This window comes from Ahaetulla prasina, chromosome 18 (assembly GCF_028640845.1).
Source record: "Ahaetulla prasina isolate Xishuangbanna chromosome 18, ASM2864084v1, whole genome shotgun sequence".
Classification (NCBI taxonomy): Eukaryota; Metazoa; Chordata; class Lepidosauria; order Squamata; family Colubridae; genus Ahaetulla; species Ahaetulla prasina.
Genome location: NC_080556.1, coordinates 1,189,988 through 1,331,999, shown reverse-complemented (window position 1 = coordinate 1,331,999; position 142,012 = coordinate 1,189,988). Strand labels below are relative to the sequence as shown.

Genomic DNA, 142,012 nt, shown 5'->3' with positions numbered 1-142,012 from the left:
TCCTTTGTGACCCAGTGAAGTGTGAAAATGTTAATGAAGGGAGCGATTTGAGGGGAGGGGTGTTTGCCAGAAATCCCCCCATTTAAAATGTAGTCCAGGTGGGAAGGCCCCTGCTTCTCTCCCTGGCTTTTAGGACGGGAATGGCTTCCAACACAGGTTCTCCTCTCCGTGGCACGGGGGTCCCAGCTGGTTAAATCCACGTTTTGGCAAAACTGAGATGCTGGAAGGGCCCCACATTGCTTTGGCTGCCCCTTAGAGGGGAGGGAAGCCGGGACACAAACCAAAAAAATGTCACAGTTGTGGGTGGGGGAAGAGACTGATAGGGCTGGGGGACACCCTCCCCCCCAAAAAGGGCATTTTGCAAATACTCAGCCTGCTTTTGCAGAATCACAAAGTCGGAAGGGGCCTCAGAGGTCTTCTAGTCCAACCCCCTGCTCAGGCAGGAGAAAAAGGGAGCCAGGTTCAACTTAAGAACTGTCTCAGCCACTTAAATTTTTTGGCTCCGCTGCGGCCGAACATCGAGGGCTGCCTGTGGAATTCTCTCTTTTATTCGTTTTATTGTTTTTTATATGATGTTTTTATGTTCTGTTAAGCCGCCTTGAGTCACCCCAGGCAAATAGGCGGCAATATAAGGTAAAGATAAAGATTCCCCTCGCGCATTGGTGCTAGTCGTTCCTGACTCTAGGGGGCGCTGCTCCTCTCTGTTTCAAAGCCGAAGAGCCAGCGTTGTCCGAAGACGTCTCCGTGGTCATGTGGCCGGCAGGACTCAACGCCAAAGGTGCACGGAACGCTGTTCCCTTCCCACCAAAGGTGGCCCCTATTTTTCTACTTGCATTTTTTTTACCTGCTTTCGAACTGCTAGGTTGGCAGAAGCTGGGACAAGTCACGGGAGCTCACCCCTGTTATGCGGCGCTAGGGATTCGAACCGCCGAACTGCCAACCTTTCGATCGGCAAGCTCCGCGCCTTAGCCACTGCGCCACCACGTCCCTACCTATAGGACGGCAATATAAATCTCCTAAATAAAATAAATAAATAGAGGGGTGCTAACATTTTACGTGCTCTTGATTCTGTTAAGGCAACCTAGGATTGGCATTGGCCTTTTTGGCAGCTGCAGCATACAGCTGGCTCGTGTGGAAGCGTTGGTCTGTTCGAACACTTTCTCTCCCGTCCTCTCGTACCGCAGCCGAGACATGAAGGTATCCTAAGATGGCACGGATCCCGCAATCAGACCGATAGTGCCAACCCTTTGGGTACCACTGGGGTGCCAAATCTCCGGGCAAGCTGCTAAAAAACCTTCATGCGAAAGGGCTGCTACTGCGTGTGCTTTGGCGTGCCCTCTCCGTGTGTGTGCCCTTGGAAAACGTTGGCACCGTGTCCGATTCATTCCCCCGGAACGAAGGGCAGCGAGGAGGCCCCGTACGAAGGGGGGGGGGAACAACAAACCCGGGCTCGCTGCCTGGATCAGCAGCTATGAAAATTAATGTGCCAAGACTCTCGCGCCAGCTTCGGTTTAATTTCTCCAGTTGGGAAAAGCGGCTTCCGAAATATTAGACATTCTTGCAAGGTTCAGCAAGGAGGAGATTCACCAAAGGAGGCTGATCCTTTGGGTCTTCCGGTTTTCCTAGGCAGGGAGAAGCAATTGCCCCCCCCCCCTTCTCTCTCTCTCTTTATATGTGTTCAGACATGAGTGTCAAGATCAAAACGCTCAGGAGAAAAAAAAGAGGTTATTTCTTTTATTTCTTCCTTCTGTTTCTGGCGGGGCTGGAAAAACCTCCATGGAAGGAAGGAATCCTGGAGGACTATTTCATCCCCCCACCCCCCCCCCCGTTATCTATCTGTGATAAACACACAGAGGGTTCTCTGGGATGGGAAAAACACGTGTTGTTTTCCCACGCTCCTTCACGTGCCACGCCAAGCCGTGGCTGGTTTTAACCCCGGTTAAACAATGGCTGAGTCGCAGTCTACATCCTAAGCTATGAATGGTCATTTATAAAGAACTGTCCCTTCTTCCTCCTCCTCCTCCTCCTCCTCTTCTTCCTCTTTCCGCAAACCTCGCTTCCTCCTAACACTGATGATGTTACCTAGTCAGGTAATGAAACGTTTGAAAGAAAACCACCAGGCTTGGAGACCACCGAGGTCCGTCATAAGTATGAACCAGTTGCCCAGCATCCAAATATTGATCACGTGACTGTGATCAGCAACACCAACTTTCCATGGATTTGCTGGTTATGGGAATTGGGTAGATCCAGTCTAATGAAAAGAAGAATTATGGATGAAACGACAGCAATATTTGAGGGGCTGCCCCAAAGAAGAGGGGGGGTCAACTTATTCTCCAAAGCACCAAAAGGCAAGGTGAGGAAACAATGGATGGAAACTAACCAAGGAGAGAAGCAACTTAGAACTAAGGGGAAAATTCCTGACAGTGAGAACAATGAACCAGTGGAACGACTTGCCACCAGAAATTGTGGGTGCCCTATCACTGGAGGCTTTTAACAAGAGACTGGACTACTATTTGTCAAGAACAGATCTCTTGGCCAAGCAGGGGGTTGGACTAGAAGACCTCCAAGGTCCCTTCCGAGTCTTGTTTTTCTATGTTATCCTAGAGGGAGGATAAAACCTCCATAAAAATCCAGGCAGGCTCTTGAATGTTATAGCTGTTCCCTCAGCCTTGTGATTCTTAATTTTCCTCTAATTTCGGGACCACGGTGCAGATATAAAAAAATCCCTTGGAAGTGTTTTAGGGAGCCGTATTAAAATAATTCAACCGGCGCTATAATTTTAGCACCAACCATCAAGATGAAATAATGCCCGTTTATACCACTTCCTAGTTTTGGATCTCAGAACTCTGGGTTCAGCCTGACCCATCTCCAGGCCGCAACAGCGGCAGCCGCTTCAGCCCCATGATCTATAACCTCCCCTTCTTCAATTCCTGGGTCATCTGATTCCAGGAAGGCTTTGTGTTCCTCCACATAGGCCGTAGCCTCCGCAATTGTACTGATTTTTTTCGTAATGCCCTCCCGGAAAATCATCAATCCCTCTGGCATCAGCCATCTGAAGCCCACTCCCTTCTGGTACAATTTGCTTGACAAAAAATAATATTTCTTTCTTTTTTCACGTACCTGTCTGGGAATCTGCCTCAGAATGGCTATCTCCCTGCCCCTGTAAATCAGTGCCCCACTCCTATGTTTTCTAAGAATTTCATCTCTCGTCTCTCTTCTCACAAATTTGACATGAACCTCTCTGGGAACTGCATGCGTGCGTGCATATTGCGAATTAACTCTATAAACTCGATCCACATCCCAATTCATGAAATCAACACCTCTCCCAAGAAATTCTCCCAACAATTTAGTCACAACATCTCTCAAGTCTTCTTGGTCCACTTCTTCCAAATTTTGAAACCTAAGGAAATAAGACATTTTATCCATCTGTAGTCCAAGCACAGCATTGCCTGTCGTCTCCTCTCTTTCTGCACTGCCCGCATTTCACCCTCAGACCTTCCACTTTCTGCTTGTTTTCTGCTGAGACTTGTTGAGTATCCTTTAAATCCTTTTGGATAGTCACAATTTCTTCTCTTATTTCCGTTTGGCCTCTTTGCAAATCATCCAGTTTCTTGTCCATATTGGATAACTTTTCCAGAATTCTCCATCTCTCCAGCAGTTGGTCTCTGACCTTTGCCATTTGAAAAAAAAGAATCAAAATCCTCAGGCAAGCACAGTATCCTTGTAATTTCCTCCGGATCCACCAGGGGGCACTCACAGGAGCAACGAGTCCAGAGTACAGTTAGTCAACCAGGAAGTCAAGGGAAGTGATGTCATCAAAATTCTCATAGTGAAGGCGGAAGCTGGACGCCACCACTGTTCCCCAGAAGGAGGGGCCTCAAACCTTCCCTCCTAAATTTCTCCATCACCTCTTCTCCAGAGCTCCACAAAACCGTAATCTTCTTATTTTAAGTTCTCCTCTCTCCAAAATAACTCGTGCTCCTTCCAACCGCAGGGAGAAAACCCCCGCACTCGGAGCACTCCACTCACGTTTACCGATATTCCTTCCTTCTCCTCCTCAATTCTTCTCCGTGCCCTGTTCACCACCAGGCTGCTGCAGTTATAAATCCAATGCCCCGGTGTCACCGGGCACAGCGGCCCAGGCGACGACCAAAATAATGGCCGCGGCCTGTGGCCTCCGAACCCCGCCAAGCCTAGGACGCGCCAGCATCGGTCCCCACAGTCCTGTATGTCGGCTGGGAGACCCCTGGCGAGCCGTCCGTACGGCAGGTGTCCTTTTCGGAACACCTGGCCCCTGAGGGCCTCGGCGGCGGCCGGATTCGGGCGCTGGAGGCAGGAGAAACCTTCCAGACGTCCGTTGCCACTGGATACCGGAAGTCGTCTCTCTCTCTTTGTATGTGTTCAGACATGAGTGTCAAGATCAAAACGCTCAGGGGAAAAAAAAAAGAGGTTATTTCTTTTATTTCTTCCTTCTGTTTCTGGCGGGGCTGGAAAAACCTCCATGGAAGGAAGGAATCCTGGAGGACTATTTCATTCCCCCCCCCCCCGTTATCTATCTGTGATAAACACACAGAGGGTTCTCTGGGATGGGAAAAACACGTGTTGTTTTCCCACGCTCCTTCACGTGCCACGCCAAGCCGTGGCTGGTTTTAACCCCGGTTAAACAATGGCTGAGTCGCAGTCTACATCCTAAGCTATGAATGGTCATTTATAAAGAACTGTCCCTTCTTCCTCCTCCTCCTCCTCCTCCTCTTCTTCCTCTTTCCGCAAACCTCGCTTCCTCCTAACACTGATGATGTTACCTAGTCAGGTAATGAAACGTTTGAAAGAAAACCACCAGGCTTGGAGACCACCGAGGTCCGTCATAAGTATGAACCAGTTGCCCAGCATCCAAATTTTGATCACGTGACTGTGATCAGCAACACCAACTTTCCCGCGGATTTGCTGGTTATGGGAATTGGGTAGATCCACTCTAATGAAAAGAAGAATTATGGATGAAACGACAGCAATATTTGAGGGGCTGCCCCAAAGAAGAGGGGGGGTCAACTTATTCTCCAAAGCACCAAAAGGCAAGGTGAGGAAACAATGGATGGAAACTAACCAAGGAGAGAAGCAACTTAGAACTAAGGGGAAAATTCCTGACAGTGAGAACAATGAACCAGTGGAACGACTTGCCACCAGAAATTGTGGGTGCCCTATCACTGGAGGCTTTTAACAAGAGACTGGACTACTATTTGTCAAGAACAGATCTCTTGGCCAAGCAGGGGGTTGGACTAGAAGACCTCCAAGGTCCCTTCCGAGTCTTGTTTTTCTATGTTATCCTAGAGGGAGGATAAAACCTCCATAAAAATCCAGGCAGGCTCTTGAATGTTATAGCTGTTCCCTCAGCCTTGTGATTCTTAATTTTCCTCTAATTTCGGGACCACGGTGCAGATATAAAAAAATCCCTTGGAAGTGTTTTAGGGAGCCGTATTAAAATAATTCAACCGGCGCTATAATTTTAGCACCAACCATCAAGATGAAATAATGCCCGTTTATACCACGTCCTGCCTTTCGGGTGACCTTGGTTGGGAGAGAAATGGAGCAGGGGTGGGCTTCAAAAATTTTTTAGCAAGGGGTTGTCTTCCCGGTTGCTGGGTGGGTGGGTGTGGCCATGGTGGGCGTGGCCTAGTCGGACTCCTGCACCGTGGCTGAGGAGGGGGGTGCTTTTTGCCCTCCCCGGGCTCCGGAGGCTTTCCCCGAGCCCCCGTGAGAGTGAAAACAGCCTTCCCAGGCTCCGGAGGCTGGAAACTTCTGGTAGGCCCATTTTTTGCCCTCCTTGAGCCTCCCCGCACACCCTTACCTGCATCCAAAATGGGCCAGTGAGGACTCCTGGGATGGGCGGAGCCAGCCAGGAGTGGGATTTGGGGGGGGAGGTTCTCCGAACGGCACAGAATCTTAGCTACAGGTTCTCTCGAACCCCCAGCAGCCCATCCCTGAAATGGAGGGCCTGGAAGAACGAATTACCCAAATCTAGAGACATTTGGCCCCAGAAGGACAGACCTAAGATCTCCTCAACCCCAACCAACATCCAGTGGGGCATTTCTCCCTGTTTGGCGCATAACCAGGGGTGAAATGCTCCCGGTTTGGACCGGATCACCTGAAGTGATGGCGACGGGTGGTTCAGAGAACCGGTAGCAAAAATCCCAGCCCCCCCCCCAATGCCCAGCTGAGCTGCGCAATCATCAGAGGTTTGGTGTTGTTGTTTTTTATTTTTAAAAGCATTTTTTGTTCGGCCAAAAAAAATGCTTTTAAAAGTAAAAAAAAAAAAGCTTCTGATGATCACATGGCTCAGCTGGGATCGTCAGAGGAGCATTTTAAAAGCATTTTTTCTGCAACCTCTTCTGTTAAAATGCTTTTAAAAGGCTCCTCTGATGATCCCAGCTGAGTTGCCTGATCGTCAAAGGCTTTTTTTTTTCTTTTAAAGGCAAAATAAAATAAAATAAATGCTTTTTTAAAAAAAAAGAAAAGCCTCTGACAATCAGGCAACTCGGCTGGGATCGCCAGAGCCTTTTAAAAGCATTTTTTTACAACCCCTTCGGCAGAAGAGGTTGCAAAAAAAATGCTTTTAAAAGTAAAAAAAAAAAAAGTTGGCCATGCCCACCCAGTCAAATTACCCACCCTCTCCACCAAGCCACGCCCACGGAACCAGTAGTCACAAATTTTGCATTTCACCACTGCACAAAACCCTCCCAGGGCATAAAACGGGCATGGTTGCCCTCCATGGTCTGGGCGAGGAGAACTGCCCTGGAAAGCCAGACAAATTTCCATGCCAGTCTAGTTTTCTGCCAAGCTGGGCGAAGAGAGGAGCTTCAGCTCAACGGTGGGGAAAGGGTCCTACGGATCAACTGCCCACCTAACTTCTCGACTGCCACGTAGAGACCCAGAAAGGTTATGGAGATGGGAGGCCATCTTTCTTGAATCTGCAATAATTCACTTGTTTTTTGTTTTTTTAAAGAAAGATTTATCCTTCTCTACGCTTCACCATCCTTTCCCCAATCTACCAGTAACAGATGTGTCTCATTGTGCATTTCTGGTGGCAGAAATGCATTCCAAACCCAGAGATTAAGGTGTGCTGGAAAGAGGAGCCCTTTTCCCAAATTGCCTTCGGTTCTGAGGAATTCTGGATTTTGTTTCCCGAGGAGGAGAAGGAAGAGGAGGAGGAGAATTTACTTCACAACCGCGTTACTGACTTAACAACGGCAGTGAGTTGCTTGAAAATTGTGCCAAGAAAGGGCGTAAAATGAGGAAAAACTCGAGAACTTCCTTACTTAGCGACGGGAATTTTTTTTTTATTTACATTTATATCCCGCCCTTCTCCGAAGACTCAGGGCGGCTTACAGTGTATAAGGCAATAGTCTCATTCTATTTGTATATTTACAAAGTCAACTTATTGCCCCCCCAACAATCTGGGTCCTCATTTTACCTACCTTATAAAGGATGGAAGGCTGAGTCAACCTTGGGCCGGGCTTGAACCTGCAGTAATTGCAGGCTGCTGTGTTCTAATAACAGGCTTCTAACAGCCTGAGCTATCACGGCCCTTGATTTTGGGGCTCAGTCGTTCGTTGTAAGTCGAGGACTATCTGTACACTAAATAATAATAATAATAATAATTTTAAAAAAATAAACTTGGTGGCGAAACAAGCAAGAACACTTCAGAACAAGTATACAAAAAGGAAATTCCTCCTTCTCCTCCCCATTCGTCCTCCTTCCTTCTTCTTCTCCTCCTCCCCCTCCTCCTCCTCTCCTCCTTCTCCTCCCCCCTTCCTTCTCCTTCTCCTCCTCCCCATTCCTCCTCTTCCTCCTCCTCCTCCCCCTCCTTCCTCCTCCTCTTCCTCCTATCCTCCTTCTCCTCCCCCTTCCTTTTCCTTCTCCTCCTCCCCATTCCTCTTCCTCTTCTTCCCCATCCCTCCTCCTCTCCTCCTTCCTCCTCCTCCTTCTTCTCCCCTTCCTTCCTTCCTCCTTCTCCTCCTTCTCCTTCTCCTCCTTCCTCCTCCCACTTCCTCCTCCTTCCTTCCTCCTCCTCCCTCCTTCTCCCCTTCCTCCTCCTCCCACTCCTTCCTTCTCCTCTTCCTCCTTCTTCCCCCTCTTTCTCCTCCTCCCCCCTTCCTCCTGCTCTTCCTCCTCCCCTCCTTCCTTCTCCTTCTCCCCCTCCCTCTCCTCCTTTTGTCAAGAAGGCCCCCCCGGCCATTCATTCTGAGGGCCTGAGAGCCGTCCTGGTGTCCATTAACTCTTGGCTGCTAAATGCAGAACTCTGGAGATCTATGGGGGCACTTTGGCTGCCCCTCTAAGTGCTTTGCATATCGTTAAGGGGGCTTTGGTAATTAATAGGCCAGCAAATGAAGGCCGGGGCAGCTTCTGCTTGGAGGGAAGAGACTTTCGACCTGGGTTTTATCTCCATGTTTTGCACTTCAGTCCTGGGGAGGAGGGGGGGCTGGGGGGGGGTGTCTCGTTCACTGTCCTTGGCAATCAATCAAGTCCCCAAAGAGAGGGGCTTCCATGCAAGAGTGCTGGGGTGGGGGGAGTTGGAGGCCAAGAAAAGGGTCAGGGAGGGCTGGGTGCAGAATCTCCATGGGCTTCTTGTAGAGAATGAGGGTTGCCTAAGGTCATCTTTATGGTTCCCCACAGGACCAGAAGGGCACCAGGAACCCCCAAAGCCAGATTCTTCATTCAGGTGGAAAAGTGGAGAGGCACTAATCATGGGGAAGGAAGGAAGGAAGGGAGGGAGGGAGGGAGGGAAGGGAAGGGAAGGGAAAAGGAAAGAAGGAAGGAGAGAGAAGGATACAGGAAGGAAGGAAGGAAGGGAGGGAGGGAGGAAGGAAGGAAGGAAAAAAGGAAGGGAAAAGGAAAGAAGGAAGGAGAGAAGGATACAGGAAGGAAGGGAGGGAGGGAGGGAGGAAGGAAGGAAGGAAAAAAGGAAGGGAAAAGGAAAGAAGGAAGGAGAGAAGGATACAGGAAGGAAGGAAGGAGGAGGAGGAGGAGGAGGAGGAGGAAGGAAGGAAGGAAAAGGAAGGAAAAGGAAAGAAGGAAGGAGAGAAGGATACAGAAAGGAAGGAAGGAAGGAAGGAAGGAAGGAAAAGAAGGAAGAAGAGAAGGATACAGAAAGGAAGGAAGGAAGGAAGGAGGAGGAGGAGGAGGAGGAGGAGGAGGAGGAACGAAGGAAGGAAGGAAATACAGAATAAAAAAGCTGGAAGGGACCTTGGAGGTCTTTTAGTCCAACCCCCTGCTCAAGGAGGAGGAGGAGGAGGAGAAGGAAGGAAGGAAGGAAGGAAGGAGGGAGGGAGGAAGATGAGAAAGGATGGATGGAGGAAGGAAGGAAGGAAGCAACTTAGAACTAAGGAGAAATTTCCTGACAGTTAGAACAATTAATCAATGGAACGACTTGCCTGCAGAAGTTGTGAATGCTCCAACACTGGAAATTTTTAAGAAAATGTTGGATAACCATCTGTCTGAAATGGTGTAGGGTTTCCTGCCTGGAAAGGGGGTTGGACTAGAAGCATCCCTTCCGTCCTCTCCCAGGGCAGGAACTATTTCTACGTTCTGCTGACAGGCTTTGGCAGGGGTGTGTGTGAGGAAAAGCCATTAAGCAAATAGCAGCAGCACCCTGTGTGTGTGTGTGTTTACATGCAGCCGTGCATGCCTGCAATGAGCTCATCCATGCAAGAAGGGAATTCAAGGTAAGCTGCACAGTCACCATGTAATAATAATGAAAGGAAATGAAATGAAATAATGAAATGAAATAAAATCTAAAATAATAAAATAAAATCTAAAATAATAAAATAAAATAAAGTGAAGTGAAAATAATACAATAATAAAATAAAGTGTTAAATAAAATAATAAAATAAAATATAAAATAATAACATAAAATAAAATGAAGTGAAAATAATATAATAAAATAAAATAAAATATTAAATAAAATAATAAAATAAAATGAAGTGAAAATAATACAATAATAAAATAAAATAAAGTATTAAATAAAATAATAAAATAAAATAGTGTTAAATAAAATAATAAAATAAAATATAAAATAATAACAAAAAATAAAATGAAGTGAAAATAATATAATATAATAAAATAAAATATTAAATAAAATAAAAAAATAAAATGAAGTGAAAATAATATAATAAAATAAAATAAAATATTAAATAAAATAATAAAATAAAATGAAGTGAAAATAATACAATGATAAAATAAAATAAAATATTAAATAAAATAAAAAATAAAATAAAATAAAATGAAGTGAAAATAATACAATGATAAAATAAAATAATAAAATGCTACTCACAATAGTTCATTTAGCGATCGTTCAACGTCACACTGGAAAAAGCGACTTACAAACATTTTTCCGCAGTGAATTTTTTTATAAATTTCTCTTCGTATTTTACATTTTGATAGGCTAATAAACACGTGAAAGGCAGAGTTACGACTGTGGTGGCGTCCCAGGCTCAAAATTTCACACGCTCAGCAACCGACTCGCATTTATGACGGTCGCAGCGTCCCGGGAGACACATGATCCCCTTTTGCGACGATGGGGGAAGCTGGATTCATTTAATCACCAAATGACTAACTTAACAACGGCGGCGATTCACTTAAGGACGGTGGCAAGAAAGGCCGTAAAAGGGGGCGAAACCCGCTTAACCGCTTAGCAAATGGAAATGCCTTTTGGGGCCACCGTCATTAAGTGAGTCGCTGCGGTGCTTAACTTGGCCACACGGTTGTTTCAGTGAATTCGACTTGGCCGGTCAAACGGTCGCAAAAAAGAGGAATCGCGTGAGGCTCACACAAACACACACCCTGTCCCGGGATGTCATAACTATGAGTCAGTCGCCAAAGGTCTGAATTTTGAGCCCGGGGGGAGGGAGGGAGAGGGGGAATGCTGCTTATGCCATCATTAAGTGTGAAAAAGGGATCCTTTTCCCCCCCCCAACTGCCGTCGTAACTTTGAACGGCCACTAAATGAGGCATTGCAGTCGTAGGCTGCTGGCTTTTCCTGATCGAGCGTCAAATTCATACCAAGCGATCTCCCTGCCTAGTTGCCAAGAGGGGGTTTCCGTGGATTGCATGCGGGGAAGAAACCCCCCCCCCAATTCAAAATCCCACCTGGAAAAGTCCCCACACTCGTTTTAAAATCTGACACGCAAAAAATAAAAAAGGCTGCGTGGGAAAACGCCAAGGTCAGGGGAGCAGCGTGATCCGAGACAATCCGCGCCTCTTAAAAACAGTGACAAATGTCTCCTTTAATTTTAATGAGCTTTCTTTGCATCCCAAATCTAATTACAGCATTATCAAGTATTGCTTTGAACTGCAGGTGGCTTCCCGTGCCTTGCCTGGCGGCTGCCACCAACACTTTTCCATGAATGCTAATAACGGCTTAATTTTTACTATATTTAAAAAGGGCGGGGAGAAGAGGAGGAGGAGGAGGAGGAGGGGAAGAAGGGAAAGGAGGAGGAGGAAGGGGAAGAAGAGAAGAGAAAGGAGGAGAAGGAGAAGTGGGGGAGGAGGAGAAGGGAGTGTAGTGGAGGAGGAGGAGGAGGGAAAGGAGGAGGAGGAGGAAGAGAAGGAGAAGAAGAAGGAGAAGAAGAAGGAGAAATGGGAGGAGGAGAAGTGGAGGGAGGAGGGAGTGTAGTGGAGGAGGAGAAGGGAAAGGAGGAAGAGGAAGAAGGAGGAAGAGGAAGGAGAGGGAAGATGGAGGAGGAGAAGAAGGAGGAAGAAGAGGAAAAGGAGGAGGAGGAAAAGGAGGAGGAGGAGGAGGAGGAAGAGGGAGAAGAGAAAGGAGGAGAAGGAGAAGTGGGGGAGGAGAAGGAGGGAGTGTAGTGGAGGAGGAAGAGGAGGAGGAGGAAAAGGAGGAGGAGGAGGAAGAGAAGGAGAAGAAGAAGGAGAAGAAGAAGGAGAAATGGGAGGAGGAGAAGTGGAGGGAGGAGGGAGTGTAGTGGAGGAGGAGAAGGGAAAGGAGGAAGAGGAAGGAGACGGGAAGATGGAGGAGGAGAAGAAGGAGGAAGAAGAGGAAAAGGAGGAGGAGGAAAAGGAGGAAGAGGAAGAGGAGGAGAAGAGAAAGGAGGAGAAGGAGAAGTGGGGAGGAGGAGAAGGAGGAGGAGGAAGAGAAGGAGAAGAAGGAGAAGAAGAAGGAGAAATGGGAGGAGGAGAAGTGGAGGAGGAGGAGGAGGAGGAGTGGAGGAGGAGAAGGGAAAGGAGGAAGAGGAAGAAGGAGGAAGAGGAAGGAGGGGAAGATGGAGGAAGAAGAGGAAAAGGAGGAGGAGGAAGGAGGAGGAGGAGGAGGAAGAGGGAGAAGAGAAAGGAGGAGAAGGAGAAGTGGGGAGGAGAAGGAGGAGGAGGAGGAGGAGGAAGAGAAGAAGAGGAAGAGAAATGGGAGGAGGAGAAGTGGGGGGAGGAGGAGAAGTGGAGGGAGGAGGAGGAGGGAGTGTAGTGGAGGAAGAGAAGGGAAAGGAGGAAAAGGAAGAAGGAGGAAGAGGAAGGAGAGGGGAAAGATGGAGGAGGAGGAGGAGGAGGAGGAGGAAGAAGAGGAAAAGGAGGAGGAGGTAGAGAAGGAGAAGAAGGGAAAGGGAAAGGAGGAGAAGAGGTGATGTTTCTCTCAGAGATGTTTCTTGCAAGAGGAAAAAGCCAAGGAGAGCCAGATTCCTCCCCACCCACAAAAAAAAATTAAAATTAAAATTAGCTATGTATTCCCTTTTCAGCTCACTCCAGGCCTTAATTCCCGCCTACGTCTTCGTGTTGCTTTCTGCCTTTTTTTTTTTTTTTTTTGATCTGCTTTTTAAATTTTATTTTTTTATTTTTGTTTTTGGGCATAATAGCCCAAAGGAAGACGGGTATGATAGTCCTCGCAAATCACTGGAAGATTTTCACGCATTATTTGATGGGGGCTTCAGCCAGAAGGCAGCGGCCGACGAATCACTGGGAGCAAAAAAAATAAAAGATGCTGTCCAAATATTAAAGGGATTTTTTGTGACTTGAATAAATGCCCATCCTGCAGTCCCCCACCCCTCTTTTCTGGAATGTATTAAGGAGGGGTTTTCAGGAGGTGTGTGTGTGTGTTTTTAGTGTTTGTAGACACATTGCACAAGAACTGGAAGTTTCCAGTTAATGCTCGTGTTGCTCCCATTGGCCTTCCTGGGTAATTCCAATTTTATGCCAGCGTTCATACATTCTTCAAAGCCGTAATGGGGTTTCAACTTAGCAAGCTAGGGGGAATCCGGCAACCGGAGTTTGTCAAGCATAATTTATTGCCGGACCAGATCCTTGTTTGTTTTATGGGATTCTTTTTAATGGTCACCCGATTCCAAAAAAGATCGAGGAACATAGAACGTAGAATAGTAAGAGCTGGAAGGGACCTTGGAGGTCTTCTAGACCAACCCCCTACTCAAGCAGGAGACCCTAGACCATTTCAATCGATCGATCAATGAGAAGAGAGGTGGAAGGGACCTTGGAGGTCTTCTAGTCCAACCCCCTGCTTAAGAGCCACGCGAAGGAAGGAAGGGAGGATTTGCCACCAGAAGTTGGATATTCTCCATGACTGGAGGTTTTTAAGAAGAGACTGGACAGCCATTTGTCCAGAATAGTATAGGGTCTCCTGCTTAAACAGGGGGCTAGACTAGAAGACCTCCAAGGTCCCTTCCAATCATATGATTCTAATTTCTATATCCTGGTCAAAAACAACCTCCTTCCTTGGGAAAATGAGTCCTGGGTGATATTTTCCCGGTTTTGAGACGACTTACAATAGCCATTCTTTCCCCTTTTCTGCGCCAACTTTTGAAAAGATCCTGCTGGGTCCCTTGGAAGCAGCTGGGAAAGGATTTATAATACGCAGAGACTTACTTTAATAATGTCGCGGAGCTGCGAGCGAGGTGAAAGCGAAAGGAGATAAGGAGATGCACCGAGATTACCTTCCAATCTTTCCGGTATTTATATATATATTTCTTAATTAAAAAGAAGCCTTTTCTGTTTTAATTAGTTATACCGAGTTTCAAGATGTGATTAGAGATTTCGAAGCTGCCTCGTTGGACTTCGAGAAGGAAGGAAAGCCTGTGGTGTGTTTTTTTTTTTAAATTCCTGCTTTCTAATGTCGGTTTGTCTCTCCCCACATCCGGTGTGGGTCACTGGGTGGCCTGTTGACCTGAATGGGGCTCATGTAGCAGAATATAGATTAAAAGACTTGGAAGGGACCTTGGAGGTCTTCTAGTCCAACCCCCTGCTTGAGTGGGTAAAATCTGGGTAAAACGGCTGTCCAGTCTCTTCTTGAAGACCTCCAGGGATGGAGCATTGACAACTTCTGGTGGCAAGCCATTCCACTGTCTAATTATTCTCGCCGTCAGGAAATTCCTCCTTAGTTCCAGGTTGCTTCTCTCCTTGGTTAGTTTCCATCCGTTGCTTCTTCTCCTGCCCATCAGGGGCTTTGGAGAATAGGTTGACCCCCCCATCTTCCTCAACTAGAGGAAGACTGCTCGTGTTTCATCCATAATTCTTCTTTTCATTGAACTAAAAAAATCCCAGTTCCTGTAACCATTCCTCAAGGTGAGACTGGGCAGCCATTGAACAAGGGGTTGAAGTCCTCTGAGAGCCCCCAGACCTCTTATCAAAGCAGAATGACAGTGTTGGAAGGGACCTTGGATGTCTTCTAGCCCAACCCCCTGCTCAAGCAGGAGACCCTAGACCATTTCAATCGATCGATCAATGAGAAGAGAGGTGGAAGGGACCTTGGGGGGCTTCTAGTCCAACCCCCTGCTTAAGAGCCACGCGAAGGAAGGAAGGGAGGATTTGCCACCAGAAGTTGGATATTCTCCATGACTGGAGGTTTTTAAGAAGAGACTGGACAGCCATTTGTCCAGAATAGTATAGGGTCTCCTGCTTAAACAGGGGGCTAGACTAGAAGACCTCCAAGGTCCCTTCCAATCATATGATTCTAATTTCTATATCCTGGTCAAAAACAACCTCCTTCCTTGGGAAAATGAGTCCTGGGTGATATTTTCCCGGTTTTGAGACGACTTACAATAGCCATTCTTTCCCCTTTTCTGCGCCAACTTTTGAAAAGATCCTGCTGGGTCCCTTGGAAGCAGCTGGGAAAGGATTTATAATACGCAGAGACTTACTTTAATAATGTCGCGGAGCTGCGAGCGAGGTGAAAGCGAAAGGAGATAAGGAGATGCACCGAGATTACCTTCCAATCTTTCCGGTATTTACATATATATTTCTTAATTAAAAAGAAGCCTTTTCTGTTTTAATTAGTTATACCAGAGTTTCAAGATGTGATTAGAGATTTCGAAGCTGCCTCGTTGGACTTCGAGAAGGAAGGAAAGCCTGTGGTGTGTTTTTTTAAAAAAATTCCTGCTTTCTAATGTCGGTTTGTCTCTCCCCACATCCGGTGTGGGTCACTGGGTGGCCTGTTGACCTGAATGGGGCTCATGTAGCAGAATATAGATTAAAAGACTTGGAAGGGACCTTGGAGGTCTTCTAGTCCAACCCCCTGCTTGAGTGGGTAAAATCTGGGTAAAACGGCTGTCCAGTCTCTTCTTGAAGACCTCCAGGGATGGAGCATTGACAACTTCTGGTGGCAAGCCGTTCCACTGTCTAATTGTTCTCGCCGTCAGGAAATTCCTCCTTAGTTCCAGGTTGCTTCTCTCCTTGGTTAGTTTCCATCCGTTGCTTCTTCTCCTGCCCATCAGGGGCTTTGGAGAATAGGTTGGACCCCCCCATCTTCTTTGGGGCAGCCCCTCAACTAGAGGAAGACTGCTCATGTTTCATCCATAATTCTTCTTTTCATTGAACTAAAAAAATCCCAGTTCCTGTAACCATTCCTCAAGGTGAGACTGGGCAGCCATTGAACAAGGGGTTGAAGTCCTCTGAGAGCCCCCAGACCTCTTATCAAAGCAGAATGACAGTGTTGGAAGGGACCTTGGATGTCTTCTAGCCCAACCCCCTGCTCAAGCAGGAGACCCTAGGGCCATCTCAATCAATCCATCAATTATTCAGAGTAGAGATGGGAGGGACCTCAGAGGTCTTGTAGTCCAACCCCCTGCTCAAGCAGGAGACCGTAGGCCATTCAGGACAAATGGCTGTCCAGTCTCTTCTTGAAGACCTCCAGTGATGAAGCACCAACAACTTCTGGAGACAAGAGGTTCTACTGAGTGTGATAGAATCACAGGGCTGGAAGGGACCTTGGAGGTCCTCTAGTCCAACCCCCTACTCAAGCAGGAGAGACCCTATACCATCTTGGACAAATGGCTGTTTGAATCCCTTCTTGAAAAACCTCCAGGGGATGGGGAACAGCTACAACCTTGAACGGAGTCAAGTCACTTAATTGATGAATTGTTCTCCTTGATAGGACATTTCTCCTTCATTCCAGCTCGCTTCTCTCCTTGACTTGTTTCCATCCGTTGCGTCTTCTCCTGCCTTCAGGGGCTTTGGGGAATAGGTGGACCCCCCCCCTCCTCCTCTTCTAACCAAGGATCTGTTTCAGACACTGCCCGGGATGACCCAATGAAGCCTGGGGAACATAGTTATCTTCTGCAGAAACATGGCCACCGCAGATACCATTGCCAGAGACAAATTCATTTCAAAGAATTTATAGCCTAATTGTACAGCTGTTGCCTTCGGAGCCCATTCGGAGGGATTGTTGCACGAACGCCTGTCATAATTTAGTCCTGTTTTCATCTCACAACTGTACTGTAATTACCGTGGTTAACAGCCAATGGTAAACAACAACAACAACAACCACAAAGAGGCAAGCCAAGATCGTCCAACAAACCATGAATCAGGGAGACCTCTTAAGCGAGGCTGACTCAGACAAGGAAGAGGGGAAATTCATAGACAGGGAAGGACACCTGAGCTTTGGGCTCTGCCAGGTTGAGCCTGCAAAGACTTTGAAGGGCAGAATATCAACTGAGTTTATAGAGAGAGTTTGTCTAAACGGAGGCGTAGGATCAGAAGCGGTGGTGGGATTCAAGTAATTGAACAACCGGTTCTCTGCCCTAATGACCAGCTGGGTAGGCGTGGCTCGGTGGTCATGTGACCGTGTGGGCGTGGCCAACTCAGCATCACTCACGTCGATGGGTGCTTCGCCTTAGCTGTTAACAATGTAACAAGGGTTAACCAGAGAGGCAGTTTCTGTAAGTAGGCTAGAAACACCACCAGAATGTTGCCTTCCTTACAGGATTAGCCCTGTAAAGTGGGGAAAAAAAACAAAATAAGATTTCTTCCAACAACTGGTTCTGCGAACTGCTTAGAAAGTTAACAACCGGTTCTCCCGAATAGGTGCAAACCGGCTGAATCCCACCACTGATCCGAAGAGTTATAAATCCTTAGTAAGGCCGCACCTGGGAATCCTGCATCCAGTTTTGGTCACCGCATGACCAAAAAAAAAAAGAGGTTTGAGACTTTGGAAAAAGTGCAGAGAAGAACAAATAATTTAGAATTTTATTGGCCAAGTGTGATTGGACACACAAGGAATTTGTCTTGGTGCAGATGCTCTCAGTGTACATAAAAGAAAAGATACATTCATCAAGGTACGACATTTACAACACAAATGATGGTGATAAGATGATGAAAGGCCTGGAGATTAAAACCTATGAAGAACAGTTGCTGGATTTGGGTTGGGCCAGTCTAGAGAAAAGAAGGACTAAGGGAGAACATGATAGCAGCCTTCCAATATTTGAGAAAGAAGAGGGGGTCAAGCTATTCTCCAAAGCACCTGAAGGCAAGCAATGGATGGAAACTAATCAAGGAGAGAAGCAACCTGGAATTAAGGAGAAATTTCCTAACAGCGAGGACAATTAACTAGTGTAACAAAACGCCCTCCAGAAGTTGTGGTTGCTTCATCACTGGAAGCTTTTAAGAAGACACTGGACAGCTATTTGTCTGGAATGGTCTAAGGTTTCCTGCTTGAGCAAGGGGTTGGATTAGAAGACCTCCAAGGTCCCTTCCATCTCTACCCTGATTGATTGATGGATGAAATGATAGATAACCTCTGTGGTCCCTTCTACAGCTGTCATTCTACATTCTATATGTGTTTCTCCAAACTCTGGAACCAAAGAGAATAAAACATGAGTTCTCGAAAAGATATTCTTCCAGCTTTGGGGGAAGATTGTGATCATACCCTACTTTCCGCCTTGCCTTCTCACGGCTAGGACTTCCCAGCAACTCCTAGGAGTTAATTGCTAGTCCTCTCATCCTCTCACTTTCCCTTCTCGCCCGTTTGTTTCAGGTCCTCTGAACTGATCTTGCTCGGGACGATACTTGAAATGGGATCTGATTAGCCCAGGGTGAGTTTGGAAGTAATATTTTCTGTGATCTGGGAAATTATCCACTTTTTTAATGAAGCCTCGTAGACATCTTGTGCGACTTAAAAGGGAAGCCCTCTTAGGCAGCTTACGAGGAGTAAACATATTTTTCTGCATCCAGAATAAACCATCTTTTGCTTTAAACCCCAGTTGTTTCCCCAGGGAGCTCAGCAAGAGAACCGTCAAGATATTAGAGCAAATAGAATTGTGTGTCACTTAGTGCCTAAAAGTGAATGAAGGCCATGATAATAATAATAATAACAACAACAACAGAGTTGGAAGGGACCTTGGAGGTCTTCTAGTCCAACCCCCTGCTTAGGCAGGAAACCCTACACCATTTCAGACAAATGGCTATCCAGCATTTGCTTAAAAATTTCCAGTGTTGGAGCATTCACAACTTCTGCAGGCTGTTGTTCCACTAATCGATTGTTCTAACTGTCAGGAAATTCCTCCTTAGTTCTAAATTGCTTCAATCCTTGATTAGTTTCCACCCATTGCTTCTTATCCTGTCCTCAGGTGCTTTGGAGAACAGCTTGACTCCCTCTTCTTTGTGGCAGCCCCTGAGATATTGGAAGACTGCTATCCTGTCTCCCCTAGTCCTTCCTTTTGTTAAACTAGACATACCAAGTTCCTGCAACCGTTCTTCGTATATTTTAGCCTTTGTTGCTCTTCTCTGCACTCTTTCTAGAGTCTCCACATCTTTTTTTTTTTTTAATGTTATGGGAGTTATTTTACGTTATGGGAATCAGGAGAAAGTCCCAGAATTGGGGAAGCCACTTTGCAGTGTGAGCAAAGCAGATCTTCGCGCGAGATTTTTGATTCATGTTTGTGCAAAGCCGGGCAAAGAGAAGGAACCAGGGGTGACACGATAGCGTCTTCGAGAACTTCAGGAGCTGTCAGACGGAAAAGAGGGTCCACCTGTGCTCCAAAGCAGGGGTCTCCAACCTTGGCAAATTTAAGACTTGTGGACTTCAACTCCCAGAGTCCCTGAGGAACTCTGGGACTTTTTAAGTCCACAAGTCTTAAAGTTGCCAAGGTTGGAGACCCCTGCTCCAAAGCACCTGAGGACAGGACAGGAAGCAACAGGTGGAAATGAATCAAGGAAACAGAAGGAACCTAGAACTATGGAGGAACTTCAATAGAAGAGAGAGAGAGAGAGATTGGAGGGAGGGAGGGAGGGAGGGAAAAGTTTGTCTCCATCTTTGGATGGATGGATGGATGGATGGATGGATGGATGGATGGAACAGCTTGCCACCAGAGGTTGTGGGTGGCTCCATCACTGAAGGCTTTTAAGAAGAGATTGGACAGCCACTTGTCTGAAATGGTAGAGGGTCTCCTGCTTGAGCAGGGGGTTGGACTAGAAGACCTCCAAGGTCCCTTCCGACTCTCTTATTCTGGTAGACGTGTGAATTAATTTCAGACTGACATCCGCCAAACCTTGTGAGAACCATCAAGCTACCAAACATTGCCACGACCCTCATTGCCTCTTCTCTAGGGCTTACAAATTCTTCACACACTTTTCTCCGTTGGTTTAGTTAGTGTGACCTTGACCGGGAGGGGAAGGGGGAGAACCATATTGTGCTTCCCAATGGCTGGAAACAACCCCCCTCCTCCCACCCCTGAGCAGGGTGCAGGAATCTTCCCCCCACCCCCCAAAAAAACCCAAGTGCGCAATCATAAAACCACTATAAAAAAACAGCACATCATAACGCCAGCATAAAATCAGCTGTGAGAATAAAGCTATCCAGCACATAAAAGGAAAATCAAAAACCAGCCCAAGAGATCAAAGGGCCTGGAAAGGGTTCTTCAAATGCCCTGAGAGAGGAAAGGAGCCATTGCCACTCAGCTGGGCCCGAAGAGGTTGCAACACAATGCCAGCTTCCTTCCTCTCTCTCTCCCTCCCTCCCTTTCCTCTTCTGCCTTTATACCTCTCCTTCCTTCCTTCCTGTCTCCTTTCCTCCCTTCTTCCTTCATTCCCTTGCCTTTCCTTCCTTCTCCCTCCTTTCCTTTTTTCCTTCCTTCCTTCCCTACCTTCCTCTGCTTCCTTCCTTCCTTTTCTCTTCCTTCCTTCTTTTCTTTCTTCCTTCCCTGTCATTTTTTCTTCCTTCTTCTCTTCCCTTTTCCTCCTTCCTTCTTTCTTCCTTTCCTGCTGTTTCCTTCCATCCTTCCTTCTTTCTTTTTTCTCCTTTCTTCCTCTCTATCTCTCTCCCTTCCTTTTTCCTCCTTACTCCTTCCTTCCTTCCTCCCTTCCTTTTCATTTTTTCCTTTCTTCCTATCTCCCTCCCTTTTCCTTCCTTCCTTCCTTCCTTCCTTCCTTCCTCTTCCTTCCTTCTTTTCATTTTTTCCTTTCTGCCTCTCTATCTCCCTCCCTTTTCCTTCCTTCCTTCTTTCCTTCCTTCTTTCCTTCCTCTTCTTTCCTTCTTTTCATGTTTTCCTTTCTTCCTCTCTATCTCCCTCCCTCCCTTTTCCTTCCTTCCTTCCTTCCCTTCCCTTTTCCACTCTCAAAAGATTCAGAGCAGACTACCACACATCCATCAAGCGAAATGCAGAAATACAATAAACAGATTAGCACAAAGTCAAAACACAGATTGGGCCTTTTCTTGTGGCTCCAGCCACTTCTGCGGATCACCAAACTGCCCACCTGGCAGACGGGTCGATGGGGCATACAAGTCCAGCCTTGCCTAGATTGAACCCATATATTTTCCTTACGCCCTGAAACTTGGGGTGGAGGGAAGGGGGTGCAGCAAACACTTTACAGGGTCTTGACAAGTTGGATGAATGAGCAGAAACCAGCAGGTGAATCTCAGCAGGGCCAAAGGCTGAGTCCAGAGGAGGAGGAGGAGGAGGGCAAGGGCAAGGGCAAGGAGGAGAAGGAGAAAGTGTGGTAGAGGAGGAGGAGTGAAAGGAGGAGAGGGAAAGGAAGAGGACGAGAACAAGGGCAAGGAGGAGAAAGTGTGGTGGAGAAGGAGGAGAAGGAGAAGGAAGAGAAGGAGGAGGACAAGGACAAGGAGGAGAAGGAGAAAGTGTGGTGGAGGAGAAGGAGGAGGAAGAGGGAGAGAAGGAGGGAAAGGAGGAGGAGGACAAGGGCAAGGAGGAGAAGGAGAAAGTGTGGTGGAGAAGAAGGAGGAGGAAGAGGAGAGAAGGAGGAAAGGAGGAGGAGGACAAGGGCAAGGAGGAGAAGGAGAAAGTGTGGTGGAGAAGAAGGAGGAGGAAGAGGGAGAGAAGAGGGAAAGGAGGAGGAGGACAAGGGCAAGGAGGAGAAGGAGAAAGTGTGGTGGAGAAGAAGGAGGAGAAGGAGGAGGAAGAGGGAGAGGAGGAGGAGGAAGAGGAAGAGAAGGAGGGAAAGAAGGAGGACGAGGAGGACAAGGACAAGGAGGAGAAGAAGAAAGTGGGGTGGAGAAGGAGAAGGACAAGGAGGAGAAAGAGGAGACCTCCAGGGATGGAGCAGCCACAATTTCCTGAGGCAAGCCGTTCCGCTGAATAATCATCTACGCAATTCTGCAACCGTTTCTTCCTACGTTACACCTCATCCTAGCCACAACCCCTCTTGTGCGCTCCAATCTGCCTTGCAAAATGTCTGGAAATTGCACCTAGCGGACCATCTCATTCTGCTTGGATTTCTCCCAAAGAAATCGGAACCTGAGCTCCTGTTTCTGAGTTCCTTGGAGCCCAATACAAGCCGAGACTCCCAGTCTTGTTTCCTGGGTTGGCTGCCTTCATCTACCTCTCTAACTTCCAAGAATGAAGTTTGATATTAAAGTCCCTTTTGCAGACTTTGATACGCAGGGCAGCCAATGGTGGCTCCTTTGTTGTTGTTGTTGTTGTTGTTGTCGACTCCAAAGTGCCAAAGACAAGGAAGCCTAAGGAGGGCACCCCAACCTTTGCAAGGAATGAAATTTGGGGACTGGAATGTAAGGACTGTAAGAAGAAGGAGAAACTTGGATGGAGGTGAGTGGAGACAGGACTTCACCTAGGCAAGACTGCCACCTCCTGAACTAACCCCATAACGACACCAGGCTCCCCTCCCCTCCCTCCCCCGCCCCATCGCTAAGTCTCTCTCCCAACACGTGAGAAGAGGCAGGATGTCTATTTGAAGGACAGAGAATAAGAGAATGGAAAGGGACCTTGGAGGTCTTCTACTCCAGGGGTTTCCAATCTTAGCAACTTTAAGACTTGTGGACTTCGACTCCCAGAGTTCCTCAGGTGAGGAACTCTGGGAGTTGAAGTCCACAAGTCTTAAAGTTGCCAAGGTTGGAGACCCCCGTTCTAATCCAACCCCCTGCTCAAGCAGGAGACCACAGGCCATTTCAATCAATCAATCAATCAATCAATGAGAAGAGAGCTGGAAGGGACCTTGGAGGTCTTCTAGTCCAGCCCCCTGCTCAAGCAGGAGACCCTAGGCCATTTCAATCAATCAATCAATGAGAAGAGAGATGGAAGGGACCTTGGAGGTCTTCTAGTCCAGCCCCCGGCTCAAGCAGGAGACCCTAGGCCATTTCAATCAATCAATCAATGAGAAGAGAGATGGAAGGGACCTTGGAGGTCCTCTAGTCCAGCCCCCTGCTCAAGCCAGGAGACCCTCGGCCATTTCAATCAATCAATCAATCAATGAGAAGAGAGATGGAAGGGACCTTGGAGGTCTTCTAGTCCAGCCCCCTGCTCAAGCAGGAGACCCTAGGCCATTTCAATCGATCAATCAATGAGAAGAGAGATGGAAGGGACCTTGGAGGCCTTCTAGTCCAGCCCCCTGCTCAAGCCAGGAGACCCTAGGCCATTTCAATCAATCAATCAATGAGAAGAGAGATGGAAGGGACCTTGGAGGTCTTCTAGTCCAGCCCCCTGCTCAAGCAGGAGACCACAGGCCATTTCAATCAATCAATCAATGAGAAGAGAGATGGAAGGGACCTTGGAGGTCTTCTAGTCCAGCCCCCTGCTCAAGCAGGAGACCACAGGCCATTTCCATCCATCCATCCATCCATCCGAGCTGGAAGGGACCTGGGAGGTTTTTCTTCTTTCTTCCTGCTCCCCTCTAGCACTGATGATGTCGCCCAGTTGGGTCATGAATCGTCTGCAGGGAAACCACCCAGCTCAGAGAGAGCACCACACTCCTCCTCCTTCCTCCTTCCTCCTCCTCCCTGTTCCACCTGCCAGCTTCGGTACCAACAAGCCAAGTTGGGGAGGGTGTGTGTGTGTGTGTGTGTGTGTCGGTGGGGCGAGAAGGCGGATGACGAAAGCCGCAGCCCTCAAACCCCTCTTATCATTCTGCAGACGGCCTGCGCGGTGCTGCTGCTGCGGGATTGAGCCGCTGCGATTTTTAGGTGCAGTGCTGTATTTTAATACTCAATTGAGGCAGCGATTAAAATTCAGCTTTACGCGTTCAAAAAAAAAAATCCCTACTGCGGATGTAAGGAACACAAGACGCCGTTGTACTTACACGGCAGACCCGAAGAAAGTCTTTCAAGGCTGGCTCTCCCCCCACCCACCCACCACCACCAGCCCCTTCCCTCCCTCTCCCCCCCCCCCGGCCTTCCTCTCCATGTCTTTACGAGGCCTCTGCTGTCTTCCCGCAATTGTTACCCCGCCAGTCCAAGACCTCCAGGCTGCAAACGATAAAAACTCTTTGCGTGGTGTAGGACACGTTCTGGATTTTTATTTTTTTTATTTATTTATTTTTTTAAAAAAAGAGCGTTCATAATTTATTCTGCCAGCAGGAAAGGAAGGGGAGGGGGGGGGCGCACGCGGGTAAAGAGATTAGGGAGGGCTCAGATTTGCAAGGGGGAGAAAATTGGGGCTGCGTGCGGCAGCAAAGGTCCCTCCAGTGTGTGTGCGCGCCCCTTAAAAGAGGAGGTCAGAATTTGGAAAACTTACTTCACACACACACACACCCAGGCAGTCATTGCAACATGCTTTGAATAAATCGCGTTTTCAATCGGAATGGAGCGGGAAGGGACCTCAGAGGTCATCTAATCTAACCCCGCCTGCTCGAGCAGGAGACCCTAGACTAGAGCATATTAATCGATCAGAATGGAGCGGGAAGGGACCTCGGAGGTCATCTAATCTAACCCCGCCTGCTCGAGCAGGAGACCCTAGACTAGAGCATATTAATCGATCAGAATGGAGCGGGAAGGGACCTCGGAGGTCATCTAATCTAACCCCGCCTGCTCGAGCAGGAGACCCTAGACTAGAGCATATTAATCGATCAGAATGGAGCGGGAAGGGACCTCGGAGGTCATCTAATCTAACCCCGCCTGCTCGAGCAGGAGACCCTAGACTAGAGCATATTAATCGATCAGAATGGAGCGGGAAGGGACCTCGGAGGTCATCTAATCTAACCCCGCCTGCTCGAGCAGGAGACCCTAGACTAGAGCATATTAATCGATCAGAATGGAGCGGGAAGGGATCTCGGAGGTCATCTAATCTAACCCCGCCTGCTCGAGCAGGAGACCCTAGACTAGAGCATATTAATCGATCAGAATGGAGCGGGAAGGGACCTCGGAGGTCATCTAGTCCAACCCCGCCTGCTCGAGCAGGGGACCCTAGACTAGAGCGTATCGATCGATCAGGATACAGCGGGAACTCATTTCTGAAGGACGTACATGAAAACGGGGCGGTTTTAAGAAGACATCGGACAGCCATTTGTCCGGATGGTGGCATAGGGCGACTCTTGTACGAGCAGCGGGCTGGACTAGAAGACCTCCGAGGCTCCTTCCAAGTTTGTTATCCTATAATGCCACGTCAATTAATCAGCGGAATGGCTTCCCTCTAGAAGTTGTGGGTAGGTCCATCACTGGAGGTCTTCAAGAAGAGACCGAACAGCCATTTCTTCAGGATGGCATAAGGATTCCTCCCTTGGGCAAGGGTTGGACTAGAAGACCTCCGAGGTCCCGTCCAGCCTTCTACGGTTCTATGCTTGGGGTTATTGAGAGCAAGAAGTTTGCAAGATCTGACCTCCACTGTAGAAGTAACGGGTTCATTAAAGAGAAGTCCAACCTAGAGCTAAGGAGAAACTTCCTAACAGTGAGAGCAATTAACCAGCGGAACTGTTTGCCACCAGAAGTTGTGCTTGCTCCATCACTGGAGGCTTTTAAGAAGAGATCGGAAAGCCATTTGTCCTGAGTCTTCTGATGGTGTCCTGCTTAAAGCAGCGGGTTGGACTAGAAGACCTCCAAGATCCCATCCAGCCTTTTGATTCTGTGTTCCATGTTCAAGATAAGATTGGACAATCATTTGACCTGGATGGTATAAAGTCTTCTGCCTTGGGCAGTGGGAGGTGGGGGGTTGGACTAGAAGACCTCCAAGGTCCCTTCTCCTCCTATGATTCTACGAGTAGGAGAGACGGAAGGAGCTGGACAAAGAAGGCCTTGACAACCAGCATGGCTGGCCAGGAAGTGAGCCGGAAAGCTTTGACCACAAATAAATAAATAAATAAATAAAAAGAAACCAATTCAACCTTCTAATCTTTTTCTACTTCTATTTTCTGACACTTTTTTCATTAAAAAAAAAATCTACATCCCCAAATAGTGGGATTGTGGAAAAGCAGCCCTTCAAAAAAACCCGCTTCTTTCATTGTGCAAAACCATTTTTAAACCATTTTTATAGGTCTTGCGTGTTTCACGATGAAACGGTTCTACGTCGAAGCCGGTTAAAGGAACGTAAAAGGAAACGGAACAGAAAAAAAACTAATATTTAGGCACCTCAAGTGTCTCAGATGATCCTCTTCTTGGGGGCAAAAAGTCTTCTACAAATATAGAAAGAGAGGTTAGCTTTTCAGATCATCTATTTATTAATTAAGCATAGTTCTCTGGGGGGAATAATCATAATTATAATAATTTTTATTTATGAGTGACCATCAAAAAACCCAATATCTATTTGCCTGGTCTTCATATTAAATCTCCAGACTGCAAAAAGAAGACAAGGGTGGAGGAAAGTTAATAAGCCCTCCAAAATAGAGTAGTCCTCGACTTACGGCCACAACTGAACCCCCTTCAGTTGCTAAGCAAGACAGGAAGTGAGCTTTGGCCCCATTTTACGACCTTTCTTGCCACCTGTCGTTAAGTGAACCCCCGCGCTTGTTTAGTTTGCGAGCCCGTTGTTAAGCGAGGTTTGTCCCATTTTACGGCCTTCCTTGCTAAGTGAACCATGGCAGCGAGTAAGTTACTCACACGTTTGTTAAGCTAGCAATCTAGCTTCACCAACGGACCTGCATATTTATTTATTTATTTATTTATTTATTTATTTATTTATTTAAATTTTTATACCGCCCTTCTCCCGAAGGACTCAGGGCGGTGTACAGCCAAAAATAAAAACAGCAAGTATACAAAGTTAAAATATCAATTTAAAATACCTATTCAATAGTGGCCGAATTAAAACCGTCAGATTGACCTAACCTAAAATGCCCCATATAAAATTACAAAGGATTAAAAACTTTAAAATTTGGAATTTAAAAAATCAGTCAGTCCAGTCCCGCTTGAATAAATAAGTGAGTTTTTAATTCCCGGCGAAAGATCCGAAGGTCAGATATTTGGCGCAAACCGGGGGGAAGGTCGTTCCAGAGCGTAGGTGCTCCAACAGAGAAGTCCAGTTTTGGTCACCACCTTACAAAAAATACGTTGAGACTTTGGAAAAGGTACAAAGAGCAGCAATTATGATGATCCAAGGCCTGGAGACTAAAACGTAGGAAGAACGGTTGCAAGATTCGGGCCTGGCTAGTCTAGAGAAAAGAAGAATTAGGGGTAACAGGATAGGAGTATTCCAGTATTTGAGGGCCTGCCCCAAAGAAAAGGGGGTCCAATTATTCTCCAAAGCACCAGAGGGCCAGAGAAGAAATGGTGGAAACTCCTCAAGAAAGGAAGCAACTTGGAATTAAGGAGGAAATTCTTAATTAAGGACAATTAACCAGTGGAACGGCTTGCCACTAGAAGTTGTGGCTGATCCATCACTGGAGGTCTTCAAGAAGAGACTGGACAGCCATTTGCCTGGAATGGGGTAGGATATACTGCTCGAGCAAGGGGTTGGACTAGAAGACCTCCAAGGCCCCTTCCAGCTCTGTTATTCTGTCATCCACGGAACGGCTCACCTTGTTCTCGCAGGAGAAGAAACGACGACGGATGGAAATGCTCACCCATGGAGAGAGAACCCAGTCTGGAAGGAAGGGCAAACTTCCCAACAGTGAGGACAATCAACCAGTGGAACCGCTTGCCACCGGAAGTTGCCGGTGGCTTTCCAGAAGAGACTGGACAGTCACCTGTGTCTGAAATGGCATCAGGTCGGAGCAGGAGACTGGACTAGACGACCTCCAAGGTCCCTTCCGCCTCCGTTAGTCTGTATTCTGCAGAAAAGGCACGGAGCTCCGAGGGATTTGAAGCCCACCCCTCTTAAACCTGCCAAGCTGTAGAAAGCCCCTTCTTAAAACAATCCTCTCTGGTCGCCTGCAAATCACCCTCCAGGCGCCACTCTCCCTCAGCCCCCCTCTCACCCCCTCAATGCAGATGCCAAGCAGACGCGAGACCCCTGACACTTAAGGCTGGCACCTGCAATGGGGACATGGCCGGCAAGGAGGAGGAGGAGGGCGGAGGGGGGAGGGGGGGAGAGAAAACACAACGCTCTTAATTATCATTCCAGGCCACATCCTTGTCTGTTCTCGTTTCAAGCTCCGCAGCTGTTGGCACCGGCGCTCTTTTTTATATATTTATTTATTTATTTTATTTTCCCTGCATCCTCCCCCAACACCAATGTGCTTATCTGGAGGAGAAGGCTGATCTTCGCAGGGCAAATTGACTTGTGGGGAGAAAAGGGGGGGAAACAGCTGAGCAAATGCAGATTGGGGAGGGCCATTTGCTCTTCTTAATTACCTGATCCGTGGTTGTTGTTTTTTTGACTTCTTTGGTAAATAAAATGTTCCGGGAGGCAAAGCACAGAAATCAGAGGCTTCTGGCCACATTGCGGTGCACAGAGAGGCTGCCGCTGGATCCCCTGGTTCCTTTTTCTTGGTCCCCTTCTCTCCCTCCCTCCCTCTGTGGGTTGGGGGGGGTTTGATGATAGTGGGTCTGAGGGGGAGGATGGAGACCTGAGAGAAGGTGCTGGGGTCTTCAATTCGTGAAGAAGGCCAGGAGATGACTCCAAGATCAATCCGTTAAGTTTAGAGCTGGAAGGGGACCATGGAGGTCTTCTAGCCCAGCCTTCAGGCTCAAAAAGGAGACCATATCAATCAATCAATCAATCAATAACAGAGTTGGAAGGGGACCTTGGAGGTCTTCCAGTCCAACCCCCTGCTCAAGCCGGAGACCATAGAGCATTTCAATCAATCAATCAGATTAAAGTTGGAAGGGACCCTGGAGGTCTTCTAGTCCAACTCTCTGCTCAGGTAGGAGAGCCTGCCTAGACCATTTCCTTCCTTCCTTCCATCCATCATCTATCTATCTATCTATCTATCTATCTATCTATCTATCTATCTATCTATCTATCCATCCATCCATCCATCTATCTATCTATCTATCTATCTATCTATCTATCTATCTATCTATCTATCTATCTATCTATCTATCTATCATCTATCTATCACAATAGAGGTGGAAAGGACCTTAGAGGTTTTCTAGTCCAACCCCCTGCTCAGGTAGGAGAGCCTGTCTAGACCATTTCCTTCCTTCCTTCCATCCATCCATCCATCCATCCATCCATCCATCCATCCATCCATCCATCCGTCTGTCTATCTATCTATCTATCTATCTATCTATCTATCTATCTATCTATCTATCACAATAGAGGTGGAAAGGACCGTAGAGGTCTTCTCAAGCAGGAGACCCCAGACCATTTCAGACAGGTGGCTGTCCGGTCTCTTCTTGAAAACCTCATTTTAAAAAAGTTGAGTTTTGTCCCGTTTTGTGACCTTTCTTGCCGCAGTTGTTAAACGAATCACTGCAGCTGATAACGTTAGCAACCTGGTCGCTAACGCGAACCGGGCTTCCCCCACTGACTTTGCTCGTCAGAAGGTCGCCAAAGGGGAATCACGTGACGTCAGGACACTGCAACCGTCATAAACGTGAGTCGGTTGCCGAGCGTATGGATTTTGATCACGTGACCCCCCCAGGGATGGCTGCGATGGTTGTTAAGTGTGAAAAAACGCTACGTGAGCAAGCCCCTTTCTTCCGTGACATTGTAAATGTTGAACGGTCACTAAGTGAACTGTTGTAAGTCAAGGACTGCCTGTACGAAACAGGCTGGGGAAGGGGTCTCCTTACCGCCCGTGTGCCCGGGGGTGGGGAAAAATCACGCCACTCCCAAAAAAAGAAAAAAAGGGAGAAAAAAGCCAGAATAAATGACAATAAACCATCCAAATCCATTTCCTTCTCTCCAGCCAGCGTCACTCCCGCATCCAGAATTGCAAAGAAAATGGATTTTTAATAGCTGTTATTTTAATAAAGAAATCAATAAATAAATTTTAAAAAACCAGAACACCTGTTCACTTTACTCCAGGTGAGACCAGTTCATTCTTCAAATTCCTGGGCTTTTTCTTGCATATATATATATAATTTTACGTGGGAGAAAACCCTTATAACCAAAGACCTACATACAAACACCCGCGAAAACCTCAGAAAACAAATATATATATATGTGTGTGTGTGTGTGTGTATGTGTGTGTGTGTGTAGGTAGGTATATGTATTTATATCCTCCTTTCCTGCCACTGCTTCCCCCCCCACCGCCTCCCAAAAAAGCTGCATTTTGCAGCTTGCATGGCTTTGGGCGTCGCATTTCATTAAGAGGGCCGCATCCCTATAATTAACAAAAACTGCAGCTTTTTTTTTTTTCCCCTTTCTTGTAAAACAGGCGTTGCAGCAGCCACCGAAAAGGACTTTCACCTTGGAAGATCTTCGGTTTGAGCTGCTGGCTAATAATAGCGTCAGGGTTTCCTCAAATAACTGTGCTCATAAATACTTCAAGGAAAGCAACGGCAGCAGAAAGCTGAGCTGGAGGTAAAAAAAAAATTTAAATTTCAAAGCCGGGGTACCGGCAGAGAGAGACAGAGAGGGAGACAGAGAGAGAGAAGAAGAGGCAGAGAGAGAGAGAGAAAGAGACAGAGAAACAGAGACAGAGAGAGAGAAAAAGAGGCACAGAGAGAGGGACAGAGAGAAAGGGAGAGAGAAAGAGAGACAGAAAAAAGAGAGACAGAGACAGAGAGAAAAAGAGAGAGAGAAAAGGAGACAGAGAGAGAGGGAAGGAGGGAGAGACAGAGAGAAAGAGAGAAACAGAGAAAGAGAGAGAGAAAAGGAGACAGAGAGAGAGGGAAGGAGGGAAAGACAGAGAGAAAGAGAGAGACAGAGAGAGAAAAAGAGAGAAAAAGAGACAGAGAGAGAAAAAGAGACAGAGAGAGAGGGAAGGAGGGAGAGACAGAGAGAAACAGAGAAAAAGAGACAGAGAGAGAAAAAGAGACAGAGAGAGAGGGAAGGAGGGAGAGACAGAGAGAAAGAGAGAGACAGAGACAGAGAGAGAGAAAAAGAGAGAGAGAGACAGAGAGAGAGAGACAGAGAGAGACAGAGAGAGAAAGAGAGACAAGGTTTGGCAGATGTCAGTCTGAAATTAATTCACACGTCTACCAGAATAAGAGAGTCGGAAGGGACCTTAGAGGTCTTCTAGTCCAACCCCCTGCTGGAGCCGGAGACCCTATGTCATTTCAGACAAATGGTTGCCCAGTCTCTTTGTGAAAGCCTCCAGTGAAGGAGCAGCCACAACTTCTGGTGGCAAAGTGTTCCATCCATCCCTCTCTCTCCCTCCCTCCCCCTCTCCCTCCCTATCTCCCTCCCTATCTACCCCGGACTAGAAGGGAGCCTTGGAGGTCTTCTAGTCTAACCCTCTGATCAAGAAGACTATTCCTATTCCATTCTGGTCAAATGGTTGTCCAACCTCTTCTTGAAAACCTCCAGGGATGGAGCACCTACAACCTTAAATTAGTCACACGGTCATTAAGTGAATCCGGCTTCCTCATTGACTTTGCTTGTCGGGAGGTCGCAAAAGGGGATCATGCGCCCCACCCCATCCCCCGGGGACAACTGCAACTGTCATAAATAAGAGTTGGTTGCCGAGCGTCTGAATTTCGATCAGGGTTGCGACGGTCGTAAGGGTGAAAAACGGTGGTACGTCCCTTTTTTCAGTTGTTTGGTTGCCGTTGTTCCTTCAAGTCATTAAACGTGCCGTCGTAACTCGAGAACTAAATTGCATTTCTTCAGTTTTGAGCCATTTTCTTTCTTTAACCCGATTGTGACTCCTTGAATGTGGCAGCCCATTTCAGACAGTCTTGAAAACGGGAGCTGGAATTTTAATATTTTTTTTTTGTCTTTCCTTGTGATGCGCTTCCTATATTTAGGCATGGGGGCTTCTTCACCCACCCGCCCACGCCCTCCCCCGGTCCCCCTCCCCCTTCTTTGCAAGTATTATTTTCAGCGAGGTTTTCTTTTTTTAAATTCCAACATACAAATTAAACCCAGGCTGCCTGTCTCACCATATGCTATTTCTGCAAAGCTACTAAAAAAAAAAAGAGAAAGAAAGAGAGAGAGAGAGAGAGAAGAAAAATGTATCAGGGAAATAACTTAATTATTTTAAGCTGAACTATCCAGGGAAACGTGAAGGGGGGGGGGGAAAGGAACTGCCACAACACAATTACATTTCATTTGCGAAACGTTACTTAACGGTCTCGTCTCCCAACCCTGTGTGTGTGTGTGTGTGTGTGTGTGTGTGTGTGTGTGTGTGTGTGTGTCCAGATATCTGATTTTGCCTGGCCTGGAAAATGGGGATCCGGAAAACCACGGAACAAAAGTCTTGGATGCAAACTAAGGCAACAAATTGACATGGTGGGGGGGAGCTCTTAATGGAGTCGCCTTCCTCATGGATCATTGAGGAAAAGGGGATGCTTTGATTGGGCAGGGATGAGATGGAGAATCGTAGGGTGAGGAAGGGACCTTGGAGGTCTTCTAGTCCAACCCCCTGCTCAAGAGGAGGCCTGATATTCCAGACAAAAGGTCTGATCTCCGCTTGAAGAGGCCCAGTGATGGAACACCAACAATTTCTAAAAACAAGCTTTTCCTTCCTTCCTTCCTTCCTTCCTTCCTTCCTTCCTTCCTTCCTTCCTTCCTTCCTTCCTTCCTTCCTTCCTTCCTTCTCTCCCATCCTGCCATCAGTTAGTCTGTCTGTCTGTCTACATAATCTATTTATCTATCCATCCAACCATCCCTCTGATCTTCTGTTTGTCATGTATCTTATCTATCTATCTCAGAATCCTAGGATTGGAAGGAACCTTGGAGGTCTTCTAGTCCAACCCTCTGCTCAGGTAGGAGGCCCTACATCACCCTGGACAAATGGCTGTCCAATCAATCTCTTCTGAAAACCTCCAGTAATGGAGCATCTACAACTTCTAAAGGCAGATCCTCCTTCCTTCTTTCTTTCCTTCTCCCTCCCTCCCTCCTTCCTTCCCTCCCTCCCTCCCTTCCTTCTCCCTCTCCCTCCCTTCCTTCTCCCTTCCTTCCTCCCTCCCTCCTTCCCTTCTTTCCTTGCTTCCCCCTCCCTCCTTCCCTTCATCCCTTCCTTCTCCCTCCCTCCTTCCTTCCCTCCCTCCTTCCTTCTCCCTCTCCCTCCCTTCTTCCTTCCTTCCCTTCCTTCCTTCTCCCTCCCCATTGACTTTGCTGTTCAGAAGGTCTCAAAGGTGGATCACACGATCCCAGGATACTGCAACCATCATAAACCCGAGTCAGCTGCCAGGTGTCCCAATTCCGACCACATGGAAGCCCTGGGGATGCTGAAGCGGTCATGTGCAAAACAGCCCCTAAGTCCCCCCCCCCCGCTTTTCCCCCCCCCAGTGCTGCTGTAAACTTCACCGGATGTCACTGAATGAACTATTGTTAAATCGAGGACTTCCTGAGCTTCTCTCGGGCAGGCAGGTCTGGAATTATGACGAAGTTGTGTCCTATCGCACACTGGAATTCCTTGGAACAGTGTCAAGAAAGGCGGGGGGGAGATGTGATATGTCATGAATGGGCGCCCTGTGTGTTATTCCAGAGGCAACTTAACGGCCGGCCCGTTTTGAAATAAAACCTTCAATGTGGTTTTCCTTGACATCAGCAAAGGGATATTGGGTGGGGGGGCGGGGGGGGGCCCTTATCTGGAGATGGAAGCAAGCACAGCTGGTTGAAGCTCCCTAGAAAAAGAGTTTAATCAATACCAGCACAAAACAGGCGGACCGATGAGGCCCTCTCGGCTGCGAAAGAGGGGAAAGGTTTTGACTTGCGCCTCTGACCTTGAACCAGATGCCTCCCCCGGTAATTTATTTATTTAGAGAATTTATAAGGCTGTGTCCCTGATTTTCGGGCCCCTAACCCATCGCGAAAAACGTAAAATAGAACAAAAGGAAAGAACAGGGGGGGGGAAATATCCTCTTGCAATATAATACAATGCAATCGAAGCTTCAAGGAGAAATTGACTGTAATATCTAACACAGAGAGAGAGAGAGACAAAGAGAAGAAAGAGAGAGGGGGAGGGAGGGAGGGAGGGAGGGAGGGAGAGAAAGAGAGAGAGAGAGAGAAAGAAAGAAAGAAAGAAAGAAAGAAAGAAAGAAAGAAAGAAAGAAAGAAAGAAAGAAAGAAAGGGAGGGAGGGAGGGAGAGAGAGAGAGAAAGGCAGAGAGAGAAAAAGAAAGAGAGGCAGAGAGAGGCAGAGAGAGAGGGAGGTAGTCAGACAAAGAAAGATAGAAAAAGAGACAGAGGGAGAGAAAAAAGAGAAAAAGAAAGAGAGAGAGACAGGCTCTGAGAAAGAGAAAAGACAGACAGACAGACAGAAAGAGAAAGAGAAAAAGAAAGAAAAAGTCAGAGAGAGAGAGAGGGAAAGAGAAAAAGAAAAAGAAAAAAAGAGAGATGGGCAGACAGAGGGAAAGAGAGAAAAAGGGGAGAAAAGAGAGAGAGAGAAAGAAAGAAAGAAAGAAAGAAAGAAAGAAAGAAAGAAAGAAAGAAAAAGAAGAGAGGGAAAAGGGGAAGAGAGAGATGTGGCTAAACCAATATCTTTGCCCCAGGGTCTGGAGGAAACCCAGGCCTTTTCAAAGACCTACCAAGAGCAACATCTGGAGGGCTGGAAGCCACATCTGTACCCAACAGGCATGGGATTTCCCACAATTCCTCTGGCCCTTACAGCTGTCAGTCAATGCAGGAGCTCAAAGCAAAGGCTTCTATTTCGGGTTCCGTTATCAACATGATAACGTTTGTGGCACACGTCCGTTGAGTCGCCGAGAGTCTATTTAGGGTGGCGGTGAGACATCACAGAATAACAGAGTGGGAAGGGACCTCGGAGGCCATCTAGTCCATCCCCATGCTCAAGCAGGAGACCCTCGACCATTTCAATCAGCCAGTCAGAATAGTGCTGGAAGGGACCTCGGAGGTCTTCTAGTCCAGCCCCGTGTTCGGGCAGGAGACCCTAGATCATATCAGGGGACAAATCCATTCCATTGGCAACTTTCAAAGCTGGAGGGGAGCCTTGGACCCCTTTCTTGGATTGGGTGGCCATTATCCCTGCCTATCGCCAGTTGTGAAGCCGGTGAAGTTGTTAGGTGTCCGCTTTTACGACCTTCCTGGCCACAGTTGTTAAGGGAATCACTGCGGTGGTTGTTAAGTCAGTCACACGGTCGTTAAGCGAATCCCGCTCCCCCATGGACTTTGCTCATCGGGAGGTCGCAAAAAGGGGGGCATGGCGGGACTCCCGGGGATGCTGCGACTGTCATAAATGCGAGTCGGTGGCCGGGCCTCTGAATTTGGATCACGTAACCACGGGGATGGGTGCCACGGTCGTTAAGTGTGAAAAACGGTCCAAGAGTCAGCTTTTTTTTTTGAGGCAGACGGCCACTAAATGAATAGCGGCTATATTTAGGAATGAAAATGAAAGGAAGTTTGACCTCCGGAGCGATGATACCAAAAAACTCTCCCCAAATTCTGCCATTATTAAAGTTGCTGTGGCTTCTATCCCCCCCCCCTCCCCCATTTCACCGACACCTTCACGGTTCGACTGGTCAGTGCCGGGCAGATTTTTTTTTAAAAAGCCACGTTCTGGAAATACGGCTTTTCGGGTGACATTTGCAGCCTAACCTTTCCAGCCGGCGACTTATTTTGACTTTCGACCAAATGAAGCCTTCGGCCAGCAAAGCAAAGAGAAAGGCAGCCCCCCAAAAAATGTCTTTGGGGTGGGGGACAAGGCAGGGAGACGGTCGTAACTCGAGGACGACCTGGTAAATGTCAGACTTGGAATACTCAGCTCCACAAACCAGTTCTGAGCAAGTTGAGTGACGAGTTCGAATTTCAACCGAGAAAGGTGGCCATGACTCCTCATCCCGAGATGCAAAAAGGACATTTGGGGGGGGAGGGGGGGAATGCTACAAGGTCAGAAGAGGGGAGGAGAGGAGAGGAGCAAAGGATAGATTTGGGTGGGTGGGGTCCTTTCCTCCTTATTAAACCCATTTCTCAAGATGACAGGCAGCTGGAAAGATAGCCAAGACATTTATTGGGAGGGGAGGGGAGGAGGAGGAGGAGGAGGAGGGAAAGGGAAGGGAGAGGAGAGGCGGAGGAGGAGGAGGAAGAAGGGGAAAGGAGGAGGAAGAGGTGAAGGGAGGAGAAGGAGAACGAAGAAGAGGAAGAAAAAGAGGAGGGGAAAAGGAAGGAGGAAAAGGAAGAAGAGGGGGGAAGAGGAGGATGGGAAAGGGAAGGGGAGAGAAGGAAGAGGAAGAAGTGGAGATGGAGGAGGAGGAGGAGGAAGGGGAGAAGGAAAGGGGAAGGAGGAGGGAGAGGAGAGGGAAAGGAGAAGGGAGGAGGGGAAGGAAGAAGAGGACTGAGGAGGAGGAAAGGGGAAGGAGGAGGAAGAAGAGGAAAAGGAAGAGGAGGGAAGAGGGTGAAAAGGAGGAGGAAGAGGTGAAGGGAGGAGAAGGAGAATGAAGAAGAGGACTGAGGAGGAAGAAGAAAAAGAGGAGGGAAAGGAAGGAGGAAAAGGAAGAAGGGGGGAAGAGGAGGATGGGAAAGGGAAGGGGAGAGGAGGAAGAGTAAGAATGGAGATGGAGGAGGAGGAGGAGGAAGAGAGGGAGGAAAGGGGAAGGAAGAGGAAGAAGAGGGAGGAAGGGCAGGTAGGAGGAAGAGGAGGGAGGAAGAGGGAAAGGAGAAGGGAGGAGGGGAAGGAAGAAGAGGGCTGAGGAGGAAGAGGAAGAAAGAGGAGGGGGAAAAGGAAGGAGGGAAAGGAAGAAGAGGGGGAAAGGAGGAGGGAGATATGCCCACCATTATCTCCAGCCAGCCGCAGCACTGGCCCTCAATCGATTCCTCCCCCCCCCGCAGCTCTTATTGGCCCAGCTATGTTATCCTTTCATCTGACGCCTTTTAATTAAATTGAAATTGACGGAGCCATTCCTGCCATTGACTGCCAGAGTGGGGCTATTTTTAAGAAGGCCGGACGCAGCGGAATTTGGGCCCACAGAAGATGAAGAGGGAAAAATAAACCGGGGGTGGTGGAAGAGGGGGTGAAGCCATCAACCTTTTCGGCCAATCTAGGTAATGGGGCGGGGGCAGTTCCCAAGATCCCCTAAATGGCACAGAGGGAGGGAGGGAGGGAGGGAGAGAGGAGAGGAAAATGGGGAAGGAGGAGGAAGCAGGAGGAGGAAGGAAGAAGGAGGAAGAAATGGGAAGGAGGAGGAGGAGGAGGAGAGGAAAATGGGGGAAGGGAGGGAGGAAACGGGAGGAGGAAGGAAAGAAGGAGGGAAGAAATGGGAAGGAAGGAAGGAAGGAAGGAAGGAAGGAAGGAAGGAAGGAAGGAAGGAAGGAAGGAAGAAAGAAAGAAAGAAAGAAAGAGGGATGGAGGAAGGAAGAAAGGGGAGAGGAAAAGGGGAGGGAGAAAACTGGGAAGGAAGGAAGGAAGGAAGGAAGGAAGGAAGGAAGGAAGGAAGGAAGGAAGGAAGGAAGGAAGGAAGGAAGGGCTCCCTCTTGCCTGGAATTAGAAAGCTATTTCTCAAACAAGAGGTGGGGTGGGAGGAAATCCCATACTGGTAACAGACCTACACGCACAAGTTTGGAAAACAAACCTTCTCAAATACTTTGCTTATTTGAAATGTGATTTTGTCCTTTACCAAAAATAAAAAATAAAAAAAAATCCAACAACCCACAAGCTTTAGAGCTTCTGCTTCAGCAGAGAAGGGGGTATGGAACTAAAAACACACACACACACACACACCAGAGTTGCTCTTAATTATAAGTACAAGGCACTTTGGTGTCCAGGAAATTAAAAACAAAAGAATTGCGGGTCGGGGGTGTGTGTGTGTGTGTGTCAGGGTTGAAGAACCTTTTCTAAAACTATTCCCCCACCATCCCAAAAAAAGGAGGGGGGGGAAAATAAAAACTTTTCATTTAATACAGTGACATTCCCAAGTTTATGATTCAATTACGAAAACACACAGGAAGAGAAGAGAAAGGCCAGTCAATTTGTTACAGCCTTGACAGGAACTCTGGTTTAAAAATAAAACTGCTGATTTCGGCTTTCTTCATCCATCCTTCGTTTTGCCTCCATCAAGAGAGATCTTGGGATCCGGCCAAGCCGAACGTCCCGCATGGGGCAGCTGCTTTGGAGGGTCAATCCCGGAGGATTTGGGAATTCTCAAAGGGGAACTCAATTCCCTCTTGGCCGGCTGTCGGATTGTGCAGGATTTCAAATACTGAGGAAGGGGCTGCGATTCTCTGCCCTGCATGGCCCACCGACGCATCTCTGACGCAAGGGGAGAAATGCAATCGTTTCGTTTTCAGGCTCAAGATAGAGTCACAGCGCTGGAAGGGGCCTTGGAGGTCTTCTAGTCCAACCCCCTGCTGAAGGCAGGAGATCGTATGCCATCCCAGTCCGATGGCCATTCAGTCTATTTTTCAAAACCACCAGTGGTAGAGCCCCTACAACTTCTGCATCAGAGGCTTGAAACCCTAAAAAGATCCTTTTAAAGTTCATAATTATCAAATTATTAAATATTAAAAGGTTTTGGTGAATAACAGCAGTGCAATTATTTATCCTCCCTTAGCCCTTCGCCAGATAAGAAGCTTCACGGCAGAGCAGTTCAAAAGTTCAATAGATCTATACTTTATCTGCAAGTTTTCAGATCATTTTTAAACCGAAGCCCAATAAATCTCGGGTCTGAATTATTGATTGTGCTTTAGATTGGGCGGTAATTTATCTGGGCCTTGACACGGTAGATTTCCAGAAACGCTGGCGTATCAATTGATTTGTGCAATGTATTATTATAATAATAATATTTTAGCATTTTGTACAGCAATTTTTGTCTTCAAGGACAACGAGCTAGCACGTCCCCTTGCTTACAAGAAGTAAGCAAATTTCAAACAAATTTATTTCTCCCTCACTTCTCTGCAATTTCTGCTTCTTGTTAATACAGGATAATTTGTTCTCGCCGTCAGGAAATTTCTCCTTCCTTCCTTCCTTCCTTCCATCCATCCATCCTTCTGCTCGTCTGTCCTGTATCCTATCTTATCCCATCCCATCCATCTATCATCTATCTATCTATCTGTCTCAGAACCACAGGTGTGGAAGGGGCCTTGGAGATCTTCTAGTCCAACCTCCTGCTCAAGTAGGACACCCTATACCATTCCTGATAAATGGTTATCCAATCTTTTCTTAAAAACCTCCAGTGTTGGAGCAACCCACAACTTCTGGTGGCAAGCAGTTCCACTGGTTGATTGTTCTCTCCGTTAGGAAGTTTCTCCTTAATTCCAGGTTGCTTCTCTCCTTGATGAGTTTCCATCCGTTGCTCCTTCAGGGGATCCGAAGAACAGATTAACCACCTGCGATCTCTCCTTTTGCGACTTTCCGACAGGCAAAGTCAATGGGGAAACCAGATTCACTTAACAACCGGCTTACTAACTTAACAACCGCAGGGTTTCGGTTAAGAACTGCGGCAAGGAGGGTCGTAAAATGAGGCAAAAGTCAGTTAACAAAAGTCTCATTCGATAGTGTTTATTCAGTTAACGACCAGCGAAACGCAAAGCAGAGGAGCTGCGTTCTTGTGAGGATTTAACAACACGGAAAAGGCATCAAGTCGTAACACAATGAGTGATCGCAAAATCAGCCTCCCGATTATCCATGACAAAAAGTGTGACTCAAAGTGTGAAACCAGCTTTTCAAACTTGTTTTTCCCAGTGTGAGTCGGGGGAGCAAGTTTACTCCTGTAACGGTTAAAGTCTTCATTAGGATGTTTATTTTATTTTTATTTTTCCTTAACTCCAGCAATAAAAAGGCATTGCCGTTTTAATTCCTCAATTGATTTTCGGAATATTATGTGACTTCCTTTCCTCATCGGATAATGAGGGACGTGAAGAAGAAGAAGAAAAAAAATATCAGCCTAACGAGCAATCTTTTCGAAATTGTTTTATTGGATTTTTGCTTATAAGAATACATTCAGTGCCCCGAGACATTGTGAATTCAGGAACGGTCCCACGGAGAGAAGAAAACGGTTGCCTTCCATTCTTTTAATTTTCTCCGAAGTGGGCAAGTAACCAAATTTCAGCAGGTTTTCTGGCGTTGGAAAGAAAACCCAACACACACGGGCAGAATAGGAAGAGTTAGTCCTGGATTTACAACCGTTTGTTTAGCGACCGTTCGGAAGTTACAATGCCACTGTCCATTAGGACCGTTCTCCACACTTATTGCTGCAGCCTCCCCCCCACCCCCATGGTCATGTGATCAAAAGTTAGTCCGAAAAAAAGTGATTTACGATCATTTTTCGCAATTGTTTTTTTTTTTAAATTTCTCTTTGGATTTTGATAAAAGTAATAAAAAAAAAATGGGAAACACACAATTACGACTGTGGCAGCATCGCGTCGTCAAAATTCATGCGCTCGGCAACCGATTCGTATTTACGACGGTGGCAGAGTTCCCGGGGGGGGGGGAGCACGTAATCCTGTGTTGCAACCTTCAGACGCGCAAAGTCAATGGGGGAAAGCCAGATTTTTTTTAATCCCATTGTAACTTCAAACTGTCACTAAATGAATGACTATAAGTAGGGGACATTTGAATTGCTCTGACCTGCTTGCGACAAGCAAAGTCAATGGGGGAAAGCCGGATTTACTTAACCGTCGTGTGACGAACGTTAATAACCGCAGCGAGTCACTTAACAACGGCGGCAAGGAAGGTCGTAAAACTCACTTAACAAACGTCTCGCTCAGCCACGGAAGTCTTGGGCTCAGTTGCAGTTGTTAAGTTGAGGACGGTGTGTGAAAACCGGTCATTAAGCGGCTTTCTTCAATGCTGTTGTTAGCTTCAAAAGATCCCAGTGTGTTTTTAAACAAAAAGTCTTCTTCACAACTCCGGCCTTCGACTGTGCGGCCCTGAAGGACCAGATCCAAATTGATTTATTGCTAAAAGCCCAGGAATCTTCTCTGGTCAGCACCCGGTTAGAGTTCAGGTCAATGAGAGCTAAAGGAGGCTGGGCTTAGTTCACTGGTGGCCGCGTAGAGATTCTAGACTGAGTCCTCTTTTGACCCCGCCCCCCTCTAGGTTCTTCTATTCCTTCTCCCACCTCGCAAACAACGGACAATCCTGAACAGGATCGCACCTCACGTGGCGTCTGCCGGGAGTTTCCGTACAAATTGGGTGTAGTATCCTCCCCTTGGTGTGATTGTGGGGTCCCATGTCAAACTGTAGACCGCACTGTTTTATTCTGATCCAGCTCCCCAGACAAGACAAACCCTCTGACGTGAACTCAAAAGCGCCAGCGGCCCTGGCAAAAAGTTTCTCTCTCGCCGCAGGCTAACAAGTCCGCCCGCCCACCTGCCCGTCCGGGAGATGAATAGTTGTCTGCCACATCCATTCATCTTTGCCGCCTGCCTTTTATCCCCAGATGGTGGGGCTTCGCTAGCAGCATTGGCTGGAGGACCTGCCCGTTGATTTCCACTGCTCTCCTCTCCTCTTGCCTTCTGCGCATCCATCCATGTGTCAGGCACTGGACCCAGCTGCTCCTCCTCTTACTCATCAGCCACCTCCATACCGGGGGTTGTTGACTCTCCATCTGAGGGATGACGGACAGCCCAGGCTCTGTCTCTCTCTCTCTCTCCCTCTCCCTTTCTCTCTCTCCATGGATGGAATGCCATGTGCTAAATAATTAAATAAAACTCCACCGCCAACTCCATGTTTTGCAGTATGAATTTACACGATCTGATCAGCATCGGTCATACCAATGGGGGTCCTATCGTCCAGAATAGGGGTCCCCCATCCCTCGGCTGCAGCCTGGCAATGGGCCATGACAGGTTTGGAAAAGGGCTGCGAAAGTGGCATCTGCCCCTCGCACAAATAAAGCATCGCACGCACATGAGTGCGCGCCACTCGTGCAAATGGAGCTGTGTGTGCAAGCACATGGGCCTGCCTCTCCCACAGAACCATTTCCTCTCCCCCTCACAGCCGGTCTATAAAGCCGGAAAAGTTGGGGACCGCTGCACCACAATGCCAGCGTCTCACAAATGCTGGGGCCGAGAGCTACCGAAATGCTGGATTTGGGCCAAGCGTTTTCCCCCCACCTCCCAAAGGCATACAAAATGCCAAGCCTGTTCGTGGCACTCGCCTTCTCTTCGCAAAGGCGTCTTTGACAAAACGATGCACAACCTACAAGGGCCCCAAAGGGGAAATTAAGTTGGCGTGAAATTCCTTCCATCAGCTCAACCGGGACTGCCGTTTGGATCCTACGTTCGGAGAAATCGCTCCCATCTCCTACACAACCATCCTACGTCGTCATTATATAATATTAAAAGATGAAGGAACGCCAGTTTTCGCTTGGTTGGGTTTTAAAAGGAAGCTTCCTTTTAGCATTGAGAGCCATCAGGAAGTGCAAACTGACTTAAGCGTGTGGGCTAAAGAGCGGCCTAGGAGTGTGTGTTTGTGTGCGTGTACATACATGCATGGATGGATGGATGGGATACGTAGGGATGGATGGAGATAGATAGATAGATAGATAGATAGATAGATAGATAGATAGATAGATAGATAGATAGATAGGATATATAGATAGACATGAGAGAGAGAGAGAGAGAGAGAGAGAGTTTAGATAGATCAGACAGACATGGTGCGAGGGAGGGAGGGACAGACAGGAGAGAGGGAATGTGTGTTTAGATAGATGAGACAGATAGACAGAGACAGACAGACATGGATGGATGGATGGGTAAGATATGTAGGGATGGATGGCTAGATAGATAGACAGGCAGATAAGATATATAGATAAACATGAGAGAGTTTAGATAGATCAGACAGACATGGAGGGAGGGAGGGACAGACAGACAGGAGAGAGAGAGAGATTAAATAGATGAGACAGGCAGGCAGGCAGGCATGGATGGATGGATGGATAGATAGAAAGATAGATAGATAGATAGATAGATAGATAGATAGATAGATAGATAGATAGATAGATAGATAGATAGATAGATAGATAGAAAGATACCATAAGACAGTCAGTCCTATTTATTCAGGTGACATTACAGTTTCATGAATTCTGAAAGGCCCATATCTAGGAGCATCTGAATTTATGAGATAAACTGAGGGACTGCAGCGGGCAGAAGCTACTCTCAAAATCCACGTGTTGCACCAACTGCGAGTAGCCCAAGCCCTTTGACCGGCTGCCCAGAGGACCCATGGAGCACAGCTCCTGATGACCATTAGTTATCTCCTAAGGGCTGCCTTCAAAATGCTCTCTCGTTTAGGCTACCCCCTCTGTTTTAATACATACATTAGTGAAGAAAATTGGGTATTTTTGGTCTCCTTCCTATTGATACTCAAGGCAAACGGCTCGGGGTTTATTAGCTGAATGAATCTTGTTCTTATGACATTTTAAACCTTATAGCTATGGACTCACCGGGTCCTTTTTGGGGCAAACGAGAACGAGCGTGCCGTGACTTGGCACGCAATACAAACCCACAACTCCCAAGCTCTCTGCCCAATTTTGCCACCAGCTCCCAGGCGACAACAGCTCATTATGATATTTAAGAGCAATCGCCAACGGTCAGAGCTACCAAAACAGACAGCCTGCCCTTACTCTACCAGTTGCAGTGAAGATTTGAAGAGGGGAGGGGGAGTCGGAATCACAGAGTTGGAAGGGACCTTGGAGGTCTTCTAGTCCAACCCCCTGCCCAAGCAGGAACCCCTATATCATTTCAGACAAATGGTCATCGAATCTTGTCTGAAATGATAAAGGGGTTGGATTAGAAGACCTCCAAGGTCTCTTCCATTTCCATTTCTTTCTACTTCTATTTCTACCTCTCCTTCTCTTCTCTATTCTCTTCTATTTTCTCTATTCTCTATTCTCTATTCCAGTAGTGGTGAACCTTTTACTTACCGAGTGCCATCTGTGCTAAAGCGTGGCTCCTCCCCATGTGCTGTGTGGGCAACTGCCCCAGGTGCGCATGCGCACAGCTTTCACGCACCTGCCACACACGCAATCTCACCAACTGCACACGCACCTGGTTTTTTCACACGTGCACAAATGCTGTCGACGCATGCACACGCTGCACGCCAGTCGTCTCGTGTGCATGAGCAAACACGCGCACATGTGCAGGAGAGCTCCGAAGACCAGCTGGGTCCCCTGAATTGCGCGCACGCACACCAGAGGCCTGAACAGCAGCTGGGGCCCATGCACAGCTTCAGGTGGGTTTGGCGACGGCTCTGCATGCCACTTCCGTAGGTGCCATAGGTTCGCCATCAGGGCTATATTCTATTATATATTCTCTTCTCTTTTCTCTACTCTCTAGTCACTTCTCTTCTCTTCTCTCTCTTCTCTTCTCTTTTATTTTCTCTATTCTCTATTTATATTCTATTCTATTCTATTTTCTCTAATCTCGTCTCTTCTCTCTTCTATTCTTTCTATTCTATTTTCTTTATTCTATTCTTTTCTCTTCTGTATTCTCTTCTCTTCTCTTTTCTCTACTCTCTCTTCTCTTCTCTTCTTTCTCTTCTATTTTCTCTACTCTATTCTTTCCTCTTCTGTATTCTTTTCTATTCTATTCTATTCTATTTTCCCTATTCTCTATTTTATTCTATATTCTATTCTATTCTATTTTCTCTAATCTCATCTCTTTTCTCTTCTCTTCTCTATTCTATTTTCTTTATTCTATTCTTTTCTCTTCTGTATTCTCTTCTCTTCTCTTTTCTCTACTCTCTATTCTCTTTTCTCTATTCTATTCTATTCTTTCCTCTTCTGTATTCTATTCTATTCTATTCTATTCTATTCTATTCTATTCTATTCTATTCTATTCTATTTTCCCTATTCTCTGTTTTACTCTATATTCTCTTCTCTTCTCTTTTCTCTATTCTATTCTATTCTACTCTACTCTACTCTACTCTATTTTGCCTATTCTCTATTTTACTCTATAGTCTATTCTATTTTCTCTACTCTATTCTAAAATTATGTAAAGGATGGGGATAGGCTAGTATTCATTGTCCCTGTGTTTGTGATTCAGTAGCCATGCCCCCTCCCTGCACCTTCTTAAAGCCTTCATCACAACACCACAATTGTCCACCAACACTCACGCACTTATTGTGACTAAGAATTCAGTCAAAGATCCCATCTACCGAAGGGGACCACTCGGGTGCTTCCAAGAGTTTGGAAAGGCTCAAAAATCTGCTGCAAACTTTCAAAGAATTCTTAGCTGGGGTGGGGAAGGGAAAAAAAAACCCTGATCTGCTTTTACGCCTTCCATTATTGATTTCGCTCGGCTTCCCACTCAGTTATTTGAAGGTGGATGGATGAGACTTAGAGACAATCTGCGTTTATTTTTCACAGGAAAGCTTTTAATGCTGTCGTGTTAGCAACAACTTGGGGAAAAAAAGAAAAGGGGAAAAAAAACGCTTTTTAAAAGCTTCCTCACTGCTGTTGTGTGTAACTCTTTTAAGGAAGGGCCAGACGCTTTTTACACCACCGTCACGTAAAATCTAGTGCCTTTTAAATGTTTCACAAAAAAAAATCAACAACACACCAACCCCACTAATTTCTACCTTGAAACTCCCAAGTGTTTGGCAAAGGCTGGGAAAGGAATAAAAGCAGATCTGGTCCGGTTAGGAGTATTAAAAGCAGCGGCCAATTTGAAGCAAAGAAAACGTCTCAAATCCCTAGATGAGCAGGGGGTTGGACTGGATGACCTCCAAGGCCCCTTCCAACTTTGTTACTGCTACCCGTCACATCACCTCACCCCCCTCCTAGCACTGATGATGTAACCTAGGCTGGATCATGAAACGTCTGCAAGAAAACCACCCAGCTCAGAGAGCACCAATTCCTCCTCCCTGCAAACCCCACTCCCTTCTAGCACTGATGTTTGGATCACGAAACATCTGCAAGAAAACCACCAAGCTCCGAGAGCATCAAAGGACCCAACAGTCCAATCCTGATTTGCAAATATTTTCTTCTACCGGCAACCAGGGTTACCAGTTAACGGTCACGATAGAATTAGCATGAAAAAAAAGACCTAGCCCATCCTCAAACGTCTCTTGATCCTACACCTTCAAAACAGGGGGCATCCAGCAGTTTTTGTCACTGTGAGCAAACTATTCTCTCTTCCCCACATCTCGGTGGAGAAGGGGCCGAGCACCACAAAGCATGCGAGACCGTTGGCAAATATTTGATCATTTCTCAGAAACCCAAGAACAACGGTGGACGAAAAAACGTTTCCTGCACTTCCTTCAAGACCGGCCAAAAGTGCTCGGCAACGGCTTGTCCTAGATTTTCTATTTCAATCTCAGCAGGACGAAGATCTTCTCCTTCCAAGAACGTCCAAAAACTCTCATTTAGGATCGTAATCAACCCCCTCACCCCCTCAATTTCCCGCCCCGCCCCAAAAAAAGCTCATCAAAAGCATCTCCAAACGGACAGGAAGTTTGATTTTTAGCATTCACTTTTAGCAGCTTCAGCTGTGTGCAATTATAACTTTGGTATTAAATGTTAAGAGGATAAAATAATGAGGCACTTAAAAAATAATCTGCGTTCCACCGGGCCGTGTTCGGCAGAGATTCGGCCAGATAATTTGTTACGGCAAAATTAGGCTTTCTATTAAAGTCACAGCCGCAGTCCTCGCTTAACGGACTCCTCCGTGGCTTCTTCCTCCAAATGGGGCAATCAGGAGATCCTAAAACACAAGGCTGCGGTTGTCAAAAAAAATACCACAACCTCAACTTCACAAAAAATTGAGATTTGTTAAGGATTCTCCAGCCTTGATTAGAGAGCAGAGCAGTGTTTCTCAACCGTAGCAACTTAATAATAACAGGGAATAGCAGGGTTGGAAGGGACCTTGGAGGTCTTCTAGTCCAACCCAAGCAAAGAGCTTCTATACCATCCCAGACAAATGGTTGTCCAGCCTCTTCTTAAAAGCCTTCAGGGATGCAGCTCCCACAATTTCTGGAGAGAAGCTGTTCCACTAGTTGATTGTTCTCACTGTTAGGAAATTTCTCCTTGGTTCTTGAAAATGTGTGGGCTTTTAATTTCCAGAATTCCCCAACCAGGGGAATTCTGGGAGTTGCAGTCCACCCATCTTCAAATTGGTGAGGTTGACAGACACCGTTCTAGATTCTGGAAGCTGGTTTAGTCCCTAAGTGAGTATCTCATTTCTCTCATAACATCTCCCACTGATACAAAGCGAGAAGAAAGTTCCTCTTATTATTATAATTATTTTTTCATGTATTAAATTTATTGACCGCCCATCTCGCGGCCGTGAGCTGTCATCAGCTCCTATTTAAATGCATAAACAGGGCAGGTCGGCTGTCCATACAGGTAGTCCTTGACTTACGACAGTTCATTTACTTACAAGTTACAATAGCAAACTGGCGGGGGGGGGGGGGAAAGTGACCCGCGAATGTTTTTCACACTTTTACGGCTGTTGCAGCATCCCCCCCCCCTGGGGGCGATCACGTGATCCAAATCCAGACTCGTATTTATGACGGTCGCCGTGTCCCCGGGAGAACACGATTGGAGTGGGGAGGGGGAGAGGAAGATTTACTTAACAACCATGTGACTGATTTAACAACCGTAGAGATTGAGTGAAGAAGAATCGTGGCCAGAAGGGGCAAAACTCGCTTAACAAGCGTCTCACTTAGCAACATAAATTCTCGGTCATAAGTCGAGGACTGCCTGTAAGCCCTCTTGCTCATTCAAAAAATCCACTTTGCCAGAGCCTGGAAACCCACCACTCGAGCTTTTGCTAGCGGCTTCGCTCGAGAACCCGAAAGCACGCGTGTGGACGCACACGCACACGATGCAACCTCAGGAAAGTAGGGCATTCGCTGTGCCACACGGCCTGGATGGAGCCCACCAGACGCCCCTGTCTCGCCCAGAGGCTCTTCCTCTCCTGCCAAGGAAGGAGGAGGCGTGGGTGGAGGACAGATTGCTTCGTCCCTGTTTTTTGGCAGCTTGCAGCAGTTCCGCACGAGGTTTGATGGGGTGCGGGGCGGGGGGGGGGGATAAGGAACCCCCCTTTTCTTTTTTCAGGAAGAAGCGCTGATGCCTTTTAAAAGACCTGCGGGAAGTTGGGAATTCAAGGGTTTGGCAAGATGGGGTTTTTTTGTTTTTAAACTCCCTGCGTTGTTGGCGGGGGGTGGTGGTGACGGCAGGTGGATGGATGGATGACGCGGGGGGGGAGGGGGGGTAGAGATAATGCAAAGATAGAAAATGAGGTTTTGGTAGAAGGAAGCCGGGGTGGGGGTGGGGGGGGAGAATAGAGGCTCATTTCTAAGCACCTGTTTGAAAATCCAGTTTGAAAGCTAAGTGGGAGAGAGATGTTTCTCCCCCACATCCCCTGTGGATGTTTCTTGTGCTGGAAGGAAGGAAGGAAGGAAGGAAGGAAAGGAAAGGAAGGAAGGAAGGAAGGAAGGAAGGAAGGAAAGGAAAGGAAAGGAAGGAAGGAAGTAAAATGAGATATATATTTTTGTATGGATAAATGCAGGAGAGGACGGGAGAAAGGAAGTTAAGGCAGAAGGAAAATAAATGGGATTGATGATTACATAGCATCTCTAACCAGCCCCCTCCCCCTCCCCGGATGTAACAGGATCTCCAAAGGATAACACACACACACACACACACACACACACTTGCAAAGATGCTAGTAACCTCTAAAGGGGGCCACATTTAGATGAAGACATTTGCAGACAATCCTCGACTTACAACAGTTCAAGTTAGTGACTGTTGAAAGTTACTGAAAAAAGTGACACAGGACCGTTTTTCTCAGTTATGACCATTGCATCTTCAACAGGGTCATGTGATCAAAATTCAGAGACTGGGCAACTGACTCATATTTATGACGGTCACAGCATCCGGGGGGGTGGGGGGTGTCACACGATCACCATTTGCGACCTCCTGAAAAGCCAAGCCAAAGAAGGGGGGGGGAGCCAGATTTGCTTAACAACCACGTTCCTAATTTAACCACTGCGGTGATTCGCTTAACAACCGTGGCAGGAAAGGTCGTAAAACGGGGCAAAATTCACTTAACAACTGTTAAACTTGGCAACAAAAACATTGGCCTCAACGATGGTCGAAAATCAAGGATGTTGTTCTATTAAATATGCATGGATATTTTTTTGTATCTGGAATTCGTTATTTTCGAGACGAACTGGGAGGCTAATTACATGAAGAGGGAGGCTAATTAAAGAAGAACATGTTCTCACATACAAACTTGCAATGGAAGGTGGTCTCAATAAAGAAACTACTGGAAATAGAAATTACACGTCAAAACACAATCGTGGTTGGCTGCTTTTGGCTCAGTTATGACTGCTAAAACATAATTGAGGGTAAAGGGGGGGAAGAAGAAAGAAAATGAAGATATTTATGTGTAAAACTCTTAATAAAGTGACTGTTAGTTTATAAATGTTTTGGAAGCACATGGCTAGAAAGCAAAAGTAACACAACGGATAAAAGCTTGCACATTGTTAAACATCAAAATAAAAACAATGAGAACTGGTATATATTTTTTTTAAACTTGAAATGAATTTTAATCAAAGGAAAATGAGACTAACACATTTACAACATTTACAGGCAAAACAAGATTATTTATATTTAGGGAAGTCAAAGAATGTTACAATTTAAGAAGGTGAAATGTTACAAAGCTTACACACCAAACCAAAAAAAAAAAAAAACCAAAAAAAAAAACCACAAAAAAATATGAAAAATTAAATTAAAAAATGAAATGGTTACCAAGATAATGCAGGTCAGGGGATCAAAGGTGAAGGGTCACATTATTAAAAAGAATTCCAAAATGGCGGCTGCGTCAAGATCTCTGCAAAACAAAGGAGCTACAATGAGTAAAAGAAAACTAAACAACCTGCACAATTCAAATTTACTGCAAAACGAAACAATGCAAACAGTACACAGGCATCAGCAAATACAATCACCTTCCACTCAGCAACTTAAGAAAATAAATAAAATAATAATAATAATAATAATAATAATAATAATAATAATAATAATAATAATAATAATAATAATAATAATAGTGCAGGAAAAGCTAATGGGGGAGATGGTGAGAAAAATATCACAGAAGTTGGGGGACTTTTTGCAATTATTGTCTTCGAATGAAAATCCTGGGGGAAAAAAATTATAATGTAATGCAGAACAACTAGAACAGGAATCAAATGCTTGATTTTAAAAATTAAACAAAGCTACATTTTAACCACGCCCAAAAAAACAAACCATTGTAGAGGAAGTCCTCGACTTACAACACACAATGGAGGCCAAAATTTCCATTGCTAAGTGAGACATTGGTCAAGTGATTTTTTTTTTTTGGCCCCATTTTATGGTCTTCCTGGCCACCGTTGTTAAGGAAATCCCTGCAGTTATTAGTCACACGGTCGCTAAGCGAATCTGGCTTCCCCCCTTTGCTTGTCAGAAGGTCGTAAAAGGGAGTCACGTGACCTCAGGACACTGCGACCATCATAAGTACGAACCAGTGGCCGAGTATCTGAATTTTGATCACGTGACCTTGGGGACGCTGCAACGGTTGTGAGAAAAACGGTCCTACATTGCTTTTTCTCAGTGCCGTTGTAACTTCGAACGGTCACTAAACGAACTCTTGTAAGTCGAGGACTACCTATATTGAGAATTTGGGCCAAGCACCACAAATGTTGAACAATTTATCTTTGTTTTCATAATACACAGGTCACTCAAATTCATAGAGCAGTAATAAACTAACTTACATTATGGCTTTAAAGCCCCGCGTGTGAATTCAGCCCTGCTAAACCAGGTTTGGTTTGTTTCCCTCCTCCCACCCCTTTTAAAAAGAAATCTAGCATCCGGCGGTTATTTGATCCGTCCGCTTTCAATACAGCCAACGTTATCAATGCCAACATAAATTATAAATTAGCGCTTAAGCACCAATTTAACTCTACAATAAAATGGTCTTTAAAAATTGTGATCACTACGAGAGGATCTTAAAGTGATTTGAAATCTGGACTGTCGAAAGAGAAGGACGGCTGGCTTTGCGTTCTCGCAGACCCTTCTTGAAATCAGAAACATTTCAGCTTATTCTTTTCAATTTTCTGGATAAAAGTTTTAAGAATCATTTTATCAGGTCGGAGAAGAGGAAGAAGAGAAAAAAAAAAAAGTACTTCGGCTAAACCAGAATGATAAACCACGGTTGGCTGCGTCGCCCCACAGATGGGCGAGAAAAAGGCATCTTGTAAAGTATGGACTTTGTAAGGGCAGATTGAACGCTTAGTGAAGGGAAAAAAGAGGCCAATTTGACGTAAATATTAAAGTTCATCAATGTTTCATTGGAAAATCTCAATGATTTTCCTTTACGAAAAGGGATTCAGACTCTTAGACAAGGACAGGTGAGCAATTTCCAAAAACCAAACCCCACAAGCTTTGATTCACGGTTCACGAAACCAGAGCCGGAAGGAGCCCTGGAGGTCACCTAGTCCAACCCCTTGCCCAGTGCATCACCAGGGACCACCGGCTTGTGCTTGATGTGCATGTGAGGTGCAGTGGGCCGGGACGGCACATCGAGAGGGTCCTCCTTAGATACAAGCCGGGTGGCCTCCGACTGCCGCTGTGGACCCTGCACTGAGCAAGGGGGTTGGGCTAGGTGACCTCTAAGGCTCCTTCGGCTCTGGTTTCGTGAACTGTGAATCAAAGCTTCTGCCCAGGCTCCCCACTGGATGACAGCTTGAGCAGGTAAGAAATGTAACCTGCCTTTAATCTGTGCTCCCTTTAGCTTGGAGCCACTACAGGTAATCTTATCTATATATTCCAACCACCTGCCTTCTACGCAACTTCCCTACTGGGTATCAAAGACATGTGACAGACATCAAACCAGGATCAATTTAGGAAAGCATTCGAGTTTTAGAAACCCCACTCCACAAGATTTCTCGACCCGAAACACCCCCCCCCCATAAACACGTGGGCAAAGGGCCAGGGTCTCCTCTCTCGGGGTGTTTTTTTGGGGGGGGCTTTTCTTTCCGAGCGGGCAACCGTGCAAATTTGAAATTATGCCTTTTAGTGACAAACACCGCCTATCTCGAAATAATAATGAATTATTTTACACCTATGCACTGACCCATGGGCTTTCCTTGATCTGCTTTATAAAAAAACCCCGTCTCCACTAAAGAGGCATCATTGGCAAGGAGAGGCTATTACAGATGCCAGATTATTACCAGCCCATCGTTATTCTGTTTTTCACCTTTCCTGGTGGCAATTACTATATCGGGTTTTGGGTGTGTTGTTTTTTTTTTTAATTCCAGGCATCTTAATTGCATTCTCTTGATCGAGTCCGATCTTTCAAAAGGCCCTTTGGAAAGAAAAATAAATAAAGGTTCAAAGGCAACCCACCGCCCACATGACCACCCCGATCCCTTAATTTAAATTCGGTCGAGATCGTTTGCAACGCCCCCCCCCCAAAGAAAACGGGCTAATTTCTTGGAAATGCCTGTCTGAGAGAGAGAGAGGGAGGGGGAAGGGGGGAATTGCACGCTTCCCCCCCACCACCTCCCCTCCTCTTTCTGACAAGCCTAAGCCAACCCCAGCCTCCCGGAAGAAGAATTTAAACCCTCCATCATTTCGTTTCTGCACAAAAGCCCTCGCCTGGTATGGGCGGCTGTCGTATGTGGTTCACGCTGGGAGGCAGGCGAGCCATTTTAAACGTTACAGAAAAGAAGAATCAATATCCCATCAGGCTTGTCAGTGTGAGGCACGCAATCTTCCCAGAGCCGGGGCGGGTTTGTATTGTTCCACGCTCTGGAAAGGGGAGCTAGGAAATTAGACGAGCCGGAGAAAGCAAGGTGAAGTGGGACGCAGAACCGCAATCGGCTGTGTCACCTTGGCGAGGTGTGTACGCGTGTGGGTGTGGGTGTGAAATACGCTGCAAGAGATGACATAATACGGTATCCTCTCCCCGGTAAACCCACCGCGCCGTTAGAAAGATCATGTATTCATTTACAGCCGGTCCTCGACTTACGACCGCAACGGAGCCCAATGTTTCCGTTGCTAAGCCCCCGACATTGGTTTGGTGAGTTTTGCGCCCTGTTCCACAGCTTTCCTTGCCGCCACTGTTAAGGCCATCGCTACAGACGTTAAGTTAGTCATGGGAGGGGGGTGGCTAAGGGAATCCGACGTCCCTGCCCACTTTGCTGGTCGGAAGGTGGCCAAAGGGGATCGTGTGACACACACACATACACACACACACACCCCGGGTCACTTCAATCGTCCATGCCAGTTGCCAAGCATTGAATTTTGATCAGGCGACCACGGGGGAGGCTGCAATGGTTGCAAGTGTGGGAAAACGGTTGTGACTTTGAACGGTCACTAAATGAACCGTTGTTAAATCGAGGACTACCTGTACTTGAAAATATAAATTAAGGTCCTCATAAAGCCAGAGGTGTCTAGCTCCTGGTTGGGTCTTTAGGCCAAAGGGCAAAAATAAAAGAAGATTTTATTACTTATCAAACACCCTGCGGGCAAAAGATGCCGTTGGAATCAAAGGCAGAAAAAAAGTCGTTTCAAAGCACCATTAAAAGCCATTTTAAAACCACCTCTGGGGCTGTGTTTCAAAGCAAGGCTGGGACACGGTTTAGGGATCAGATTTGACCCCCCTCAATACATTTCCACCAAGATTGTTTTTCACATCCCCCCCCCCCAGTTTTTGGACAAAACCAGCCTTGTCCAATAATCCAGACAAGAGAGATCTAGTTTCACCAACTGATGCTCCTGGAAAGGCTACTTCTGAGGCCCATCAAATTGTATATTTGTCGACACGTGTGGAAAAAAACCACACCTTGAAGTTCCCCTCACCTGTGCCATTTCTAAAGGCAAAAAAATTAAACCCATCAAGCCGCTGTTTTTACCTCGACATATTATCATTATTTTTTTTTTATTATTCAAAAAGTTTTACAGAAAAAAATTTTCCCCCTTTCCCCCCCCCTCCCTTCACAACACACACACCCCCGGACTTCCCGGAACGAGCACAAGGTATAGTTAAAAATAAAACAAACATATGCTAAAAAAAATTCGTCCCAACTTAATTATACCCTTACAATCATCAATTCCTAACTTCTATATTATTATTATTATTATTATTATTATTATTATTATTATTATTATTATTATTATTATTATTATTATTATTATTATTGCATTAGTTTTACCTGTCATCTTTTGATCACTTGGGACAGAGTCTGAAACAACGGGTACAAGACAGATGTCAAGTAAATAAATAAATAAAAAGGCTCGCTTTCGGCAATATGAGATCAATCAATCAATCAATCAAAATAGAGTTGGAAGGGACCTTGGAGGTCTTCTAGTCCAACCCTCCGCTCAGGCAGGAGACCTTACACCCTTCTGGACAAATGGCTGTCCAATCCCTTCTTAAAACCGCCCGTGGTGGAGCACCCACAACTTCCAGTGGCAAGCCATTCCACTGATTAGTTGATCTGGGATTACAGAACAACAAGAGTTGGAAGGCACCTGAGGGGTCTTCTAGTCCAGCCCCCTGGCCAAACAAGAGACCCTAGGCCCTCCTGAAGACCTCCACAACTTCTAGAGGGAAGCCATTCCATTGATTAATTGTTCTCACTGGCGGGAAAGTTATCCATAATTTAGATTGGATCTCTAACAATCTTTCACCAATTAGGTATTGTCCAGAATAGAATACAGTATAACAGAGATGGAAGGGACCTGGGAGGTCTTCTAGTCCAACCCCCAGCTCAAGCAAGAAACCCTATACCTTAATTCCAGGTTGCTTCTCTCCTTGATAACTTTCCATCCATTGCTTCTCCTCCGGCCTTCTGGTGCTTTGGAGAATAGTTTGACTCCCTCCTCTTTGGGGCAGCCCCTCAGATAGTGGAAGGCTGCCAATCATGTCACCCCTAGTCCTTCTGTTCATTAAACAAGACAGGCCTAGTTCTCTCAATTATTCTTCCCGTGTTTTCACCTCGTTCCCTAATCCACTTTGTTGCTCTTCTCTATGCTCTTTCCAAGGTCTCTTTTTCAAACCCCAGACACCATAAAGTGTTATAAAGTGTTAATAGCACTTTATGAGGCCTTGGTAAGGCCACACTTGGAATAGTTTTAATACACTATTAAATAATACACGATGTAAAAAAGATGTTGAGACTCTAGAAAGAGTGCAGAGAAGAGCAACAAAGATGATTAGGGGACAGGAGGCTAAAACGTATGAAGAACGGTTGCAGGAACTGGGTAGGTCTAGTCTTATGAAAAGAAGGACTGGGAGAGACATGATGGCAGTCTTCCAATATCTCAGGGGCTGCCCCAAAGAAGATGGAGTCAAGCTATTTTCCAAAGCACCTGAGGGTAGAACAAGAAGCAATGGGTAAAAATTAATCAAAGAGAGAAGCAACTTAGAACCAAGGAGAAATTTCCTGACATTGAGGACAATTAATCAGTGGAACAACTTGCCTCCAGAAGTTGTGGATGCTCCAACACTGGAAATTTTTAAGCAGATGCTGGATAACCATTTGTCTGAAGTGGTGTTTGGGTTTCCTGCTTGAGAGGGGGCGGGGGGTTGGACTAGAAGACCTCTGAGGTCCCTTCCAACTCTTGTTATTTTATCTTCTTAAGCTGCCGTACTCCAGGTGTGGCCTCACTGAGAAGCGTTAAGAGCAGCCACCGGACTATACGAGGGCTGAAGACTGTCAGAGCTGGCCTAACACAACGGTGTGCATCAACTCGGGGAAGCACTGAAGCACAGAGTCAATTTTTTTTAAAAAAAAGGATATTGAGGCGCAATCGCTGCAAGAATCCAAATTAAAGCATCGTAAAGAAATGGAGTTCTACTCCCCGTGTGAGCAAATCCAGTTAAGCGGACTCCCCTACCTCTCGGAATAATTGTGCCACACCGTAAAACGGCTTTTATGTTCTTCGCTCAAGCGGAATCTGTGCCTCGATGTACCTTAGGAAAAAAAACTTCCACTCCGGGAGGGGAGAGGTTCGGTTACTTTTTCTAGGACGTATATCCAGGTATCAAAATGGTATTTTTATCCGACAATTTTAATGCGATTTTATACATTTACATATACAGGTAAGTGCTTGACTTACGACCACAATTATCGAGCCCGAAATTGCCAGGCGGGACACTCAAGGGAGCTTTGCCCTGTTTTGGGACTTCTCTTGCCACTGTCGTTAAGTGAATCATGGCGGCTGTTCACTTAAGGACACGGTTGTTCAGTGAATCCGGCTCCCCCCGTGGCTTTGCTGGTCAGAAAGTTGCCAAAGGGGATCATGTCACACACAGACACACACACGGGGACGCTGCGACCGTCATAAATATGAGTCAAGTTGCCAAGCATATGAATTTTGACCATGGGGATGCTGCAATGGTCATAAGTGCCATCGTAACTGCAAACGATCACTAAATGAACTGCTATTAAGTCAAGGATCAGCTGTACTTTTAACAGAACAATCGCAAGCACTATACTTATATTGTATAATATTCAAAAACGCCGGCATGGTGTAGATGTGAAGGCTTGGGACTAGCAGTGGGGAGACCTAATCTTCCCTTAAGTGTGGAAGTCAACGGTATAACCTTGGGCAAGCCATGCCTTCTCAGCCCAAACCAGGGTCAGGCTCCGGGATAAGCTGGCTAAAAAAACAGAAAGAAAGAAAGAAAGAAAGAAAGAAAGAAAGAAAGAAAGAAAGAAAGAAAGAAAGAAAGAAAGAAAGAAAGAAAGAAAGAAAGAAAGAACGAACCCTGGTCACATCAGAGTTAAACAAGCTTTGCTATAAGAACAAGGTGAATGCTGTACAAAAACAAATGAACCCTGAAGTTATGCAGAAGAAATGCAGAATATTCAGATTTACAGGGGGAAAAAAGGAGGGGAGAAAACGGTGTGTTGAAAAATACAAATTCATCTGCGTTTGAGTTGTAGCTTTTGAGGTTCATTATGATCCGTATTATAATCTTCTGCTTTGCCCACTTTTCAGATTGGATTTGGCCAGAGAAGTTCTGTAATCCTATCGATTTTGCTTGTTTCGATGTTCTTTTTTACCATCTTCTGGCTCTGCTGGTTTTAAATTATTCTGTGCCTGCCGGCAAGCTTTTTTAAAAAAAAAACAACCCTAAAAAACTACGGCTTTGGTTCCTTTGTACGATTCCAGTCCTGTTTGTTTATAAATATATTGTTTCTGAAATCATCTTTCAACAGGCAAATGGCAGCTCAGCTCGTGGAAGGCGCCACCTTAGGAGGCACTTGATGCCTTAAGAGGCGGCTCATCAATATTTGAAGAAAGAGGGCGGCTACTGGAAGACGAGACCCTTTCAAAGATGTATATTAATTGGGCTTGGCTCAAAACGAAGAAAGCTGCCTTTCTATAGGATGCTTTTACAAATGGAATATGAATAATCCAGCGATAATCTATAAATAGCGTCAGGGGAAGAGAGCCAGGTTCCTCAGCAGACACAGGGAACGGCCTCAAACCCACATGGATTCCTTCGTCGGCCATTAACGACGCTACAGGTAGTCCTTGACTTATGATCACGGTTGGGACAGACTTTCCATCCCTAGGCAAGGAAGTTGTTAAGTGAGTCGCAGCCCGGTTTTACAAACGAAGACTGAGAACAGAGAGCGTCCCTAGGATGCTGCGACCGGCGGAGATATTTGTGTTGTGGCCTGTCGGCCACCGGCCCCTCCAACGGCCGAATTGGAGGAGGAGGAGTGGGTGTGGGAGACCTCCGAGGTGGAAGAGGGAATGGAGCTGTCACAGAGAGACGGCCCTTAGATGGACAGTCAACAGCCCCCAGGTCTGGAGGTGGCTGATGAGGAAGAGGAGGAACAGCTGGGTCCAGTGCCTGATTCGCAGATGCGCAGAAGGCAGAGGAGAGGAGAGCAGTGGAAATCTATGGGCTGGTCCTTGGGACGGAAGAGCCACCGCTGCTAGCAAAGCCCCACCCTAGCTCTGGGGATAAAAGGCAGGGGGCGGAGATGAATAGATGTGGCAGAAACTATTCATCTTCCGGACGGACAGATTTGTTAGCCTGTGGTGAGAGAGAAAAATTTTGCTGGCGCTCCTAAAAATGGAATCACTGAGTTAACTTCAGAGGGTGTGTCATGTCTGGGGAGCTGGGTCAGAACAATTTGCCAGTTACCAAGAGCCCAAATTTTGATTCCATGAAGCATGGAGATGTTGAGGTGGTCGTAAGTGCAAAGGCTGGTCGTAAGTCATAGAATTATATACATTTTTAGTGCTGTTGTAATCTTTGAATGGCCACTAAACAAATGGTTTAAGTCAAAGATTACCTGTTCTATATTGTGAGCTTTCCATGTTACTGGCATAAGAAAAAAACCCCAAACCTTAATTTATAAAAGTTCATAAAATCTTTTAATTTTCCCACATTTTATCGAGTGATTCCTTGTGGCATCATAAATTCCTAGATCTTGGCTTTGTTGCTTTAACTTCTCTATTTTGAACGGACATAGATGGTACAAACACAGAACTGTACCCCTCAACATACAGGCAGTCCTTGACTTATGACCACAACTGAGCCCAAAATGTCCGTTGCTAAGCCAGAGTTTTCCTACTTTATCACCTTCCTTGCCACCATTAAGTCAATCTCTTTGGTTGTTAAGTCAGTAACATGGTTGTTAAGCAAATCTGGCTTCCCCATTGAGTTTGCTCATCACAAGGTCGCAAAAGGGAATCAATCCCATGACCCCGTCATAAATAGGAGCCAAGTGTCTGAATTTTGATCACGTGACCAAACAGGGATGCTGCAACGGTCACAAATGCGAAAAACGGCCGTAAGTTACTTTTTCAGTGCCGTTGTAACTTTGAGCAGTCACTAAACAAACAGTCGTACGTCGAGGACTACCTCTATTAGGCCAAAATTTTTGCAAAGCGCCAGATCTCCTCTCATCTGCCCCGCCGTCCCCCAGTTTTTGTCTCACAATTATCCTACTATGGAGGGGGAAAAAATAATACTTTTACATCTAGCGTAGCAATTATTTTCCACCTCACAGAACCGTGAATGCTCGATTCATAGAAGAAGAAAATTCCTCAGGTTGGAAAATTAATTGCAACTGCCCCTACTTCTAGCAAGCATCTCCCAAAAATGCTAGCAGAAAGAGGGGGAAAAAATTAAAAATTCAAAACCCCAAATTGGCAAAGAGGCAGTGTTAAAGCTCTGCTTTATCCAAATGTTTATCCTGAAATAAAAAACAACAACCAGCAATTACTACTCCTGCGATCTAAAAGGTTTCTGCTGTGAAAATCAGCATTTAAGGATGTTTGAAAGAAAGAAAGAAAGAAAGAAAGAAAGAAAGAAAGAAAGAAAGAAAGAAAGAAAGAAAGAAAGAAAGAAAGAAAGAAAGAAAGAAAGAAAGAAAGAATAAAACGTAGTAGAGGTTCTTGATCCTTTTTACCCGGTATTTTTACCCTTCCCCCAGCCCCCCAAAAAAGGTCTTTTGGAGATAAACTGGCTCACTTATCAAGTGGATCAGGAATAAGGAATAGGACGGTTCCCGAGTTGCTTTTTCTCTCTTCCTTAATGGCCTTCCAAAGGGGGACATTTTTCACATGAGAAACAAAGGCGTCATAAGAAGCGAAGGAGGAAGGGGGAGAGAGAGAGAGAGAAGATATGGAAAGAGAGAGAGAGGCAGAATGAGAATGAGAGAGAGAGAGAGAGAGAGAGACAGATGAGAGAGAAGGAGGGAGGGAGGGAGGGAGGGAGGGAGGGAGGGAGAGAGAGAGAGAGAGAGAGAGAGATAACAGCACAAAGGAAAAGAGCCCCATCAAAGGAGAGTGGGTAATTGATTTCTGAAAAGAAAAGCCAATGATTCTAAATATACCCGCCAGCAGGGAAGGAAAAAGCAGAAAGTAAGTGGTTCCTGCCAAGAGATGAAAACACACATATATATATTTATATACCTGTTTACAGATACCTGCTAAAAGGAGTCTCTCCAGAGAGATCTTCACGCTCCTGAAACAGCCAGGTTGACCCATGTTACAGAGGTGAGTTATATTAAAAAGTTGAAACATCCGGCAATCCTTAGAAACGGGACGACCGTTCCAGAGACCGCAATGTGTGAGGCTGCACCACTTCGAACAGTCACTAAATGAATGGCGGTAAGTCAAGGACCAGCCAGAATAAAACAGATCTAGACCGGAAACACAGAATATAGCTAGTCCTTGACTTAACAACCGTTCATTTAGTCACCGAAGTTACGGCACTGAAAAATGGAACTTATGACAATTTCGGCAGTTTACGAAGAGTCACTCCACGACGAGTTGTAAGTCAAGGACTACCTGTATAGCGACGAATCCTGTACTAAGCATTAAATCAAGGACGTTGCGTGAATTCACATCACTGAACCGGGGTCTCAGAGAGGCACAAACGGACAGGGTTCTCCAACTTATAGTCTTGTCTCTTTTATTCACATTTTATCATGTTTCCCCCAAAATAAGACCGGGTCTTATATTAATTTTTGCTCCAAAAGAGGCATTAGGGTTTATTTTCTGGTTAGGTCTTATTTTGGGGGGAATATGGCCTGACGATCTTAACTGGGGCTTATTTTGGGGGAAGGGCTTATATTACGAGCATCCTGAAAAATCACGCTAGGATTTATTTTCCGGTTGGGTCCTATTTTCAGGGAAACAGATTTAGTTGTGCACAGAAAGGCCTAACAACCCAATTATTTTAAGCTTTTTTTTTTCTGGAAGCCCATCCAAGAAGAAACACAGGTAATCCTCAATTTACAACCGTTCACTTAAAAACGGCTCCAGGTTCACAACAGCGGGGGGGGCGGAGGAACGACTTGCAACCATTGCTCAGAGGGTCCAAAAAAGATTTGCTTTGCGACCGTGTTAATCACTGAACAAGTGCAGTGATTTGCTTAAGAACTGGGGCAAAAAAAAAAGAGAGACTGTAAAATGGGCCAAAACTCACTTAACTGTTTTGCTTAGCAATGGAAATTTTAGGTTCAAATTAACCAAGGACTATCTGTATAATTACTATATTTTTTGGAGTATAAGACGTACCTTTCCCCCCCGCAAAAAAGGGTGACAATCTGGGTGCATCTTATACTCTGAATGTAGCCCCACCTAGCCTCTCAAATGGAGGTTTCAGAGGCTGAAAAAAACCCAGAGATTTCAGCTTCTGAAACTGAAAGGGAGCTACAGAAAAAAGCCTCTGAAACAGAGCTTCAGGAAAAAAGCCTCCAAAATGGCAGAAAAATCAGCCTCTGAAACCTGAAAAAAAAGCAAGGCACAGAGCTCACAATCAAGGAACCTGTTGCTAAAATTCACCTCTGGAAACAGCTGATTGGGGGTGTTCTGGGGGGCTGATCCACCGACCAATCAGCTTTTTTTTAAATTTTCCTCCCCAAAAACTAAGGTGCGTCTTATACTCCAGTGCATCTTATAGTCCGAAAAATGCAGTAATATAAACAGCCCCTGGTCTGAAATTTAGGGTGTCTCGCTTGAGCAGGGAGTCCCTTCCAGCTCTATTCTGATTGATTGATTGAAATGGTCTAGGGCAGGGGTCTGCAAACTTGGCTCTTTTAAGACTTGGGGACTTCAACTCCCAGAGTTCCTCAGCCAGCAAAGCTGGCTGAGGAACTCTGGGAGTTGAAGACCAAAAGTCTTAAAAGAGCCAAGTTTGCAGACCCCTGGTCTAGGGTCGCCTGCCTGAGCAGGGGGTTGGACTAGAAGACCTCCAAGGTCCCTTCCAACTCTGTTATTCTTTAATCACAGATCAATTAACCAGTGGAACGGCTTGCCACCGGAACTTGTGGGTGCTCCATCACGGGAGGTTTTCAAGAAGAGACTTTTCTGAAATGGTCTAGCGCCTCCTGCTTGAACAAAGGGTTGGACTAGAAGGTCCCTTCCAGCTCTATTCTGAATTTGAAACTTGAAATTCTTCAATTCAACTCCAAGAACACTTAGCAGACAAAAAGCAATCAGATGGATGTAAATTGTGTGGGTTTTTTTTTTTAATTTACACGCTTTGGGGTGGGAAGAAGAATCCTGCTTCTCGAGGAGCGTCCTGGTTAAAGCAACTGCAGTTTTCCTGTTTAAGTAACTGCACTAAATTTAATCATCTCTCACTCTGGAAAGGCTGCCACTGGCAACTCTAAATTGGCCTTCCAGTTTTTTTTCCCCCCAAAACGAGCAGATGATGAGAACCTCACACATTAAATTGGGAGATTTATTTAGCCCCACGGGGTAAGAAGAGCCCGCACTTGGAATAGCACTTTGCCCATTTCTGTAAGCCAGACTATGCTTGGATTTGAGCACAATGGCTATTAAATTGGGGTTTTGGGAAGAGCTTCTGAGAATCCGACACTCATTTTGTGATAGCAATCCATCAGAATAGAGCTGGAAGGGACCTTGGAGGTCTTCTAGTCCAACCCCTTGTTCAAGTAGGAGACCGTAGACCTGTGATGGCAAACCTGTGGCACGCGTAGCCATATCGGTGGGCATGCAAGCTCAGTTCCGGCACGCATGCGCACACTAGCCGGATGACTTTTGGGCCTTCTGGTCCACCAGAAATAGGGAAACAGGCTGTTTGCTGCCTCCAGAGGGCCTCCAGGAGGGTGGGGGGGGGTGAGGAAGGCCATTTTTTCCCTCCCTAGGCTCTAGAGGCTTTCTAGGAGGCTGGGGAAGGTGAAAATGGCCTTCTCCACACACACCCAGAGGCCCTCTGGAGGCCAGAAATAGCCCATTTGCCGACTGCCTGTCCCACTGGGATGTTTCCGGCCTCCGAAGGGCCTCCAGGGGGGCGGGGAAGGTCATTTTTGCCCTCCCCAGGCTCCAAGAAAGGCTCTGGAGCCTGGAGAGAGAGAAAAACAGGCCTACCAGGCCCACCATGCCATTGTGTGCCAGAACCGGGGGTGGGGGGGTCTTCCGGGTGGTGGGGTTATGCGTGCATGCATGGGGGCAGGGCGCAGAGAATTATGGGTGTGGGCTTGCATGCACGTGACCCCCCCTCCCCCCCCCCGCACTCCTGGCACGCGATGGCAAAAAGTTTAGCCATCACTGCCCTAGACCGTTTCAGGCAAGTGGCTGCCCAGTCTCTTCTTAAAAGCCTCCAGTGATGAAGCACCCACAACATCTGGAGGGAAGCTGTCCCACATCTTTTCCTTAAACTGGAAAAGACTTGTTCTCAATTTGGTTGGCCCACTGTCTTGACCGGAAAACCAAGGCCTGTCCTAGACTGCTACAGTGATACTTATAGGACCAAGGTCACGAAAACGTTTCCCCCTAAAATGCAGCTAAACCAACCTCCTCCATCGTATTTCCAAAGCCCCTTGAAATATTCATCGACTACATTGTTAGGCAATTCTAACAATTGCAAAGTCCTACGATGAGGAACTACAATAGTAATCCCAACAATATTAATTCGCTGAACAGGTTTGAAAAAAATAAAAATTAAAAGCACACATTGAAAGATCTGTACAAATGCACGTGACTCATTTTCCTGGCCCAGATCATAATACTCATATACTCGCCAATGGCTTAAAATAATACCATCAACTCCGCTTACTTCAGAGTTATACTTCAGGGCTGAAGGAAGTATAAAACCGAGTGAACAATTATTTGTCTTCTAATAAATGAACACAATTTTTCTCTTCAAGAAATACAGCTAGCCCTTGACTTGCAACAGTTCATTTAGTGACGGTCCGAAGTTACAACAGCACTGAAAAAAGTGACTTGGGACCGTTTTTTTCCACACTTACGACCGTCACAGCATCCCCGTGGTCACATGATCAAAATTCTGACACTTGGCAACGGACTCATATTTATGGTGGTGGCATCATCCCGTTGGGGTCGTAAGTCGAGGACTCCCTGCGGTCTGCCCAGCTCGGTTCCACTGCTCTAAAGTCCTACCAGTTTGCCTGCAATTCCCTATAAATTTAGCAATTCGGCAGATTATGCCTGGGGCAACACTGACTTCACCTTCTGCACCATCTAAATTTTATAGCCCAGGTATAAAAATTGGCCGAAATACAGGACAGCCAATTCTGCAGAAGCGGAAGGACAGCGCATGGGATCTGGAGAAGGGGGATTTCATTCAGCAAGGTGTGAAAATAACTCCCTATTACTCAGCAGCATTTAAGGAGAGAGAGAGAGAAAGGAGGAGAGGGAGGGGGGGAGACCTCCGTGTCCGTGGTCATGACAAGGACACAGCCAGCTAGCTGCTGTGTCAGAAAAATCCATAAAAGCTTTAAGCTGGGGTCATGCAAGCATTCGCAAGGGGAGCCCAGAATTTCCTGCCACCTTTGCCGTTTTTTTATTTTATTTTTTTAAAAAAGCGTTTTGGAAGCAGCAAAGGCAACGAAGCGTTCAGATCAGAGGTTTTTGGGCTCGATGTTTGACACCACCTTCATGGCGATAATCCCCTCTCTCTAATCCAGCTGCTTTCCAATTCTATCCTCGCCTTCTTTCTTTTTATCTTTGAATTACAGGGAGCTCCTTCCAATGTTTTGGACGTCCTTGTTACCCACCCACCCCCGTCGCTAGGCATGGCATTCACTGCACGACTGCCACACTGATTCCTCACCAAAAATTCAGATTCTGCTTCCCTGCCATCTTTGGTGCCATCACCAGATCGTTGGGTTTGTGACCTGACTGACCTGCGTCCGTCAACCTCTTCACTTTGTGCTTTTAACGTGCAAACTTTCTGCCACCAACTGCCATTCTTATCTCTTTTAACCAGCTTTCTCTAGCTGTCTTCCCTATCCTTTACTAACCATTAGCTCCAACAACGAATTGATGGCGAGGCCAACATGGAAGGGACCTTGGAGGTCTTCTAGTCCAACCCCCTGCTCAAGCAGGAGACCTTATATCAGTGTTGGCGAACCTTTTTGGCACTGACTGCCCAAATGGAAATGTGCGCGTGCCAGAAACCCAAAGAACAGCCACCCAGTGCGCAGGCGCATGCCGGGAAGATGATCTTCTGATTTCCAGCACGCGCATGAGCCCCAGCCACGTGGTTTTCTGGCACGCATGCGCACATGAAGATCGGGAGATCATCTTCCCCGTGCACACATGTGGCTGTTCTTCCTGTTTCCAGCACTCCCGCACACGTGAAGATCTTCCGAATCTCGGAAGAGCAACAGACGATGGCTCACATACCCGGAGAAATGGCTCTATGCGCCACTTCCGGCCCGCGTGCCATAGGTTCGCCATCACGGCCCTATATCATTCCGGTCAAATGGTTGTCCAATCTCTTCTTTAAAAACTCCAGTAATGGAGCACCCACAATTTCTGGTGGCAAGTTGTTCCACTGGTTAATTGTCCTCACTCTTAAGAAATTCCAGGCTGCTTCTCTCCTTGATGAGTTTTCCATCCGTTGCTTCTTGTCCTGCCTTCTGGTGCTTCGAAGAATAGCTTGACCCCCTCCTCTTCTTTGGGGCAGCCCCTCAAGTTTTGGAAAGCTGATATTATGTCCCCCCCAGTTCTTGTTTTCATGAAACTAGGCAACTGTTCTTCACCAATCCCCTAATCCTCTTTGTTGCCCTTCTCTGCACTCTTTCTAAATAAGACTTCTAAATTTCAACTTTTTGTCCTCTGTCAAATCTCCATCCTCTGGAGCTCTCAGACCAGAGCAACGGTCTTTAAAATGACCTCTTGCTGCCCGTTTTAAGACCGTTTATTTTTTTCTTTCCTTCTTGCCCCAATTTGTGATTTTTCTCCTCTGTTGTTAACTTTGAATGGTTGCTAAAGTCGGGAACTACTTGTAATAAATTTTTAAAAAATGCTTTTTCCTGTGCTTTGAAAAAGTTTGAACTATTAAAAAATGTCAGCGCACTGATTTTTTTTTTTAAAGCCAACTTCAAAAGACTGGATCAAAGAAGAAACCATTTCAACTTTCAACGTGGTTGATTTATATCTGCTGCCATGAAACCCACCCAGTCTGACCATGAAGTCTGCCACACCTGGAATTTGTATGCCACAAAACCAGCGGGACACAACCAGGGCCTTCAGGTTTCCCCCCCACACACACACACACACACCCTGGCGATTTCAGTAAAATGGCCTTATTATATGTGATCGGACAAGAATGATGTGGTGTTTCTCTGCCCAATCTTTTTTTAAAATTTATTTATTTCTAACTTTATTTTTTGCTCATTAGGGAGCAGACGGACTTAACAGGACGTAAGGACAATGACTACACGGCCAGGCTAATTTAGACAAAGTCACCCGGTGTTCCCACCTTCCTTATATTGAGGCGGCTGCCACAGATAAAATTACGGTGACAAGCTAGCTGACAAGAGTTCGCCCATACAAGAAAGGGCAAATATTAGCTTTTAATTGAGATTCTTGCTGCTGCTACAGTATTTTTCTGCTGAGTTCCTTTGGGGCTCTGGGCCTTTCCATCATCAGCATCTTAGCAGCTCTGCCTGTTATGCAGCTGCTTATAAGGCAGAACGGTGTCCCTGGAGAGTCAGCTGGCACTGAGATGCCGGACCCATGAAGACCTCGGGGGGATCAGGGGGGATTGCCACGGATCCAAACTTCACCCAGGGACCCAGATTCCAGGCAGTTTGAATGCAGGATTAGCTGCACAAAGCAGGCAAGCAGGATTTTTGGTCAGGGAAAACAGGATTATTTAGACTATTTAAGAGCGACGTATACAAGTAGCCTCTCGACTTATGACCACAACTGAGCCCAAAATTTCTGTCGCTAAGCCGAGACAGTGGTGAGGTGAGTTTCGCCCTATATTACAACCTTTCTCGCCGCCGTTAAGGGAATGACTGTGGTCATTAAGTGAGTAACGCAGTTGTTAAATCCCCCTTGATTCTGCCTGTCAGGAGGTCGCAAAAGGGGATCACGTGGCTCCAGGGGCACTGCAACCGTCGTAACTATGAGTTTGTTGCCAAGCATCGGACATTGGATCACGTGACCATGGGGAATGGGGATGCTGCAATGGTCGTAAGAGTGAAAAACGGCCCTAATTCACTTTTCTCAGTGCTGTTGAACGATCACTAAACAAATGGTTATAAGTGGAGGAATACACACACACACAGTGCATTCAGAAAGTATATATACTCTGTGTGTGTGTGTGTGTGTGTGTGTGTGTGTGTGTGTGTGTGTACACACATAAACAAAGTGCTTTCAGAAAGTATTCAGACCCCCATCACTTTTGTCAATTTTGTTATGGTGCAGCCTGATTCTACAGTTCTTGAAATTCATTTTTTTCCCCTTGTTAATCTACACTCGTTACTCCATAATGACAAAGTGAAAACAGAAGTTTAGAAATGTCTGCAAATTTATTAAAGAGAGAAAAAACTGAAATATCACATTGGCATCAGTAGTCAGACCCTTCTGAATAACAGTGAGGGGGTCTGAATACTTTCTGATGCACTGTGTGTGTGTACACATACACACCGAGTACATGTATATGTATCTCTATCTCTTCATCCATCCATCATCCATCTGTCTTTCAATCTCTCCCTCCCTCCCTCCTATCTATCCTATCCTACCCTATCCATCCATCCATCTATGGTATCTATCTCTATCTATCTATCTATCATCTATCTATCTATCTTTCTACAGTCAGTGCTGGGTTTCTACTGGTTTGCCCCAGTTTGGGCAAATTGGTAGTAGCGATGGTGGGAAGCTTCACCCACCCACCCGGATGTCATCATGGATGCTCTGCGCATGTGCAGAAGTGCCACAGGCCTGCACTCACGGTTCCGAACCGGTAGCGAAGGTAAGTGGAACCCACTACTGTCTACAGTGTGTTTACATAAATAAATAGTAGGAAGTTTGCTTTATCTGCAGTACAAATCAGCTTGTGTGTTCCAACGTGAACAAAGGGAGCCTAAACCGGAGGTGTCGCTTGTACTACTGAGCTCAGGATGTGCATAACTAGCTGCTCTTACACATCTCTCAAAAGTCTGGGGGGCCTTTGATGCTTTGGGAAGATGAGAGATCACTGTAGTACATCCCGTTATCCGGCTCTCAACTTCGCAACAGACCAGAGGAGTGCCTGTGATTAACCCTGGGTAATCTCCATTCCTGCCAATTTAGGAATATCTGGAAAGACTTAGTTTCCGCACAAGAGAACCGCTGTTGAAAGGATTCTGGGAACCTCCTGCACTCAGCTCCTTCAGGAGAGCCGTTTCTTTGGCATCATTTTGCAGGTTTGCAAAATCAAAGCAATAACGCCCAAGATCAAATCCAAGTGATTCCCTTTGGCACTTAAAGTGATTCCCTTTGGCACCAGGAACATGATGCCAAATGGAGAGGGACCAATTTGCCTGGCCTGCTACAAAGATAACTGTGTGTTTATTTCAGTAGGACCAGGTCGAGCAGCTCTGAAGCCAACAGGGCCAGGGCTTGTGGTATTTTGAACCACACGTGACTTAAAACAAGTTCCATTTGAGTCCGTTGTGTATTTCCACCACCCATTTAACGGAAAGTTGCCTCAGCCAACTATGGTCTTCGTTTATAGTCTTCGTATTTTCTGGGCTGCCACGATTACACATCTCTCAGTGGTTCACAATCAAATCAGCAAAACCAACAAAACCATCAACATCCCAGGACTTCTAGTAAAAAAACCCAGTGTGCCGCTGCTTTTTTAGATGGGAAGGGAAGAAGACATGGGTCTACAGAGGTCTGCCAAAAAAAAAAAAGTGGCATGTTTTAACCACTTTCCCAAATGGGATTAAAGTGGGGGTGGGTGGGTGGGCAGGCTGGTATTATTGGGGATGGGGTCCTATGAGAGAGAGGCTGGCCATTGGTCAACTTAAGGGGTTGGGTATCCCGAGCCTTTATCCTGTATAGGTCAAATATAATTTAATTACAATATATGATATTCTAAAGCCAGAATCCTGCACGGAACACAGAAACCAGTATAACGATCAGCAAAATCCATGAGAAAAATCAGCGTACAGCTTGCAAAATAGGTGCAGCCACAAGGGCCTGGGTGGTGGCCTCCATTTTGCATGAATTGCCAATTCCTGGGTGACGTTTTTCTCCCGATGAAGTGACAAACTCCGTGCCATTCAGAATGACAACAGGTGAAGAAAATGATTCTGATCCCAGATAGCCTGCTACAGCGGTTTCTGGCCACTTTTGGAGATGGATAAATGTACCTCACAAGGCGCAAAATTAATAAAACCCGCCCTAGGTTCCCCGATTCCAAACAAGAGACCCTGCTCGCACTTACACAAAGTGACAACAGCAAAACCAAGACACGTTGTGCTACTATTCCAGGTAGGAGATGCTGTTTGTTGAACCCAAATACCTTTTTTTTTTTTACAGGTTTATGGGAGGCTCGTGAGCTTCTCTCTCCTAGCGCGTGAATCATGGCGCATTCATACCCGAGAACCATTCCTGGTGACGCCACGGCGCCACCGTTCCCCTTTCCTAGGAATGTAGACCAAACCAAATCCAGAGAGCCAGACACGTCTGCACAATTTGGAAATCTTTACCTTTAATCTCTCAGAGGGGGTCCTGCCACAACCTTAAAAACGGTGAAAATAATGGGCTAAGCGATTTGAGGAAGCCCCAAAACAAGGGCTTGCGGCTCTCTCATTGCTCCTGGGGAGGGGGGAACCAAGGCTTAATACAACTTGCAATTTCACACACACCCCACCATCTCGGGATGTAGTTGTTACTATAAACAACAGTGGATGGATCCAATTTGTGCAAAGATGAGCTTTGCCTTCAACCACCACTGCATGAGCTTCTCCCGAAATAAATGGAGGATGCAGCCTCTCTCTCCTTTTCGTTGCGAACAACTGAACACAATAAAGCACATTTTGCAAACAGATTGATCGAGGATTTTTGTCTTCGGCAAGGCGCTTAGTCATGTCAGTTTATGACCTTTCAAAAATAACGGATTCTTAGGAAATCTAAGATTGCTGCTGGAAAGTCTGTCCAGAAGACAAAGTCAGCCAAGCAGCAGGCGGTCTAACTACAATCATTTCCAAAGCTGCTTCTCTAAAAAAAAATGAATAAAAATGAATACGCGGGGCACAAATTCAAGGAAACCAGTTGCGCTCATGTTTGTTAATGCATTCTCTTTCATTCACTCTATTCACACACACACCCAAGAATATCCATTCCTCACCCAGGAAATTTACTTTTTAAAATAAGATACCTGCATTTATTGGCAAAGTTTTCGCATCATTGTTTAGGTGAGTCACACTGACTGAGATTCAAGGAAAGTCACCTAGACCAAAGATACCTAGATCGGGAAGGCCACTCTCCATACTTAAGAGATGCGCTATTAAAAAACATTCTTAAATAAAAGATTATTAAGCATTAGAGCCAGCAATTACCATGGTTTTTGGAAGTTTGGGCACAATCGGGCTCTTATCAAATTGATACTTGAGGTAAGGCTGCACCAAAGCTATTTCTGACATGTACAAACATCCAATATACAGATTTTAGCTGCACCTGCAAAAGAAATAAAATGCTAGCTATACCAACCAATGTAAGGATGGAGATGCTATGTTCTGTCTCTTTTAAAATTCACAGTAAATCATTTCCTATTGTCTAAGGGACCAAATTTGCAAAATCAGCAGCGACCGAGGGCGGTTGAACATTTCTGATCGTGATTTTGACTCCAATAAGTCTACAGTTTCAACACATCAGCCAATGAAATCACACAAAAAATTTCTCTAGCTACCTCATTTGTGTTCCAACGGTGTCTCTCTTTTGGTAAACTGGAACATTTTGGTAGACATTCAAGGAGCTTTTTCGGTAAAAAGATTTTTACATGACTTCCGTTGCTGTTCCCATGATCATCTGAAAAAGGAAGGGGGAAAATGATATATTTGTGTTGAGAAACAAGCATCAGAACCGTTTTGATATATTTCCCCCCCGCTGACTCCAAAGGTCAAATCCATATGCACACAAAGAGTCTTTCCTTCTACAATTTGTCATCTTAAAAATGCAATTTCTGGCATCATCACTCCCCCAGCCGTACACAAAATAAATGGCCATCGTGGTATGTCAATTCCTTGAAGTCAAAGGGCAGGCTCGGTATATGGACTCAAGAAATGTAAATAAATAAATAAAGATGGAAGTTTCCAACTTTAAAGCTTTCCACTGATGCAGGACAGGAAAACCTCATTCCTAACAGCAAATTTTAGAGAGTGGAGTTGCAACAAAATTGTTAGGAATAAAGGATGCCCACTTATAGAATAGAATAGAATAGAATAGAATAGAATAGAATAGAATAGAATAGAATAGAATAGAATAGAACAGGAGTTTTTTATTGGCCAAGTGTGATTGGACACACAAGGAATTTGTCTTTGGTGCATATGCTCTCGGTGTACATAAAAAGACAAGATACATTCATCAAGAATCATAAGGTGCAACACTTAATGATAGTCATAGGGTACAAATAAGCAATCAGGAAACAATCAATATCAATATAAATCGTAAGGATACCAGCAACAAGGTTACAGTCATACAGTCATAAGTGGAAGGAGATTGATGATGGGAACGATGAGAAGATTAATTATAGTTCAGATTTAGTGAATAGTTTGACAGTGTTGTGGGAATTATTTGTTTAGCAGAGTGATGGCATTCAGGAAGAAACTGTCCTTGTGTCTAGTAGTTCTGGTGTGCAGTGCTCTGTAGTGTCGTTTTGAGGGTAGGAGTTGAAACAATTTATGTCTGGGATGTGAGGATGTCATCTATTTTGCCTTGCCGACCGTAGAATTTCACTACGCAGAAAATTTTAGTCTTTTTACAGAAAGTAGCCTTCCAAACTTTGGGCATGTACAAATATAGCTAGTCCTCAACTTACAACAGTTTGCTTAGTGACTGTTCAAAGTTACAACGGCACTAAAAAAAGTGACCTTGGACCGTTTTTCATACTTATGACCGTCGCCGCATCCCCGTGCATGATCAAAATTCGGAATCTTGGCAACTGACTCGTATTTATGGCAGGAGCAGCGTCCCTGGGGTCACGTGATCCTCTTTGGCGACCTTCTGACCAGCAAAGTCAAAGGATTCCCTTAATAACCAGGTTACTCGCTGTACAGCTGCAGTGACACACTTAACAAGTGAAGGTCGCAAAATGGGACAAAGCTCAACAAATGCCTCGCTTAACAGCCAGAAATTTGTGGTCGTTAAGTCGAGGACTTCCTGTACGATGAACACATCGGCTCATCGCCCTTCCTCCTGAGCTCTGGTTTAGGACAAGCCGGGCCACAAAGCGAAACCAGCTTGTTTTTTTTACGACGAGGCAAAACATTCTTCCTCCTTCGTCTGTCTTTCGTGCAACGTTCCACACTAGAGGTCAGAGATTTCCATAGTTTTATTACGTTACAGTGATATATCCCTTGTAGCAGGCACAACGCACAGGGAATGTCAACGCAACGTGGCTTAACCCCACCACAACTGCTCCAGTTTCCGCCATGCGAGGGAAGAGGATATTATTTTAAAAAAATATAAATTGAACTCACAATCCTGAATCAGTTGCTGGTAAGATATATCCTGATAAGGATCAACTGAAAACCTACCACAATGTGGATCGGATTTAGCAGCTTTCACTTGGGAGACAAAATTAAATGAAGAATAATAATAATTTTTAAAAAAACCACCTTGCAACGAGAACGTCACATTTTTCTGCTTCCTGCTTTTTTAAAAAAACAAGCGGCTGAATTGAAATATCAAACGGAGAAAAAAAAATCAATAAAGAACACAATAGGATTTCGTTCCACTTAATTTTGCTTTGATCTGCAGTCGGATGGAGTAAGAACTTTTTTAAAAAAAAATTTGGCTTGCAGCCAATTAGATGATTTTTTTTTTTATGTGCGTAGATAGTCCACAACTTACTCGTTTAGTGACTGAAGGTACAACCGCATTGAGCAAAGTGATTTATTTAACCGTTATTCACACTTGTGACCGCTGCAGCAACCTCCTGGTCACGTGATCAAAATTCAGATGTTTGGCGACCAATTCTTATTTATGACGGCCGCAAAGTTCCGGGGTCATGAGTTCAGCTTCCGACAAGCAGACTCAACGAGGAAGGCAGATTCACTTAACGACCGCATTCTCACTTAACAAGCACAGCGATTCACTTAGCAACGGTGGCAAGGCAGGTCGTGAAATGGGGCAAAAACTCACTTAACAACTGTCTTGCTTAGCAAAAAAAGAGAAATTTTAGGGTCCGCTGTCCCTAAATTTTAGGGTCCGTTTTTTTTCCCCCCAAGAGGCAACTGGACTTTCTGGCTTTTCTTGGAAGATGTTTCCCTTCTCATCCAAGAAGCTTCTTCAACTCCACCGCCACCATCCAGTTCAGAGCTGAAGAACCTTCCTGGATGAGAAGCGAAACATCTTCCAAGAAAAACCAGAAAGTCCAGTTGCCTCCTGAAAAAGCCCCTTTGGGACAGCCGTAACCCAGACGATGGAGACTCTCCACTAGACATTTAGGGTCAGTTATGCTCGTACACAGACATGTATTTTGGGATTAGAGGTTGTTTCCTATTTATCGCTCCTGTACACACTTGCAGGAAAGAGGGGGGAAAAACCCTTTAATGCAGGGGGTCTCCAACCTTGGCAACTCTAAGACTTGTGGACTTCAACTCCCAGAATTCCTCAACCAGCAAAGTCTTAGGAGACCTCTGCTTTAACGTATAGTTCCCACAGATAACCAGCTTTGAAACTGCCCAACCGACATCCATTAATTTTTACAAAAACAATGAATTTTTAACAGCGAAAATGGCCTACTAAAACCCTGAAGTTAACAATGGGATTGAAGTCCGTCCGTCCCCCATCACTGAGCTCATACCTGGTCAGAGGATCCTGTTCTAATCCAGAGTAGCAGCAAGTTAATTATGTAATTATAACTTTAATTCTGGTTGGGTTTTTTTCCCCTTCTTTTTTTTTCCTTTATAAACAGCAAGGAGAAAAGGCCTGTGTGTTCGTTCTCTCTCTCTCTCTCTCTCTTTCTGTACAAGCGACCAAACAGTTTATTTCTCTCTCAATAGCAGCTTCACACCAGCTGGGGATGAAGCAGTGTTAGAAAATATCGCATTTGAACCCAAGAGACGGCTGATTAATCAGCTCTGCAGGAAATGCCTATTTAAGTGGGCTGCATTTGTTTGACCAGGAAGATAAAAGGATTTCTGTGGCAATTTTCGGTTGAAGGTTCCTTTTTATATCTATAAAGGTAAAGGTTTCCCTCGCACATATGTGCTAGTCGTTGCCGACTCTAGGGGGCGGTGCTTATCTCCGTTTCAAAACCGAAGAGCCAGCACTGTCCGAAGACGTCTCCGTGGTCATGTGGCCGGCATGACTCAACACCAAAGGCGCACGGAACACTGTTACCTTCCCACCAAAGGTGGTCCCTATTTTTCTACTTGCATTTTTTTAAGTGCTTTCGAACTGCTAGGTTGGCAGAAACTGGAACAAGTCACGGGAGCTCACCCCGTTACACGGCAGCACTAGGGATTCGAACCGCTGAGCTGCCAACCTTTCGATCGACAAGCTCAACGTCCTAGCCCCTGAGCCACCGTGTCCCCTCTTTATATCTATATCTATATATCTATATCTATATCTATATCTATCTATCTACCTATCTATCTATACACACATATCTATCTATCTATCTATCTAATTTGTTTTCTGATCAAAGACCTATATATATCTACACACACACACACACACACACACACACACACACACACATTTTTATTTCCTTCCCAAGTTATTTTTATGAAAAGTTCCTTTAGGAAGATTAAAAAAAACAAACAAACAAGGTAAAGAAAAAGTACAAAAGAAAACAGAAGACTTCAAAAGGCAAGAAAAAAAAGTGAAAGAAAAATTTAAAAAAACAAAAAACAAAAGAAGAGGGAGTCCTCTTCAAGTTACAACAGACCATTCAAAGTTACGACCGTTTTTCACACTTATAACTGTTGCACCCCTAGTCAAAATGTAGAGGCAGCTGACTCACATTTATGACGGTCGCAGTGTGATCAATCCCCTTTTGGGACCTTCAATGGGGAAAGCCAGATTCACTTCACAGCTGCGTTACATCACAACTGGGATGGTTCACTTAACGATGGTGGCGAAAAAGGTCCTAAAGTGGGGCAAAAACCCATTCAACAACTGTCTCGCTTTAGCAACAGAAATTCTGGGCTTCCGTTGCGGTTGCAAGTCGAGGACTGCCTGTTCAATGAGTTGGCAATCTTCTTTACGACAATTATGGATTTGCCTCTCACTCGGTCGGTGGTATAACTCTTCTTTCTTTCTTTCTTTCCACAGGCATTAATCCACCCTGCTTAATCATCAAAACCATAAATCATTTTTTTTCCTCCCCCTGTTCCATGCAAAAAGTCCGTTAAGGGGTTTCCAGTTTCACTCCACGTTTTTTCTTTTCTCTTCTCTCTTAAAAGAATAAAAGCATTTTTACACCCCACGAAGCAGAGCATGCTGGGGGGGGAGGCTTCTATGCTCAGAGCAGCTACATCAGAGCAATAAATACTCCAAAAAATGTGAACTTTTGGTACGGAGGGATCAAATAAGATTCTCCATCTAGAGTTCTCCACTGGAGGACGGGGGGGGGGGGGGGAAGCTGATTTTTTTTGTGTGTGTGTGTGTTTTGCTTCCTTAAATCTGAGCCAAGACTTAGAACACCTTCAAGCAAAAAATCGTTCCACCTTTGAAATTTTTCACCTGGCATCTGCGCAGACGGAAAGATTGTGGGCATTTTAAAACCGGTTTGTCTACTGACCCCTGAATAAAACTATTTTTTAAGATGGTCTTCGAAAAAACGCCAGCGAATAACGGAAACAAGGCCTGACAATATTCATGGAGAAATGGAGGACTTAGTTACGACAAGCTGAAGTGCAGGCGGTCCCTGACTTACAACAGTTCATTTAGTGGCTGTCCAAAGTTACAAGGACGCTGAAAAAAAAAAGGACTTGTGATTGTTTTTCATACTTACGACCTCTGTAGCATCCCCATGGTCATGTGATCAAAATTCAGACGCTTGGCAATTGGTTCCTACTTATGACCATTGCTGTGTCCCAAGGTCACATGATCCCCTTTTGTGACCTCCTGACAAGCCAAATCAAGGGGGAAGCCAGATTCACTTAGCAACCGGGATACTAACTTAACTGCAGTGATTCGCTTAACGACGGTGGTAAGAAAGGCCGCAAAAGGAGGCAAATTCACTTAACATCTGTCTCATTCAGCAAGAGAAACTTTGGACTCAACTGCGGTCATAAATCGAGGATTACCCTGTACAGAGCTTTGATCTGGATATGTTGGGGGGTGCCGCAATTTTGGACAATTCCAGGGAGTCGACTTACAATTGAGATCAGAATTTCTATTAAGCAAGGTGCCCAATTGTGCCACGCTTGTTAAGCGGATCACGTGGTCTTTAAGCGAGTCTCCCTTTTCCGATTAAGCTTGCTTGCCGGGATCCAGCTGGGAAGGTCATGAATGGAGGCCGAGTGATCTCAGGACGATCCCAAGACCATTTTAAAAACACGTTGGATGCAGAGCAACCGATTTGTGATCCCCTGGGGTCATTCTGCTAAAAGTGCAAACGAACTGGCTGCAAGTTGGGTTCTTCAGTGCCGTCGGAGCGGTCACTAAATGAACAGCTGTTGAGTTGAGGACTGAGCCATAGCGGGACAATTCTCTGGCTGTCGAAGACCAGGTTTGCTTGCTCCAGGACTTGAGGGGTACTGTTTGAAGTCCAAAATGACCTTTCTGTCAAACGTTGGCTGCTGTTAATGCGTTTCCTGCACTAGTCAAGGAGAGCAGCTTTGATCTTCCCTATCGAATTAAACTGCACAACCTTTTGCCCTATTCATTGAATGGGTTTTGGCGGTACTGTAAAGCCCCGTATATAGTCAAGGCTCTGGTGTTCCCAGCTGCAATGGATGGCTGTGGAAGCTGGACCATAAGGAGGGCTGAGCACCGAAGAATTGAGGCCTTTGAACTCTGGTGCTGGAGAAGACTCCTGCAAGTCCCTTGGACTGCAAGGCCATCCAACCGATCAGTCCTAGAGAAGATCAACCCTGACTGCTCTTTAGAAGGCCAGATCCTGAAGATGAAACTGAAATACTTTGGCCACCTAATGAGAAGGAAGGACTCCCTGGAGAAGAGCCGAATGCTGGGAACGATGGAGGGCAAAAGAAAAAGGGGACGGCACAGAGCGAGGTGGCTGGATGGAGTCACCGAAGCAGTCGGCGTGAGCTTCAATGGACTCCAGAGGATGGTAGAGGATGGGAAGGCCTGGAGGAACGTGGTCCATGGGGTCGCGATGGGTCAGACACGACTTCGCAACTAACAACAAAGCCCCGTATTTCTAAAACACACTTTCCAAGGGGTGGGTGGGTGGGTGGGAAACCCCTCTCATCCTTAACCGGTAGGAGATGGAACGGGCTGGGTGGATGCAGAGACCTTTTTGGTGTAAGGCAGGAATATTATTCTCACTCTGTAAGAGGAAACATAAAAGGAATGAGCTGCCCAGCTGAGATACAAAAACATATAGCACAGGAACACATCGTTTTTTTTAAAGGCATTTCAGAAACTGGAGGTGAGAAGTAATGACAAAAAAGCCGCAGTTGCTCCTATCAAGCTCAGTACACAGAATCTCAAATATATGTGCGTGTGTTCCTCCCCCCCCACAAGGGCTAAACCTGTAAAACTTATCCTGGGCTTTTCAGCACTTGAGAAACATCAATTAAGGCACATGTTAGTGATCACGCAAGCCCAGGCAGAGCTCAGACCCCGAAGTTGTGCAAATTGGAAAAAAATAATATTGCCTGATCGCGCTACTAAGGGCAAACTGGACAATGGTTAAGCACACTCAGGACACGGTCACCTCCGCACTCAAACTTGGGAGGCTTCTACGCAACTGGAACAGGGAGTAATAGGGCAGGAAGGGACCTTGGAGGTCTTCTAGTCCAACCCCTTGCTCGAGCAGGAGGACCTGGACCATTCTGGACTCTGAATGGTCATGCAATCTCTTCTTGAAGACCTCCCAGTGACTATCAACGGCAGGGATTCCCTTAACAACCGTGGCCAGGAAGGTCGTAAAATGGAATCGTTCTGCTCAGCAACAGACATCTTGGGCTCAATTGTGGTCGCACATCGACGGGCTCTGTCTGCAGAAGCCAAACCGTAAGTCCATGGGAGAAAAAAGAATACAGGTAGCCCTCGATGTACAACCATTCATTTAGTGACCAATCAATGTTACGACGGCACTGGAAAAAGTGACTTACAAGCAATACTTCCACTTATGTTGCGGCATCCCCCCCATGGTCATGTGATGGAAATTCGGAGGCTTGGCAACCGGCATGTCTTTATGACGGTTGCAGTGATCCCCAAATTATCTGAGTCCCTTTTGCGACCTGGAAACTTTCAAGAAGAGACTGGACTGCCCTCTGTCAGAAATGACGTAGGGGTCTCCTGCTTGGGAGGGCTGCGGGGGGGTGGGGGGGTGTTGGACTAGATAACCTGCGAGGTCCCTTCCGACTCTGTTTAATCTGACAAGCAGAGGCAACAGGGAAGCTGGATTCACTTCAGAACCGTGGGGCTAACTTAACGACCGTGGCAAGAAAGGTCGCAAAACGGGGCCTAGAACTCATGTAACAACTGTCTTGCTTAGCAGTGGAAATTTGGGGCTCAACTGGGGCCTTAGGTCAAGGACCACCTGTACCTATACTTCCCATTATTGCAGTTCCTGATAAGTTGTGCCTTTTTACCGCCTTGCAATCAAAAAAACCAAAAAAACCCAACCCAGCTGTTTATCACCCATCATAGCAACCCCATCAATATCCAACCATTTCCCTTCTCCAGAGGCTCTTTGGATTTATCAATACTGTTAGAACTTCGGGCTTGAACGGTCTCGGGGAGCCTGCAAAGTCTTTTTATCTCTGATCTGTATTACCGGATGTTCTAGATTTATATTCAGGGTGCTTAAACTTTATTTTCAGGGATGTGGGAGAGGAATAATGTGTACTTTAACGCACCGGGCAAAGAGGCAGGGAAGAATCATAAAGAACCACAATTATTTCCGCCTTGAGTTGTACAGTTGTATTTTTGGGGGGGAGGGGGTGTCCTAGTGTGTTGCCTTTGTCGAGTGCAAACCTGGGAGGGGGGGAGGGGAGCAGAGGTTTTAGGATTGAAGACACTGACTGCTTCCTTCCCTGGTTTTATGGACCTCAGGTTCAAGGTATAGACCTGTAAAATGCTAATTATCTCCTGTAATGCATATCGCAATGGAGCCCATCATTTCTGTCGCAAAGCGAGACTGTTATGAAGTGAGTCTTGCCCCCTTTTATGACCTTTCTTGCCGCCCTTAAGTGAATCACTGCAGTTGTTAATTTAGTGACAGGTTTGTTAAGTGAATCTGCCTTCCCTATTGTCTTTGCTTGTTGGAAGGTTGCAAAAGGACCTGCAGCCGACATAAATGAGTCAATTTTGATCAGGTGACCGCGGGAACGGCGCAACGGTTGTTAAGTGTGAAAAAGAATCCTAAGTCACTTTTTTCAGTGTCGTTGTAACTTCAAATGGCCATTAAACAAATGGTTGTAAGTCAAGGATTACCCGTATTCAATTGCTACGACCATGCCCCTCGACCAAGTGATTCTCAGCGGCTCTCACATGCAAAATTTTGAAACAATTAAAACAAATTAAACTAATTTTTAAAAAAAACATGAAAATATCCACAAATTAAATACATGTAAATATCAACCAGAGCCACGATGATTAATCCACTAATCGCGAAGCCAAGTAATGGGGCCCCTCACACATTTTGAGTTGGGAAGGCACCGCAAAAGGTTATTTCCAAGCAAGGCTGGCTGGGGAAGTCTGGGAGTTGAAGTCCACACATCTTCATGACATGGAGGTTAAGAGAATCTGAAGATTCTTAGTCTTTAAAGCAGAGGTCTCCAAACTTGGCAGCTTTAAGACTTGTGGACTTCAACTCCCAGAATTCTCTATGCTGGCTGGAGAATTCTGGGAGTTGAAGTCCACAAGTCTTAAAGCTGCCAAGTTTGAAGACCTCTGCTTTAAAGAATCGAGGCTGCCTTGTCAAGGCCAATCCTAGCATTTTCAAAAACTTGCAAGGGCGGCGTTTAACATGCAGTCACGTAATTTCTCACAGCCTTACAGGTAACCGGTTCTTCGGCATCAACACTCAGGTGTGATTCATGGGAACCCTGACAACAACCAGCCCACTTCCAAATATAAAACGAGCCTGATGGATGAAACTTACCCGCAAAACTAAGGCTTGACAAGCATTATTCCCAGCTTCGCAAACTTTTCCCACCCGCGCGCCCACTCACTTTGACTATCGAGACTATAATGCTGCTCTTTTGATTAGTAGAAGATTTTTTTTTAAAAAAAAGCTACCTGGTTCAAAATTCTACAAGGGTTTTCAGATAGATAGATAGATAGATAGATAGATAGATAGATAGATAGATAGATAGATAGATAGATAGATAGATAGGAGGGAGGGAAGGAAGGAAGGAAGGAAGGAAGGAAGGAAGGAAGGAAGGAAGGAAGGAAGGAAGGAAGGAAGGAAGGAAGGGGGACAGAAACAAAAGAAGGGAGGGGAGGGGAGGAAGGAAGGATGGATCACTGATAATGTTACCTAGTTGGGTAATAAAACGTCTGCAAGAAAGCCATCAAGCTCAGAGAGCATGAAGGGGAGGGGAGGGAAGGAAGGAAGGAAAGAAGGAAGGGGATGGAAGAAGGAAGGGACTGGCAAGCAAAAGCATTAGAGAAAAGAAATAGTGAGCACAAATTTATATCCATTAGTGAAAAGCTAAAAACCAAACTCTAGATATGAGCATCCTTTCTTCTTTCGTGAGTATTTAATCAACATGGGCTTCAAAGCAGACACTGAAGAACTGAATCACTTTTGCTTAATTCTACCAAGCTGTGATAAATCTCTCTCTAAATTGTTTTTCATCAGCAGCAGCAGACAGGAAATTACGCGGTAAGAAACAGAACCCAACAGTATAGGTAGTCCTTGACTTATAACAGTTCATTTAGCGACCTTTCGAAGTTACAACGGCACTGGGAAAAAAAGTCACTTAGGACCGTTTTTTCACATTGCAGCATGTGATCAAAATTCAGACGCTTACCAGCTGGCTCACATTTATGACGGTCGCTACATCCCGGGGTCACGTGATCCCCTTCTGCAACCTTCTGACAAGCAAAATCCACGGGGAAGTTGGACTCACTTCATAGCTGAATTACCGATTAACAACGGCAGCAATTCACTTAACAACAGTGGCTAGAAAACGGTCGTAACATGGGGCAAAACTCACTTACCAAGCACCTTGCTTAGCAACCGAAATTTTGAGCTCTCAGTTGTGGTTGTAAGCTGAGGACTACCTGTACCAGAAAACTTTCTACTGGTATTCCTCAGTTAATAATAGCCATAGCACTGAAGACTTGTATACCGCTTTATAATGCGTTACACCACTCTCTAAACAGTGTACAGAGTCAGCCTATGCCCCCCCCCAACAATCCTTTTATCAACCACACAAGGACAGAAGGCTGAGTCAACCTGGAGCCGGTCAAGATCGAACCCCTGGCGATGGGCAGAGTTGGCCTGCAATGCTGTATTCTAACCACCAGGGCTACTAATATCTGGGAGCAAAATTCCCACCACTATCAAATGCAGTTGTATAGAGTGACGCCACGTGATCGCATCACTTAGTGGCAGCCCACGTTACTACACCATTCATCAGGCGATGACCCACCAGGATCCAAGCAATTCCTGGCTTGGTCCCTCTCAGTCTCATGCCTCCCCTTCAACTGCCCCCATTTGTCCATCTCCTCCATAGCTATGGCCTTTTGGCCGCCCTACATAGTGGCATACCTTGGTGGCACTGCCAGTGGCAGGCGGAGGGGGGGGTGGCTGAAGTGGAGGCCTGGGGCCTTCAGAAGTCCCAGCCGGCTGCTGCCACCTGTCAGGTCGCAAAAGGGGATCACATGACTATCATAAATACGAACCAGTTGCCAAGCAATTTCTGAATTTAGATCACATGGCCATGGGGGTGATGCAGCGGTCGTAAGTGTGAAAAACACTAAGTCGCTTTTTTCAGCGCCCTTGTAACTTCAGTCACTAAATGAACTGCAGTTGAATCGGGGAATACCTGTAATTAATATTTTGGCATTAAACACTGGAGAGCACGGGGCTGCAACCTTAACAAGGTTGGCCAATGCCACTGGCATTACGTGCAAATCTAGTCCTAAGCCAATCAAAGACTATTTCCCCAAAAAAATCCCCTTGGAAAAACTTCTGGATGGGTAGGAACCTGGTGCCTGCCGTCCTAGCAAACCAGACAGGAATAAAAATAAATTAAAAAAACCAAGATAATTTGACTTTATTGGAAGGGAACCTTAACAGAATCTTATAATTCTGAAGGGACCAACTTTTACTGACTTGATCCATTGGGGTGGATGTTTCCTAGATTTCTTTTTCTGACCGTTAAGCAGGCCGTGGGCTCCTGCCTCTTTTATCTAGCCGTTTCCCAGGCAGCCTCTCCTTTCTACTTGTCTCTCCCCAAGGTCATTCACACATTCCACTGTACTTCTGTATACAATCACATAAAATTATAAGGCAGAGAAATCTTCAGCTTTGTCTACCAAAAGGATTCCATTTCTCAAAGGAATCGGTCACACAATCAGCCACCCTGGGAATTTTCAAATTGTAATTAACATTTTAAAACCATTAGCATTATCTATTAAGTATCTCGGGTTTTTTTACACATGCAGTTCTTTGGGCATGCCACGGTTAAAAGGTTTCAAAGTATTTCTTTCCTGTGAACTAATGTAATGAATTGTCTGGGTTTTAAAGTGTTTACAAGCGGTTTAATAATAATTTTGAGGTGATGCTTTGATTTAAAAAAACAAAACAAGTACTTTAGCTGTATTAAGCCTACTTTGCTCGTTCAGAATTTTAGTACAAATAGTTCCGGATGAAAGAAAGGCATTTTTGAGAAATTTATACAGAGCAGGAAATTAAGATGGCATTTTTTTTTTTTTGCATTTGTTCATTTGATTTACTAAACAGAAGTCAGATAAATGTGGTAAATTAGATTGCAATCTATTTGGGACACTGCTTGGGATTCGGTGAAGAGTAATTAATTAGGCCGCTACTGCCCAGAATTTCTCTCGTTTTCTTAAATATCAATCTCTGCATCTGGTGACGGTGAAATCCTTTAAGTTAATTATGCAAAGCACCACCACCGAGTTTTCCTTGGTCCAAACGGAATCAACTACCTATCGACTGCATATTCTTATATTTTAATAATTTATAAGATGGGGAGATATATATCCACATTTTGCATAATTTCATCAACTCAAATCTTTCCTTGTCAGATCTATTACCTCCAATATTTATTTAGCATTTCTGTGACAGGAAACATCTTCGAAGCCTTTTACAGGTAGTCCTCGACTTACGACCACAGCTGAGCCCAAAATCTGTGCCGTTAAGTGGGTTTTGCCCCATTTTACGACCTTTCTTCCACAGCTGTTAAGGGAACCTGGCTTCCCTGTGCTTGTCAGAAGGTCGCAAAAGGGGATCGCGTGACCTCGGGACACTGCGACCGTTGTAACTATGAGTCAGTTGCCAATCACCTCAATTTCGAGCATGGGGAAGTGGCAATGGCTGTAACGGTGAAAAACGTCGTGTTTTCCAGGGATGTTGTAACTTTGAATGGTCACTAAGTGAACTGTTGTAAGTTGAGGACTACCTGTACATAAAAGGCGGATAAAGCTGCTTTCTTACAATGGTGGAAAGCAGCAATAAACAGGTTCTGCGTGAGCCGAAGCCCTGGGCGCCCATCGAAGCAGCTGTACCAACCTTGCATAAGACAAGTCTGCTTTAATGATCCAAAGAGCTGTTTTGTTCCAAACACCGCAGCCAAGTTGACGACCTTATTCAAATGGCAGAGACTCCATTCCCTACAAAGAGCATGTTTTCGTTTTATGAAAAAAAAGCGTTTCCCTTCTCCAAAAGCTATTTATGGTTTGAACAGGGGCCTTTTCTGCAAAGTTTGCAAACCAGGTAGAAAAGACGGATGGCGGCGGGTCAGCTAACCATCGCATTCCGCCGTGGATGATCGTCAAATCTGTCAATGATTTGACATCTGGGGCTGTCGATAGCGTCAGAGTTCAGGGCTTTTTCAGCAGTATCCATTGTGTATTTGGGAAAGGACTCAAATCAGATAATTGCAAGAAATGCTCTTCCAAGTGCGTGCAGGGGCTTCTTCCAACAACCATGCATCAAATATCACAAGGAGAGAAAGAGAGAGAAAGAGAGAGAGAGAGAGAGAGAGGGAGGGAGTGTTTTAAAAGAAAAGGCTGTCGCCTTTAAATTAAAACCTCCATAAGTTTCAGTACGGCTGTGCGCTGCTTTGGATCGAATTCAAAAAAGGGGTTTTTGAAGCCAAAGTAACCCTTTGAAGCAGCCACATCTTTTCCCGCGGCTGTCCCTCTGCGCCTTCCCTTATGATCATGGGAAAACACATAAGGGTTTCTTTCTCCAGCTGAACACGAGGTAACTGTTTAGCCCTAATATCTATTTCTGCTATCTACTTTTGCGGTCAAAAGCCAGACAAATCCTCGGTTTCAAGAAGGGAGTCAGCCTGCGTTCTCCCTTCGCTTTACAAAAATCTTCATCTTTCAACGCCACAGAACACGGCAACAAACTCTTTCAATTCAGTACAATATTCAATTTTTTTAAAATCTACTCATCAGGCAAGATTAGTCACGTGCCATCTAAACTATCCCTTGGCATCCAAGCACATTGTATTAGTTTTTGCCTTAGACCTCGATACAGGTAGTCCTCAACTTACGACCTTCATTGACCCCAAAATTTCTGTTGCTAAATGAGACATTTCTCAAGTGAGTTTTGCCCCATTTTGCAACCTTTTTTGCCACCGTTGTTAAGTGAATCACTGCAGTTATCAGGTTAGTAAAGTGGTTGTTTTAGTGGATGTGGCTTTGCTTGCCAGAAGGTCACAAAAGGGGATCACATGCAGTGACTTAGGACACTGCAATGGTCATAAGTATGAGCCAGTTGTCAAAGCATCTGAATTTTGTTCACATGAACCTGGGGATGCTGCAACAGTTGTAAATGAAAAAAAAAATCGTCCTAAGTCACTTTTTTTCCAACGACGCTGTAACTTTGAACGGTCACTAAATTGACTGTGGTAAATCAAGGACCGCTTGTAAAAGGCACCACCCCCAAATACTTCACCCTCCTAACAGACGGGCAGCTTAGGAACAGCCTTTTAACTCATAAAATCTACCCCGGTATTTCTTCTCCCACTTGGCCACACTGTGAAAGATGGGAGAAAACGCTGGATCAAAACGAGGGAACTCAAAAAAAAAGAAGTCCAAAAGGCCCATGAGAACACCAGAATGCTCATCTTTCACGAATTCACACAATTCAGCCTGCTCAAAAATCAACCCCCCATGTTCTGCACATTACAGAAAAGAAGGCACAACAAAAACTGCATTTTAGGGTGGAAAAATCCCTTGGGGGGGGAAAAAATGCAGCAGGAGGTGGATGGTTGAAGGGGTGCAGAAAACACCAATAGCTGCAGTTAAAGCTTTTCCTTTTTGGGGTGTGTGTGAAAAGATGACAGCAAAGTCCTCCTTCAAAGCAGGGCTCTCCAACCTTGGCAACATTACGTGGACTTGTGGACTTCAACTCCCAGAATTCCTCAGCCAGCACATGCTTGCTTTAATTCATTTCAATACTTGTATTACATTCCAAGCAAAAAATATCAAAACATCACATACTCGACCTAATGCTCAAGGGAACACTCGTCAGGCTGTACTTTTCTTGCACAAATATCCAAAAGTTCTTAACTGTGAAAATGGCGTAAGAATAATCAGTGGTATTTCTACAGAAATATCTCTCCCGGCCACCTTATCGAGGGTCCGATAAGCACCTAGTCCCCTGAACAGGCTCTGTAACAGCAGTCCCCAACTTTTTTGGCAACATGGAAGACAATTTTCCAGAGGTGGGGGTAAGAGGAGGAAAAAGACAACGCAACCTAGATCCCTTGCACACGCGGTTTACAGTAGGGTCCGCACTACTAATCAAGGGCCTGGCGATCTGAATTGGAGGGAGGCGGTAATGTTAGGACTGCAAATACAGTTATGCAGCCCAGTTCCTAACTATGCCACGGAGCGGTACTGGTCCATGGCCCGTGGATTGGGGGACCCGTTCTATAACACAGTCAGTGAAATAGGGGGCGTTTGTAATGTTTAGCCTCCTGCCATTTGGACAAGCCCAAGTTTACTGACAGCTCATATCCATCTGGCTCTATGGGAAAAAACACATTGTGAGTGGTTTTCTAAATCGTTGTATTGGCTATCTTGGCTTATTAGCTTTGCGGTCCTTGGTTTAGAATACAGTACGTAGATAGACTTCAGGAAGTCCATTTAGTGACCATTTTAAAATTATAACGGCTCTGAAAAAAAATGACTTAGGACATCTATAGAATTGACTACAGTATATAGAATACTGATAGAATATCGTAATTAGATTAATTGATAGGTGATGGATGGATATACAGACAGATGATAGATTTAGATAGATGATTAGAGACAGACAGATAAGATAGATAAAGACAGACAGAGACAGACAGACTTGATCAAAGTGTAGTAATTACAGATAGTCCCGACTTATGACCACAATTGAGACCAGAGCTTTCAATGTGATTGTTAAGTGAGTTGTGGCGAGTTTGTCGCAGCGATTAAGTGAATCTGGTTCCCCCCATTGACTTGGCTTGTGGGACACCCCCCTGGGAAGGTCACAAATGGCAACCACGCGATCCTGGGATGCTGCCACTGTTGCAAATACACGCTGGTTTCTGATCACGTGACCGCATGGACACTATGTTGGTCTTAAGTGGGAGGGGTTTTTTTTTCAGTGCCTTCGTAGCTTCGGTCGCTAAACGAACGGTCCTAAATCGAGGGCCACCTGCACAGTATACAGATAGCCAGGCCACTTGATTTCATGAAGTCCAGAGCTTATTAAAGTTGACGTTTTGTAAGTTAACCAGGATAGCATAAACCTCTAGTGAAAACTTGGCCTTTGCACGGTCATTAAAAAAGAAACGACTCCTTGTGTACTTTTGACATCTTATGATTAAGTAGTAAACACTTTGTTATATTCCTCCAGAAAGAGAGAGAACAAGAACACTCATAAATAAGACCTTCTCACTACAAATACAAATATTTATCACATGTAGAGAAAACCGAGTGGCCGTTGTCTGGGACACCCCGAGTTTCTGCAAAGACAGCGAAGCCAGTTTTTAAGAATGTGTAATAAACCTAGTTTCATTTGGCCACAGAAAGATAATGGCGTACCAAGGATATGATGTTCTCTCTTACTCTTTCAAAGGAGCAGAACTTGAAATATGGCAGGTACAGGAGGAGGGGGAAAAAATGAGAGTAATGAGAACATAGCATGCCTGGAGGGTACTCAAGAAATAAAGTTCATAAGGAATATATTTTATTCTCTCTTATTTTGTAAGTGTAATACCATCCTTCAAATTCATTTTACTACCGGTGCTTACAGCTGCTAGGAAGGCGGGCGGGGGGAGGAACCCACGCTGGGACATTTCAGATGGCCGTTAGCGTGAGAGAGATATTCCTCCTACACTGCGGGAATACAGCTAATCCTCGACTTACCACAGCTCATTTAGTGACAGTTCAAAATTACAATGGCCCTGAAAAAGGTGATTTATGACCATTTCTCAAACTTACAACTGTGGCATGATCTCAGTGGTCACATGATCAAAATTCAGATGCTTGTCAACGGGCTCATATTTATGACTGTTGCAGTATCCCAGGGTCATGTGATCGATCCCCTTCTGCGACCTTCTGACCAGCAAAGTCAATGGGGAAGCCTGGATTCACTTAACAACTGAGGCAAGAAAGGTCGTATGATGGGGCAAAATTCTCTTAACACATCTCGCTTAGCAACGGGAATTTGAGGCTCAACTGCAAGTGAAGAGAAAACTACCCAGATGTAGCCCAGGAAACCAGCAGGGCTGACTCCATTTTTACCACACCACAAAACGATGTTGCAACTGGGGGGGGGGGGCAGAGGAAAAGGCAATTGAGCATCTATCTAAAAACTTGGAAGGAATTAAATCTACCACCGTCCACAGACCCTGTTCCAGCAATATTATCCCAGCAGACGTCATTCTTACTGCAAGATGCACATCCCGAAACCTGATAGAGAGCCAGTCATGTGGACGGTCAGAAATAAGGAATTAAAGGCATCAAAGTGGCGACTCAAAAGTTATTTTTTTAAAAACGTCTGCTGGATATGCAGAGAGGATTCTTCTCAGACACCAGAAGTCTCAGTGCTGGAAAAAGTTCTAAACGGTCTTCCCTATCCTATCATTTTAATCTCCTAATACTCATCTGTACATTATTCACGAATGTATAGCGTAGGAGTTGGGACCCCTGAGGCAGCGTCATGCAAGCTGCCATTCATGTTAGGTAGAATTTGCACTTGGGGCTATCCTATTTACTGCAAAAGTTGATGGCGGGTATTAAAAGCAAAATCATTTTTTTTCGGCCCTAGCCAAGATCAGAAATAAGATGACAATATTCTTCACGGGATGATGCAAATGGCCGAAAAACTGCAACAGAAAGTAAATCACAAGATATGGTGTGTGTGTGTATATATATACATGCATACATACATACATGCATACATACATACATACATATATATAATACACACACACACAAACACATAGATATACATAGATATATACAGACAGACTGATTTTTAATCTCAGCAATAAGCAATAAGCCAAGTTGTTGCAATGGCTCTATTATTACATCCCTCGAGTTGAAGTTTGGACCCATCTCGCTGCTAAAGTCATCTTGCATTTTATCACTTTTGAATTCGGGATACAACCAAAAAGCAACTCTGGTGACTCGGCAAATGATGTCCATGGATTTGTGTCGTCAGATAGAGGAGGAACACCGAACTGTTCCACAGCTGAATAAACCTCGAACATTTAACCCCTTAAAAGGTCTGCTTTACCAACTTCTTTTTAAAAAAGCCATTAAGTGAGCAGTCAAATATACTACCCTGGATCTGTATTTCTTTTTTAAAGGAATCTCCTAATATTTCCATTACAGATATCTCCAACAGTACATCACTACCCCCTTGTGGATATGAGCTAAAAGCTGTTGATTCCGAATTTCAAAAACTATCTTCTTTGGGGGCAATTCTCACCAGGAATGTTCAGGATTACCTGTTTCACTCACAAACGCTGACGATTATCTGTCTACCTTCATCCAAAGACCAACTGAACTCTCAACAGCCTTCGTTTACATCGAAGTTTCATATGTTTGGAAGAATGCAATAAAAATGCCTCTGTTTATGTAATGTTGTCCTAAAACGTAACACTGTCCTAAAAAAATGTAAGGCTCTATTTATTGACTGTGTCGAGAAAGTAATGGCTACGTCATTTTAACAGGAAGCCTTTCCATTCCTATCAAAACTCATCTCAAATCATCTAAAATGGACGCAGGACCAAACTGAAGAGAGAGATGTGAATTAGATCACACAACTTCATTTTATAAAGCCCCCCCTCCCCCCCACGCTGGTATTCTCTTCAGTGAAATGACACTCCTCAGTTTTTTTAAAAAGGTTTTTCCCCCCCCAATATCCAAAACAAACAGATTTCAAATCCACTGCTGCTTATGACTTTCGCAGTCCAGCTTTTTTTTTTTTTTTTTTGCATTTGATGCCCCATCGGCTATCTTGACCTTCTAGCCCCATCATATCCAGCAGAAATAGAGGCCAGGAGGTTGTGGGATGACTACAATGTCCCTACCGTATTGTTTTCATTACCATTTTCCAGGCCCTGGAAATTTTTTTTTCTTCCGTTCCAGCTACCAGCCTCTCAATTGCTCTAAAAATGACTTGGGTCAGAGCATCTCCTGGACTGGAAAGAGCCGAGCCTCTTTCACAACCCCCAGTGCAAATGTTTTGTAGGACAGCGGCGGCAACTCACGCAAACACGTTCAGGAAGATGTTATAAATACACAGCGTTGCCCGTAGGTGAGACGAAAGGAGGCACGCAAGGACAAATACAAGCCTTGGATTAAGCCCATCTACGACAACGAACAGCTCCTGGGGTGGTTGTTTTTTGCCCCACTAGTGAGGACACCCTATTTAACTTTGGAGATGGAAATATTGCTCAGTGGGGCAACCTCTGCGTGGCCAACTGAAAAGGAGATGAATTTTTCACCATTTTTCAAAATTTTGGAAACGAAGCATACTTCACCTTCCAGGCTCTTTCGGACAGAATCTAATATGGGCCGTATGAAAAAGAGGCAGGATTGGCTAACCCCCTTTGTGAAGTTTCTCTGATGAGCAGCATCACGTGCAAAATTGCCTTACGCCAAGCTAGTCCCTTCAACTCATCTCTATGTTCTCGCACTGGCGGAAAAAAAAACACCCCAGTCTTCTGCCTCCTTGAAATCTGCAAAGGCTTTCCCGAAATCTCTAGTAGCCAAAGGGATTCTTAACAGGTTTGCGGATGGATGGCAGGAACTCAATCCAGGGCCATCAATGCCCGTTTTAAAAGCTGCACCTACAATGAAAAGCTCTCACCCTTTCCTTCCATCACCATCACCACCACCTGAACAAGCTGACTCCACACTTACAGTGTGCACAGATACCTTCAGGAAATGGGTTCAACCCTCCACGTAAGATGTGGCAAAGACCACCGCTACCTTGCCAAAAAGTGAGGTGCACAACTAGAGGCTACCTACGGTTCAGCAGCATTTAGGCCACACCGGCAAGGATTGTTGGCATGTGTGTGGGAGAATCAACACCGCGGCGGCTGGCTCTCGGGGTGGCTGGGAAATGGAGGCGCCATCAACCGTGACCATATATTGGTCCTCTCTCAAACTATTTACAGCCGGAAAAAAAGAGGCAGCCATAAAACCGAAGGGGTCTGTCCCTGTTCTCTTTAGGCTTATGCTCTATGGACTGGGAGGCAGGGGAGGGAAGGAAGGAAGGCGTTAAATGGAAAGCACTGAATGTAGGCCAGTCATGATCCCAAAATCCTGTCTGGGTAGCTTTATACGTATATATGCATGTGGGCGTACGTATACGTGTATGTATACGTGTGTCTGTGTGGATGGATGGATGCAGAGAAAGAGATGACATGATACAGACAGGATTTATGAACAGATGGATGGATGGATAGAGGTGGTAGGTAGGTTAGGTAGATGATACACATGGACAGACAAAAATGGATGGATAGATGGTACTGAGATTTATAGACATGAACAGATCAACAGACACATATCTATAGAGACATCTACATCTACATCCTTATACATGCATGTATCTCTAAAACATGCACAAGGCTGCATCAATGTCAATTATTTCCCCTTCTCCATCTAGGAAGGCACGTCCAACCCCGGCTGATTCCTGCACAACTCGGGCTTGACAGGCAGGCACCAAGCGCCACCGACCCAAAAGAGGCTCAGAGGCATTTTTTTTTTAAACCAAGAGGGAGGTTTCCATCCTACTTTGGGTGGCCATTCTCTTCCCAGATCCAGCAGGCGCAGCGCCAGCCGGTAGTTCCCCCCCACTCCGCCTCCCTTCCCTCCCTCTGAGCCCCCTCCCCAAAAAACCCTTCCCCCATCTTCTTCCCACCAGGAAGTGCCCTGCTTTCCCTCCTCCTCCTCCTCCCCCCCCTCGCCCCTCCACATTCAGACCCCCTCTTCAACCTCGGGGGGGGGAGGGGGTGTTTCCCATTCCTCCGTTTCCCCCCCCTCCCTCCATCCTCGGGTGACCCCTGCAGGCGGCATCCCACCCTCTCCTCGGCCAAGCCAGGGAAAAAGAGCATTTGGGGGGAGGATGGGAGGGGGCTTCCCCTCGCCCTTTGGCTGGGGAAGAAGGGGGAGGGGTTCCAACTCCGAGGGGGACCCCTTCAAAATCCCACCACCACCAGTCAACCCGGGAGGACTTTCTGGGCGGGAGGGGGGTTTTGAAGAGGAGGAAGGAGGGTCTCTCGGTCGCCAGGCAACGACGCCGGGCCGCCCCCCCGCGAGGGGAAAAGAAGGAGGGGCCTCTCGTCGGCCCCGCCCCCTCCCCAGGAGGCGCCCGCGCCCCGCCCCTCGCAACTTTCGGGGTCCCGAGGCCTCATAGCCCCTCACCACCCACCTCCGTCCCTTCCCCCACCCACCCCCCGCGAAGAACGAGAAGGGCGGGAAGGCGAGGAGGAGAAAGGAGGAGGTGGCAATTCCGGAGGGGCCGCGCATGCGCGTTCCCGCCGGTTTCCCCTCACAGCCCTCTCCAGTCAGTCAGTCGGTCGGTTGGTTCCCCCCCTCAGAAGGCGGCCCCGGCCGGCTCTCCCCGCTCACCTTCCGGCTTGTTTTCGGCGGCCATTTCCCCTCCGCGCGCCACATCCTCCTCCGCCGCCTCCTCCTCGCGACCAGGATCCAGGCAGGCGCGCGCGCTGCTCCCGCCGCCGCCGCCGCCGCTGCCGCTGCTGTCGCCGCCTCTCCCGCTGGCCCCGCCCCTTCCTCTCCTCCGTTTCCGGTTCCGCTCCCGCCTTCCCCGGCGACCCGTAGCCGGCTTTTCTTCCCCTTCTGTGGCTTCGGGCGGCCGTTGCTTCCCTCGGGAGGCCTGCCTTCGCCGCCGCCAACCTCCGCCGGCCCGGTTTCCGCCGCTTTTTTCGGCCTTCTTTCTCGTCCTCCTCACGCTCCCTCACACACGCCCGCGGTTGCCATTGGCCGCTCGGCGGGATGGGCGTCGAGGTGAACCAACCGGCGCTGGGAGGAGGCGGGCGCGAGGAGAGGATGGTCCTTGACTGGCAAGCACGCCGGCTTATGGACGGGTGATCTTGACAAGTGGGCGGGGCCAACGAAGAGGGGAGGCGTATCGGAAGCGCGAGGGCAGCTAGGATGAAAGGAGGAGGGGGGAAGGAGGAGGAGGAGGAGGCGCTCCTTTAGTGCTGAGCGAGGGACAGTAGCGAATCGGAGGCCGCGGAGGGAGAGCGATGGTGCGATGACAGCCGCGGCGGCCAATAGGCGGCTGGAGAGGCTCTGAAAGGCGGGAAAAACTCAGTGACGCAAATGGCGGGGAGCACCGGTAGCGCGGCTCTAGAGGAAGGGGGGGTGTAGAAAGAAGAGCGCGAGCGCTCAGAGGGGCAGGGCGAAAAAACCCAAAGGGTGCTTTCATTGGTCCGGCCGCCTTGACAGGCAGCCGCGCCCTCCTCGGGCCGCTAACCCTAAACAAAGCTCCTGATTGGCCCAGACGCGAGGGGAGCGGACCTGCCACCTGGAAAGGGCCGGAGCGAAGCGGCGGCGCTGATTGGTCAGAACCTTCTTCTTTTCCCCTCCCCCTCCCCAGGAGGATCCCGCCTCCTGGAATGCGAGTCTCGTGGCGGCGGGCGGACACGCGTGTCATTGGAAGATTCCCCGGGATCCCGTCTTTTAATTGGAGGCTTCCGAGGAAGGGATCACGTCTTAGCGGTGCATCTTTCATAGCAAGGCTGGGAATGCAACTTTGTCCAGCTGCTGCACGGATTCCGATTGCACGTGTGAACGGGTGACAGGCGTGCAGTCTTTCTTCTTAAAACCCTTGTTTCTCCATTATTATTATTATTATTATTTACTTTATTCATTAAACATGAAGCTCAGTCAACTGAACATTCAAAAACGCATCACAAATACTGTTGACTGGTGCTGATGATTGATCTGGGTTGCTGCCAGCATCCTAGGTATCAACCAAGGACCTTCTTAAGATGTACGATGTTCCAAATAGCACAGTTTTTTTGCAGTTCTGCTGGTGTTATTGCAGGAAGCTGCATTTTGTTGATGTATCTTATAAACTTTTTGGACAGGGTACCAACTGCCCCGATGACAATGGGTACCACTGTGACATGTTTCATCCATAGCCGTGTAGTTTCGATGGCCAGATCGCAATATTTCGTGATTTTTCCCAGTTCTTTTTCTTCGACTCTGGCATCTCCTGGTATCGCGATGCCAATAAATGGTACGTTTCGGTTTTCGACAACTGTGACATCTGGCGTGTCGTGTTCCAAGTGACGATCCGTTGTATTCCAAAGTCCCACAAGATCTTCATCTTCTCATTTTCTATAACTTTTTCCTCTTTGTGTTCCCATGACTATTCGGATACAGGCAAGTCGTATTTTTTACATAATGACCAGTGGATTAATTTAGCATCTCAGTCGTGTCTAGCTTTGTAATCAGTTTGTGCGATTTTGCTGCATTCACATATTAAATGTGAAACAGTTTCGACTTTGTTGTTGCAAAGTCGGCAGTTTGGATTGTCGGTGGATTTTTGTATCTTTGCTTTCATGGCATTAGTTTGTAGTGCTTGTTCTTGAGCAGCGAGTATTAAACCTTCCGTTTCTTTCTTGACGGTTCCCATCTTAAGCCAAGCCCATGACAAGTTGTCATCAAATTTCCCTTCAATGTTTTTCAAGTGCTGTCCACACAGAGCTTTGGTTTTCCATCCATTTAATCCGTCACCCAGCTGCTTTTCCTTATATTTTGCCTTTGTGGCTGTTGTTTTTATAATGTTCTCCGTTTTCACAGCCTGCAGCAATTTTTCTGTACTTTGCTTCACATAATCATTCAAACTTCGTTTTTCTTCTTCCACAGTTCGATGGATTTGCAATAGCCCTCTGCCTCCTATTTTTCTTGGCAGGCACAACCTCTCGGTGTCACTTCGTGGATGTAAAGCGTGGTACATATTCAAAAGTTTCCACGTTTTCCGATCCAGGTTTTCCAGTTCAGCCACAGTCCAGTTGATGATTCCAGCTGAGTAGCGTATCATTGGAACTGCCCATGTATTAATGCCTTTAATTATGTTTCCAGCATTCAGCTTTGATTTTAATATTTTGCAGACCCTCCTGATGTATTCCTTTTGCGTTGACTCTTTGACTTTTCCATTCAAGATGTTATCTGCTTCCAATATGCCTAGGTATTTGTAACCCTCATCCTTTTCTAATGCTTTTACTATGTTTCCATTTTTCCTTGCTGCATGGATAATATAGCACATTTTTCAAGACCAAAGTTCATTTTGATGTCACTGCTGAACAGTTGAACTGTGTTGAGTATTGATTTAAGTTCAGTGGGGCTTTTCGCATACATTTTTAAATCATCCATGTGTAGTAGATGGTTTATCTTCCCATGTTGGCTTGAGATTTGGTATCCCAGTTTTGTGTTTCATAGGATTATTGTCAATGGAATTAATGTGGTGTATTATTATTATTATTATTATTATTATTATTATTATTATTATTATTATTATTATTATTATTATTATTATTATTATTCAGGTCATGCCCCTTTGCAAGTTCTTGATTGAATGATCCTTTAGCCAGCAAGCCCTGCAGGATCAGAATTTTTAAAAACGGAGAACACCCAAATTCTTGGGGTGTCTCTGATGAAGGATCCAGTGGATCTATTTTTTCAGCCGGCCTTGTCACGAACAACTCAGGGGTTCTGGATCAAAGCTCTCGATTTGCTGGAATCAAGATAAGGTAATTACATCAGCAGCGTTCCCACCATCTATTAAGGAAAGGAGCTGATCGAAGAAAAAAGGGGATGAAATAGTGTGATAAAACTCCTTCAGTGTTATTACTTAAAAAGAGCAAAATGTGACAAAGTTGGATCCAATATCCTCCCTCCCCCCCAAAATAATCCCACTTTAGTGGAGGGGAAAAAATGTAAGGTAGTCCTTGACTTATAACAGTTCATTTAGTGACTGTTGAAAGAAAGAAGGGAACCAAAAAAAAAAGGGACATGACTGTTTTCTCACGTTCATGACCATTGCAGCATCCCCAGGGCCACATGATTAAAATTCAGACGCTTGGTAATTGACTCATATTTATGACGGTTGCAGTGCCTGGTTCATGCGATCCCCTTGTGCGACCTTCTGACAAGCAAAGTCAATGGGGAAGCCAGATCCACTTAACAGCCACGTTACTAACTTAACAGCTGCAATGATTCACTTAAGAGCTGCGGCAGGAAGAGTCGTAAAACAGGGCAAAGCTCACTTAACAACTGTCTCGCTTAGCAGCAGAAATTTTGGCCTCCGCGTTGGTCGTAAATTGAGGTCTACCTGCAATCTCAAACAGGTGCATATTGATATGCAATAATACGGAACTAACTTTGGGGGACAAAACGGCATCAGAAAACATTTTTCGAACCTAAAATATCAGTAATTTGGCCTTTGTCACTTTGAATGACGCACGTGATCCTTCTCATCTGGATGCTTCTGTCACCAAATTATCAAAAATCAAATTAGCACAAGCCGAGATTTTTCAAAATTATCGTCCTATTTCCCCCGTTGCCTTTTTTAGAAGATCAGCGCAATTCGTTATCCGAAACTTGGTTGAAGTTTCCCCCCACTTCTAATGACATTTCCAATTCTTAATGAGTTTAGTTTTTGCAATAGTGATTGCATAAATACCGACTGATTGCAGTTGGGGCAATATATTGATCTTATAATTAGATCCTCTCCTTGCAATTCCCTCTTTGATAAACACAAATTTAGCCTCGTTGCCTCTAACGGAATTAGTATCCCTAAAAGTTTGTGATTCAAGCGCTCCTTCTTTGACTTTAGCAAGTGCTGGAAAAACGATTCTGCACAACCCCAAGGGTCATTTTTACAATGCAGTTTTCTCGAGCGACAACATATCCGGCTTACCTTCCTATGGACTTTTACTCATTCTTTTCTTTGCCATCTTTTATTGATCCATTGCCATTCAGCCTCCGTAGCAATATTTAAATTATCCATCTCCCAAACCTCCAAAGTTGATAAGCCACATGGATAAAACGGACAGAATGGGGGAATTCGCACAATATAAACTTTAATTTGTACTAGGTAACAGCAGTGCCCCGTCAGGTGATATAACCTGTGGGACTCCCAGAGTCAGTCTGGAGAAAGGGAGGAAGGATTGAAAAGAGAGGAAGGAAGGAGAGGAGGGAGGGAGGGAGGGAGGGAGGAAGAGGACAGAGAAAGAGGGAGGGAGGAAGTTAGGAAGGAAGGAGAGGATGGAGAAAGGAAGGAAGGATTGAAAAGTGAGGAAGGAAGAGGTAAGATGGAGAAAGAGGGAGAGAGAAAAGTACTAATACTTCACGAGATCTTGATTCTGTCCCTCACTTGATGCAACCAAGAACTGCACTGGCTTTTTTGGCAGCTGCAGCACATTCTTGGCTCATATTTAACGGCTGACCATTTAAACATCATATTAATAGAGGCATAATAACACCTCCGTCTGATTAACCCCTTCCTCTCTCTGGCAGCTGAAGCTTTTCGCTCCCCTAACACGCCTTTGGTGCCTCTTACCTGCTTTTTGTTGTGACCCAGGCCCAAGTAGGAAACTCAAGTCAGTGTAAAAACAAACAAACTTTATTCGAACAGCTGAGAATTACTTCATTCTCAGCGTAGTTCAACTAAATTAAAGCAAATTCCTCCCAACGCAAATTCCTCAGTCCTATCACCAACCTTGGTCCAATTAGGCAAACTGCCAAAGGCTTTTCTTGGCAAAAGTTCAGAAGACACCAATACAAAATAAATGCAACAGGACGAAGCTATCAACATTGTTTTCCGGCAAAGAGCCCAAATGCCGTTGTTGGTCTTTTAAGCCTTATGGGAGGAGCCAATCACCTCTTGGCCCTACTCCCGAGTCGTCCTCTTTCTCTTGAGCTGCTCTTGCCTTCTGGCAGCTCTTCTCATGCATGCATTAGGAACAGACTCCTCCTGTTTCTCTGCCTCACTACTATCAGTCTCTGGAGGCTCCGGAGTCTGCACCTCACTCCTCGATGGCCCTGGCCCCACCTCTGCCTCCGATGCAGAGCCCTCATCCAGGCCTTCCCCAGCCTCCAGGACTGGCCCATGTTCTTCCTCAGCCTCATTGCTGTCCGACTCCGTTGCCAGCTCCGCAGGCTGCTGGCGGACCACAAGTCTTAAAGCTATCCTGGCTGAGGAATTCTGGGAATTGTAGTTCACAAGCCTTAAGTTGTACCTTGATGAACGTATCTTTTCTTTTATGTACACTGAGAGCATCTGCACCAAGACAAATTCCTTGTGTGTCCAATCACACTTGGCCAATAAAATTCTATTCTATTCTATTCTAAAGCTATCCTGGCTGAGGAATTCTGGGAGTTGGAGTCTGCATGCCTTCAAGTGCCCGAGGTTGGAGACCCCTGCTCTAAAGTACGAGAACAGAAGTCGGAAGTCACATGTTTTTGTCCTGCGGTAATTTTGAACAAACAGTCACAAATCGAGGACCCTCTGCCTTATCAAAACTGACTCCGTAGCTCCTGGAACTCATTCCCACCTGCCCACAAGACCCCCCCCTTCCTTCCGATCCGTGTTTTTTTTTTTTTTGTGGGGTGGGGGAGACAGCAACCTCTCCCCAGTTTATAAGCCGAAAAAAAGATGTCCTCTTTACAGGAGGATCCAAATTGACTTCTCGGAACACTCTGTTCTGCTTGTCAACAATGCAGACGGTTGATGTTCTCCAGCCGCTAAGATGGAACATCAATTATTTACCGAAGGAAGGCAGCTAAATCTTAAATATTTCAGCCTGAGAATCGTGCTGGAAGAGGAATGCCAGAATTCATGGCCATGTCTGTCTTGTCTCTGCTATTTGGTTGATCTGCTCCACCAGATGTTGGTGGATCATGTTGAGATATGATCTTCTCCACGGTCTATGTGGCCTATTTCATGGGGTGCAGGAATGAACTGTTGAGGGAGCTAGGTGCGTCTAGTAGTCTAACAAAGAAAAGGACTAGGGCTGACACGATAGCATCTCCCAATATTTGAGGGGCTGCCCCAAAGAAGAGGGGGATCCACCTCTTCTCCAAAGCATCCAAAGGCCGGACAAGAATGGATGGTGACTAATCAAGGAAAAAAGCTGGAATTGAGGAGAAATTCCCTGACATGACTATTAACCAGTGGAACGGCTTGCCACCAGAAGTTGTGGGTACTCCATCACTGGAAGTTTTTAAGAAGAGACTAGACAGCTATTTGTCTGAAAAGGCTAGGGTCTCCTGCTTGAGCAAGGGGTTGGATTAGGGGACCTCCAAGGTCCCTACCAACTGTTACTCTATAACCCCAGATCATTTAACCAGTGGAACTGCTTGCCTCTTGGTGTCATGAATGCTCCATCGTTGGAGGTCTTCAAGAAGAGACTGGACAGCCGTTTGTCTGGAATTGTATACGGTCTCCTGCTTTCAGCTATGGGTTGGGCTAGAAGACCTCCAAGGTCCCTTCCCACCCTATTGGAAGGTTTTCAGACAAATAAGAGGAATGTGGATGGGCAGAAAGAGACGGAGAGAAAGAGAACAAGAAGGGAAGGGGAAAAAAGGAAGGAAAAAAGGAGGGAAGAGGAAGGAAGGAGGGAGGGAAGGAAGGAAGGGAAAGGAGGGAAGGGAAAGGGAGGCAAGAAGGAAGATTGGAAGGTGAGAATTGGAAAAGGAAGGAAGGAAGGAAGGAAGGAAAAGGAGGGAAGATTGGAAGGTGAGAATGGGAAAGGAAGGAAGGAACAGGGCGGGAGGGAAGGAGGAAGAAAGATTGGAAGATGAGAATGGGAAAAGGAAGGAGGGAAGGAAAAGGGAGGGAGGAAAGGAAGATTGAAAGGTGAGAATGGAAAAAGGAAGGAAGGAAAAGAGAAAAAAGAAAAAGAAAAAGAGAGAAAGAGAAAGGAAGGAAAGAAAAGGAAGGAAGGAAGGAAGGGGAAAGAGGGAGAAAAGGAAAGCAATCATTAGGAAGCGCCAAGGCCTTGAATCTCAGCCTTCTGACTCAGTTTTCAATGGCTTTGAATGCCTTTCAGCGTTTCCTGGAAACAATCTTTTTGTGTTAGCCTGGCAACCGTGCAGGGAGCGTCTTCAGGTGTGGGATCTTCTTTTCTGTAGCTGGAGAGGATTATTTGTCGGGCCAAAAGGAGCCCAGCCCTTTCCACAATAACATGGGGGTATGTGTGTGAAATGCCCCCACCCCACCCCGAATCGAAGCAAAGATATCAGAGGAAGATTTTGGAACGACAAGGTGACTGACTTGTTGACAATCTCTTTGGGGAATTCACTTATCCGTCCTTGACCAAGGAATATGCTCATTTTCTTTCCAAAAATCCTCTTTGGGTAACAACATTCTCATGCCCTTCCTCAACCCATCCCTCTTCTCCTCTTCCTTTTTTTTTTCTCCCTCTTCTTTCTTTTCCCTCTCTTTCTCTCTTCCCTTCTGCAACTGGAGAAATTTCCTGGCTGGGAGGCAAAAATTTATTTCTCCCTCCCCTCACCCAGCTTTGTTTGGCTACGAAAGAGATGCGACGCATCTACCGTCCCGTCCATCCATCCATCCATCCATCTGTCTCGGCCTTCAAAAATCCGATTTGTTTCCCGCCCATCAATATTTGATCGGGACGTATTTCTTCCTAAATTGGAAATGGGGGACTATAAAAAGGAGGCTGTTAGTAATGGAAAATCTCTTCCCGCCGGGGAAGAGAAGAAGAAAAAAAAGAAGGGGGAAGGCATTAAGCCAGCAGCCCACCCCCGAAAGACAAGTTTTAAAATGTCAGGTATCCCTCCAGGCTGCAGGAAGGAAAGACAGATGTAGGAGTAAAGGTAACCCACTTCCAATTTCCCACAGAAATTAATCCGAGGCGGTGAAAAGGCTTCTGCGGTGGCCAGGAATCTGATTTAATGCTTCTAGGGCCCTTGGTTTCTTTCTTTTTCTTTTTCTTTTCCTTTTTTTGTTTTTAACTGTGATCAACTCCCACAAGCGCTTAGGCTGTGCGAGGAATTAATTTTATTTCTTCTGTTCCTCCTCTTGAAATCAGATTCTGGAAACGGGCAGGGGGTCTCCTGGAGGTTGCAAGCAGGGTCTTCGGCATAGCAGGGATTGGTGCGTGTGTCCTTGTAGGAGGGTCCATGCGGGGCTAAGCCCCCTCTGCTTTTTTGCAATTGCTCCAGGGGAATCCCTAGTTTGGTTTCCAGTGGAGACCCTCTAGATAGAATAGAATAGAATAGAATAGAATAGAATAGAATAGAATAGAATAGAATTAGAATAGAATAGAATAGAATAGAATAGAATAGAATAGAATAGAAAATAGAATAGAATAGAATAGAATAGAATAGAAAATAGAATAGAATAGAATAGAATAGAAAATAGAATAGAATAGATAGATAGATAGATAGATAGATAGATAGATAGATAGATAGATAGATAGAGATAGATAGATAGATAGATAGATAGATAGATAGATATAAATAGATAGATAGATAGATAGATAGATAGATAGATAGATAGATAGATAGATAGATAGATAGATAGAATGGAGAGAGAGATGTAAGAGAGGGAGAAAAGGAAGGAAGGAGATAGAAAGATAGAAGGCACAGAGAGAAGGAAGGAAGGGAAGGAGAGATAGATGGCGGAGAGAGAAGGAAAGGAAGGAAGGAGAGAGATAGAAAGATACAAGACAGAGAAGGAAAGGAAGGAAGGAAGATGGAAAGATAGAAGGCAGAGAAGGAAAGAAGGAAGGGATAAAAGGCAGAGAGAGAGAGAAGGAAAAGAAGGAGAGCGATAGAAGGCAGAGAGAGAAGGAAAAAAGGAAGGAAGGAAGGAGAGAGAGAGAGAGAGAAGGCAGAGAAGGAAAGGAAGGAAGGAAGGAAGGAGAAATAGAAGACAGAGAGGGAAGGAAGGAAGGAAGGATTGAGTCCCAGAGAAGGCATGCTGGCGTTTGAACATAGATCCCTAAGATTGGAAAGGGCTTCGGAGGTCTTCTAGCCCAATCCCCTGCTCAAGCAGGAGACCTTATACAGGTATTCCCTGACTTACCACCACAATTGAGCCCAAAACTTTTGTTGCTAAGCAACACAGTTGTGAAGCAAGTTTCACCCCGTTTTACAACCTTTCCTGCTGCAGTTGTTAAGTAAACCTGGCTTCCTCACTGACTTTGTCGGTCAGAAGGTCTCAGAAAGGCACCGTGACCGTCATAAATTCGAGCCAGTTGGGCCGAGCCGCCCGCGTTTGGATCACGTGACCGCAAAGGGGAGGCTGCTGCGACGGTCCTTAAGTGTGAAAACCGGCCCTTAAGGCCAGCCCCTTTTGCTCAGCGCTATTGCAACTCTGAGCAGGCGCTAAACGGACGGTGATTAAACGGATCTCCTGCATCTTGTCTGGCGGCCTGGTGCGCCTGTGAAAGAGGCGAGGCTGGAGAAGAGGGAGAGGTCCGGATTGAGCAAAATCAGGGGGCTTGTTTTGAATTTTCAAGGCCTTTGAGAAAACAAGGAAGGAAGGGCACCCCCGTCAGCCAGCACGCCCGGGCACAGGTGGAGGAGCTGCGCCAACGGAGGGCACAGAGCAGCTCTGCACGTGGGCTTGGCAGCAGGCACCTCCGCATTACTTCCATCTTTTCTTTCCTTCTCTTGTTTCTTTCTTTCTTTCCTTCCTTCCTTCCTTCTCTCTCTCTCTCTGCCTTCTGTCTTTCTATGTCTCTCCTTCCTCCCTTCCTTTCCAAGCTGTCTTCCTTCTATCCTCTCTCTTTCCCATTCCTTCCCCTTCCTTCCTTCCTTCCTTCTTTCTCTGCCATCTCTTTCTATGTCTCTTTCCTTCCTTACTCCCTTCCTTCCTCCTTCTCTTTCCTCTTCTCCTTCTCCTATTTCTCAATTCCTCCTCCTTCTTTTTCTCCTCCTCTTCCTCCTCCTCTTTCCTCTTCTTCTTCCCCTATTTCTCGATTTCTCCTTCTTTTTCGCGTCCTCTTTCCTCTTCTTCTTCCCTCCTATTTCTCGATTCCTTCTCCTTCTTTTTCACCTCCTTCTCCTCTTTCCTCTTCTTCTTCCCCTTCTTCCCCTATTTCTCGATTCCTTCTCCTTCTTTTTCGCCTCCTCTTTCCTCTTCTTCTTCCCTTCTCCTCCTATTTCTCGATTCCTTCTCCTTCTTTTCACCTCCTTCTCCTCTTTCCTCTTCTTCTTCCCTTCTCCTCCTATTTCGATTCCTTCTCCTTCTTTTCACCTCCTTCCTCTTTCCTCTTCTTCTTCCCTTCTTCCCTATTTCTCGATTCCTTCTCCTTCTTTTCGCCTCCTCTTCCTCTTCTTCTTCCCTTCTCCTCCTATTTCTCGATTCCTTCTCCTTCTTTTCACCTCCTTCTCCTCTTCCTCTTCTTCTTCCCTTCTCCTCCTATTTCTCGATTCCTTCTCCTTCTTTTCACCTCCTTCTCCTCTTCCTCTTCTTCTTCCTTCTTCTCCTATTTCTCAATTCCTTCTTCTTTTCATCTCCTTCTCCTCTTCTTCTTCCCCTTCTCCTCCTATTTCTCAATTCCTTCTCCTTCTTTTTCACCTCCTTCTCCTCTTTCCTCTTCTTCTTCCCCTTCTCCTCCTATTTCTCGATTCCTTCTCCTCCTTTTTCACCTCCTTCTCCTCTTTCCTCTTCTTCTTCCCCTTCTCCTCCTATTTCTCGATTCCTCCTCCTCTGAGGGAGATTTTAGTAGGCTCGCATCCCCTTCCTCCTCCCTCCCACTTCCCAGCCCAGCCTCTCACCTGAGCCTCTCTGACAGCAGCATCTGGAGCAGAAGCCTCACGCAACATTAAACATCATGTTCTTTCAAGGGTGGGCAGGATCCTTTTCCCTCCGAGCCGTGCCGATAATAGACTTGACTTTTTCGGGCCCTACACCTACTAAAAGGCATAAAAGAAAGGTTACCCAGGCAAAGTGGAAAGCAACAGACTTTAATTAATCCCAGAGTGCTCTCTCTTGCTCTCTTTCTCTCTCTCTCTCTCTTTCTCTCTCTCTCTTTCTCTCTCTCTCTCTCTCTCGCTCCCCTCTCTATCTCTATCTCTCTTTCTCTCTCTTTCTCTTTTTCTCTCTCTGTCTTTCTCTCTCTCTCTCGCTTTCTCTCTCGCTCGCTTTTTTTTCTCTCTCTCTGTCTCTCTCTCCCCCCCCTTTCCCTTTCTCTCTTCTCCTCTCTCTCTCTCCCTCCTTCTCTCTTGCCTGGGCAAGCCAGAAGCTGCGCGGAGATCTCGGTTTAGTGAACCGCTTCAGAAAACCCTGATATTCTTCCAAAGGCTTGCTTATCTATCTATCTATCTATCTATCTATCTATCTATCTATCTATCTATCTATCTATCTATCTATTTCTTTTTCAGCAGGTTCTGACCAGCTCTGGAGAACCAGTTGCGGAAATTTTGAGTAGTTCAGAGAACCGGTAGTAAAAATTCTGACTGGCGCCGCCATCTATTCTCTGCCTCCCAAGTCCCAGCTGATCGGGATGAAATGGGGATTTTGCAGTAACCTTCCCCTGGATTGGGGACGGAATGGAGATTTTACAGTATCCTTCCCCTGCCAGGTCCACCAAGCCATACCTACAGAACCGGTAGTAAAAAATTTTGAAACCCACATGATCCCCTTTTGTGATCCTCTTACAAGCAAAAGAAAGAGAAGGGCATCTTCTTGGAGAAAAGCAGGTGAAAGAGATCCCACAGAAGGAGGAAATCCTTCAGTGTTTGGAGAAAGAAGGACATTTTTCGGGATCTTGGGGAAGAGCAGAAGATCTGGCAGTGAAGGACAACCTTGAGATCTTAAGAGAAGGAGAAGACACCTGTGGGATCCTGGAGGGGATCCAGAGCTCTGAGGTGGCAAATGGATCTTCAAAACAAGGAAGCCACAAAACAGCTCCCGAAAAATATTTGTCAGCCTCCCCGTCCCTCCTCGCCCTCCGTTGTGCAGCTAATGCAATTAAGCTCCTCATTTTCATAAGAATTGGAATTTGCATTATTCATGCTCTGCCCATCTGCATGTGGAACAGGAGCCTCCAGCCTTTCCAATCTTCTCCCACTGGTTCCAGCCCAGGTGAGGAGATCGGGCATCACCAAGTGGCAGAAGGCTGCCAGTTTAAGGAAGAAAGCAGCATTCTAGTCCCTTTAGAGGAGAAACTTGGGATCTGCTGGTTGTAAGATCTTGTAGGAGGGTGTGTCAGTTTCCGGGATAACCCCTGGGCATTTCTCTCTCCCTCCCTCCCTCCCTCTCCCTCTCGTGACCGTTGGGATGCTGCAATGGTCGTAAGTGTGAAAAATGGTCATAAGTCGCTTAAGTCACTAAGAACCAACTAGAGCAGTGGTGGGTTTCAAATTTTTTTACTATCAGTTCTGTGGATGTGGCTTGGTGGGCGTGGCAGGGGAAGGTTACTGCAAAATCCCCATTTCATCCCAATCAACTGGGACTCGGGAGGCAGAGAATAGATGAGGGCGGGGCCAGTCAGAATTTTTACTACCGGTTCTCCGAACTACTCAAAATTTCCGCAATTGGTTCTCCAGAGCTGGTCAGTACCTGCTGAAACCCACCTCTGAACTAAAGTCACCTTGTCATGGAGATGGCTATTGTAAAAAATTAGTAAAATAAATGTGTGATAGAATAGAATAAAATAGAATACAATACAATACAATAAATAAATAAAATATAGAATAAATAGAATAGAAAATAGAATAGAATAAATAGAATAGAATATAGAATAGAATAAATAGAAAATAGCATAGCATAGCGTAGAATAATAACTTATTTATTTATTTATTTAATCACATTTTTATACCACCCTATCTCCCAAGGGACTCAGGGTGGTTTACAGCCTAATAAAAACACAAATATAAATACAAGATAAAACACCAATTAAAAAACTTATTGAATAAGGCCGAATTTAAAATTATGATTAAAATAATAAAACCCCGTTAAAAACTAAATTTAAAATTAAAATTCTAGTCCAGTCCTGCGCAGATAAATAGATGTGTCTTAAGCTCGCGGCGGAAGGTTCGAAGGTCAGGAAGTTGACCGAGTCCAGTGTACTTTGAATGTACACTGAGCGGCATATATTAAAATGAAATTTTATTTTATTATTATTTATTTTATTTATTAATCATATTTATATACCGCCCTATCTCCCGAAGGACTCAGGGCGGTTTACAGGCACTTAAAAATACATAACACAAATACAATATAAAAACAATTAAAAAACTTATTCTAAAGCCCGTTATTAAAATATAAAAACAGAACCCAATTAAAACCCATAAATTTAAAATCTAGCTCAGTCCTGTTTTTTTGTTGCATGGAGCTCTCTAAGGGCTACATATAATATGTGTATGTAAATTAATAAATGCTATGTGCACATAAATTCACAATTAATCACCAGCATTTTGCACGTGTATTTATTTGTTTAGGGTATATGGCCTATCATACATGGATTTGCAATATATATTAACATTTAATCCAGATTTTTGCACGTGGTTCACACGTTACTGGAAACCCCAGAAGAGCAGCGTATAGCCCCGCCCACAAGTAGGCGCGGTTTCCCGCCCACCAGTTAGGGCGCATGCGCGGCAAAGGCACGCGCGGCGCCTCCTTCAAAATCTCGCGGCCGTCCTTTCCCCCGCAGTCCTCCCTTCTCCCGCTTCTGCGCATGTCCCGCTTTCTACCGCCGGCTTTTTTTTTTTTTTGTCCCCTTCTGCGCAGGCGCAACTATTCGTCTCGCACGCTCTGCGGCCCGCCGGGCTGAAAGGCGGCCTCTTGCTTTCCTGTCCTTTTCCTAGAGCGGCCGTGTGCGGGCAGGGAGGGACGCGCTTGCTCCCCCGCGCATGCGCGCGGGGAAGGTGAAAGGTCGGCAACATGGCGGCGGCCTCTTCAGGCGATGAAGCGCCGGACAATGAGGACTATTATTCGTTGCTGAACGTCCGGCGGGAGGTGAGGCGCTGAGGGGATCCGGCCACCTCCGGGGATCCGCTCCGGGGCGATCCGAGGCCGGGAGACGTGAGGGAGAGCTGGCCGGGGAGGCTCGGCCAGTCATTGACAGGACAGAAGCGGGCGGGGATTTCGGTCAAATGTATAACGAATGTGGTAGATCAAGTAGGAGCCTCTCGTTCTTCTGCTCCAGAGCTGAGGGGGTCTCGATTGGGGAGGCTTTCCCGCCGAGGAGGTGCCCAAAAGGCACTTCGGGGAGTGGGGAGGGGGGTACTCTAGAGGTCATCTAGTCCACCCCTTCGCCCACAGATAAGATCATCCTTTACTGTCAGTTTTTCTGCGTAAATTCTGGCACAGATTAAAGGCGAAAATCTGATGCCTGCACTAGACAGGATGGATAGATAGATGTATATATATAGGTCTTTGGTTGTTCGGGTTTTCTCCCGTGTAAAATTGGAAGTGTCTTGGCGACGTTTCGACGAAGTCTCATTCGTCATCTTCAGGCTTCAGCTTCGTGCTTCTGGGAGCTCCCAGAGGCACGAAGCTGAAGCCTGAAGATGACGAATGAGACTTCGTCGAAACGTCGCCAAGACACTTCCAATTTTACACGGGAGAAAACCCGAACAACCAAAGACCTATATACAAACACCCGTGAAAACCTCAGAAAACATGTATATATATCTATATATGGTATCTATATCATCTATATTTGTCTGTCTGTCTGTCTATATCTATCTATTCCATCATATCTCTCTCTCTTTCTCCCTCAATTATCTATCTATCTCCATCCATCCATCATTTCTCTCTCTTTCTCCCTCAATCATCCATCCATTATCTTTATCTTGCTTTCTCCCTTCCATCCATCCATCCATCATCTCTCTCTCTCCTTCTCCCTCAATCATTATCTATCTATTCCATCCATCCATTATCTTTTTTTCTTTCTCCCTCAATCATCTATCTGTCATCTATCTGTCATCTATCTATCTGTATCATCTCTATCCATCTATTTGTGTGTGTGTGTATGTATGGCAGACCAGGTGCTTTGACAGAAAAAAAAACCTATCTATTTGTCTATCTATCTTCATTCTTTCCGTACACATACATAATAGGTAGTCACAATAGTCACATGATCACAATTGAACCCAACGTTTATGCGGGATATTTGCGATGTGAGATTTGCTCTGTTTCATGGCTTTTCTTGCCACCGTGTTTAAGTGGATCCCTGCGGTGCTTAAGTTAGCAATACAGTCGTTCAGTGGATCCGGCTTCCCTGTTGACTTTGCCTGTCAGAAGTCGCAGAGGGGGATCGCGTGACCTTGGGACACAGCAATGGTCATAAGTATGAGTCAGTGACCAAGCGTCTGAATTCTGATCATGGGATCATGGGAATGTTGCGATGGTCGTAAGTGAAAAACGGTCTTAGGTCATTTTTCAGTGCCGTTGTAAGTTTGAACAGTCACTAAATGAACTGTTGTAAATTGAGGACTACTTCTATAGCCATACACACACACACACACATGTGCTGTAGGAGTGCGTGTGTGTATACATATATACATACATACACATAACGTAACATAACATAACATAACATAATAACAGAGTTGGAAGGGACCTTGGAGGTCTTCTAGTCCAACCCCCTGCTGAGGCAGGAAACCCTACACCATTTCAGACAAATGGCTATCCAACATTTTCTTTAAAATTTCCAGTTTTGGTGCATTCACAACTATATATATATACACACACACACACATACACACTCATACATACACACCAAAATATATATATATATCCATATCCATACATGCTGTATATAGGAGGCGCTGCTCATCTCCGTTTCAAAGCCAAAGAGCCAGCGCTGTCTGAAGACGTCTCCGTGGTCATGTGGCCGGCATGACTCAATGCCAAAGGCGCAGGGAACACTGTTCCCTTCCCACCAAAGGTGGTTCCCTATTTCTCTACTTGCATTTTTTACGTGCTTTCGAACTGCTAGGTTGGCAGAAGCTGGGACAAGTCACAGGATCTCACCCCATTATGTGGCACTAGGGATTCGAACTGCCAACCTTTTCATCGACTAGCCCAGCATCTTAGCCACCGAGCCACTGCATCCCACATATATATATCTCTCACATATACATATACATACATATATATATATACCGTTTTTCCCTGAAAATAAGACCCTATCTTATATGTTTTTGAACCCTGAAATAAGTGCTTGGCCTTATTGCTATGCGCTCAGAAGCCCAAATTAGGCTTATTACCAGGGGATGTCTTATTTTGGGGAAAACAGGATACACACACACACACACACATATATATCGTATTTTTCAGAGTGTAAGATGCATCTTTTTCCCCAAAAAAAGAGGGTAAAAATCTGGATGCGTCTTATACTCCAAATGTAGCCCCGCCCAGCTTCTCAAACGGAGGTTTCAGAGGCTGAAAAAAGTGTCAGAAATGGAGCTTCAGAAAAGAAGCCCCAAACAGAGCTTCAGAGGCTTTTTTTCTGAAGTTTCTGAGCTTCAGAGGCTTGCAGAGGCAGAAAAAAAAGCAAAAAAAAGCAAGGCACAGAGCTCACAACCAAGGAACCTGTTGCTAAAATTCACCTCTGGGAACAGCTGATTAGGGTATTCCGGGAGGCCATTCCACCTGCCAATCAGCTTTTTTCTTATTTTCTTCCCCAGAAACTAAGGTGTGTCTTATACTCTGAAAAATACTGGGTGTGTTAAAGATACGTGTATATCTTTATATCTACAAATACATAAATCATAATTCATAGCAGAAAAAAGCTGCTTGAGAATTAACACGGTTGATAGTATGGTATGCTACTTTGATACTACGAAGAGCTACAGTGGCGCAGCGGTTAGAGTGTTGCTGGCTGCCTGCAATTTGGCAGTTCGAATCTCACTAGGCTCAAGGTTGACTCAGCCTTCCATCCTTCCGAGGTCGGTAAAATGAGGACCCAGATTGTTGGGGGCAAGAGGCTGACTCTGTAAAACCACTTAGAGAGGGCTGTAAAGCACTGTGAAGCGGTATATAAGTCTAAGGGCTATTGCTATATGGCACAAAGCTCTCACTTCATCTATTATTATTAGAGGAGTGGCGGGGGGGGGGGTGCTTGGAAAAGGGCCTGAAGGCAGCCAGGGCAGCCAAATTGGTTCAAAGAAGCTGTCAGGGAAGTGGATAAGAAGCCCTTTCACAAAGCCAAACGCCAGAGAGGCCTCAGAAGGAAAAGGAGTCCCAAGGAACCAATTAAGAAAGGAGTCAAAAATCCACATTTTGGAACCCTTTGCAGGTGAACCTCGACTTGCAAACACAACCGAGCGCCTGTTTTCCCTGGCTAAGCCAGACCGTTGTTAAATGAGTTTCACTACCCTTTGGACAACCTTTCTTGCTATGTGAATCACTGCCGTTATTAAGTGAGGAACGTGGTCGTTAAGCAAATCTGGCTTCCCCATTGACTTGGCTGGTCAGAAGGGCGCCAAAGGGGATCACGTGATCCCGGGATCCTGCAACTGTCGTAAGTGGAAAACGGACATAAGTCACTTCTTTCAGTCTTTGTTGGATGGTCGCTAAAGGAACGGTCGTACGTATTTTTTCTTTTATCTACACTGAGAGCATCTGCACCAAGACAAATTCCTTGTGTGTCCAATCACACTTGGCCAATAAAATTCTATTCTATTCTATTCTATTCTTCTATTGACTGGGCAATGGTTTTATAGATTATACTGGTTTTCTTTTTACTCACAACTTAGCCTCATTCCCAACCTCTGCATATATCTCCCTTCCGTCTATTTTCAGATTTAAGTATCTTTTTGTATCAAAAATCGACTGTTCCATCGGAGGTAGAGAAAACGGGGCTTGTTAATGTATTATGCATTAAATTTTTGGATTAATTAGTTTGGGAGAGCTTTCGTCGGAGCAGATCTACGGCTCGGCTCTTCCCCCGTTTTAAATTGCCTGAGGGAGAAATAAAATTGGAAGGACACTAAACTCTTGTTTTTCTATCATCAGTGTTAAAATTCTGCCAAAAATGCAGAATAGCTTCCTTTGCAGAGTTAATGGCTAATTGAAAGACACGTGGGCCCTTTATTCAGCTCTCAAAAGTTTTGCGGCTTTTATTATATTAGATGGTGGCAAAAATAAAGGGTTGGTATCAAATCACTATTTTAAAAAAAGGGACAAATCATAATTCTTTTTAATTCTGTCTTTATGTTCTTGCTCTCCTGGCCATCTTTGAACCTAAAGTCTTTCGCCTGAAGAGGATTTCCACGCTTGTGCAGGCAAAGAGCCAGTCCTTGACTTACAACCGTTCATGTAGGGACCAAAGTTACAGTCATAAAGAAATGCCAGTTGCTAGAAGGGAGTGGGGATTTGTATATAACTGGAATCCTCACTCCCTTCTAGCACTGATGCTGTTCCCTAGTTGGGTCATGAAATGTGTGTAAGAAAACATCCAAGCTCAGAAAGACCAAGGATCTTACAGTCCTCCTCTTCCTCCTTCTCTTTTCCTCCTCCTCTCCTGCTCTCCTTTTTTCCTTCTCTCCCCCTCCTTTTCTTCCTCCTCCTCTCCTTTTTTCCTTCTCTTCCCTCCTCCTCCTCCTCTCCACAAACCCCACTCCCTTCTGGCCCTGATGGTGTTTCCTAGTTTGGTCGTGAAACGTCTGCAAGGAAACAACCAAGCTCAGAGAGCACTATGGATTTCATAGTTAATTTTGCCAAATTTTATTTTGAGTCCAAAATTTTTCCCTACGGGTTCTGTGGGTGTGGCAAGGGAAGGATACTGCAACATCCCCATTCCCACCCCACTCCTGGGGGAAGGATATTGCAAACTCCATTCCCACCCCACTCCGGGACCAGCCAGAGGTGGTATTGGCCGGTTCTCCAAATTGCTCAAAATTTCCGCTACTGGTTCTCCAGAACCTGTCAGAACCTGCTGGATTTCACCCCTGATATATATAAATATATATAAAAAAACCAAGTAGATTTTAAAAAATAGTTGGAGGCTATGCTTCATGTCCTTTGTTAAGTTCTCTTTAATAAGTACCCAGGTTGTAATATTTGTGGTTTTATAACTTTCATAAAATGACATTTTTCCCCCCAGGGTATGTTTGAAAAGTAGGCAAGAAAACCCTTTAACTAAACCAATGCTAAACAAATAAACGGGGGGAGGGGGGGTGGGAGCCATTTATTTCCCAAAGGACCAAATCTGTTCAGGGCTGCACACAGGCAAATGTTTTGTCAAGATGACAATTCTTTATAGTTATTCATTTTGGGCAGGAAAAAAACCCGTAGAACTATGTTTATTAAATAGGAAATATGGCCGGGCCGATTTCCATGATCCGATGATTTGCCAGGGGGGATTAAAAAAAATATATACGAAGCCTAGGTGAACGGAGCCGTGGAACCTGTCAGGGTCCTTTCAAAATATAAGTCTGTTATGACAGACCATTTAATTGAGAAACTTATAAATCAAGATTGAAGCAAGGTAATGCTTCCAGGCACGTTCAAGCTTTGAATGCTGGCTTCGGGGCAAACGTCTCGAATAATTGCTTCTTGCGTCCCCAACCTATTAAAAAAAAAAAAACCACACACACAAACCGAATGATTTAATTAAAATTTGCAGCCCAGTCTCCCCGATGCTCTGTTCTTCCTTTCCTCCTCGCTTATCCTAGTTAGCCTGACCAAGGAGGATGGAAGGGAGCAGAGTTAAACAGACCAGGATGAGACGAGATCGGTTGGGGGGCGGGGAGGGAAATCTGGCTCTTGCCAATAGTTCTGGCAATGACAAGAAAATGACTTTACGGCGGCAAATGAGCTCCAAATGTCTTATTGCCGTGAGACTGTCGTTAAGCGAATTTTGCCTCACTTTACGACCTGTAAATGTTGGCCTCGGTTGTGGCCACACCCCGAGGACTACCCATATCGGCATTAGTCTCTCATTGCAACTTGAAATGTGGTCAGGATTTCGGGCAGCCGCCGGAGAGACGGTCTCGTTCACGCGATATTGAGCCGGTGACCTTAGCGATTTCACCCGACGGTGATGAAAAGCCCAATTTTGCATTTTATCGAACATGATAGCGCATTAAGCCGTTTATCACCGGTTTGATTAAATATAAAGTCCCAGAATTTCTACTCCTTTCTCATCGGCATTAATTCTCCTAACTAACTAAAAGAGAGGCAGTGAAAATTCATTTTCAGAACCTGCCAGGTTTTCTCCAGCTTGCATGTGGATGAACTAAAGATTAAAAAAAAACAAAAGAAACAATGGAATAAAAAACAAAATTTCAATTCCAGAAACGGCTCCAGTCCCGCTATGTATATTAAAAATGGTGTGGTTTTCTGTTGACTTTAAGAACAGAACTTGGGGTCTTCAACTTGTGAAGGCCAAGATATGACGCCAAGATCAATCCATTAAGATTAGAGCTGGAAGGGACCTTGGAGGTCTTCCAGTCCAACCCCCTGCTCAAACAGGAGACCCTAGACCATTTCAATCAATCAATCAGAATAGAGCTGGAAGGGACCTTAGAGGTCTTCTAGTCCAACCCCCTGCTCAAACAGGAAACTCTAGACCATTGTCTGTCTGTCTGTCTGTCTGTCTGTCTATCTATCTATCTATGTATTTGTTTTCTAAGGTTTTCATGGGTGTTTGTATGTAGGGCTTTGGTTGTTCGGGTTTTCTCCCGTGTAAAATTGGAAGTGTCTTGGTGACATTTCGACAAAGTCTCATTCGTCATCTTCAGGCTTCAGCTTCGTGCTTCGAAGCTGAAGCCTGAAGATGACGAATGAGACTTCGTCGAAACGTCGCCAAGACACTTCCAATTTTACACGGGAGAAAACCCGAACAACCAAAGACCTACATTATCTATCTATCTATCTATCTATCTATCTATCTATCTATCTATCTATCTATCTATCTATCTGAAGAGAGATGGAAGGGACCTTGGAGGTCTTCTAGTCCAACCCCCTGCTCAGGCAGGAAACCCTATAGCAATGTCTTCCTAAAAAACTTCCATTGTTGTGGGAGCATTCAGAACTTCTGGTGGCAAGTCGTTCCACCGGCTAAAATTGTTCTAGGAAAACTTTTCACTTCCTATTCGGGGCAGCCTGACCTTATCTTCCAAGTTAAAAGATAGACAGGTGTTTTTTTTCCCCACCAATTAAAATCTTCAGATGGCAAACCTTAGGGGATATTTCTGTGTTTGCAATGGTGGCTTAATGATCTTTTCCTACTACAGGACGTTCTTGACTTACAAGCGTTTGTTTTAGCGACCGTTTGAAGTTCAGAACTTGACTTCCGACCGTTTTTCACGCTCACGACCATTTGCAGCATCCCCTCCCTCCCGGTCACGCGATCAAAATTCAGACGCTCGAATTTATGATGGTTGCAACGTCCCAGGGTCACGTGATCCCGTTTTGCAACCATCTGATCAGCGAAGCGAAGCTTTCCTTAACCAGCAGATTTCCATAGCCTTGATTGCTGGCTTAATTGGAATCTCTGGTTTGTTTGTTTGTTTTCTTTCCCCCAGGCCTCTCAAGAAGAGTTGAAAGCCGCCTACCGCCGTCTGTGTATGTTGTACCATCCCGACAAGCACCGAGACCCCGAACTCAAGAGGCAGGCCGAACAGCTCTTCAACCTCCTTCATCAGGCTTATGAAGGTCAGCGGCGGGAATCTCCCTTCGGGAAAACCGGATGATCTCTTCTGAGCTGGGTGGTTTTCTTGCAGATGTTTCATGACCCGAAGTAGGTAACATCATGAGTGCTAAAAGGGAGGAGGAGGAGAACTGTGGGGTCCTTGGTGCTGTCTTGAGCTTGGGGTTTTTCTTCCAGACGTTTCACGACCCAGCTAGGGAACATCATCAGGGCTGCCTACCTCCAACTGTATCTTGTGTGTGGAGCATTGATGATGTTCCTTAGTTGGGCCATGAAACATCTGCAAGAAAACCACTAAGATCAGAGAACACCAAGGACACAACAGTCCTCTTCCTCCTCCTCCTTCTCCTCCTCCTCCTCCCTTCTAGCATTAATGATGTTACCTAGTTTGTCTGCAGAAAACAACCAAATTCAGAGACCATGAATACCCACAGTCCTCCTCCTCCTTTCTAGCATTAATGATGTTACCTAGTTTGGTAATGAAACATCTGCAAGAAAACAACACAGGTCAGAGAGTATGAAGGACTCCACAATCTTCCTCCTCCTCCTCCTCCTCCCTTCTAGCATTAATGATGTTACCTAGTTTGGTAATGAAACATCTGCAGAAAACAACCACGTTCAGAGACCATGAATACCCACAGTCCTCCTCCTCCTTTCTAGCATTAATAATGTTACCCACGTCTGCAAGAAAACAACACAGGTCAGAGAGCATTAAGGACTCCACAATCTTCCTCCTCCTCCTCCTCCCTCCCTCCCTCCACTCCTGATCCCCCCCTTTAAAGCCAACCCTTCTTACATTACGCTTAGTTACCTACCTACATCTAAGATGCGGGGCCTGCTGAAGACCAAACGGTCCTCTTTGCGATGCCCCCGTGAGCTTCTTAGCTCACCCACGTGAGCCTCCCTTATGTGTGTTTCCCGTAAGAGCTTAACACAATCACACTTCTGGTCTTGCCCATCAGCAGACAGCGGCGGGTGTTCTCCGCAAAGCCTTAACCACAGAGAGCTGCTTTTAATGCGTCTGCTTTTTCCGTCTTCGGACAGACGTGAGGAGGGGCTGGAGGTGAGGCCTCCAAGGTTACCCAAGGCTCAAAAACTTGGCCAAGGGCTCGGTTTTTTCCCCTCCCTCCTCTCCCAATTCCCACCGGCCTTTCCTTCCCTCTACAGAGGGAGATTTTTTAAAAAAAGAAAAAGATTTTGCCAATCTTCTAGAAAAGCTTTTAAGCCTTTTAGAGGGACGCTTGCCAGAAACGTAAGAGGAGAAGTGATTTAACAGTGCGTGCAAAAAAAAATAATGGATCCACACGGTTTGCGATAATGTGAGATGGTCAGATTTTTATTTTATTTTATTTTTTTGTTTACTATTTTTATTTTTTCGGTAGCTGCGCAAGCCATTCTGGTCAAATGCTTGGCGCTTCCCTGTTTTGGTCCCGAGTTTGGTCGAATGAATCTTGTGCGCCTCTGAATTATTGATAGCTTGCAGCAAATTTTTTTGGGGGGGATCCGGGATCGAGCGGGAGAGGGAAGGAGAAGCAGCCGAAGCTGAAGTTGAAGTAAATTAGCAGCTGGCCAGATTTGGCCCTTTTTTTCCTCCTCCCCCCCCCCCCCCATTCCCAGCAGTTTTGGCACTGTCCGTTGCTTGGGCCCAGAGGGAAATAGTAAATAAATTATTTCTTATTAAATCTCAGAGATTAGCCGGAGAAATTTGGCTTGGGAGTTTTTTTGGAAGGCTCAGCATTTCTGACCTCCGATCACTCTGGACGGGAGCGGAATGATAGACCACAGCCTTTTTCAGCCTTGGCCGGTTTAAGAAGGGAGGGACTTCAACTCCCAGAATTCTCCAGACATCCTCCTCTGTCTTCCTTCCTTCCTTCCTTCTATCTCATCTCTCTCTCTCCCCCCTCTCTCTATCTCAATCACCTATCTGTCCTTCCTTCCTCCCTCCCTTTCTTCCTCCCCTTTTCCCTCCCTTATTTTCCTTCACCTCCCTCCCTGCGTATTTTTTTCTCTTTCCTTCCTTCCTCCCTCCCTCCCTCCCCTCTTCCCTCCCTTATCATCCTTCATCTTCCTCCATCCCTCCCTCCCCTCTTCCCTCCCTTATCATCCTTCACCTTCCTCCCACCCTTTCTCCATATTCTCTCTTATCTTTTTCCTTACTTCCCCTCTCCTTCCCTTCCTCCCTCCCTCCTTTCTTTCTCCCTCATCTTTTTTTCTTTTTCTTTCCTTCCTCTCCCTCATTTTTTTCCTCCCTCCTTTCTTTCTTTCTTTCTTTCTTTCCCTTCCTTTCTTCCTTCCTTTCTTCCCTCCCTCCCTCCCTCCCTCCCTCTCTTCTTTCCAATGTGTATCCCCATTGTGGCCCGCTTGCGCTTACTCCCTTATAATCCCTTCCCCTGCATTCTCTCTGCTCTGGAGAACTGGTTTGGCGAGGAAAAACAAGACTGGCTGACTGAGGAATTCTGAGAGTCGAAGTCCACTCATCTTCAGGTTGGCAAACAACAATTTACAACATCCTCAATCAGGATTTTGGAGCAGACGGGAGCCAGGTGTTAAGAAGCAGGAAAGGCGTGGCGTCTCTCTGCCTCTAAAACCTTCCAGTCTCCCCCCTCCCCATTTCCAGTGCCCCAGTTTAAAATCCAGTTTTTGGGAAAGGTGCTGGGATTTAGAGTTAGGCAGAATTTATTTATTTTTTTAAAAAAGGCTTAAAAAATAGCTCTCTAGAGATTGACAGTCATTTCACTGTGTGCGAATTGGCCTGCTTTTTGGGGGGGGGATTTTTTTTTTCTTCTAAAAATAATAGCCAAGAGGTGCCAGGAATGTGTTTTTTCCGTGGATGGGCTGTAGAGGCTTGGCTGCGAACTCAGCCTCCAAAGCGGCAGCTTCGGATAATAATGTCTCGATTTTAATTTCCAGTGCTCAGTGACCCCCAGACCCGAGCCATCTATGACATTTATGGAAAACGAGGCCTTGAGATGGAAGGATGGGAGGTAAGTAGAAAAGAGAGAGAGAGAGAGCGCTGCCATCCATGTCGCCTGGTCACCGTCTTGGCTTTGGGGTTGTCTGTTTGGGGCGGGGAAGGAGAAATGGCCAAGTCTTAACAGAAAATGACAGAGTTGAACGAGACCTTGGAGGTCTTCTAGTCCAACCCTCTGCTCAAGCAGGAAACTCTAGACCATTATCTGTCTATCTGTCTGTCTGTCTAGCTATCTAGCTATCTATTAGAAGAGAGATGGAAGGGTCCTTGGAGGTCTTCTAGTCCAATCTCTGCTCAGGCAGGAAACCCTATAGCAATCTCTTCTTAAAAAACTTCCAGTTTTGGAGCATTTACAACTTCTGGTGGCAAGTGGTTCCACTGGTTCAAATTGTTCTAGAAAAGCATTTGTTTTAGCCTCCAGGCCTTCAGTCATCTTACTTGCTCTTCTCTGCCCTTTTTCCAACATGTCAACTTTGGAAAACTCCACTTTTTAAACAGAGTTTCTGCCCTTCCCTGCAGCTAAAAATACCAGCGACGGGACGGTCGCGCCGGCTAGTCTTGCACCTGCTTGACAGGCAGCGAAAAATCTGCAAAGTGAAGGATGTGTCAGCGACTACAGAAAAATTGGGCCAGGAGGGCATTTAAAAAAAAAAATATTATTTTTTCTAAAAAGGAAGAGATGCGCTCATTAAAAACACTGCAGAAATGATCAGCTGGTCAACTCTATTGACCCGTGATCTGCTTGGTGTTTAATTATTATTTTTTTCTTAAAAGAAAGAATTGAAGGAATCTTTGTGAAAAGAGGTTTGATTTTTTTTTCCATGGTGGATTTTAACATGGAACACCGGTAATCCTCGACTTACGACCACATTCGGGCCCCGAAATCTCCATCGCTAAGCGAGACAGTTGCTAAGTGATCGTTGCCCCATTTCTACGGCCTTTCTTGGCACCGTTGTTAAGCGAATCCCTGCGTTTGCTGAGCGAGCCACACGGTCGTTAAACGGCTTGCCCCCTTGCTGATCGGAAGGTCACAAAAGGGGATCACGTGACACACACACACACCCCCGGGACACTGCAACCATCATAAACATGAGTCCGTCGCCAAGCCTCTGAATTTTGATCACATGACCATGGAGATGATGCACAGGTCGTAAGTGTAAAACACGGCCATAAGTCTCTTCCCCCCCCGGCCGTTTCAACTTTGAACGGTCACTAAACGAACAGTGGTAAGTCAAGGACTACCTGATGATAGAGACATTTGGAAATGGCTTAACCAAAGTTAGAAGTGTCTGGAAATATTTAATATTTGCCGATATTCTACATCAGGGAGAGCGAGAGTGAGAAACTCAATATTTACCTAACAATATTTTGAGTTTCTTTTCTTTTTTTTCCCTCTCTTTCTCTCCCCCCCCCCCCACCTAACCTCAGTTAGGTGATTTATCTTGCAATAATAAAATAGCGGAGATATTGGCATTCAGCTCAGAGATTTTAAAAAGACCTTTAAAGGATTTTTAGAGAGAGAAATGCAGAGAGAGATGGTTGAAAGAGCAGGAAGTTTGGATGCCCCAGAGTGTCGAGATGTTTGTGAAGAGCCTACACGGCAACGGCTCGGGAAACAGCGGTGACATTTAAAAAAGAAAAGAAAAGCCACATCTGTGCCACATCTCTCTTTTGCCAATTGATCTTCTTTCCGGCCCGAACGTGGAAATTGAGATCGTGCCGTTTTGGTGTGTTGAGGGATGAGATGGGAAGGAAGGAAGGGTGGGGGGGAAACACACCTGGGTTGATAAGATTCAGTGGAAAGAGTAGAACTTAAGACCTCGATTGAGCCTCAGGTTTCTGATGTTAAGTGAATAGAAATAGAGTGGAGTGGAATGGAATGGAATGGAATGGAATGGAATAGAATAGAATAGAATAGAATAGAATAGAATAGAAAATGTGGAATGGAATAAATGGAATAGAATAGAATAGAAAATAAAATAGAAAACAAAACAAAAGAAAAGATGTGGAATAGAATAAATGGAATAGAATGGAACGGAACGGAACGGAACAGAACAGAACAGAACAGAACAGAATAGAATAGAAAAAAAGGTGGAATAGAATAAATGGAATGGAATAGAAGAAAAGAGAAATAAATAGAAGAGAACAGAACAGAATAGAATAGGAAGAATAGAATATAGAATAGAATTATAACTTTATTGTCACTTGGAAGGTAGACTAATCGGCATACATTAAAATGAAATTTCAGTGCACCCAGCTCTCAAAGGGTCTCCACCTTCAATATACATTACAGAAACACAACAAAATAAATAAGCATATAAATACAGCTGTGTAGGGGTCGTAGCAGGGGAGGAAAGGCGGCTTGGAAGGGGGGTTGTCGGTGGGCAGGCTTTTCTTCGACCCCAGCCTTATTTATTTTTTTCCTGTCCCCAGCGAAATAAGGCTGACCTCCCTCTGCTCAGCTGCAGAACAAATCCCTCTAACCCCCTGACCCCTCCATTTTGCCAAGAAAAGCTTCCTCAATGAGGTCTGTCCCCCCCGGGCCAGATGTTTTTAACCTCAGAGTCAGTCCCCGCAGATGTGCCCAGACTCTCTAAATGGGCTTTTTCGCAGCTGCAGAAAACAGCCTATCCAAGTCTTGGATCCGATTTTTGTTCCCCTTCCCTTCCCTTCCTCCTTTCCTTCCCTTCCCTTCCTTCCCTCTTCCTCCTTCCCTTCCCTTCTCTTCCTCCTCTCCTCTCCTCTCCTCTCCTCTCCTCCCCTTTCCTTTCCTTTCCTTTCCTTTCCCTTCCCTTCTATCTTCCTTCTCTTCCCTTCTTCTATCTTCCCTTCCTCCTCTCCTCTCCTCTTCTTTCTTTTCCTTTCCTTTCCCTTCCCTAATTCTATCTTCCTTCCCTTCCCTTATTCTATCTTCCTCTCCTCTCCGCTCCTCTCCTCTCCTCTTTCCTTCTGCCCCCAAAAGAGACCTGGAGATAAAGTCATTTACTATAAATTCATTCGTTCTTGCTCTGCTGCAGCTTGTTTGGCATCAATTTCACCTTTCTTGGCCCTTCAGATAATTTAATCTCCTGGTTTTTCATGCTGGGGGGGGTTTAAGAGCTTGAGCCGGGGGACATGGGTTGGGGGGGAATTTCTTCCCCAAATCTCTGCTGAAGGACAGCCTCTTGGTAAGCTGGAAACTTCCCTTGATTTGGGGAAAACCTGTTTGGTTTCGGTAGTCCTTGACTTATGACCACAATCGAGCCCAATAGTGCCGCTCCTAAGCGAGACGGTTTTTTAAAGTGACTTGTGCCACCATTTACACCATTTCTTGCCACCGTTGTTAAGCGAATCAGAGATGCTTGTCACCATTATAAATGCAAGGACCCCAGGGCACTGCGGCCGTCATAGATACGAGTCAGTTGCCAAGCATCTGAATTTTGATCACGTGACCCATTGGGGATGCTGCAACGGTCGTTAAGTGTGAAAAATGGTCCCAAGTCCCTTTTTTTCAGTGCCGTTAGGGTCTGAAACGGTCACTCAATGTTGTAAGTCGAGGACTACCTATAACAGTTGGAGGGGACCTTAGAGGTCTTCTAGCCCAACCCCTGATCCAGCAGGAGACTGGACAAGTGGCAAGTCCAGTCTCTTCTTTACAAAAAAACCTCCAGTGAGGAAGCACCCACTACTTCTGGTGGCAAGCTGTTCCACTGGTTAATTGTCCTCACTGTTAGGGAATTCCTCCTTATTTCTAAGTTGCTTCTCTCCTTGGTTAGTTTCCATGCAAGGATCCAGAAAGGATGTTGGGTTGTCTAAGGGGGGAGCTATCTGACCGGGTTGCTTTGACATGGGTTCCTGCCCTGAGCAAGGGATTGGACTAGAAGACCTTGAGGGGCCTCTCCGCCCGTCCCAGGTGTACTTCCTGACATTAAACCAAGGCTAACAGTATCTCTGCAGCCGGTTTGAAGAGCGAGAGGGAGGGAGATGCAGGTTCGGTACCGTCTTTCGAATGGAAACCTCAGTTCAGCCTCTCCATTTTGTTTGTGTTCGCTAATGAATGACCCCTTAAAAATGAATTTTTGTCCCGTTTTAGGTGGTCGAGAGGAGGAGGACCCCGGCTGAAATCCGGGAGGAATTTGAACAATTGCAGCGCGAGAGGGAGGAGAGGCGGCTTCAGCAGCGGACGAACCCCAAAGTAAGTCTCCGAAGTTGTCAGAATCGGGAGAAATCTTGTTTGTAGATATATTTATTTCGTAGAAGGGGAGTTTAAATCTCCAAGCCCTGAATAAAACTGCAAAAGGATGGTAAACGAGCAAGTTCTATGGACCACCATCCAGCTAGTCCTCAGCTTACGACCGCAATCGGGACTGGCATTTCAGTCACTAAGTGAAGCAGTCATTAAACAAGTCGTCGGGGTGGAATTTGTAGGAGGTAGCCAGTCTTTTAACACCTCCCCCCCCCACTTTAGCTACGCTTTCCACTGTGGTCGTCCTGCGACTGGGCCCAATTTTACAGCCATTTTCGCCACGGTCATTAAGTGAATCACGTGGTCCATGAATCCGGCTTCCCCCATTGACTTTGCTTGTCGGGAGGCGCCTGGGAAGGTTCACAAAACGGCGATTCGGTGACCCCCGACCCTCATAAATATGAGCCCATGGGCAAGTACCTGAATTGCGATCGTGTGACTGGGGTGTGATACGATGGTCATAACTGTGAGGACGGGTTGTAAGTCGTTGTCTGAAACCCTCGTAACATCAAACTCTTGTTAAATGTCAGAATATGTCAACTTTAATAAAACTGCAGAGGGCAAAAATCGGGACTATAGATAGTTCTCGAGTTACAACAGTTCATTTAGCGACCAGTTCAGAGTTAACAACAGCACTGAAAAAAGTGACGTAGGGTCAGTTTTCACTCTTAACGACCGTTGCCGCATCCCCAGGGTCTCGCAATCAAAATTCAAAGGCTTGGTAATTGACTCATGTTTATGACGGTCGCAGCGTTCCCAAGGTGACGCCATCCCATTTTGCGACCTTCCGAGAAGCAAAGCCAATGGGGAAAGCTAGATTCACTTAATGACCAAGTGACTCACTGAACACCAGCAGGGATTCGCTTAACGGCCGTGGCAAGGAAAGGTCGTCAAAACGGGGCAAAACTCACTTAACAACCGTCCGGCTTAGCGATGGAACTGCTGGGCTCGCTTGTGGTCGTAGGTTGAGGACTGCCTTTTGATCCAGACACGAAGGCTTGCAACTGTCTGTTAACCGCGAGGATCTGCCCCAATTCCGCAGGGCACGATTAGCGTCGGAGTGGACGCGACCGACCTGTTCGACCGCTACGACGAGGAGTTCGAAGATGTGTCGGGCAGCCCTTTCCCCCACATCGAAATCAACCGGATGCACATATCGCAGTCCATCGAGGTAAGAGGCGTGTGTGTGTGTGTGTGTGTGTGTGTGTGTGTGTGTGTGTGTTGTTTCTCCTGTTCCATCCCCCAGAGGGCGCCTCGCACTTTCAGAGCACCTTGTCTGGCTCCTCTCTAACTTGGCTCGCTTGCTCGATCCGTTCGTCTTGCACAGGCCCCGCTCACTACCACGGACACCGCCATCCTCTCGGGAAACCTCTCGACGCAGAACGGCAACGGCGGCGGCTCCGTCAGCCTGGGTCTCCGACGGGTGACCTCCGCCAAAGGATGGGGAGAGGTAAATTTGGGGGGGGATGGGGGCAGGTTTTGAGGCCGATTTGAAGGTGGAGGAAATTGGGTTGGACTCTGGGGTCCTTGGTGCTCTCTGAGCTTGGGGGTTTTCTTGCAGACATCTCATGACCCAGCTAGGTAACATTATCAGTTCTAGAACGGAGTGTGGTTTGCAGAAAGGAGGAGGAGAAGGAAGAAAGGAAGAGAAGGGGAAGGACAAAGAGGACGAAAAGGAGAATAGAATAAAGAAGAGAAGAGAATACAGATTAGAAGAGTATAAGATAAGATTCAGTGGAAAGAGTAAACACGATTTAAGGCCATAATTGATCCTCAGATTTCCGACGTTAAAGAGAATAGAAAAGAAAAGAAGAGGAGAAGAGAAGAGAAGAGAAGAGAAGAGAAATAGAGGGATGGGATAGAATAGAATAGAACAGGAGAAAATAGCAAATAGAATAGAATATAGAGAATAGAATAATGGAATAGAATAGAGAATAGAATAGAAAATAGAGAATAGAATTAGAAGAATAGAAATAGAACAGAATAGAAATAGAATAGAATAGAACAGAACAGAATAGAAACGGCCGTAAGACAAGGCCTGTAACTCCTCTTTCTCCTCTTCCGTATCCACAGCTAGAATTCGGAGCTGGAGACCTGCAGGGTCCCGTTTTTGGCCTGAAAATGTTTCGCAATCTCACGCAACGATGGTAAGATTTTGGCGAAGGAACCCCAAAATACTCCCGAGAAAAGTTCTTGGCCGACCTTCATTCCCTTTTGCGACCGTCCTACAGGCAAAGTCAAGGGGAAAGCCAGATTCCCTTCGCAACCATTGTGACTCACTTAACGGCGGTGATTCACGTAACAGTCGTGGCAAGGAAGGCCGTCCGTCCGTCTGTCCGTCCGATGGGGCGAAGCTCACTTAACAACTTAGCGACAGAAACGTTGGGCTCCATTTGTGGTCGTCAGTCGAGGACGAGCCGCGACTGATATCTTTAGGGCTTAATTCTCACTTCTGCTCAATTTCTTTCTGTCTTGGCATTCTGGGCAGCTTCATCACCACTAACTGCGCCCTCCAGTTCTCCTCGCGCGGCATCCGTCCTGGTCTTACGACGGTCCTGGCCCGAAATCTGGACAAGAACACCATGGGCTACCTACAGTGGCGTTGGGGCATCCAGTCCGCCATGAACACCAGTCTCGTCCGGGACACCAAAACCAGCCACTTCACCATGGCCTTCCAGGTGAGACCATTCCTTCTTTGCTCCTTGTAGGGCAGCAGTCGCGAATCGGTGCAGTCGTTTTTCCCCCATTGACTTTGCTGGTCGGAAGGTCAAAATCGGCCTTTACGTGGCCCAGAGACACTGAAACGGTCACGAATACAAGCCGGTTGCCAAACACCTGAGTTTTGGGCCATAGAATTGTTCCTCTGACGGTTCTTAAGTGCAAGGACCCGGTTGTAAGTCACTTTTTTTCCAGTTCTTTTTTTAAACTTTGAACGGTCGCTAAGTGAACGATTGCAAGTGGAGGACAACATTTGGTCATTTGTAGAGAGCAGCCGTGGCAAATTTAAGAGAGGTGGACTTGCTGGCTGAGGAATTCAGTTTGGTGCAGCAGTAAACCAGGAGCCTGGGAGTTCTAGTCCCACTTTAGGCATGAAAAAAGCCAACTGGGTGACTTTGAACCAATCATCAGGAGACGATGAGTTCTAGTCCCGCCTTAGGCATGAAAGCAAGCTGGGCGACTTTGGACCTTGAATTTGACGTTTGCCATGTTTAATTTGATTTTATTGATTTTATTTTTTTTGCAATCTCGCAGCTGGGCATCCCTCACTCCTTCGTCATGGTCAGCTACCAGCACAAGTTTCAGGATGAAGATCAGACGCGGGTCAAAGGATCCCTGAAGTATGTCGGAACCGGTGTCTGGGTGCTGAACGGGCCCTGGTTTCGGGGTGGGGGTGGGGGGGTGAAATTGGGGCAGGGAAGCCCTTCGAGATGTGGGGCACTGGAGCCCTTGTCTCTTCTCCTACCTTGGCAACCTTAAGACGTGTGAACTTCAACTCCCAGAATTCCCCAGTTCCGAAGACTGGCGAACACTGATATCATCTTTATTATTGATTATTTTTTTTAAAAGAAAGATAAATAGATGAGATACACGACAGACAAACAGATAGAGGGGGGTAGATGGAGGATGAATGGGTGTAACAGCTTGCCTTCAGAAGTTGGGAATGCTCCATCACTGGAGGCTTTTAAGAAGAGACTGGACAGCCACCTGTCTGAAGTGGTCTAGGGTTGAACTAGAAGACCTCCGAGGTCCCTTCCAATTCCGCTGTTCTAAATTCCTTTACAGCATCCCAATTTTTGTTCCTTCCAGGGCTGGCTTTTTCGGCACCATCGTGGAGTACGGAGCGGAGCGGAGGATCTCCAAACACAGCGTCCTGGGGGCCACGGTCAGCATCGGGGTACCCCAAGGCGTCTCTTTGAAGATCAAGTGAGTCAGCTGCCCACCTGCTCCCCACCCTCGTTCACTGAATTTCTGCTCGTCCTGGCCAGAACCGGCAGGGTAGAGGGGCAGAGGTCTCACCTGTGGGTAGGTGCCAGGACGGTTGGCATAGACGGGCTTCGCCTAAGTCTGAAAGCCTCTTGGCACCCCCTTGGCGCTGATGGACCATGCTTAGTTGGCGCATCGGGGCAGGAGTGGGGCTCCATTTCCACAATGGGGAATTCATTCATTGACCCATGGATGCCAGGGGGCAAATCCCCAGCTGCTTTCAAGGGGAAACCACCAGCGTGGAAAAAAAAGCTTGATTTGGAAACTACCTGTCCAAAAATAATATATGCACAGCAACCAAAGAAATTACAATTTGCGCATGCTAACATATTTTTTCCTCCTGCCTTCTAGGTTGAACAGAGCCAGCCAGACGTATTTCTTCCCCATTCACTTGACCGACCAACTCCTGCCCAGCGCCGTTTTCTACGCCACAGCTGGGCCTCTGGTCTTCTACTTCGCCATGGACCGGCTGATCATCCAACCCTATCTGCGGGCGCAGAAGGAGAAGTGAGTGGCCCAGAGCTGTGGGAAGATGGGAAGGAGTCTCTCGCCTAGCTGGGATGGAAGCTGACCACCGGTGCTGAGGGCTGTGGCGTTGGCAGCTTTGTCCTTTGTAGTTTTCTGGACAGGCTAGAAATGGTTGGGAGGGAGGGAGAGGGGTGGGGAGGGAGAGAGAGAGAGAGAGAGAGAGAGAGAGAGAGAGAGAGAGATTAGATGGAGGGAGGGAGGGATAGATGATAGATAGATAGATAGATAGATAGATAGATAGATAGATAGATAGATAGATAGATAGATAGATAGATAGATAGATAGATGATAGATAGATAGATAGATAGATAGGTGATAAATGATAGAAAGATAATAGATAATAGATTGATATATATAAATTATAGATATATAGATACATAAGATATAGATAGATTGATGATAGATGATAGATGATTGATTGATTGATTGATTGATAGATAGACATAGATTATAGAAAGAAGGAAAGAAAGAGAAAGAAACAAAGAATACATAATGGATAGATGGATAGATACATAGATTATATATACATAGAGATAGATAGATAGATAGATAGATGATAGGTAGATAGGATAGATAGATAGATAGATAGATAGATAGACAGACAGACAGACAGACAGACAGACAGACAGACAGACAGACAGACAGACAAATAGAGAAGCAGGCAGGCATTGCCAGGGTCCCCCCATGTTCCTGCTGGACCTCCCCTCCAGGGGCTTGGCAGAGAGAGAGAGGGAGGGAGGGAGGGAGGGAGGAGCCGATCTGGACCCCCACAAAACCCCCTCCTTCTCGCATTAGGGACTTGGAGAAGCAGCGAGAGAGCTGTGCCAGCGACACCTTCCAGAAGAAACAGGAAGCGGAAGCTGCCGTAAGTCTCCGCCTTCCTTCGAATTCCAGCCAGGAATATTTACACTGGCTGGGGAATTCTGGGGAGTGGAAGTCCGCAGGTCCTAAAACGTTGAGAAACTTCCCCATTTGAAGAAGAGATCTAAGTTCTCCCGAGTCAGAGAAGCGCGCCCGGCTTTCTGGATCAGGCTTCTGGATCACGCCCTCAGCAGCCTGCCAAGCAAACAAGCCGCAAACGGGCCCGATCTCGGCTTGATAATAACATCCCCGTCCACAGCCTGACATCCTTAACCTTGCTACGCAGGTCCGGTTGATGCAAGAATCCGTCCGCAGGATCATCGAAGCGGAGGAAGCCAGGATGGGTGCGTAAAGCTGGTCTTGTTTCTTTTGGCCCTTCCTTCCTCCCTGCTTGTCAAATGACGAGGGGCAATTTTCTCGTGTGTTTGTGTGTGTGTGTGTTTCCTTGCTTTGGGGAGGCTGAGGGACAAGGGGGGCTTGGCAGGCCTTGCTTGGGCTAAAACTCCCCCCCAACTGCCAGTCTGACCCCGTTTGCCTTCTCGTTCCTCAAAAAGGCCTGATTATCGTCAACGCCTGGTACGGGAAGTTCGTCAACGACCAGAGCAGGCGAGACGAGAAAGCCAAGGTCATCGACGTGACCGTGCCCTTACAGTGCCTGGTCAAGGATTCGAAACTCATCCTCACCGAAGCCTCCAAGGTAAGGACGGGGCCAGGACGGAGTGAGGCAGACAAGATGTTCTCCTGGCTCTTTTCGGCTCAGGGCGAAGGATCCAAAGAGGGTTTAGGGGACTGGAGGCTAAAACATAGAAAGAGCAGGTGCTTGGAACTGGGTACGCCTAGTTTCATGAAAAGTAGGACTAGTGAGGACATGATAGCATCTTCCGATGTTTGAGGGGCTGCTGCAAAGAAGAGGTGGGGTGTGTGTCGAGCTATTCTCCAAAGCACAGAAGGCAGGAGAAGAAGCAACAGATGGAAACTGATCAAGGAGAGAAGCAACCTGGAGCTAAGGAGACACTTCCTAACAGTGAGAACAATTAACCAGTGGAACAGTTTGCCACCAGAAGTAGGGAATGCTCCAACACCGGAGATTTTTAAGAAGAGATTGGATAACTATTTGTTTGAAATGGTCTAGGGTTTCCTGCCTGAGCAGGGGTTTGGATTAGAAGACCTCCAAGGTCTAACTTCCCTTCCCTTCATTTTTTCATTTCATTTATTTCATTTATTAAATTTTTATACCGCCCTTCTCCCGCAGGACTCAGGGCGGTGTACAGGCAAATAAAAACAAACAAGACACTATATATAAAATATAAAATTAAAAAACTTATTATAATTTGCCTAAAAATTTAAAAATCTATAAAAAACTAAAACCCCGTTTAAAATTAATAATAACTATAAAATCCATAAAAATTAACCCAGCCCCGCGTGAATAAAAAGATGTGTCTTCAGTTCGCGGCGAAAGGTCCGAAGGTCAGGTATTTGGCGTAAACCCGGGGGAAGTTCGTTCCAGAGTGTGGGAGCCCCCACAGAGAAGGACCTTCCCCTGGGGGCCGCCAGCCGACATTGCTTGGCGGACGGCACCCTGAGAAGTCCCTCTCTATGAGAGCGTACGGGTCGGTGGGAGGCATATGGTAACAGTAGGCGGTCCCGTAAGTACCCCGGCCCTAAGCCTTCCCTTCCCTTCTCTTCTTTATTCTAATTTCTATTCCATTCCATTCTATTCTCTTCTATATTCTAATTCTAATTTCTATTCCATTCCATTCCATTCTAATTTCTATTCTAATTTCTATTCTAATTTCTATTCTATTCTATTCTATTCTATTCTATTCTATTCTATTCTGGGTTGCCGCTCTGCACGAGGAGCTCTGTTCTCCCACTGCGGAACCTCTTCTAGGAGCCTTCGTTTTTACTCCCGCAGGCTGGCCTGCCCGGGTTCTACGACCCCTGCATTGGGGAAGACAAGAACTTGAAAGTGCTTTACCAGTTTCGCGGCGTTCTCCACCAAGTGATGTCGGCGGACAACGAGGCCCTTCGGATACCAAAGCAATGTGAGTCGGGAACGACTAGCACATACGTGCGAGGGGAACCTTTACCTTTAACCTATCCTTTTAAATAATCTTTTCTTCCAAAACCGCATTAATCGGGGGGCCCTCAAATTGCTACCCCGGCTTAAATTCAATTAGCCTTCTATTATTAATAAATTTACTTATAGGCTGCCAATCTCTGCAAAGAGACTCTTTATCAGTTGTGGATTTAGGCAAACTGGTAGTAGCAACCTGCAGGTGCCCCCCGCCGTCCCCCAGCCCTGGCTCTATGCCGTCCTATTTAGTCACATTTTCTGAGCCGCGTGCAAGCTTTGCACAAGAGTAAAGGGCATGTGCTAAAGGTGCTGCACGCACGCACGCACATTTTCGGTGCTGAGCGAGCCAGTTGTTAAATGATATGTGAAGCCCACCTCTGCTCTTAATCTACCATCAAATTTTTCCCATATTTCCCCCCACCCCCCATTTTGGTTTCTCAATTTTGCGTTGTTTGGCTTTTCCTGAGTTTTTCCTTCAGTCGCATTCCCGGTCAGAGGTGATCTCTGCAGACCCCATCAACCTAGGGATGTAAAGCTGTGTAAAATCGGAGGTTTTTGTCCTGCAAAATTGCCTCTTTTGAGACACAATTCCCTTGTATTTGTTATTCAGGGCCGCTGATTCGGCCTCTCCTGACACCAAAGTTTTTAGGAGCAAATGACAGCCCAAAATAATATTGGTTCCCCCCCTATTTTTAATATTGGTTATTATGGAATTTATCGGCTACTCATCCGGTGTCAAACGACTCTGGAGGGCTTACAACATAAAAGCATTAAAAAAAAAACCATTAAAATACGATCGGTTATAAGATATCCTTTCTTTGTGGCTTGTGTCTCTGTTCAGATTCAGTCTTAGATTTAAGAGCACCGGGAGGGTGAAACTGAGATCCGAGCCGGTCTTGGAAGTTCATGAACATTTTATTTCTCAAACACGATCAAATCAATTATCAAATCCAACTTTATTATTCAGAAAATGTGCATCTGGCAGCCAAACTCGGGGTGGCTTTTACAAAGTCAAAAGCCAGTTTGGCCTAGTGGTTAAGCCACAAGCTACAAAGCATGAGTTCTCGTCCCGCCTTTAGGCGCGAAAAGTATAACTTTAGGCCAAACACCAAGAGCCTGGGAGTTCTAGTCCCGCCTTAGGCATGAAAGCTGGCTGGGAGCCACCACGGAGAAGGCCCTTCTTCCTGGTCCAAGTAGATGGACCTCCTTAAGAAAGGAGACTTCCCTGTTTTGGGTGGGTGTAATTTTTCTCCATTGGGAGGGGGGGGGACGAGGCCTTGTGAGACAGGTTGATCAAACACCCCCATGCGCTCCCTCTCCCCATAACCGTCCGACCTATTTTAATTTCTCTTTTATTTTTCTCTTCTCCCTTGCTTGCTCCACCGACAGCCCACCGGATCGATATGGACAGCTAATGCAGCAGCGGAGAGCGATGGGTGGGATGAGGCTACCTTCTGCCCCGGGCTCAGCAGAAACGCCCCCACCCCACCCCGTGGTTCCCTTCCTGGATTCGAAACAGTTTCACATCCTTTAAAGAGGAAAAAAAAAATTAAGTACCTTTCGCACTCGTGACCCTGGGATTGAGAAGGAACCACAGCCAACTTATTTTACAAGTGTCCAGGGTGCTTTCTCCCCGTCCTCCCATCACCCGGGCACGCTGTGGGGCAGGAGGGTCCAAGATCAACTATCTCCGCTCCCCACAACCCCCCCCCCTTGTCATAGAGGCAAGGTCAATTTTAACCACTAAATCGTCCCAACACTTCCGGCACCCTGCAGTTTCTTTGACCTCCATCTATTTCGGATTCTCGCCATCTCCAGCATGTCAACCTCGCCGATCTCCTCTCTCTCTCTAACCAAGCATCATAAAAACGTGAAAAAGAAGGGGGGGGGGAATTAGCCGTGCACCCGATCAGGTACTGTGTGACCCACTCTACGCGTCGCTGACCCGAAGGGATCCTGCCAGCTGCCTTTCTCGATCAAACCAGGATCTTCTCGTTGGAAGCCAAAGGAAGTTAATTCCGCCCTCCGGATCAGCCACCGACCTTCACCCGGCAAGAATCAGGCTATTTAAGACTCCCAACTGCTCGACCCCGCAGGGCTGGCTGATCCGCGAGGACGATAAATCCAGATGCAAGGCCGCGGCTGTCCTCCCCTCCCTTGGCAGATGGGCTCTTTGGGGGAAAGACAACCCCACCGCCCCCAGTTTCCGAATCGTGGCCCCCTTCCTCTTCCGAAAAACCATCCCGGATGCTCCAACGCTGGAAAATTGTCCGCTTCTCCTCGACGCCATGAAGGTCATGCGGTCAACTCTTCAAACAAGGTATTTCTCCCGGATTTTAAGCAAATGCCCATCGGGCAAGGGGAAAAAAAATGGTGTTTTGGTTCACACACACTCTTCCCAAATCGTCCTTTTTTCTTGCGGTCCTCACCTAATTTTTCAACTTTCCAGGGGTTGGGATAATCATCACAGCAGCCCTGTTTGGTGCTGGATATTCCAACCGCTGCTGTTTTATTCCCGTTCGCCGTTATGCGGCAGCCCCAGATCCCGGGGGAGTGGGGGGTGGAGGCGTCTTTGGTGACGAACAGCAACGTTGTGACTCTCCCCTTCCTCCCCTCCCCATCAATGAGCTCCTGAGGGGGGGAGTGTATGTGTGGAGGGAGGGAGGGTCACCTCTGGTTTTTGCCTGTAACATCCAAGGACAATAAAAAAAACAACCCCGTTTTGTGAAGGATGGAGTCTGTGTGAGATGGGTCATGTCCCGTCCTGTCCCTGAAGTGGGTTTGGGGTTGGCACCACCAGAAGAGAGAAGGTTGCAAAACCTCCGTGTGGATTTGCCGCTCCGTTGCGGTTTGAGACGTAGAATCGCAGAGCTGGAAGGGGCCTCCCGAGGTCATCCAGTCCAACCCCCTGCTCAAGCAGGAGACTTGATACGCCACCCAGGTCAAACGGGTCTTTCGTTAAGGCACCTTGGTTGGAATAACGCAGGGGTCGGCAACCTTAAAACACTCAAAAGAGCCAGAAGGGGCCTATCTGGAAGCCCCCATTCAATTCTGGAGCTGATAGGAAGTCTGGTTCCCCCACCATAGAGTCTCTTCCTCGCGCAGTGTCCTTTTTCCTCTGCAGACCGGAAGTCGGTTCCTTCACCATAAAGCAGGGGTCTCCAACCTTGTTCCCTTTAAGACTTGTGGACTTCAACTCCCAGAGTCCCTCAGCCAGCAAAGCTGGGAGTTGAAGTCCACAAGTCTTAAAGGGACCAAGGTTGGAGGCCCCTGCCATAGAGTCTCCTCCTAGCAAGGCATTCTTTTTCCTCTACCTGTCCCAACTGAAAGTCCTATCAATTCTGGAGCCAACCAGAAACAGGGAGCCCCAGCAGAGGGATGAAGGAGCCACATGTGGCTCCAGAGCCCCAGGTTGCTGACACCTGGGTTAATGGGTTGACACCCAAACCTCTTCTTTCATCACCCCCAAAGCTCTTATGAAAAAGTTTTTTTAAAAAAATTTTACGCACTTGAAATGACTTGAAATTGGGTGATGGAGTCTAGTAGTTAAGGCACCAACTAGGAGAGAGTGAGTTCTAGTCCTGCCTCGGGCACGAAAGCTGGATGGGGGAGTGTGGGCCAATCGCCAGGAGATGGTGAGTTCCGGTTCCCGCTTTAGGATTGAAAGTTGGATGGATGACATAGGGCCAATCCCCAGGAGACGGTGAGTTCTAGTCCCGTCTTAGACATGAACATCAGCTAGGTGACTTTGGGCCAATCACCAGGAAACCATGAGTTCTAGTCCCGCCTTAGATGTGAAAGCCAGCTGGGTGACTTTGGACCAATTACCAGGTGACTGTGAGTTCTAGTCCCACCTTAGGAAAGCCAGCTGGTTGACTACGGGCTGATCACCAGGAGATGGTGAGTTCTAGTCCTGCCTTAGCTTTGAAAGCTGGCTGGGTGATTTGGGGCCAGTTTCTTTCTCTCTCTCAGCCCAGCCCAGCCCACCTCAAAGGGTTGTTTTGGGGAATATAGGAGAAGGAAACAGATCTAGGTATGTTCACGACCTTGAGTTACTTAGAACAGTCATAAAGATGGGATATGAATTAAATAATAAATGACCCCAACCAAAACGACTTTTGATCCAGTCTGGAGCCATTTACCCAGGTTTGCATCAGGTTAAGGTATAAACCAACATTATTGGATGCAGTGGTGAAAATGGCATTGTAGCTTCCCTATGGAGATGCCACCCACTTGGAGGTGCAGAAAGCTGGGTTTTCTGTGCATCAGGATACAATTTGCTGTTTGTAGAGAAAAGGAAAGAAGAGAGTAGCCATTTCTTCACACACTTGCAAATTAAGATTTTGGGACCTTCCCCGGATGACGGTAATGAGCCAAGGCACAAAATCCATACCTCAACCTACATTGTAAAGCTTTCCAAACCTGTAAAAAAAATTTTATGTAGTCCCTTTCTTTTAAATGTTCGCCCTAGAGTCGCGATTCCCCACATTTTTAAGATATGTGGACTGCAACTCCCCAGAATTCACCAGCCAGCCACGTGTTTGTCCATTTGGCCCCGCAATTCCCAGCGCTCCGCTTGGGAGCCGGTCGTAGCGGGGCTGCGCACGGCTCTTCGGGCTTCTCGAGCCTGGGAGCTTCGCGCATGCGTATCCGCCGGCAAGCCTCATAGAGTAGAGCGCGAGGCGGAGGGATTTCGCAACCCCACCTGCCGGTTGCCATGCGAACTTCGCCACCCAAGGAGGAGGCTAGCAGCGGGATCCCGCGGGGTGGAAGCGCTTTCTCCTCCGCATTCATCCCCGTCGGTCCCCCGCAGACCGGCTGGCTTCTCGACCGGGTGGTCATCCGCCTGCAAAGCCGACATTCGCTTAGCGTTGGGCGTCGCCCGCACCAAAAATGGCGGCCGTGGCTTCCTTCCCCTTGGATTCCCTTGGCTTTAGCCGGCCCCTCCTCAGTGTCAGGCTTCCAATGCCCCGCCCTCTTTGCAGGAAGCCCAGGGTGCTGGGGTCACTTTGCACGTGCTCAGAGGCCGTGGTGACTCTGTCTCCTCGCTGGGCCTGCAAACCTGGGGTCTTTTCTTGCAAAGACCCCCCCTCCTCCTCCCCCCCCCACCTCTGCAATCTTTAGTAGCTGAAAAGCATGCATTTTGCATGGCATTCATTGCAAGGTTTTTGGTGGGGTTTTTTTTTTTGGCAAGGGGCCTTATTCCTCCTCCCTGTTGCAAATTGCTACAACAGCCTTGCAGAATAGACCAGAGATGTCCTTTTCAAGGATTTTTTTTTTTGGGGGGGGGGACTTTCATTCATTTAGTGACTGTTCAAAGCGACAAAAGGCACTGGAAAACGTGACTTATGACCATTGCAGCCTCCCCCATGGTCAAAATTCAGACTCTCGGTCTGAATGGACTCGTATTTACGACGGTTGCAGTTTCTTCTGTATCTGTGTGTGTGTGTGAGAGAGAGAGAGAGAGAGACGTTTCCCTTTTGCGATCCTCTGAAGAGCAAAGTCGATGGAGAAGCCAGATTCATTTCGGTATAAAAATCTAATTAATAAATAATAAATAAATAAATTTAACACCCCGTGTTCTGCAAAGATTCATTTTAACAACGGTGGTGAGAAAAGTCGTAAAACAGGGCAAGGCCTGCGCAACAAACGTTTCACTTAGCAACATAAATCTGGGGCTCCATTGTGGTCGTAAGTCGAGGACTACCTGTGACCTAAAAGAAAATGTTGGTTTATTGATGGGGGGAGGGGGAGTGGTGCAATTACATCCCCAAATTACGACATCACCTGATTTCATTGTATTATTTTTAAGCCTTTTTTGGGGGGGGGGAGAGAACGCAGCTGGCAGACAGCCAAGCGAGGGATTCGAACTCAAGACACAGCATTCCATAAAACAAATAATTTTAATTGTCCTTTTAAAAAATTAAAGCTCTTGAACTGAGATTGTACACAGACGAAACCCTTGATAACGTGGCTGCTTCGGGGGGGGGCGAAGAAGACCCAGCGGTTTGGGCTATAGGGACCCCTCCCTCCGCCCGCCTGACGTGGACAACCAAAGAAGAAAAGGAACAGAAAATTAGTCCTGGCTCTAAAGTCCCAAAAGAAACCGGAAATCTCCACCAGCCAGAGCTTTTCCAGTGGGGATGGCTGGATGGTTCCCACATTATCCAGGATCCAGGAATCCACCCTTCTCCGTACAGACTTTTGGGACGTGGCCAAAGGCTTCACACCACAACACTAGAAACGGACCAGGAATGTCATATTAAATCAATCAAGGATTATGGGGGGGGGGGTCTTCCCCACGCTTTCTCCTCCAGCCCCCCCAATCGGAGGAGACAAAGGCGGTCTCTGAAAGTCCAAAGGCAGCGCCGAGGGCCAGCCGAACCGAGGGTCCACCCCTCCCTAGCCCCTCACTCTCATCCCGCTGGGCTGCCCAACTTTTTGGACTCTCGGCTCGTTCTCGAAGCACCAGTGGGGAAAAAATTATCTTCCTCCCAATTCCCCCTCCCCACCCACCCCTTTTTTTTGCAGCCTTTTAAGTCCGAAATCGGCTGAATCTCAGCGCTCGGATGGAGAGCATCGGTTAGATGGGAAGGTTTCCTTTCCTTTCCCAATGCACCTGCGGTCCAAATAATATCTTTTTTTTTTTTCATCGTTCTCGTCCTTCCAAGCTCGGCTCGGGGGATTGAGAGGCTCCCCAAATCTTTGGACTAACCTCTGCGGGGAAAGAGAGTCAAATTCTACAAACTGTCCGGATTTTCCAAATCTGTGCTTTTCAAAAACGAGAGGATTTGTTTTTTCCCCCACCTCTCGTCTCCTTTAGAGATCCTTTTGCCGTTTTGCACCTCAATCCCTCCGCGAACGGGGTGACTGGTCAGCTCCCGGTTATTTCCCTTTGTGCTCCCAAGACAAGGAAACCGGGAAGACCATCCCAGCCCCTCCCCCCCTTCGCCCCAACTTTTGGAGCCGGCGATCAGTTCTGACTCCAGTGGGAAATCCGGCGATCTGGAAGATCGGCGGGGCCTGGGGTCTCGCTTGCTTCTCCACCCCTGCCCTACCGATTCCAAAACTCCCAATTTTCAAGGTTTGGTACCACCAGCTCTCCAGCTGGCTTACTCCAGGAAGTGGCGGCGGGAACCCGTCCGGGATCGACTGGACCGCCGGATGTCGAATTTGGAATCCCGGCATTTCTGGCAGACGTAAACCTCGGGAACGTTGGATTTGCGGATTTTGGCGCAGGACAGGTGGATCCAGGTGTGGCATTCTTTGCATTCGATCATGGGCCGCCCGGCGAAAGGTTTCATGCAGAAACAGGTGACCAGGTCCCACGAGTCATCATCTGCCAACGTCCAGGGGAAAAAAAAAATGGAGAGGTGGGTTTCAGTGGAAGAGAATTTCCGGGAGGGTCAAAAAAATTAGGGGATTAAATTGCTTTTCGGTTCTAGAGTGAGCAGGGCTCGGTGCCACCCGATTTGGCATCTTTTTATCTGCTTTTGGTATATTAATTAATGAACCCACGTTTATTATTTCTATAAATATTTCAGGGCGGCAGACATACCCAATAGTCCTCCCACTTCCTATTTTCCTCCCAACAACAACCCTGTGAGGTAGGTTAAGCTGAGAGAGAGGGACTGGCCCAAAGTCATCCTACTGGCTTTCTTGCCTAAGGCGGGACTAGAACTCACCGTCTTCCTGGTGATTGGCCCAAAGTCACCCAATTGGCTTTTATGGCTAAGGCGGGACTAGATCTCACCATCTCTTGGTGATTGGTCCAAAGTCACCCAGCCGGCTTTCTTGCCTATGGTTGGACTAGAACTCACCGTCTCCCGGTTTCTAGCCTGGTTCCAAATGACATCACTTCTACTTCCTCCTCCTCCTCAACCTGCTCCATACTCCTGCAGCATTTCTTAACCTTCGACACGCGTAGACTTCAACTCCCAGAATTCCTCAGGGAGCCTGGAGAACTCTGGGAGTCAAAATCCACGGGTACCAGCTGGGGAATTCTGGGGAACTGATATCCACCACGATTGAGAAACGCTGCCGAGGAGATACCCTGTCTTCCAAGGGCCTCTAACCCCACTGACCCCTCTCCTCTCCCGCTCCCCGCCATCCTCATACGGGGTTCCGAGGGTGAGAGGTTCCCACAAGGGTTACCTGAATCTACCATGATGTCCTCATCGTCTCCGCTGCCGTCTTCGTCCCGGAAGACCACCTGCTTCCCTTGCCGTATGATGGTCCTCTTGCCCACGGTTTGGATGAGGCTCTGCTCCTCCGGCGCGGCAGCCGGGTAGGGGGGATTCGACGGAGTGTCCGAATCCCAGGCTGAGCTGCGGCCCGTGGAAGACTGGGCGTCCCCTTCAGAGGACGGGCTGAGCGGGGTCTCGGCGTACGGCTCTTCTCCTTCTCTCTCCCGCAGGCCTTCCTCTTCTTCGGGATATTTGACGTCCGGCAGCACCGCATCCTTCCTCACAAGCCGCCGTTTCTTCCGGAACTTCTCCATTTTTTTTCGGTCCACCAAAAATCCGTTGGGCTTTGTCCACTGGTAGAGCGAGGAGTAAGCCTTGCCGTGTTTGAGTTGGCTGAAGCTCTTCCGGGTTTTTGAGAGGTGTCCCAAGGGGGGGTCCCCTCCATCGCTGTCTACGGCCTCCCGGGTACTGTTGGGGGAACTGGCGCTGCTCCAGCTGGATGTATCCTGAGAGCACGGGAAAACTCTTTAAAGCAGCCACATCGGCTTATTTTCTTTCAAAAGTGCTATGGACCGAGGCGGCCTGGAAATTCGGGGCGGCGGGGTGGTAGGGGAGAAAAGCACCTCCTTTTTGCAGCTCTTTAAAGCTGCCAGAGCATTTCCAAGGATGTGGGGGGAGTCATCAAGGATGGCTGTATGATTGCAGGGAAGATGCAGCGGCTTTAAAGAGTTCCAACTGTGGCTGTTTCCTTCCCCCTTCTCCTGCTCTGTTTCTGGATATTTTCTCCACTACCGCAAGGATCCTCTTGGCAGCATTTGCAGAAAAGATGTGGCCACTTTAATGAGTTCCAGGCTTGGCCCACATTTCCCCCCCCCCCCCGACCCCTCAGCCCATTTCTGGATATTTTCTCAAGCACCACAAGGGATCCTGAAAAAAACTTCCTTGGTGGCCGTGCAATTTGAAGGAAGCATGCAATCAATGAAGAGATGTGGCTGCTTTAAAGAGTTCCAAATGTGTCCCACGTTTCCTCTCATACCACCCTATTTTTGCATCTTTTCAAAAGCCCTACAAGGGTCCCGGGAAACAGCCACACTTGGTGGCTGGGCATTTGCAGACCAGATGCAATGGCAGAAAAGATGGCAGCTTTAAAGAGTGCCATGTCCAGCCACGGCCCAGTTTCCTCACCAGTATCCATTTCTGCATCTTTTCTCATATGCCGCAAGGGTCCAGTGTGGGGCTGGGGGAACAGCTACTTCTTGTAGCTGTCCAATTGCAGAAAAGATGTGGCAGCTTTAATGAGTCCAGCTGTGACCCCCCCCCATCCACTCCCTACCCTCCTATTTCTGCATGTTTTCTCAAACCCCTAACAAGGGTCCTGACAAACAGCCACACACTCTTCACAGCTGTGCCGTTGCAAAGAAAATGCAAAGGCACAAAAGATGCAGTTGCTTTCAAGAGTGCCAGCCTACCCACACATCTGCATCTTTTCTCATATACCACAAGGGACTGGGGGGCTAGGGAGTGAACAGCCAATCTCTGCGGTTGTCCCAATTGCAGAAAAGATATGGCAGCTTTAATGAGTCTGGCTGTGGTCCACACTCCTATCCCCTACACACACACACCCGCCATTTCTGCATCTTTTCTCAATCCCTACAAGGGTCCTGGCAAAGAGCCACTCTTCATGGCCATGCCCTTGCAAGCAAGATGCAGCTGCCTTCACAAAAGACGCAGCTGCTTTCAGGAGTGCCAGCCATGCCCCCAAAATTCCGCCCCCCCCCCCGGCCTTCTGAATCTTTTCTCATCCGCTGCAAGGGTGGGGAGAAGGGAGACAGCCGCTCTGGGGCGGCTGTGCAGTGGCCCAAAAGACGCAACAGCACAAAAAGATGTGGCTGCTTTAAAGCGTTCCCACCATCCCTCACATCACACCTGCTCCCCTCCTTTTCTCAAGCAGCCTTCCTAATCTTTTTTTTTTGTGGGGGGGGGGGCAGCTGGTTTTCCAGGGAGGGGAAATCTTTGTCCCTTTGCAGTCCGAGACAAAGCCTCCCAAAGCGGGGCTTCAACCCGACCCCCTCCCCAAATTCTCCTCTAGCCCCCCCACCCCAACTCCCCAACCCCTCCCTTTCTCCCCGCTCAGCTGTTCAAAGGAAGAGACGACCCAGATCTCTCTTCTTGGGCAGCTTCTCCCCTGCCCCGCCAGGGCTTTGCACCCCACTCCTCTCTTCCCAGCTGCGCCCAAACCCCTCCCTCCACCCCACCCCGAATAACACACACACCCCCACACACACACACACCTCGTGCGGGTATGGGATGTAACCCGCGTAGGCCAGGACAAAGGTGCAAAAGTTGTTGAAATCCTCCACCGTCCGGCAGCGCTTGGAGCCCGGGGGGAAATCCTGCGAAAGAGAGGAGGGGGGGTGTCAGTGCGCGGCGGCGAGGAAAGGCGCAGGGGAGGGAGGAGGAGGAGGAGGAGGAGGAGGAGGGGGCGGTGGTGTGGGGATCCTTTCCCCGAAGGGAGCGACGGGGGACGCTCTGCAACGCCCGCGGGTGGGGAGGGGGCGCTTTGCAAGCAGGAGGAGCTCCCCCCACCCACGGGGGAAGAAATCGGGGCGGGGAGCGTCAAGCTAAGCCGGGACCCTCACCCAAGGGAAGGGGGCAATTGCTACCTCGCCAGCCCAGCCCACCTCCCCCCACCGAAGGAGCCTGGAGAGGGGAGGGTCCCCGCCGCCCACCCCCCCCTTTCTCCAAGCTGCAATCAAAGGGGCAGGAGTGGGGAGGGGGCGCGCGAAAGGGGGACCCCCTCCCCGGGCAAACGCCCCCTCCCCGTTGCATTCCAGCAAATCTGCCCCGTGGGGGGGGGTTCCTTTTGCAGCGGGAGGGGGGGGTGCAGATTGCTCCCACTCCCCCAGCTCCGTGGGCGTGGCCAGGGGGTGCCCAGTGTCAGAGCCCGGGGAGGGGGATGCCCCGGGTGGGGGGGGGGACACGACTCACTTCGGGGGGCGGCGGGGAAGCGCAGGAGTCCGAGTCCATGGCGGGGGGTCTCCTCCAGCGGCGGCGTCGCCCGGTACCGGCAGCGGGGGCTGGGGTGGGCGGGGAGAGGGGGAGCCCCGCCCTGCCAGGCTAAAGGGGGAGAGCGGCCCCCCTCCCACTCCCGGGCTCCGCCTCTACTCGCAGCTGGTGCGTCTGCGCAGCGCGCGAGGGTCGCCGGGGATGGTAGTTCGCGTTCGGAGTCAGCCCGTGGACGCATGCGCACACCGCCGGAGAGGCGTGGTCCGCGCGCGGGGCATGCCGGAGAAGGTAGTCCGGAGCCTCCCACTCGGCTTTACCGGCCGTTCCTCCCCTTTGCTAAAATGGAGCCAAGCTTTTTATTTTTAAATTTAATTTAATTTAATTTCCCCTTGGCCGGGAAATTGGGACTTTCTTCGTCGATGAGGGCTCCTTTCCGGATCCTGCACCCGAAGCCGAGGGGATGCGACCGGAGGCAGCCGAGTGTTCCTCCTCCTTCCCCCATGAGGACTAGAAGCTTGCCTTCTTCGCACCCTCCTCTTGAAATGAATGGCGCTCATTTGCATTTCAAGCCCCGGTGCTCAGCAGCAAAGAAAAGAGAGATGATGGGCCATAGCTTGGGAGAAAGAGCTCATTTTCCCCAAAGAGGAGAATGGAAGGATGGACCACTTTTTGAATTGCTTTGAATTTCTCCTTTTGTGTTTGGGTGTGTGTGAAGTTGGAGGGGTTTCATTCCAGTCCATCACCTGGCAGGGATCCTGGGGAGGGGGGGGGGTGTTATAGCCTGGCCCATCTGCATTTCTTTAGGGCGCCCTCCACAATCGCCACAAATTGCCTCTGTTGCAAACGCACAACTCAAAAGCTTTTCCGCGGAACTCCCCTCCAATGGATTCTGAAGCAATTTTACAGGCAATCCTCGACTTACGACCACGCACCGAGCCCCGGATTTCCTGTTGCTAAAGCGAGACAGTGACTGACCCCCCACACACACACACACACCCGGCAACAGTCGTAAGTACATGCCGGTTGCCAAGACTCTAAATTTCGATCCCGGGATCCACGGGGATGTCGCAAACGGTCGTAAGTGTGAAAAACGGTCACAAGCCACTTTTTTGTGTCCCTTTGAAACTTTTTGTAAGTGAACTGTTTGTAAATCGTGAACCACCTGGATTAAATTTCCGTTCTGGCTTTGTGGCTTTATATCGTTTGGTGTAAACAACTTCAGAAGGACACGAACAGGTGAGGCTGGGAAAGGAGATCCTAAAAGCAGCCTCACCCAAAATAACAGCCCCGCCTCTGCCCTTGAACCCGGTCTCGCAAGGGGTCCCCAGATCCCCTTCAAGAGTCAGGAATCACCAGACTGTAGTAGTAGTACTACTAGTAGTAGTATTCTCCTCTTCCTTCCTTCCTTCTCCTTCTCCTCCTCCTCCTCCCCTCCTTGCCATTCTTCTTCTCTCCTTCCGTACTCTTTCCTTTTTCCTTCTCTTTTTCCTTCTGCTCCTCCTCCTCCTTCCTTTCCTCCTCCTCCTCTTCCTCCCTCCCGCCCTCCCTTCTTCATTATTATTGTTTATTGCTTTATCCTAAAAAGCAGGACAGCCTTGAGTTCCAATTTGCGGCAGCTTTTAATAGTAGCCTCTAAAAGGGGCTTGAAAAATAATCGGGGAGAAAAAATTGAATCGATGCAGAAGCTTCATAGCGATACACCTCGGCTGATATCCATTCGCGTAGTGACGGTTCAAAGTTACAATGAAAGGCGGGATTTAGAATGTTTTCCCACACTTAACGACCGTCCCAGCATCCCCTGTGGTCGCATGATCAAAATTCAGGCTCTCGGCAACTGACTCGTACTTACGACGGTCGCAGTCTCCCGGGGTCACGTGATCCCCTTCTGACGAGCAAAGTCAAAGGGGGAAAGTCAGCTTCACTTAACAACCGCGTTCCTAACATTAACGATTTGCACGGATTCACTGAACAACGGTGGCAAGAAAAGGCGCAAAACGGGGCAAAATCCACTAAACGACCGTCTCG

The 142,012-nt window shown here is 46.5% G+C and overlaps 3 protein-coding genes across 5 annotated transcripts; 1 reads left to right on the top strand and 2 right to left on the bottom strand.

Moving 5' to 3' along the window:
• Nucleotides 1–49,303: 49,303 nt before the first annotated feature.
• LOC131187201 (U1 small nuclear ribonucleoprotein 70 kDa-like) lies at nt 49,304–93,883 on the bottom strand. Its single transcript, XM_058161440.1, has 5 exons — nt 93,798–93,883; nt 92,158–92,498; nt 70,418–70,536; nt 70,068–70,185; nt 49,304–49,606 (listed from the first exon to the last, which is right to left on the bottom strand). Exons 1-4 carry the CDS (start codon nt 93,881–93,883, stop codon nt 70,105–70,107), a joined length of 627 nt encoding a protein of 208 aa, XP_058017423.1. The 3' UTR covers nt 49,304–49,606; nt 70,068–70,104.
• A 12,460-nt stretch (nt 93,884–106,343) lies between these two features.
• Nucleotides 106,344–130,348, top strand: DNAJC11 (DnaJ heat shock protein family (Hsp40) member C11). Of its 3 annotated transcripts, XM_058161349.1 has the most exons (16): nt 106,344–106,501; nt 114,025–114,154; nt 117,060–117,133; nt 121,193–121,294; nt 122,388–122,516; nt 122,673–122,795; nt 123,419–123,492; nt 123,834–124,023; nt 124,598–124,683; nt 125,153–125,269; nt 125,681–125,836; nt 126,653–126,722; nt 127,005–127,062; nt 127,273–127,415; nt 128,634–128,763; nt 130,185–130,348. In XM_058161349.1, exons 1-16 carry the CDS (start codon nt 106,427–106,429, stop codon nt 130,208–130,210), a joined length of 1,683 nt encoding a protein of 560 aa, XP_058017332.1. In that variant the 5' UTR covers nt 106,344–106,426; the 3' UTR covers nt 130,211–130,348. The 3 variants fall into 3 exon arrangements, with proteins under 3 accessions (XP_058017332.1, XP_058017333.1, XP_058017334.1); XM_058161350.1 differs by lacking the exons at nt 106,344–106,501; nt 114,025–114,154 and adding an exon at nt 114,179–114,239; XM_058161351.1 differs by lacking the exons at nt 106,344–106,501; nt 114,025–114,154 and adding an exon at nt 116,510–116,633.
• A 4,331-nt stretch (nt 130,349–134,679) lies between these two features.
• PHF13 (PHD finger protein 13) lies at nt 134,680–140,706 on the bottom strand. Its single transcript, XM_058161220.1, has 4 exons — nt 139,970–140,706; nt 139,273–139,374; nt 136,950–137,487; nt 134,680–136,134 (listed from the first exon to the last, which is right to left on the bottom strand). The coding sequence occupies exons 1-4, from the start codon at nt 140,006–140,008 to the stop codon at nt 135,908–135,910; spliced, it is 906 nt and encodes a 301-aa protein (XP_058017203.1). The 5' UTR covers nt 140,009–140,706; the 3' UTR covers nt 134,680–135,907.
• Between the last annotated feature and the right edge of the window lie 1,306 nt (nt 140,707–142,012).

What these genes read in the sequence shown, in the direction of transcription:
- LOC131187201 (XM_058161440.1), bottom strand. Translation starts at nt 93,883, where the DNA reads ATGAAGATCTTGTGGGACTTTGGAATACAACGGATCGTCACTTGGAAC. An exon ending in CGCCGAAAACAAGCCGGAAG is followed by an intron (nt 70,537 to 92,157) that starts GTGAGCGGGGAG and finishes TTCCTTTTTCAG; the next exon opens with ATGATCATGGGAACAGCAAC. An exon ending in ACCGTTGGAACACAAATGAG is followed by an intron (nt 70,186 to 70,417) that starts GTAGCTAGAGAA and finishes TTTCTTTTGCAG; the next exon opens with GTGCAGCTAAAATCTGTATA.
- DNAJC11 (XM_058161349.1), top strand. Translation starts at nt 106,427, where the DNA reads ATGGCGGCGGCCTCTTCAGGCGATGAAGCGCCGGACAATGAGGACTAT. An exon ending in TTGAGATGGAAGGATGGGAG is followed by an intron (nt 117,134 to 121,192) that starts GTAAGTAGAAAA and finishes GTCCCGTTTTAG; the next exon opens with GTGGTCGAGAGGAGGAGGAC. An exon ending in AGCGGAGGAAGCCAGGATGG is followed by an intron (nt 127,063 to 127,272) that starts GTGCGTAAAGCT and finishes TTCCTCAAAAAG; the next exon opens with GCCTGATTATCGTCAACGCC.
- PHF13 (XM_058161220.1), bottom strand. Translation starts at nt 140,008, where the DNA reads ATGGACTCGGACTCCTGCGCTTCCCCGCCGCCCCCCGAA. An exon ending in ACATCCCATACCCGCACGAG is followed by an intron (nt 137,488 to 139,272) that starts GTGTGTGTGTGT and finishes CCGTGCTCTCAG; the next exon opens with GATACATCCAGCTGGAGCAG. An exon ending in GGACATCATGGTAGATTCAG is followed by an intron (nt 136,135 to 136,949) that starts GTAACCCTTGTG and finishes GGACGTTGGCAG; the next exon opens with ATGATGACTCGTGGGACCTG.